The 144,179-nt window shown below is 44.5% G+C and overlaps 1 protein-coding gene and 1 long non-coding RNA gene across 2 annotated transcripts; both read right to left on the bottom strand.

Annotated features, from left to right (window-relative positions):
- Nucleotides 1-51,346: 51,346 nt before the first annotated feature.
- Nucleotides 51,347-53,654, bottom strand: LOC147105633 (uncharacterized). The gene is made up of 3 exons (XR_015081539.1): nt 53,560-53,654; nt 53,367-53,398; nt 51,347-51,427 (listed from the first exon to the last, which is right to left on the bottom strand). It is a non-coding gene; the product is annotated as an uncharacterized LOC147105633 (long non-coding RNA).
- Nucleotides 53,655-54,398: 744 nt separating this feature from the next.
- LOC147105632 (uncharacterized) lies at nt 54,399-143,732 on the bottom strand. The gene is made up of 23 exons (XM_086010931.1): nt 143,648-143,732; nt 141,375-141,443; nt 141,032-141,260; nt 140,534-140,651; nt 127,561-127,639; nt 116,543-116,604; nt 116,320-116,416; nt 115,317-115,437; nt 115,078-115,216; nt 109,557-109,649; nt 109,356-109,455; nt 108,005-108,160; nt 98,126-98,372; nt 83,223-83,366; nt 82,588-82,619; nt 78,091-78,141; nt 63,379-65,604; nt 60,985-63,336; nt 60,654-60,886; nt 59,884-60,067; nt 59,486-59,702; nt 57,506-57,690; nt 54,399-54,472 (listed from the first exon to the last, which is right to left on the bottom strand). Exons 1-23 carry the CDS (start codon nt 143,730-143,732, stop codon nt 54,399-54,401), a joined length of 7,293 nt encoding a protein of 2,430 aa, XP_085867057.1.
- Nucleotides 143,733-144,179: the final 447 nt, after the last annotated feature.

Here is a 144,179-nt window from a genome sequence, read left to right as displayed (position 1 = left end):
ACCCTACAACAATTAAAGGAGAGAGAGAGAGACCCTACAACAATTATAGGAGAGAGAGAGAGACTCTACAACAATTATAGGAGAGAGAGAGAGAGAGAGACCCTACAACAATTATAGGAGAGAGAGAGAGACTCTACAACAATTATAGGAGAGAGAGAGAGAGAGACCCTAAAACAATTATAGGAGAGAGAGAGAGAGAGAGACCCTACAACAATTATAGGAGAGAGAGAGAGAGAGAGACCCTACAACAATGATAGGAGAGAGAGAGAGACCTTACAACAATTATAGGAGAGAGAGAGAGAGACCCTACAACAATTATAGGAGAGAGGGAGAGAGAGAGACCCTACAACAATTATAGGAGAGAGAGAGAGAGAGAGGCCCTACAACAATTATAGGAGAGAGAGAGAGACCCTACAACAATTATAGGAGAGAGAGAGAAAGAGGCCCTACAACAATTATAGGAGAGAGAGAGAGAGAGAGACCCTACAACAATTATAGGAGAGAGACAGAGAGAGAGAGACCCTGCAACAATTATAGGAGAGAGAGAGAGAGAGACCCTACAACAATTATAGGAGAGAGAGAGAGAGAGAGACCCGACAACAATTATAGGAGAGAGAGAGAGAGAGACGCTACAACAATTATAGGAGAGAGAGAGAGAGACCCTACAACAATTATAGGAGAGAGAGAGGGAGACCCTACAACAATTATAAGAGAGAGAGAGAGAGAGACCCTACAACAATTAAAGGAGAGAGAGAGAGAGAGACCCTAGAACAATTATAGGAGAGAGAGAGAGAGAGAGAGAGACCCTACAACAATTATAGGAGAGAGAGAGAGAGAGAGACCCTACAAGAATTATAGGAGAGAGAGAGAGAGACCCTACAACAATTATAGGAGAGAGAGAGAAAGAGAGAGAGACTCAACAACAATTAGAGGAGAGAGAGAGAGAGAGAGAGACCCTACAACAATTATAGGAGAGAGAGAGAGAGAGACTCTACAACAATTATAGGCGAGAGAGAGAGAGAGACCCTCCAACAATTATAGGAGAGAGAGAGAGAGAGAGAGACCCTACAACAATTATAGTAGAGAGAGAGAGAGAGAGACCCTACAACAATTATAGGAGAGAGAGAGAGAGAGAGAGAGACCCTACAACAATTAAAGGAGAGAGAGAGAGATTAAAAAGAAAATTCTGCAACATCCAAATCCCAATCAAAATCTGGTTCAAAATATTTGACAGCATAATCCTGCCCATTGCACTGTACGGTAGTGAAGTATGGGGCCCGCTAAATCACCAAAGCTACACTAAATGGGAAAAACACACAATAGAAGCCCTACATGCAGAATTCTGCCGAAGCATCCTTCGCACCCAAAGAAAAACGCCAACAAATGCATGCAGAGCCAAACTAGGCAGATACCCACTGATAATAAACATCCAAAAACGAGCACTAAACTTCCTAAATCACCTCAAATCTAGCTCCCCAGACACCCTTCATTTCAAAGCCTTTCAGACCCAAGAGCTAAACCCAGAAAAGAGTCCCCTGAGTCAGCTGCTACTGAAACTAAGTACTCAGCCGGACCCTGACCAGCCCCAGACCAACACAGCCGTCCAAACACCAATCCGAGTGAACCAAATCATTAAACAATGCAAAGAAACCTACCTGGAACATTGGAACAAAATAAACGAAAGCCAAAGCAGATTAGAATGTTACCGGGCCCTAAAAAGAGATTATAAACTGGCAGACTACCTCACGACCATCAGAGACACAAAACAGAGACAGACCCTCACCAGGTACAGACTAAGCGACCACCAACTGGAAATTGAAAAAGGCAGATACAAGAAATCCTGGCAGCCTAGAGAGAATAGAATATGCGATCAATGTCTGGCCGGCGAGGTTGAAACAGAAATGCATTTCCTCCTAAAATGCGAAAAATTCAACACATCAAGAAACATATTATTCAACAAGCTAAGCCAAACAACCTCAGATTTCAAGGAATTGGATGACCTGTCAAAATTGAGATTAGTCCTGGGAGAAGGAGACAGACCATACCTTGGGGCCAAATATGTAACAACATGTCACAACCTGAGGACTGTTTAAAAGTAAGACTGTTTAAAATTAATATTGTTAAAAGTAATATCGTATGTACCCAACAAATGTCACATAGATTGACACCTACAGAATGTTGGAAAACTGTACCTTTTTGCTATGTAAGCTTTGGCAATATGGTTCTCTGTAAACTTTCATGCCAATAAAGCATTTGAATTGGAATTGAATTGGAATTGGAGAGAGAGTGACTGACAACCAAAAACTCCCATTCCTACTGGGGGAGGAGAGAAGCTGTGTAACACTGGCGGCACACTATGTTACAGCTTGCCATGAACAGAGGGACAACCAGTAAACTAAGACAAGAGTATATATAAACAAGGCGAAAATATATTTATAAACTCAGGGATATACCTGTTTATACACTGTATGAATGGAACCGCGTTTATGTGTTCAACCATAAATGTATTTTGATGCTTTGGCAACATAAGATGTACCTTATCATGCCAATAAAGCGATTTGTATTGTATTTGTATTGTATTGTATTGAGAGAGAGAGAGACCCTACAACAATTATAGGACAGAGAGAGAGAGAGACCCTACAACAATTAAAGGAGAGAGAGAGAGACCCTACAACAATTATAGGAGAGAGAGAGAGACTCTACAACAATTATAGGAGAGAGAGAGAGAGAGACCCTACAACAATTATAGGAGAGAGAGAGAGACTCTACAACAATTATAGGAGAGAGAGAGAGAGAGACCCTAAAACAATTATAGGAGAGAGAGAGAGAGAGAGACCCTCCAACAATTATAGGAGAGAGAGAGAGAGAGAGACCCTACAACAATGATAGGAGAGAGAGAGAGACCTTACAACAATTATAGGAGAGAGAGAGAGAGACCCTACAACAATTATAGGAGAGAGGGAGAGAGAGAGACCCTACAACAATTATAGGAGAGAGAGAGAGAGAGAGGCCCTACAACAATTATAGGAGAGAGAGAGAGACCCTACAACAATTATAGGAGAGAGAGAGAAAGAGGCCCTACAACAATTATAGGAGAGAGAGAGAGAGAGACCCTACAACAATTATAGGAGAGAGACAGAGAGAGAGAGACCCTACAACAATTATAGGAGAGAGAGAGAGAGAGACCCTACAACAATTATAGGAGAGAGAGAGAGAGAGAGACCCGACAACAATTATAGGAGAGAGAGAGAGAGAGAGAGACCCTACAACAATTATAGGAGAGAGAGAGAGAGAGAGACCCTACAACAATTATAGGAGAGAGAGAGGGAGACCCTACAACAATTATAAGAGAGAGAGAGAGAGAGACCCTACAACAATTAAAGGAGAGAGAGAGAGAGAGACCCAAGAACAATTATAGGAGAGAGAGAGAGAGAGAGAGACCCTACAACAATTATAGGAGAGAGAGAGAGAGAGAGACCCTACAAGAATTATAGGAGAGAGAGAGAGAGACCCTACAACAATTATAGGAGAGAGAGAGACTCTACAACAATTATAGGCGAGAGAGAGAGAGAGACCCTCCAACAATTATAGGAGAGAGAGAGAGAGAGAGAGACCCTACAACAATTATAGTAGAGAGAGAGAGAGAGAGACCCTACAACAATTATAGGAGAGAGAGAGAGAGAGAGAGAGACCCTACAACAATTATAGGAGAGAGAGAGAGATTAAAAAGAAAATTCTACAACATCCAAATCCCAATCAAAATCTGGCTCAAAATATTTGACAGCATAATCCTGCCCATTGCACTGTACGGTAGTGAAGTATGGGGCCCGCTAAATCACCAAAGCTACACTAAATGGGAAAAACACACAATAGAAGCCCTACATGCAGAATTCTGCCGAAGCATCCTTCGCACCCAAAGAAAAACGCCAACAAATGCATGCAGAGCCGAACTAGGCAGATACCCACTGATAATAAACATCCAAAAACGAGCACTAAACTTCCTAAATCACCTCAAATCTAGCTCCCCAGACACCCTTCATTTCAAAGCCTTTCAGACCCAAGAGCTAAACCCAGAAAAGAGTCCCCTGAGTCAGCTGCTACTGAAACTAAGCACTCAGCCGGACCCTGACCAGCCCCAGACCAACACAGCCGTCCAAACACCAATCCGAGTGAACCAAATCATTAAACAATGCAAAGAAACCTACCTGGAACATTGGAACAAAATAACCGAAAGCCAAAGCAGATTAGAATGTTACCAGGCCCTAAAAAGAGATTATAAACTGGCAGACTACCTCACGACCATCAGAGACACAAAACAGAGACAGACCCTCACCAGGTACAGACTAAGCGACCACCAACTGGAAATTGAAAAAGGCAGATACAAGAAATCCTGGCAGCCTAGAGAGAATAGAATATGCGATCAATGTCTGGCCGGCGAGGTTGAAACAGAAATGCATTTCCTCCTAAAATGTGAAAAATTCAACACATCAAGAAACATATTATTCAACAAGCTAAGCCAAACAACCCCAGATTTCAAGGAATTGGATGACCTGTCAAAATTGAGATTAGTCCTGGGAGAAGGAGACAGACCATACCTTGGGGCCAAATATGTAACAACATGTCACAACCTGAGGACTGTTTAAAAGTGAGACTGTTTAAAATTAATATTGAACGTACCAAATGAAGTAGAAAGACTGTTTAAAATTAATATTGTTTAAAAGTAATATTGTATGTACCCAACAAATGTCAAATCGATTGACACCTACAGAATGTTGGAAAACTGTACCTTTTTGCTATGTAAGCTTTGGCAATATGGTTCTCTGTAAACTTTCATGCCAATAAAGCATTTGAATTGGAATTGGAATTGGAATTGGAGAGAGACCCGACAACAATTATAGGAGAGAGAGAGATAGACCCTACAACAATTATCGGAGAGAGAGAGAGAGAGAGACCCTACAACAATTATAGGAGAGAGAGAGAGAGAGAGACCCTACAACAATTATAAGAGAGAGAGAGAGAGAGAGACCCTACAACAATTATAGGAGAGAGAGAGAGAGAGACCCTACAACAATTAAAGGAGAGAGAGAGACCCTACAACAATTATAGGAGAGAGAGAGAGACTCTACAACAAATATAGGAGAGAGAGAGAGAGAGACCCTACAACAATTATAGGAGAGAGAGAGAGACTCTACAACAATTAGAGGAGAGAGAGAGAGAGAGACCCGACAACAATTATAGGAGAGAGAGAGAGAGACCCTACAACAATTATAGGAGAGAGAGAGAGAGAGACCCTACAGCAATTATAGGAGAGAGAGAGAGAGAGACCCTACAACAATTATAGGAGAGAGAGAGAGAGAGAGAGAGAGACCCTACAACAATTGTAGGAGAGAGAGAGAGAACCTACAACAATTATAGGAGAGAGAGAGAGAGAGAGAGACCCTACAAAAATTGTAGGAGAGAGAGAGAGAGAGACCCTACAGCAATTATAGGAGAGAGAGAGAGAGAGAGAGAGACCCTACAACAATTATAGGAGAGAGAGAGAGAGACCCTACAACAATTATAGGAGAGAGAGAGAGAGAGAGAGACGCTACAACAATTATTGGAGAGAGAGAGAGAGACCCTACAACAATTATAGGAGAGAGAGAGAGAGACCCTACAACAATTATAGGAGAGAGAGAGAGAGAGACCCTACAACTATTATTGGAGAGAGAGAGAGAGAGAGACCCTACAACAATTATAGGAGAGAGAGAGAGAGAGACCTACTCGACAAATACTGCCAAAATTGGGCTCTAACAGTAAATCTAAAGAAAACCAACATCATGATTTTTCAGAAAAGACCCAGATGTCAGGAAAACAAATACCAGTTTACCCTCAGTGATACCACTATAGGACACACTATGAGCTACACCTACCTTGGTCTAACTATTACAGCATCAGGGAGCTTCAGCATAGCAGTGAATGCACTAAAAGAAAAAGCCCGAAGAACCCTATATGCAATAAAAAGAAAATTCTACAACATCCAAATCCCAATCAAAATCTGGCTCAAAATTTTTGACAGCATAATCCTGCCCATTGCACTGTACGGTAGTGAAGTATGGGGCCCGCTAAATCACCAAAGCTACACTAAATGGGAAAAACACACAATAGAAGCCCTACATGCAGAATTCTGCCGAAGCATCCTTCGCACCCAAAGAAAAACGCCAACAAATGCATGCAGAGCCGAACTAGGCAGATACCCACTGATAATAAACATCCAAAAACGAGCACTAAACTTCCTAAATCACCTCAAATCTAGCTCCCCAGACACCCTTCATTTCAAAGCCTTTCAGACCCAAGAGCTAAACCCAGAAAAGAGTCCCCTGAGTCAGCTGCTACTGAAACTAAGTACTCAGCCGGACCCTGACCAGCCCCAGACCAACACAGCCGTCCAAACACCAATCCGAGTGAACCAAATCATTAAAAAATGCAAAGAAACCTACCTGGAACATTGGAACAAAATAACCGAAAGCCAAAGCAGATTAGAATGTTACCGGGCCCTAAAAAGAGAATATAAACTGGCAGACTACCTCACGACCATCAGAGACACAAAACAGAGACAGACCCTCACCAGGTACAGACTAAGCGACCACCAACTGGAAATTGAAAAAGCCAGATACAAGAAATCCTGGCAGCCTAGAGAGAATAGAATATGCGATCAATGTCTGGCTGGCGAGGTTGAAACAGAAATGCATTTCCTCCTAAAATGCGAAAAATTCAACACATCAAGAAACATATTATTCAACAAGCTAAGCCAAACAACCCCAGATTTCAAGGAATTGGATGATCTGTCAAAATTGAGATTAGTCCTAGGAGAAGGAGACAGACCATACCTTGGGGCTAAATATGTAACAACATGTCACAACCGGAGGACTGTTTAAAAGTAAGACTGTTTAAAATTAATATTGAACGTACCAAATGAAGTAGAAAGACTGTTTAAAATTAATATTGTTTAAAAGTAATATTGTATGTACCCAACAAATGTCAAATCGATTGACACCTACAGAATGTTTGAAAACTGTACCTTTTTGCTATGTAAGCTTTGGCAATATGGTTCTCTGTAAACTTTCATGCCAATAAAGCATTTGAACTGAACTGAACTGAACTGAGAGAGAGACCCTACAACAATTATAGGAGAGAGAGAGATAGACCCTACAACAATTATCGGAGAGAGAGAGAGAGAGAGACCCTACAACAATTATAGGAGAGAGAGAGAGAGAGAGACCCTACAACAATTATAAGAGAGAGAGAGAGACCCGACAACAATTATAGGACAGAGAGAGAGAGACCCTACAACAATTAAAGGAGAGAGAGAGAGACACTACAACAATTATAGGAGAGAGAGAGAGACTCTACAACAATTATAGGAGAGAGAGAGAGAGAGACCCTACAACAATTATAGGAGAGAGAGAGAGACTCTACAACAATTATAGGAGAGAGAGAGAGAGAGACCCTAAAACAATTATAGGAGAGAGAGAGAGAGAGAGACCCTACAACAATTATAGGAGAGAGAGAGAGAGAGAGACCCTACAACAATTATAGGAGAGAGAGAGAGAGACCCTACAACAATTATAGGAGAGAGGGAGAGAGAGAGACCCTACAACAATTATAGGAGAGAGAGAGAGAGAGAGACCCTACAACAATTATAGGAGAGAGAGAGAGACCCTACAACAATTATAGGAGAGAGAGAGAGAGAGGCCCTACAACAATTATTGGAGAGAGAGAGAGACCCTACAACAATTAGAGGAGAGAGAGAGAGAGAGACCCTACAACAATTATAGGAGAGAGAGAGAGACCCTACAACAATTATAGGAGAGAGAGAGGGAGACCCTACAACAATTATAAGAGAGAGAGAGAGACCCTACAACAATTAAAGGAGAGAGAGAGAGAGAGACCCTAGAACATTTATAGGAGAGAGAGAGAGAGACCCTACAACAATTAGAGGAGAGAGAGAGAGAGAGAGAGACCCTACAACAATTATAGGAGAGAGAGAGAGAGAGAGACCCTACAACAATTATAGGAGAGAGAGAGAGAGAGAGAGACCCTACAACAATTATAGGAGAGAGAGAGAGAGAGAGACCCTACAACAATTATAGGAGAGAGAGAGAGAGACCCTACAACAATTATAGGAGAGAGAGAGAGAGACCCTACAACAATTATAGGAGAGAGAGAGAGAGAGAGAGAGAGACCCTACAACAATTATAGGAGAGAGTGAGAGAGAGAGAGAGACCCTACAACAATTATAGGAGAGAGAGAGAGAGAGAGAGACCCTACAACAATTATAGGAGAGAGAGAGAGAGAGAGAGAGACCCCACAACAATTATAGGAGAGAGAGAGAGAGAGACCCTACAACAATTATGGGAAAGAGAGAGAGAGAGAGACCCTACAACAATTATAGGAGGGAGAGAGAGTGAGAGAGAGACCCTACAACAATAATAGGAGAGCGAGAGAGAGAGCGAGAGACCCTACAACAATTATAGGAGAGGGAGAGAGAGAGAGAGAGAGGCCCTACAACAATTATAGGAGAGAGAGAGAGAGAGAGACCCTACAACAATTATAGGCGAGAGAGAGACCCTACAACAATTATAGGAGAGAGAGAGAGAGAGAGAGAGGCTCTACAACAATTGTAGGAGAGAGAGAGAGAGAGAGAGACCCTACAACAATTATAGGATAGAGAGAGAGAGAGAGAGAGACCCTACAACAATTATAGGATAGAGAGAGCCGAACTAGGCAGATACCCACTGATAATAAACATCCAAAAACGAGCACTAAACTTCCTAAATCACCTCAAATCTAGCTCCCCAGACACCCTTCATTTCAAAGCCTTTCAGACCCAAGAGCTAAACCCAGAAAAGAGTCCCCTGAGTCAGCTGCTACTGAAACTAAGTACTCAGCCGGACCCTGACCAGCCCCAGACCAACACAGCCGTCCAAACACCAATCCGAGTGAACCAAATCATTAAACAATGCAAAGAAACCTACCTGGAACATTGGAACAAAATAACCGAAAGCCAAAGCAGATTAGAATGTTACTGGGCCCTAAAAAGAGAATATAAACTGGCAGACTACCTCACGACCATCAGAGACACAAAACAGAGACAGACCCTCACCAGGTACAGACTAAGCGACCACCAACTGGAAATTGAAAAAGGCAGATACAAGAAATCCTGGCAGCCTAGAGAGAATAGAATATGCGATCAATGTCTGGCCGGCGAGGTTGAAACAGAAATGCATTTCCTCCTAAAATGTGAAAAATTCAACACATCAAGAAACATATTATTCAACAAGCTAAGCCAAACAACCCCAGATTTCAAGGAATTGGATGACCTGTCAAAATTGAGATTAGTCCTGGGAGAAGGAGACAGACCATACCTTGGGGCCAAATATGTAACAACATGTCACAACCTGAGGACTGTTTAAAAGTGAGACTGTTTAAAATTAATATTGAACGTACCAAATGAAGTAGAAAGACTGTTTAAAATTAATATTGTTTAAAAGTAATATTGTATGTACCCAACAAATGTCAAATCGATTGACACCTACAGAATGTTGGAAAACTGTACCTTTTTGCTATGTAAGCTTTGGCAATATGGTTCTCTGTAAACTTTCATGCCAATAAAGCATTTGAATTGGAATTGGAATTGGAATTGGAGAGAGACCCGACAACAATTATAGGAGAGAGAGAGATAGACCCTACAACAATTATCGGAGAGAGAGAGAGAGAGAGACCCTACAACAATTATAGGAGAGAGAGAGAGAGAGAGACCCTACAACAATTATAAGAGAGAGAGAGAGAGAGAGACCCTACAACAATTATAGGAGAGAGAGAGAGAGAGACCCTACAACAATTAAAGGAGAGAGAGAGACCCTACAACAATTATAGGAGAGAGAGAGAGACTCTACAACAAATATAGGAGAGAGAGAGAGAGAGACCCTACAACAATTATAGGAGAGAGAGAGAGACTCTACAACAATTAGAGGAGAGAGAGAGAGAGAGACCCTACAACAATTATAGGAGAGAGAGAGAGAGACCCTACAACAATTATAGGAGAGAGAGAGAGAGAGACCCTACAGCAATTATAGGAGAGAGAGAGAGAGAGACCCTACAACAATTATAGGAGAGAGAGAGAGAGAGAGAGAGAGACCCTACAACAATTGTAGGAGAGAGAGAGAGAACCTACAACAATTATAGGAGAGAGAGAGAGAGAGAGAGACCCTACAAAAATTGTAGGAGAGAGAGAGAGAGAGACCCTACAGCAATTATAGGAGAGAGAGAGAGAGAGAGAGAGACCCTACAACAATTATAGGAGAGAGAGAGAGAGACCCTACAACAATTATAGGAGAGAGAGAGAGAGAGAGAGACGCTACAACAATTATTGGAGAGAGAGAGAGAGAGACCCTACAACAATTATAGGAGAGAGAGAGAGAGACCCTACAACAATTATAGGAGAGAGAGAGAGAGAGACCCTACAACTATTATTGGAGAGAGAGAGAGAGAGAGACCCTACAACAATTATAGGAGAGAGAGAGAGAGAGACCTACTCGACAAATACTGCCAAAATTGGGCTCTAAAAGTAAATCTAAAGAAAACCAACATCATGATTTTTCAGAAAAGACCCAGATGTCAGGAAAACAAATACCAGTTTACCCTCAGTGATACCACTATAGGACACACTATGAGCTACACCTACCTTGGTCTAACTATTACAGCATCAGGGAGCTTCAGCATAGCAGTGAATGCACTAAAAGAAAAAGCCCGAAGAACCCTATATGCAATAAAAAGAAAATTCTACAACATCCAAATCCCAATCAAAATCTGGCTCAAAATTTTTGACAGCATAATCCTGCCCATTGCACTGTACGGTAGTGAAGTATGGGGCCCGCTAAATCACCAAAGCTACACTAAATGGGAAAAACACACAATAGAAGCCCTACATGCAGAATTCTGCCGAAGCATCCTTCGCACCCAAAGAAAAACGCCAACAAATGCATGCAGAGCCGAACTAGGCAGATACCCACTGATAATAAACATCCAAAAACGAGCACTAAACTTCCTAAATCACCTCAAATCTAGCTCCCCAGACACCCTTCATTTCAAAGCCTTTCAGACCCAAGAGCTAAACCCAGAAAAGAGTCCCCTGAGTCAGCTGCTACTGAAACTAAGTACTCAGCCGGACCCTGACCAGCCCCAGACCAACACAGCCGTCCAAACACCAATCCGAGTGAACCAAATCATTAAAAAATGCAAAGAAACCTACCTGGAACATTGGAACAAAATAACCGAAAGCCAAAGCAGATTAGAATGTTACCGGGCCCTAAAAAGAGAATATAAACTGGCAGACTACCTCACGACCATCAGAGACACAAAACAGAGACAGACCCTCACCAGGTACAGACTAAGCGACCACCAACTGGAAATTGAAAAAGCCAGATACAAGAAATCCTGGCAGCCTAGAGAGAATAGAATATGCGATCAATGTCTGGCTGGTGAGGTTGAAACAGAAATGCATTTCCTCCTAAAATGCGAAAAATTCAACACATCAAGAAACATATTATTCAACAAGCTAAGCCAAACAACCCCAGATTTCAAGGAATTGGATGATCTGTCAAAATTGAGATTAGTCCTAGGAGAAGGAGACAGACCATACCTTGGGGCTAAATATGTAACAACATGTCACAACCGGAGGACTGTTTAAAAGTAAGACTGTTTAAAATTAATATTGAACGTACCAAATGAAGTAGAAAGACTGTTTAAAATTAATATTGTTTAAAAGTAATATTGTATGTACCCAACAAATGTCAAATCGATTGACACCTACAGAATGTTTGAAAACTGTACCTTTTTGCTATGTAAGCTTTGGCAATATGGTTCTCTGTAAACTTTCATGCCAATAAAGCATTTGAACTGAACTGAACTGAACTGAGAGAGAGACCCTACAACAATTATAGGAGAGAGAGAGATAGACCCTACAACAATTATCGGAGAGAGAGAGAGAGAGAGACCCTACAACAATTATAGGAGAGAGAGAGAGAGAGAGACCCTACAACAATAATAAGAGAGAGAGAGAGACCCGACAACAATTATAGGACAGAGAGAGAGAGACCCTACAACAATTAAAGGAGAGAGAGAGAGACACTACAACAATTATAGGAGAGAGAGAGAGACTCTACAACAATTATAGGAGAGAGAGAGAGAGAGACCCTACAACAATTATAGGAGAGAGAGAGAGACTCTACAACAATTATAGGAGAGAGAGAGAGAGAGACCCTAAAACAATTATAGGAGAGAGAGAGAGAGAGAGACCCTACAACAATTATAGGAGAGAGAGAGAGAGAGAGACCCTACAACAATTATAGGAGAGAGAGAGAGAGACCCTACAACAATTATAGGAGAGAGGGAGAGAGAGAGACCCTACAACAATTATAGGAGAGAGAGAGAGAGAGAGACCCTACAACAATTATAGGAGAGAGAGAGAGACCCTACAACAATTATAGGAGAGAGAGAGAGAGAGGCCCTACAACAATTATTGGAGAGAGAGAGAGACCCTACAACAATTATAGGAGAGAGAGAGAGAGAGACCCTACAACAATTATAGGAGAGAGAGAGAGACCCTACAACAATTATAGGAGAGAGAGAGGGAGACCCTACAACAATTATAAGAGAGAGAGAGAGACCCTACAACAATTAAAGGAGAGAGAGAGAGAGAGACCCTAGAACATTTATAGGAGAGAGAGAGAGAGACCCTACAACAATTAGAGGAGAGAGAGAGAGAGAGAGAGACCCTACAACAATTATAGGAGAGAGAGAGAGAGAGAGACCCTACAACAATTATAGGAGAGAGAGAGAGAGAGAGAGACCCTACAACAATTATAGGAGAGAGAGAGAGAGAGAGACCCTACAACAATTATAGGAGAGAGAGAGAGAGACCCTACAACAATTATAGGAGAGAGAGAGAGAGACCCTACAACAATTATAGGAGAGAGAGAGAGAGAGAGAGAGAGACCCTACAACAATTATAGGAGAGAGTGAGAGAGAGAGAGAGACCCTACAACAATTATAGGAGAGAGAGAGAGAGAGAGAGACCCTACAACAATTATAGGAGAGAGAGAGAGAGAGAGAGAGACCCCACAACAATTATAGGAGAGAGAGAGAGAGAGACCCTACAACAATTATGGGAAAGAGAGAGAGAGAGAGACCCTACAACAATTATAGGAGGGAGAGAGAGTGAGAGAGAGACCCTACAACAATAATAGGAGAGCGAGAGAGAGAGCGAGAGACCCTACAACAATTATAGGAGAGGGAGAGAGAGAGAGAGAGAGGCCCTACAACAATTATAGGAGAGAGAGAGAGAGAGAGACCCTACAACAATTATAGGCGAGAGAGAGACCCTACAACAATTATAGGAGAGAGAGAGAGAGAGAGAGAGGCTCTACAACAATTGTAGGAGAGAGAGAGAGAGAGAGAGACCCTACAACAATTATAGGATAGAGAGAGAGAGAGAGAGAGACCCTACAACAATTATAGGATAGAGAGAGCCGAACTAGGCAGATACCCACTGATAATAAACATCCAAAAACGAGCACTAAACTTCCTAAATCACCTCAAATCTAGCTCCCCAGACACCCTTCATTTCAAAGCCTTTCAGACCCAAGAGCTAAACCCAGAAAAGAGTCCCCTGAGTCAGCTGCTACTGAAACTAAGTACTCAGCCGGACCCTGACCAGCCCCAGACCAACACAGCCGTCCAAACACCAATCCGAGTGAACCAAATCATTAAACAATGCAAAGAAACCTACCTGGAACATTGGAACAAAATAACCGAAAGCCAAAGCAGATTAGAATGTTACTGGGCCCTAAAAAGTGAATATAAACTGGCAGACTACCTCACGACCATCAGAGACACAAAACAGAGACAGACCCTCACCAGGTACAGACTAAGCGACCACCAACTGGAAATTGAAAAAGGTAGATACAAGAAATCCTGGCAGCCTAGAGAGAATAGAATATGCGATCAATGTCTGGCCAGCGAGGTTGAAACAGAAATGCATTTCCTCCTAAAATGCGAAAAATTCAACACATCAAGAAACATATTATTCAACAAGCTAAGCCAAACAACCCCAGATTTCAAGGAATTGGATGGCCTGTCAAAATTGAGATTAGTCCTAGGAGAAGGAGACAGACCATACCTTGGGGCCAAATATGTAACAACATGTCACAACCTGAGGACTGTTTAAAATTAAGACTGTTTAAAATGAATATAGAACGTACCAAATGAAGTACAAAGACTGTTTAAAATTAATATTGTTTAAAAGTAATATTGTATGTACCCAACAAATGTCAAATCGATTGACACCTACAGAATGTTGGAAAACTGTACCTTTTTGCTATGTAAGCTTTGGCAATATGGTTCTCTGTAAACTTTCATGCCAATAAAGCATTTGAATTGGAATTGGAATTGGAGAGAGAGAGACCCTACAACAATTATAGGAGAGAGAGAGAGAGAGAGACCCTACAACAATTATAGGAGAGAGAGAGAGAAAGAGACCCTACAACAATTATAGGAGAGAGAGAGAGAGAGAGAGAGAGAGAGAGACCCTACAACAATTATATGAGAGAGAGAGACCCTACAACAATTATGGGTGAGCGAGTGGAGTTTATACCCACAAAAGACTTGAAGAAATTGAAAACTCCATTAATCAAAATCAATTCTGGGATATGTGGAATAACCTGAGTACAACACAATTACAAGCATTACCAATCCAAGATCGTGACATCTGGAGAACACATTTTGAAAACCTCTACAAAGACATCCCAGTAAACGAAACATACTCAAGTCAACATCATGTCACAGAAAAACTCCACACATTAGAAGCAACAATTAAAGGCAACCAAAACCCTCTGGACTCCCCAATCACTTAGAAAGAATTGGCCACAAAAACAAAATCTCTCCACCTAAAGAAAGCCTGTGGTCCAGACAACATCAAAAATGAGATGCTCAAGCTCAGCACTATGGAGATGCAGGGTGCTGTACTCAAGTTATTCAACATCATATTACGTTCAGGCTGTTTTCCCGATATCTGGTGCCAAGGACTCATCTCTCCCATATATAAAAGTGGAAACAAATCAGACCCAAATAACTACCGTGGCATCTGTGTCAACAGTTGTCTAGGGAAGTTATTCTGCAGTATTCTATATAGTAGATTACTGGATTTTCTTAACAAACATAATATCCTTAGAAAATATCAAATAGGCTTTCTTCCAAAACACTGCACCACCGACCATATCTATACCTTTCACACTCTCATTGAAAAACATATACACCAAACAAAAAATGGGAAAATATTCGCTTGTTTCACTGACTTCAAGAAAGCTGTTGACTCTATTTGGCACGAAGGGCTCTATTACAAACTTCTTCAGTGTGGAATAGGGGGCAAAGTCTATGACCTTATTAAATCGATGTATCTGAAAAATAAATGCGGTGTCAAAATTGGAGACAAACGCACCGGTTTCTTCACCCAGAGAAGAGGCGTCCGGCAGGGTTGCAATTTGAGTCTGACCCTGTTCAACATATACATAAATGAGTTAGCAGACATGCTGGAGCAAAGCGAGTCACCGGGTCTCTGTCTCCTGGATGGGGAAGTGAAATCCCTGTTCTATGCGGACGACCTGGTTCTGCTGTCTCGCACAGAACAGGGATTACAGCAACATTTAGACCTACTCGACAAATACTGCCAAAATTGGGCCCTGACACTAAATCTAAAGAAAACCAACATCATGATTTTTCAAAAAAGGCCCAGATGTCAGGAAAACAAATACCAGTTTACTCTCAGTGATACCATCATAGGACACACTATGAGCTACACTTACCTTGGCCTAATCATTACAGCATCAGGGAGCTTCAGCATAGCAGTGAATGCACTAAAAGAAAAAGCCCGAAGAGCCCTATACGCAATAAAAAGAAAACTCTACAACATCCAAATCCCAATCAAAATCTGGCTCAAAATATTTGATAGTATAATCCTGCCCATTGCGCTATATGGTAGTGAAGTTTGGGGCCCACTCAATCACCATAGCTACACTAAATGGGAAAAACACACAATAGAAGCCCTACATGCAGAATTTTGCCGAAGCATTCTTCGCACACAAAGGAAAACACCAACAAATGCATGTAGAGCCGAACTAGGCAGATACCCACTGATAATTAGCATCCAAAAACGAGCACTAAACTTTCTAAATCACCTCAAATCTAGTTCCCCAGACACCCTTCATTTTAAAGCCCTCCAGACCCAAGAGCTGAACCCAGAAATGAGTCCCCTGAGTCAGTTGTTACTGAAACTAAGTACTCCTACCCAGCTGGACCCTGAACAGTCCCAGACCGACACTGCTCTCCAAACACCAATCCGAGTGAACCAAATCATTAAACAATGCAAAGAAACCTACCTGGAACATTGGAACAAAATAACCAAAAGCCAAAGCAGATTAGAATGCTACCAGGCCCTAAAAAGAGAATATAAACTGGCAGACTATCTCTCGACCATCAGAGACACAAAACAGAGACAGACCCTCACCAGATACAGACGAAGCGACCACCAACTGGCAATTGAAAAAGGAAGATACAAGAAATCCTGGCAACCTAAAGAAAATAGAATATGTGATCACTGTCTGGCTGGCAAGGTTGAGACAGAGGTGCACTTCCTCCTAAAATGCGAAAAATTCAACAAAACAAGAAACATATATTTTGACAAGCTCAGCCTTACAACCCCAGATTTCAAAGAATTGGATGACCTGTCAAAATTAAGAATAGTCCTGGGGGAAGGAGACAGACCATACCTTGGTGCCCAATATGTAACAACATGTCACAGCCTGAGGAACAGTGAGTGACTAACGAGCACACCCATCGCATATATACTCTAAGAATGTTTAAATCAATACCGAATGTACCCAACGACTGTTTAAATTAATACTGAATGTACCCAACGAGGGTCAACGACTGTTTAAATTAATACTGTCTGTACCCAACGAAGGTCAAAATTGTTTGACACCTACAGAATGTTGGAAACCTGTACTTTTTTGTTATGTAAGCTTTGGCAATATGGTTCCCTGTAAGCTTTCATGCCAATAAAGCACTTGAATTTGAATTTGAATTTGAATTTGAGAGAGAGACCCTACAACAATTATAGGAGAGAGAGAGAGAGAGAGACCCTACCACAATTATAGGAGAGAGAGAGAGAGACCCTACAACAATTATAGGAGAGGGAGAGAGAGAGAGACCCTACAACAATTATAGGAGAGAGAGAGACAGACCCGACAACAATTATAGGAGAGAGAGAGAGAGACCCCACAACAATTATAGGAGAGAAAGAGAGAGAGAGACCCAACAACAATTATAGGAGAGAGAGAGAGAGAGAGACCCTACAACAATTATAGGAGAGAGAGAGAGTGAGAGACCCTACAACAATTAGAGAGAGAGAGAGAGAGAGAGACCCTACAACAATTATAGGAGAGAGAGTGAGAGAGAGAGACCCTACAACAATTATAGGAGAGAGAGAGAGAGAGACCCTACAACAATTATAGGAGAGAGAGAGAGACCCGACAACAATTATAGGAGAGAGAGAGAGAGACCCTACAACAATTATAGGAGAGGGAGAGAGATAGAGACCCTACAACAATTATAGGAGAGAGACAGACAGACCCTACAAGAATTATAGGAGAGAGAGAGAGAGACCCCACAACAATTACAGGAGAGAAAGAGAGAGAGAGACCCAACAATAATTATAGGAGAGAGAGAGAGAGAGAGATCCTACAACAATTATAGGAGAGAGAGAGAGAGAGAGACCCTACAACAATTAGAGAGAGAGAGAGAGAGACCCTACAACAATTATAGGAGAGAGAGAGAGAGAGAGACCCGACAACAATTATAGGAGAGAGAGAGAGAGAGAGAGACCCTACAACAATTAGAGAGAGAGAGAGAGAGAGAGACCCTACAACAATTATAGGAGAGAGAGAGAGAGAGAGACCCTACAACAATTATAGGAGAGAGAGAGAGAGAGAGACCCTGCAACAATTATAGGAGAGTGAGAGAGAGAGAGAGAGACCCTACAACAATTATAGGAGAGAGAGAGAGAGAGACCCTACAACAATTAGAGAGAGAGAGAGAGAGAGAGAGAGACCCTGCAACAATTATAGGAGAGAGAGAGAGAGAGACCCTACAACAATTATAGGAGAGAGAGAGAGAGAGACCCTGCAACAATTATAGGAGAGAGAGAGAGAGAGAGAGACCCTACAACATTTATAGGAGAGAGAGAGAGAGAGAGACCCTACAACAATTATCGGAGAGAGAGAGAGAGAGAGACCCTACAACAATTATAGGAGCGAGGGAGAGAGAGAGAGACCCTACAACAATTATAGGAGAGAGAGAGAGAGAGAGAGAGAGAGAGAGAGACCCTACAACAATTGTAGGAGAGAGAGAGAGAGACCCTACAACAGTTATAGGAGAGAGAGAGAGAGAGAGACCCTACAACAATTATAGGAGCGAGGGAGAGAGAGAGACCCGACAACAATTATAGGAGAGAGAGAGAGAGAGAGAGAGAGAGAGACCCGACAACAATTGTAGGAGAGAGAGAGAGAGACCCTACAACAATTGTAGGAGAGAGAGAGAGACCCTACAACAATTATAGGAGAGAGTGAGAGAGAGAGAGACCCTACAACAATTATAGGAGAGAGAGAGGGAGAGAGACCCTACAACAATTATAGGAGAGAGAGAGAGAGATAGACCTACAACAATTATCGGAGAGAGAGCAACAGGGAGCTTCAGCATAGCAGTGAATGCACTAAAAGAAAAAGCCCGAAGAGCCCTATATGCAATAAAAAGAAAATTCTACAACATCCAAATCCCAATCAAAATCTGGCTCAAAATATTTGACAGCATAATCCTGCCCATTGCACTGTACGGTAGTGAAGTATGGGGCCCGCTAAATCACCAAAGCTACACTAAATGGGAAAAACATACAATAGAAGCCCTACATGCAGAATTCTGCCGAAGCATCCTTCGCACCCAAAGGAAAACGCCAACAAATGCATGCAGAGCCGAACTAGGCAGATACCCACTGATAATAAACATCCAAAAACGAGCACTAAACTTCCTAAATCACCTCAAATCTAGCTCCCCAGACACCCTTCATTTCAAAGCCTTTCAGACCCAAGAGCTAAACCCAGAAAAGAGTCCCCTGAGTCAGCTGCTACGGAAACTAAGTACTCAGCCGGACCCTGACCAGCCCCAGACCAACACAGCCGCCCAAACACCAATCCGAGTGAACCAAATCATTAAAAAATGCAAAGAAACCTACCTGGAACATTGGAACAAAATAACCGAAAGCCAAAGCAGATTAGAATGTTACCGGGCCCTAAAAAGAGAATATAAACTGGCAGACTACCTCACGACCATCAGAGACACAAAACAGAGACAGACCCTCACCAGGTACAGACTAAGCGACCACCAACTGGAAATTGAAAAAGGCAGATACAAGAAATCCTGGCAGCCTAGAGAGAATAGAATATGCGATCAATGTCTGGCTGGCGAGGTTGAAACAGAAATGCATTTCCTCCTAAAATGCGAAAAATTCAACACATCAAGAAACATATTATTCAACAAGCTAAGCCAAACAACCCCAGATTTCAAGGAATTGGATGATCTGTCAAAATTGAGATTAGTCCTAGGAGAAGGAGACAGACCATACCTTGGGGCCAAATATGTAACAACATGTCACAACCTGAGGACTGTTTAAAATTAAGACTGTTTAAAATTAATATTGAACGTACCAAATGAAGTACAAAGACTGTTTAAAATTAATATTGTTTAAAAGTAATATTGTATGTACCCAACAAATGTCAAATCGATTGACACCTACAGAATGTTGGAAAACTGTACCTTTTTGCTATGTAAGCTTTGGCAATATGGTTCTCTGTAAACTTTCATGCCAATAAAGCATTTTAATTGGAATTGGAATTGGAATTGGAGAGAGAGACCCTACAACAATTATAGGAGAGAGAGAGAGAGAGAGACCCTACAACAATTAAAGGAGAGAGAGAGAGCGAGAGACCCTACAACAATTATAGGAGAGAGAGAGAGAGAGACTCTACAACAATTATAGGAGAGAGAGAGAGGCCCTACAACAATTATAGGAGAGAGAGTGAGAGAGAGAGACCCTACAACAATTATAGGAGAGAGAGAGACCCTACAACAATTATAGGAGAGAGAGAGAGAGAGAGGCCCTACAACAATTATAGGAGAGAGAGAGGTTTAAAAGTAAGACTGTTTAAAATTAATATTGAACGTACCAAATGAAGTAGAAAGACTGTTTAAAATTAATATTGTTTAAAAGTAATATTGTATATACCCAACAAATGTCAAATCGATTGACACTTACAGAATGTTGGAAAACTGTACCTTTTTGCTATGTAAGCTTTGGCAATATGGTTCTCTGTAAACTTTCATGCCAATAAAGCATTTGAACTGAAAAAAACTGAACTGAAATGAGAGAGAGACCCTACAACAATTATAGGAGAGAGAGAGGGAGAGAGAGAGACCCGACAACAATTATAGGAGAGAGGGAGAGAGAGAGACCCTACAACAATTATAGGAGAGAGAGAGAGAGAGAGACCCTGCAACAATTATAGGAGAGAGAGAGAGAGAGCCCCTACAACAATTATGAGAGAGAGAATGAGAGACCCTACAACAATTATAGGAGAGAGAGAGAGAGACCCTACAACAATTATAGGAGAGAGAGAGAGAGAGAGACCCTACAACAATTATACGAGAGAGAGAGAGAGACCCTACAACAATTATAGGAGAGTGAGGGAGAGACCCTACAACAATTATAGGAGAGAGAGAGAGAGGCCCTACAACAATTATAGGAGAGAGAGAGAGACCCTACAACAATTGTACGAGAGAGAGAGAGAGACCCTACAACAATTATAGGAGAGTGAGGGAGAGACCCTACAACAATTATAGGAGAGAGAGAGAGAGAGAGGCCCTACAACAATTATAGGAGAGAGAGAGAGAGACCCTACAACAATTATAGGAGAGAGAGGGAGAGAGAGACCCTACAACAATTATACGAGAGAGAGAGAGAGAGAGAGACCCTACAACAATTATAGGAGAGAGAGAGAGAGAGAGAGACCCTATAACAATTATAGGAGAGAGAGAGAGAGAGAGAGAGAGACCCTACAACAATTATAGGAGAGAGAGAGAGAGACACTACAACAATTATAGGAGAGAGAGAGAGAGAGATCCTACAACAATTATAGGAGAGAGAGAGAGAGACCCTACAACAATTATAGGAGAGAGAGGGAGAGAGACCCTGCAACAATTATAGGAGAGAGAGAGAGAGAGAGAGAGACCCTACAACAATTATAGGAGAGAGAGAGAGAGAGACCGTACAACAATTATAGGAGAGAGAGAGAGAGAGAGGCCCTACAACAATTATAGGAGTGAGAGAGAGAGAGAGAAACAGCGGCCGTGGGATCGGAGCCAGAACAGCGCAGGAAAACCCGGGAACAGAGAGAGAGAAACCGGGAACAGAGAGAGAGAACTCCAAAACAGGGAGAGAGAGAGAGCAGAGCCCGAGCAGCAACCGGAGCACGGAGCCTGAAGCCGGAGAAAGGCCCGAGGAACCGGGCTGAGCGAGGCACCGGAGAGAAGGAGAGCGAGCAGCAACAGGAGTCGACCCAGACCGGGAGGAGCGGCCCGAGCCAGTCAAAGAGGCGAGTGGAGAGGTAGGGGTGCCGGATCGGGTCGGGCCTGGAGAGCGAGCAAGCCCGGGGCCTGAAACCCGAGAAACTCCGGGGTCGGAGAAACTCGGACAAACACCGGGCCGGGACAGCACAGCCGAGCCGAGGGGCTGGGGCCAGGGCAGAAGCCCGGAGAGAGCGTTGGGAGCTGAGAGCGCGAAATTTGAACGAAGGGAAACGGCTGAAAGGAGAAAAGGAGCAAAGAGAGGTAACTGCACCTAGAGAGAGAGAGAGAGAGGAGAGGAAACACCAGCTGGAGAGAAAAAGCCGGAGAAATAAGTTTTACCTAACTCTACCTAAGTTTCATTTTAGTTAAAGTTAGTTCGGAAAAAGTTTAATTTTATTTAAATTTAGCTGGAAAAAAAAAAAAAAAAAAAACCTGAAAAAAGAACAAACCCGCGAGGAAAAGGAACAGAAACCCGAGAGAAACGATAAACTACCCGAACCAAGAGCCTGTGAGAAAAAGAGAAAGATAAACCTTTAAGAGCAGCTATATCAAAGATGAACCCCTGAAAAACTCCCAATTTTGGACCTAAAAGTGGGCTAAGGTGGAACAAGACACAAAAAAGAGAGAAAAAAAAAAGTTATCTATCTGAGACAAAAAACAAACGACTACAATGAGCAGGGAAATGATATATCCTGAGCAATGCACAAAAAATAAAGCAAAGGAAAAATACAAGTACACAACACTAAAAAATAACCCAGAAATCCTCTACGTGGACTATACCACACACAAAGGGACTAAGCTGAAGAACAACCTCATATTCTACACCGAATACGTCACCTCCTGGAAGGAGACTTTACAAAAACACTACACATACGTCTCCAGTGAAGGTATTGGCAGTGGAGGCAGACTGAAAATATGTAAAGATGGAAACCTAGATAAAGATGACCCCCTGCTAACCATAAGCTACTACAACAAAAATAGAAAGATCATGATACAGGGGAATGTGGAAAATCTGGACTCCTTCGAAAAGGAATTCCCCCAGTTGAAAACTAAGACAGACACAAAGAGGACCAATGGACAGGAAGCAAAAGAGAATCGAACAGAGGATGAGGAGAGCCAAGTGGAGGAAGAAGAAGAGAGACCAGCAGAGGAAAACACCTCCCTGTACATCTCCACCCCCCCCACACCTCTCAACGAAAACAAAATGATGAAAGAGAATCTGGCCAAACTAGAACTTGATTTCAACGAATACAGAGAAACACTGGCCAAGAATCTGAAGGAGGAACTCAAACAGCTAAAAACGGAACACGAGTCCACCATCCACAAGCTGAGAAAGACCATAGAGGAGCAAAGAAATGAGACCAAAGAACTCCGTACTCAACTAAACAAAATGAAGGAGACCGTAGAAAGGCTCAGCAGGCAACACAAACCTCTTAAGGTCCAAAAACCTGAGGACACAAAAACAACACACACAAGGACACAGAACCCGCCGGATGCCACCCCACACGAAGACACACCGAAAGCCACAAACCCTGCTCCAACCAGCCCTCAGTCGAGTCATGCCCAGACTACTGATACCCAGTCCTCACACACAGGAACACAAAAACCGACAGATACCCCCCTAAACGAGGACACACCGAAAGCCCCAAACCCCGCTCCTGCCACACAACATATCCCAGAAACCCAGCCAACAACCAGCCACCAGGCGAGTCCTACCCAGACTACTGTTACCCAGTCTGAAAAACCAGCCCCTCAGGCGGTCCTGCTGACCGACTCCAACGGAAAGTTTCTGGACCCTCAGAGGCTGTTCCCAGACCATCAAGTCCTGAAAAAATGGTGCAGCAACACAGGCCAAGCAATGAAGATCCTGAACAAAGAATCCCTTGGAAGCCCCAAATGGATTGTGATCCACACAGGCACGAACGACCTACGCACCCTACAGGAAAACACGGCTTGGGCGGTGAGCAGGATGGCAGAAAAGGCCAGCAGGGAATTCCCCGAGGCGCGGATCGTGATCTCCACACTACTGCCCAGAAAGGACACCCCAGCCTATATAATCCACAACACCAACAGGGAGATCGACGCGAGATGTTCTGTCCTCCCCAACGTCTCCCTGGCCCATCATCCAAACATCAACACAAGGGACCTCTATGACGAAATACATCTACTCAAACAGCGGATGTGGGTCTTCGCAAGAAACCTCATAAACACTGCCAAAAGACGCAGCCCTCCCACCCCCCCTACCATTGGGAGCCCAAACAGGACCACCAATGTCCCCCACCCCCCTTTACAAAACCGACAACAGAACCGTGCTTTTATACCTGACCCAAGACCCCCCTCTAGACCACAGACTGTAGACCAAGAACTGAGAAAGATCATGACGATGCTGAACAGCCTGATAGAAAGCCGGAGAAATTATTAATATTGTTATTTATCATTATCATTATTGTTATCTTATCAGTATTATTACTATTATTAGATAGATATATGTGCATGCCTCATGAAATTTATACTAAATCATCACTTAGCATTATAGAAAATAGTGTTTCCACACTCATCCCACAAAATAGGTCCATTTTATTTCGTTTTATTGAACTATATAAATGCGTTCTTTCCACATAAGCTGCTGGAATATCCAGGGCCTCCGCTCCTCAACTTTTGGGATGAAGAGTACAGACCCTGAATTCCTAAAAGCTATAAAAGACATTGATATAATTGTGTTAACAGAAACATGGTGCCAAAAGGACATGCCGACCCACTGTCCTCCAATGTACCATGAAATCATTGTGCCCTCAGTAAAGAACACTAAAACACGCAAGGGCAGAACCTCCGGGGGAATATTGGTGTGGTATAAGGGAGAACTGGACAAACACATCTCACCGGTAAAACAGGGGAAATCACACGTATGGCTAAAACTAGATAAAAATATAGGAATAGCAAAAAAAGATGTTTACTTATGTGCGATCTACATACCTCCAATAGATTCGCCATATTTCGAAGAGGAGTTATTTGATACTCTCCACATGGAAATCAGCCATTTCCAGGCCCAAGGAAAGGTGATAATATGTGGGGACCTAAATGCAAGGACTGGTTGTGAACCTGACTTCATAGACCCACAGGGAAACAACCATGTGTTTGGCCAGACCCCTTTAGATGTCACACCAGCCATCGCAAATCGGAACAACCTTGATCGTGAAATAAATAAAAGCGGTAGGGAGGTAGTGCAACTCTGCCGAGCCTTAGGCCTGTACATAGTTAATGGTAGGTTCAGAGGGGACTCCCTAGGGAGACTCACATACTCCTCAACTCTTGGGTCTAGTGTGGTGGACTATACAATCACTGACCTGGACCCCTGCGATATCAACGCATTCACTGTCAGGCAGCAATCCCCCCTCTCAGACCATAACCAAATAAATGTGTACCTTAAACTTTCTGCCCAAACTACAGACACAAAAAAAGAACACAGTAAGCTACATAAAATAAACCAGACATACAGATGGGCCCCAGACAGTGGAGATAAATTCATCACAGCACTAAATTCACCTGATCTCACAAGTAAAATTTCAAAATTTAAAGAAAATCTATATGAGATCACCAGAGATGGTGTAAACACGGCCATAGAGGATATAAATATGATCTTCCATGAGGCAGCTGTAAAAGCCGACCTCGTGAAACAGAAGAGGAAGCATCACAAAAGACAAAATAAAAATATGAAATGGTTTGACCACGAATGCAAAAATGCCAGAAAAGACCTGAGAAAAATATCAAACCAAAAGCATCGGCAACCAAACAACCCGGACCTACGTACTAGATACAACGAAACCCTCAAAAGATATAAACACACCATTAGGAACAAAACACAAAACTATACCCACAAAATACTCGAAGAAATTGAAAACTCCACCAATCCAAAACAATTCTGGGAAATGTGGAATAACCTGAGTACAACACAATTGCAAGCATTACCAATCCAAGATGGCGACATCTGGAGAACACATTTTGAAAACCTCTACAAAGACATCCCAAAAAACAAAACAAACACAAGTCAACATCAGGTCACAGAAAAACTCCACACATTAGAAGCAACAATTAAAGACAACCAAAACCCTCTAGACTCCCCAATCACACGGAAAGAACTGGCCACAAAAACAAAATCTCTCCACCTAAAGAAAGCCTGTGGCCCAGACAACATCAAAAATGAAATGCTAAAGTTCAGCAATATGGAGATGCAGGGTGCGATACTCAAACTATTCAACATCATATTACGCTCAGGCTGTTTTCCCGATATCTGGTGCCAAGGACTAATCTCCCCCATATATAAAAGTGGAAACAAATCAGACCCAAATAACTACCGCGGCATCTGTGTCAACAGTTGTCTAGGGAAGTTATTCTGCAGTATTCTAAATAGTAGATTACTTGATTTTCTTAACAAACATAATATCCTCAGAAAAAACCAAATAGGCTTTCTTCCAAAACACCGCACCGCCGACCATATCTATACCCTTCACACCCTCATTGAAAAACATAAACACCAAACAAAAAATGGGAAAATATTCGCCTGTTTCATCGACTTCAAGAAAGCCTTTGACTCTATATGGCACGAAGGGCTCTATTATAAACTTCTTCAGTGTGGAATAGGGGGCAAAGTCTATGACCTTATTAAATCAATGTATCTGAAAAACAAATGCGGGGTCAAAATTGGAGACAAACGCACCGATTTCTTCACCCAGAGAAGAGGCGTCCGGCAGGGCTGCAATTTGAGCCCGACCCTGTTCAACATATACATAAATGAATTAGCAGACATGCTGGAGCAAAGCGAGTCACCAGGTCTCCGTCTCCTGGATGGAGAAGTGAAGTCCCTGTTCTATGCGGATGACCTGGTTCTGCTGTCTCCCACAGAACAGGGATTACAGCAACAACTAGACCTACTCGACAAATACTGCCAAAATTGGGCTCTAACAGTAAATCTAAAGAAAACCAACATCATGATTTTTCAGAAAAGACCCAGATGTCAGGAAAACAAATACCAGTTTACCCTCAGTGATACCACTATAGGACACACTATGAGCTACACCTACCTTGGTCTAACTATTACAGCATCAGGGAGCTTCAGCATAGCAGTGAATGCACTAAAAGAAAAAGCCCGAAGAGCCCTATATGCAATAAAAAGAAAATTCTACAACATCCAAATCCCAATCAAAATCTGGCTCAAAATTTTTGACAGCATAATCCTGCCCATTGCACTGTACGGTAGTGAAGTATGGGGCCCGCTAAATCACCAAAGCTACACTAAATGGGAAAAACACACAATAGAAGCCCTACATGCAGAATTCTGCCGAAGCATCCTTCGCACCCAAAGAAAAACGCCAACAAATGCATGCAGAGCCGAACTAGGCAGATACCCACTGATAATAAACATCCAAAAACGAGCACTAAACTTCCTAAATCACCTCAAATCTAGCTCCCCAGACACCCTTCATTTCAAAGCCTTTCAGACCCAAGAGCTAAACCCAGAAAAGAGTCCCCTGAGTCAGCTGCTACTGAAATTAAGTACTCAGCCGGACCCTGACCAGCCCCAGACCAACACAGCCGTCCAAACACCAATCCGAGTGAACCAAATCATTAAAAAATGCAAAGAAACCTACCTGGAACATTGGAACAAAATAACCGAAAGCCAAAGCAGATTAGAATGTTACCGGGCCCTAAAAAGAGAATATAAACTGGCAGACTACCTCACGACCATCAGAGACACAAAACAGAGACAGACCCTCACCAGGTACAGACTAAGCGACCACCAACTGGAAATTGAAAAAGGCAGATACAAGAAATCCTGGCAGCCTAGAGAGAATAGAATATGCGATCAATGTCTGGCTGGCGAGGTTGAAACAGAAATGCATTTCCTCCTAAAATGCGAAAAATTCAACACATCAAGAAACATATTATTCAACAAGCTAAGCCAAACAACCCCAGATTTCAAGGAATTGGATGATCTGTCAAAATTGAGATTAGTCCTAGGAGAAGGAGACAGACCATACCTTGGGGCTAAATATGTAACAACATGTCACAACCTGAGGACTGTTTAAAAGTAAGACTGTTTAAAATTAATATTGAACGTACCAAATGAAGTAGAAAGACTGTTTAAAATTAATATTGTTTAAAAGTAATATTGTATATACCCAACAAATGTCAAATCGATTGACACCTACAGAATGTTGGAAAACTGTACCTTTTTGCAATGTAAGCTTTGGCAATATGGTTCTCTGTAAACTTTCATGCCAATAAAGCATTTGAACTGAACTGAACTGAGAGAGAGACCCTACAACAATTACAGGAGAGAGCGAGAGAGAGAGACCCTACAACAATTATAGGAGAGAGAGAGAGAGAGACCCTACAACAATTATAGGAGAGAGAGAGAGACCCTACAACAATTATAGGAGAGAGAGAGAGAGAGACCCTACAACCCTAATGTTGGAAAACTGTACCTTTTTGCTATGTAAGCTTTGGCAATATGGTTCTCTGTAAACTTTCATGCCAATAAAGCATTTTAATTGGAATTGGAATTGGAATTGGAGAGAGAGACCCTACAACAATTATAGGAGAGAGAGAGAGAGAGAGACCCTACAACAATTATAGGAGAGAGAGAGGGAGAGAGAGAGACCCGACAACAATTATAGGAGAGAGGGAGAGAGAGAGACCCTACAACAATTATAGGAGAGAGAGAGAGAGAGAGACCCTGCAACAATTATAGGAGAGAGAGAGAGAGAGGCCCTACAACAATTATACGAGAGAGAGAGAGAGACCCTACAACAATTATAGGAGAGAGAGAGAGAGACCCTACAACAATTATAGGAGAGAGAGAGAGAGAGAGACCCTACAACAATTATACGAGAGAGAGAGAGAGACCCTACAACAATTATAGGAGAGTGAGGGAGAGACCCTACAACAATTATAGGAGAGAGAGAGAGAGGCCCTACAACAATTATAGGAGAGAGAGAGAGACCCTACAACAATTGTACGAGAGAGAGAGAGAGACCCTACAACAATTATAGGAGAGTGAGGGAGAGACCCGACAACAATTATAGGAGAGAGAGAGAGAGAGAGGCCCTACAACAATTATAGGAGAGAGAGAGAGAGACCCTACAACAATTATAGGAGAGAGAGGGAGAGAGAGACCCTACAACAATTATACGAGAGAGAGAGAGAGAGAGAGACCCTACAACAATTATAGGAGAGAGAGAGAGAGAGAGAGACCCTATAACAATTATAGGAGAGAGAGAGAGAGAGAGAGAGAGACCCTACAACAATTATAGGAGAGAGAGAGAGAGAGACACTACAACAATTATAGGAGAGAGAGAGAGAGAGATCCTACAACAATTATAGGAGAGAGAGAGAGAGACCCTACAACAATTATAGGAGAGAGAGGGAGAGAGACCCTGCAACAATTATAGGAGAGAGAGAGAGAGAGAGAGAGACCCTACAACAATTATAGGAGAGAGAGAGAGAGAGACCGTACAACAATTATAGGAGAGAGAGAGAGAGAGAGACCCTACAACAATTATAGGAGAGAGCGAGAGAGAGAGACCCTACAACAATTATAGGAGAGAGAGAGAGAGAGACCTTACAACAATTATAGGAGAGAGAGAGAGACCCTACAACAATTATAGGAGAGAGAGAGAGAGAGACCCTACAACAATTATAGGAGAGAGCGAGAGAGAGACCCTACAACAATTATAGGAGAGAGAGAGAGAGAGAGAGAGAGAGAGACCCTACAACAATTATAGGAGAGAGAGAGAGAGACCCTACAACAATTATAGGAGAGAGAGAGAGACCCTACAACAATTATAGGATAGAGAGAGAGAGAGAGACCTACAACAATTAAAGGAGAGAGAGAGAGAGAGACCCTACAACAATTGTAGGAGAGAGAGAGAGAGAGAGAGACCCTACAACAATTGTAGGAGAGAGAGAGAGAGAGAGAGGCCCAACAACAATTACAGGCGAGAGAGAAACCCTACAACAATTATAGGAGAGAGAGAGAGAGACCCTACAACAATTATAGGAGAGAGAGAGAGAGAGACCCTACAACAATTATAGGAGAGAGAGAGAGAGAGAGAGACCCTACAACAATTATAGGAGAGAGAGAGAGAGAGACTCTACAACAATTATAGGAGAGAGAGAGAGAGAGAGACCCTACAACAATTATAGGAGAGAGAGAGAGACCGTACAACAATTGTAGGAGAGAGAGAGAGAGACCCTACAACAATTATAGGACAGAGAGAGAGAGAGACCCTACAACAATTATAGGAGAGAGATAGAGAGAGAGAGACCCTACAACAATTATAGGAGAGAGTCAGGGTTGGGAATTGGCTGGGGCTGCCGGAGTAAGAGTGCCGGTGGCCATTGCTACCTTCCCCTGGCCAGGCAATATGGACCGTACGGGATCCAGTATTATCTCGACCTGGCTGGGTCCTACCCCTGCCGGTTGGGCTGGGGCAGTGGGCACCTTCCCCCTTGTCTCTTTCCAAGGGTTTCTACACTCCTTCCACCAGTGGCCATCTTTACCACACCCGTAACAATTAAGTTTGGGGTGTGTTGGGGTAGTCCCTTCCTGGCGCCACTCCTTCCTTCCTGGCCCAGGTTTTGCATCATGCAGCTTCCCTTTCGCTGGGAGCGCTTCGGCTGCCCGACCGTTCTTGTAGGCTAGGGTGAGCTGCCGGATCACCCCGGCTTCTGTGGCTCCGGGGTCCTTGGGGTCGAACCAAACTTCCGCTTTTGCTCTAACTTGCGGCAGGCTGTTCACCACCAAGCAACGGAGCCAATGGGTCAGGAGATCTCCGTTCAGGAACGCCCGGTTGGGTGTCCCTGGGCAAGCTCTCCGGTTCACCTGCCACAGCCGGTCCGCGAAAGCTTGCGGAGTCTCTTCCACCAATTGGACCGTTTTCTCCACATGGGAGAACGGACTACCCTCATCCATGCCCAATGCCTCTAAGATTGCGTCCTTGAGCTCCTTGTACCCACTCTGACCTCTTTTATCCCCATCAGAGAGGGACTGGAGGAGGCTGCTTTCTAGGGAAAATAGCAGCATTTTGGCCTGCTCAGCATCATCACAGTCGTTGACGCTGGCTGCCTGCTCTACCTCCCTAAAATGAACCGAGGGATCTCCCTTCTGGGAGAGCTTTTGGAATATGGCTCACCATACTCCTAAGCTGTTGGGTAATAAAAGGGACCACAAACTGGTTCTGGAGAGGCCCTTCCCTTTCCCCTTTGGCGGGCGGACCTAATCTCAGCTGCCGGGCCGGGCACATGGGCCCCGCTCCCGTCCTAGCCGGGGCTTGGACCACCTCCGCCTTCACCTCCCCTTGGTGCCACACTTCCCCGAAACTCGGAGTAGTGGGTGGTGGACGCGCGGTTTCCTCTCTTTCCTCTATTGCTTCCCTAGGTACCACTTGGGATGGTGAAATGGTCCTACCCTCGTTCCCCAGAAAATCCACCTGACCCACCTTCAGATTCATCAGGCATACCATGCCCTTTGCCTTCCGGAGGGCTCGGCTAAGACTCTCTATCTTCTCCTGACAGGGGCTGTGGTCAGCTTCCCCAAACCCCTGTTCACTGGCCAGCTTATAGGCTGCCTTCACTTCCCTGACTTTCTCCTCCTGTTCTTTTACTTCCTTTACCAAGCGGCACTTTGGTCCTGCAGCCTAAACTCATTCCCCTTGGCCTCGGTGACTTGACACCGCAGGTATTCCAACTGGGAATTATAATCCCCTAAGAGCTGCACCCTCTCCTGTGCGAGAGCCTGCTGCGCCACAACTAACTTCTCTCCTGCCTGAGCCTTCTCCTGGACTTCCAGTTCCAGCTCCTTTAACCTGGCTGCCTGGGCTGCGACGAGCCCATCCAGGAGCTGTACCTGCTTTTTGTAGCAGCACAGCCACACAGCCTTTTCAAGAGATCTCTTGTCTTCCCTCCCCTGCATCCACTGAGCTGCGACGTCCACCGGACGGCCAGCCTTCAGCAGAGCGGTGCTCCACTTCTTAGTGAGATTCACCTTCCTGAACACATAGTCCGAGATTCTCTCGTCCATCAAGCTTGTCTCATTCGACTCGCCATCTACAACACCAGATGCCTGCGCCCAGTGTCCTGCCGTGGTCGCCATTTTGTAGGGGTTGTTGGTTGGGTGGTCGGTTTGGCCCGGGCCTGACCCAGTGGACGTTTTTGAGGCATCCCCACACTCCCACTCAGTTCTGACACTGGGATCCTACCAGGCAGCTGATGCGCAGAATAACAAGCTCGAGACAGACAAGCAGGTGAAAGGTTAAAATAACAATGGTTTTATTGAGAGAAAAATAAAACAAAACAAGCAAGCAGAGAAATTAATTGGTTCAACGATACTAAACCAAGGCTACAGCTCTATACACTTTAAAAAGAGGGAAAAAAAAACGAATACTATATATTCAAAACAGAGGGCACGCGAGTGCGGGAAGGAGTATGACACATCGAGGGGTATCACACATTAACACTCCCCTTAGCCTTATCCCTACCTCCTACACTATCCCTAACCTAGGTCAAACTAAAGGGGGGCAGACTCTCATGCTCACCCAACGCATTGGAACAAAGGCCTTCAGGTTGTCCTGGGACTGCAGCTTTAGTTGGTCTGGCCTGGTAAAGTTCAGTGTGCACTGGCCACACACTCTCCCGTCAGCCAGGTAGTGGATCTTCCTCCTTGGCTGGGCGAAAAGGCTTCCCTCCTGGGTCAGGCTGCGCCGTTTAGCGAGGCCCGCTCTGGGCTCTGGTCTGTACCGGGATGGTGCACTCCGTCCCGTGTCTTCCTGGTTCCACTCTGAATCCCTGCCTGAGGTGGTGGGCACGGTGGGGGGGGAACAGTCAGGTTTAAATCGGGAGGCAGTACGGACCGGGAGCTTTGCCTGCTTACCAAAGCATGGGCCTGCGGCGCATAGCCTTCCCCGTCTTGGAAACTGCTTCTCCCAGTAGAGTCCTCGAAGTTTCCCTTTTGCAGCGAAGTCACAGGATGAAATCGAAGTGAAGTGTAGAAGCTGTCTCTCCCGAAGTGTGTTCCAAGTCGAAGTGTCTTGAACTGCTCTTTCTGTCTGCTTACTAAAAACAGTTATACTCTCTCGATCTGCCTTGCCTCCCCCAGATCGAGAGGTGTCCCAGGTTACTTCGTTAACTGTAAATGGCTGCAAAACGGCCGATTTCCCACTAACGGCCTTATCACCGGCCCTCATTGTTTTTGGTTTCAGTCACACAATGGTGTCTCTGGTGCCTAGTCCTCTAAAACGGTTTCTGACATGATTGGATCTGTTAGGATGGGCCCGATGATGGTTTTAACTAGCTTAACCCTGATTGCAGTGCCACCAGGTTCATTGTTCTTACCGGCCTACTGGCGACTTGCTATTACATATTCAATTCCATGTCTGGCCTGGAATCCACATAGGGACTGTGGAATTTCAGGCCCTGTCTCCAGTCTTGTTGCTGGGGAGAAAAATGACTCACTTCCAGCAGCTTTCTGGTCACGTGTCCCAGAACTCCATTTTGTACGTTTAAAAAGTGGCCAACTTTGTTTGATTCGGAAAGCAGGCAAGGTGGGGGAATTTTGCAAATTCCCTACACTTAATGCATTTTGTTAGAATTTACATGAGCAAAGGCTTTGCCAATCATGGAAATAAATTCAACTAATCCCTTTCTTTCTGTTTTTTCTGCATTTGCTCTTCTCATTCTCAGTGTTTGCCTTCCATTACAGGAGCCACAACTGCACCTTTCACCATATGTGGTAAATATTTTCTTTACATTTATCTTCAGAACAAGTGGTTGGGACCAGAATGAAAATATTGTCTACGAGCTTTACTCATAGAAATGACATCACATATTGTTGGAACAATTACTCACTTTGTCTTGCCATTAATCTTTTGTGTGGAACCTTATGGAACGCTGTCTCGATGTCCGTATAAATAACAGGCTGGGAGACTGCGATACCTGCTTTCTCCCGGCATATTGGTCGCCTAGGAACAAGGAAACTCCCATCCTGGGAGTTCTGTACAACAACAACTTATATTTACATAGCGCCTTTAATGTAACAAAACGTCCCAAGGCTCTTCACGGGAGTGTTATCAAAAAAATAAAATTAGACTGCGAGCCGTATAAGGAGATGACCAAAAGCTTGGACGACGAAGTAGGTTTTAAGGAGTGTCTTCAAGCAGGAAGGAAAGGTAGAGAGGCGGAGAGGTCTAGGGAAATGGTTCCAGAGCTCAGGCCCTAGGCAACAGAAGGCACGGCCACCAATGGTTGAGCGATTATAATCAGGGATGCTCAAGAGGGCAGAATTTGACGAGCGCAGTTATCTCAGGGTGGGGTGGGGTGCGGTTGTGGGGCTGAAGGAGGTTACATAGATAGGGATGGGCGAGGCCTTGGAGGGATTTGAAAACAAGGATGAGAATTTTGAAATCGAGGCATTGCTTAACCGGGAGCCAATGGAGGTCAGTGAGCACAGGGGTGATGGGTGAACGGGGCTTGGTGCGAGTTTGGACACGGGCAGCAGAGTTTTGGATGAAGTCAAGTTTACGTTGGGTAGAATGTGGGCGGCCAGCCAGGAGAGTATTGGAATAGTCATGTCTAGAGGTAACAGAGGCATGGATGAGGATTTCCGCAGCAGATGAGCTGAGGCAGAGGCGGAGATGGGCAATGGCATGGAATTGGAAATAGGTGGTCTTAGTTCTGCGGATTTATGGTCGATCAAATCTAGGTGACAATTCCAACAACTCTTATATTGGTGGAAATGATGTCCTGAATGTAAGGGCCATTTATTAGTTGTATTCTCTCTCCGCTAAAATAATTTTATTGAGTCGACATAGAAGTGAATAGATTTAATTTTCGCAATTTTTGTGCTCGGTTATGTGCAGCAGGAAAGTAAGTTTTTAAACCTGATACAGACTCAGAGCCTCAGCGTGCAGTGTAACAGGTTGAAATGTTTTTCCTGCTCTATAGAAATTACGTCACCAGAAGTGACACCGATTATCACTACGTCTACCACCAGCTACATACCTGGTAAGTGATACCTTGCACCAAGTCTGTCTCCACAAGTGGATTGTTTCTAACTCCATGTGGTCTGTCATTGAGTAGGTAACAAAACACGGCTTTCATTTTTACATTACAAATTTTCCTTTCCAATTGTTTGCTTTGGAAATGTTTGTATCTCTGCTCATTATGTTGTAACTTATCGGGCCGCTTTTAGGAAATTGTGCTCCTGACATAACGTTTAGTGGAACGGCTGCAAATCAGGAATTTAACGCCAAGTGACGGATTATTTTGCGATGTGCATTAATTTCCACACCAATATTCCTGTTAGGTGACCCCGACAAGCAAAACTCCAAGCAACAAGGGTGTATTATGATATATATTCTTATTAAATAACATGTTTTCATTTATTTGTCACTCAATATCAACACTGAGGTTGTAAAACCATTTCAAGGATTTTGAGAAAGTCATGTAGCTGATCCATCTCACCCCACCATACAGGTTCCGCTGCAAAACCTAGCAGACTATTCCTCACCGTTCCCATCCCTAGTACAGGGCTCGCCAGCTTTTGTTTCAATGCCCGCTAGAAAATCGAGTGGTGCGGACTCTGGGTAGTCGGTTCTTTCTTAGAATTTCATCTCCCCTCTCCCGTCCCATTGTCGGCAGATGTAAATCGCCCCTCGATCTTTCAAATGATGAGTGGAATACTAGCATGAAGAAAATAACCTGATGATAGATCTGTCATGCAGTCAAATGTTAACATTATAATCGTGAAATTGTGTTACTAGAATGTGATAAAGTCTCTCACAAGTCTGTACGAAAATGCCATCAAACCTAGAATAGCTGATATGTGTTCACCAAGTTCCGGGCTAGCATCGGGCTCTTCTGTATTATAAGCCAATATTCTGTCCACACACATGAAGAAAGTAACTGATGCAGCTGTTGGCATGGCCAGCAGGTTAATATCTCTTCCCAATGAATAGAAACAGCAGCAGGGCTTGTGTCTGAATATTGTGGTGAAGGTCCCTGCCATAATATTTAAATGACAGGACCTCCCACTGACCAACATACGCTGGTCAGGTCAGCTCTGGAGGGCCCTGGGAGGTGTGACCCTGGTATAATCGCCAAGACTGCTGCTCGAGTATTTTCAGAGCCACTGTTGATCTGGGAACTCGGGTCAATATGGATCTGTCCATTGTAAGCAGTTTCCACTGGACATTGAAAACTAAAATTCCAGGAACTCCATTAACAGCACAATCAAATCTATCTGACAATTCCAGCCACTCTTATACTTGATGAAATTATGTCCTGAATGTAAAGGCCATTATATGGTTGTATTCTCTCTCTGCTCAAATAATTTTATTGAGAGACTAAGATAGAAGTGAATAGATTACAGTTTTGTTATTTTTGTGCTCAGCTATGTGCAGCAGGAAAGTAAGTTTTTAAACCTGATACACACTCAGAGCCTCAGCGTGCAGTGTAACAGGTTGAAATGTTTTTCTCGCTCTATAGAAATTACGTCACCAGAAGTGACACCGATTACCACTCCGTCTACCACCAGCTACATACCTGGTAAGTGACAGCTGTTTTATACCTTGCACCAAGTCTGTCTCCACAAGTGGATTGTTTTCTAACTCCATGTGGTCTGTCATTGAGTAGGTAACAAAACACGGCTTTCATTTTTACATCACAAATTTTCCTTTCTAATTCTTTGCATTGAAAATTCTTGTACCAGTGGTCGTTATGCTGTAACTTTTAGGGCAGCTTTTAGGAAATTGTGCTCCTGATGTAACGTATAGCCAACTAAAGTGTATATCAGGGATTTGACACCAATTGAGTTAAAATCCTGTGATATGCATTCACTTCCACCACCATTGTCCTGATATTTTCCCCCGGCATGTGAAGCTCCAGGTCAGAAGGGTGTATTTATAATATATATTCTTATTAAATAACACTTCTTCAGTTATCAAATACATTTGTCACACAATGTCGACACTGAGGATTTTAAACCACATCAAGGAATGAGAGACAGTCACACAGCCAATCCGTCTCAAAGCATTGAGCTGGTCCATCTGCAAAACCCTCTTGGACTATTCCTCACCGTTCCGAGCCCAGGTACAGGTCTCGCCACTTTTAATTGAGTGTCTGTACCTGGGCGAGGAACGGTGGATAATAGCCAGATAAAGTTTTGAAGTGAACTGAATTGTCAGTGACACAATTTTTAGCATTGTTGTGCCTTTTGTTAAAGTTTGCTTGAGTGGCAAATCATTCCATAACAATGGAAATACATTTATTATCTAACCCCTTCCTGTCTGGGTTTCTGATTTTGCCACGGTATTTCTCAATGTCGTTCTTTTTTACAAAGTCAACCACAGGAATGGTGAAAAAAGCCATAACTGCCCTTTCGTCAGCACCACACCTGGTAAATGATGACTTTTTACATTTAATGGCCATACCTTCAGTACAGATATGTACCGTGACAAAACAAGCTATTTTTGTCTGAGATTTAGCTTGACGTTACCTTCTTTAATGTGGTCATAAGGGATTTAAATTAAAAAGTAACTTCACTCACAAATCACATCTCAGCTTAAATACACACAACTGCAACAATTAGTTGGTTTCTCTGCAGCACATCTCTGAGGGCTGATCAAGTCAATTCAAATATAAACACAAAATGCTTTTGTAAAGTTGAACGATGTCCTGTGTCCAGAGCCTGTATTAGGCAGGCCCGATCATTCCCGGGTTTTCACAATCTGCACTGATGCAGGATAGAAGGAGATTGGTGCTTTGCTGAGCCAGTTAAATGAGCGGGGAGGAACACCCAATCACAGACCTGAGTTGCAGCTACTTATATAGGAAATGGCTTATTCAGCAACAGAAAAAGAATATTTCAACATTACCCGGACACTGCAGAAGCCACTACCACTGTTACACAGGATTACATTTACTGTGTATACTGACAACAATGGCTTACAGTCAATTTGTGATGAAAAGTGTTTCTGTTGTGACAGGACATCTCCCTGCAAGGATGCCACAGTCATACAACATGATCATACAACATGATCATACAACAAGGTCTTACTACATTGTCATGGTTCCTGTAATGAGATCACTGATGCACTGTCTTGATGAGAATAAGCAGGTTTTCAATCATCCTGATTGCCGTCTCAATGTGCACACGAGTGTTGAATTTGGAAGGTGGGGAGGATGATGTGACAAAAATGAAGAATGCGTCTGAAAAAACTTGTTGGTCACATGGTTCTAAATGCCTTAATGCATTTTGTTAGAATTTACTTGAGCAAAGGCTTTGCCAATCATGGAAATAAATTCATCAACTAACCCCTTTCTTTCTGTTTTTTCTGTATTTGCTATTCTAATTCTCAGTGTTTTCCTTCCATTACAGGAGCCACAACTGCACCTTTCACCACACGTGGTAAATATTTTCTTTACATTTATCTTCAGAACAAGTGGTTGGGACCAGAATGAAAATATTGTCTACGAGCTTTACTCATAGAAATGACATCACATATTGTTGGAACAATTACTCACTTTGTCTTGCCATTAATCTTTTGTGTGGAACCTTATGGAACGCTGTCTCGATGTCCGTATAAATAACAGGCTGGGAGACTGCGATACCTGCTTTCTCCCGGCATATTGGTCGCCTAGGAACAAGGAAACTCCCATCCTGGGAGTTCTGTAAAACAACAACTTATATTTACATAGCACCTTTAATGTAACAAAACGTCCAAAGGCTCGTCACGGGAGTGTTATCAGAAAAATTAAATTTGACTGCGAGCCGAATTAGGAGATGACCAAAAGCTTGGTCGATGAAGTAGGTTTTAAGGAGTGTCTTAAAGCAGGAAGGAAAGGTAGAGAGGCGGAGAGGTCTAGGGAAATGGTTCCAGAGCTCAGGCCCTAGGCAACAGAAGGCACGGCCACCAATGGTTGAGCGGTTATAATCAGGGATGCTCAAGAGGGCAGCATTTGACGAGCGCAGTTATCTCGGGGTGGGGGGGGTGCGGTTGTGGGGCTGAAGGAGGTTACATAGATAGGGAGGGGCGAGGCCTTGGAGGGATTTGAAAACAAGGATGAGAATTTTGAAATCGAGGCATTGCTTAACCGGGAGCCAATGGAGGTCAGTGAGCACAGGGGTGATGGGTGAACGGGACTTGGTGCGAGTTTGGACACTGGCAGCAGATTTTTGGATGAACTCAAGTTTACATTGGGTAGAATGTGGGCGGCCAGCCAGGAGAGCATTGGAATAGTCATGTCTAGAGGTAACAGAGGCATGGATGAGGATTTCAGCAGCAGATGAGCTGAGGCAGAGGCGGAGATGGGCAATGGCACGGAATTGGAAATAGGTGGTCTTAGTTCTGCGGATTTATGGTCGATCAAATCTAGGTGACAATTCCAACAACTCTTATACTGGTGGAAATGATGTCCTGAATGTAAGGGCCATTTATTAGTTGTATTCTCTCGCCGCTAAAATAATTTTATTGAGTCGACATAGAAGTGAATAGATTTAATTTTCGCAATTTTTGTGCTCGGCTATGTGCAGCAGGAAAGTAAGTTTTTAAACCTGATACAGACTCAGAGCCTCAGCGTGCAGTGTAACAGGTTGAAATGTTTTTCCTGCTCTATAGAAACTACATCACCAGAAGTGACACCGATTATCACTACGTCTACCACCAGCTACATACCTGGTAAGTGATAGCGGTTTTATACCTTGCACCAAGTCTGTCTCCACAAGTGGATTGTTTCTAACTCCATGTGGTCTGTCATTGAGTAGGTAACAAAACACGGCTTTCATTTTTACATCACAAATTTTCCTCTCCAATTGTTTGCTTTGGAAATGTTTGTATCTCTGCTCACTATGTTGTAACTTATAGGGCCGCTTTTAGGAAATTGTGCTCCTGACATAACGTTTAGTGGAACGGTTGCAAATCAGGAATTTAACACCAAGTGACGGATTATTTTGCGATGTGCATTAATTTCCACGCCAATATTCCTGTTAGGTGAACCCGACAAGCAAAGCTCCAAGCAACGAGTGTGTATTATATATATTCTTATTAAATAACATGTTTTCATTTATTTGTCACTCAATATCAACACTGAGGTTGTAAAACCATTTCAAGGATTTTGAGAAAGTCATGTAGCTGATCCATCTCACCCCACCATACAGATTCCGCTGCAAAACCTAGCAGGCTATTCCTCACCATTCCCAGCACGGTGGCATAGTGGTTAGCACTGTTGCCTCACAGCGCCAGGGACCCGGGTTCGAATCCGGCCTCGGGCGACTGTCTGTGTGGAGTTTGCACATTCTCCCCGTGTTTGCGTGGGTTTCCTCCGGGTGCTCCGGTTTCCTCCCACAGTCCAAAGATGTGCAGGTTAGGTTGATTGGCTATGATAAATTGACCCTTAGTGTTAGGGGGATTAAATACGTGGGGTTACAGGATAGGGTGGGATATGTGTTGGTGTAGGGGTTACGGGGATCGGGTGGGATATGTGTCGGTGCAGGCTCGATGGGCCGAAATGGCCTCTATCTGCACTGTGGGGTTTCTGTGATTCTGTGATCCCTAGTACAGGGCTCGCCAGTTTTTGTTTCAATGCCCGCTAGAAAAATCGAGTGGTGCGGACTCTGGGTAGTCGGTTCTTTCTTAGAATTTCATCTCCCCTCTCCCGTCCCATTGTCGGCAGATGTAAATTGCCCCTCGATCTTTCAAATGATCAGTGGAATACTAGCATGAAGAAAATAACCTGATGATAGATCTGTCATGCAGACAAATGTCAACATTATAATCGTGAAATTGTGTTACTAGAATGTGATAAAGTATCTCACAAGTCTGTACGAAAATGCCATCAAACCTAGAATAGCTGATATGTGTTCACAAAGTTCTGGGCTAGCATAGGACTCTTCTGTATTATAAGCCAATATTCTGTCCACACACATCAAGAAAGTAACTGATGCAGATGTTGGCATGGCCAGCAGGTTAATATCTCTTCCCAATGAATAGAAGCAGCAGCAGGGCATGTGTCTGAATATTGTGGTGAAGGTCCCTGCCATAATATTTAAATGACAGGACCTCCCACTGACTTACATACGCTGGTCAGGTCAGCTGTGGAGGGCCCTGGGAGGTGTGACCCTGGTATAATCACCAAGACTGCTGCTCAAGTATTTTCAGAGCCACTGTTGATCTGGGAACTCGGGTCAATATGGATCTGTCCATTGTAAGCAGTTTCCACTGGACATTGAAAACTAAAATTCCAGGAACTCCATTAACAGCACGATCAAATCTATCTGACAATTCCAGCCACTCTTATACTTGATGAAATTATGTCCTGAATGTAAGGGCCATTATATGGTTGTATTCTCTCTCTGCTAAAATAATTTTATTGAGAGACTCAGATAGAAGTGAATAGATTACAGTTTTGTTATTTTTGTGCTCGGCTATGTGCAGCAGGAAAGTAAGTTTTTAAACCTGATACAGACTCAGAGCCTCAGCGTGCAGTGTAACAAGTTGAAATGTTTTTCCTGCTCTATAGAAATTACATCACCAGAAGTGACACCGATTATCACTACGTCTACCACCAGCTACATGCCTGGTAAGTGACAGCAGTTTTATACCTTGCACCAAGTCTGTCTCCACAAGTGGATTGTTTCTAACTCCATGTGGTCTGTCATTGAGTAGGTAACAAAAAACGGCTTTCATTGTTACATCACAAATTTTCCTTTCCAATTGTTTGCTTTGGAAATGTTTGTATCTCTGCTCATTATGTTGTAACTTATAGGGCCGCTTTTAGGAAATTGTGCTCCTGACATAACGTTTAGTGGAACGGTTGCAAATCAGGAATTTATATTAACAATTAACATATTAACAATGGCCACTTGGGTGAGGTACCAGAGAGTGGCCGATGCCCGTTGAAGTGTATGCCAGCAGGGAGGCAATGCCTTGAGGGGCAGGGAGGGAGGGAAATTGTGTAAACAGGAGGAAGAATAAAAGAGTATCATGCACACAATACAGAAAAAATCTTTATTTTGTCCTTCCGAAAAAATTTCAACCTATTTTGTTTTGGTTTTCAACCTTACAACCAACACCAAAAGGGACCAAATACTGAACACATCTTCAATGTGAGCTCATGAAACCTGGAACTAGAGTTAGATATTTTGACACTTTGGCCTGGATTTTAGCCCAGAAGTGAGTTCTGTGCCGGGGGGCTGTTGTGAGGTCAGGAAACCCTGAAGAACGGGTTTCTCGAATGTCCTAACTGCAGGGCTCCTACGAACATATGAATTAGGAGCAGGAGTAGGCCACTCGGCCCCTCGAGCCTGCTCCGCCATTCAATAAGATCATGGCTGATCCGATTACTCCACATTCCCGCCTACCCCCGATAACTTTTCACCCCTTTGTTTATCAAGAATCTATCTACCTCTGCCTTAAAAATATTCAAAGACTCTGCTTCCACCACCCTCTGAGGAAGAGAGTTCCAAAGACTCATGACCCTCTGTGAGAAAAAATTTCTCCTCGTCTGTCTTAAATGGGCGACGCCTTATTTTTAAACGCTAGTTCTAGATTCTCTCACAAGAGGAAACATCCTCTCCACATCCTCCCTGTCCAGACCCCTCAGGATCTTATATGTTTCAATCAAGTCACCTCTTATTCTTCTAAACTCCAGCGGATACAAGCCTAGACTGTCCAACCTTTCCTCATAAGACAACCGCCCATTCCAGGTATTGGTCTAGTAAACCTTCTCTGAATTGCTTCCAATGCATTTACATCCTTCCTTAAATAAGAAGACCAATACTGTACAAAGTACTTCAGATGTGGTCTCACCAATGCCCTGTATAACTGAAGCATAACCTCCCTACTTTTGTATTCAATTCCCCTCGCAATAAACAATAACATTCTATTAGCTTTCCTAATTACTTGCTGTACCTGCATAGTAACCTTTTGTGATTCATGCACTAGGACACCCAGATCCCTCTGCATCTCAGAGCTCTGCAACCTCTCACCATTTAGATAATATGCTTCTTTTTTATTCTTCCTGCCAAAATGGACAACTTCACATTTTCCCACATTATACTCCATTTGGCAGATCTTTGCCCACTCACTTAACTTATCTATATCCCTTTGTAGCCTCCTTATGTCCTCTTCACAATTTACTTTCCTACCTATCTTTGTGTCATCAGCAAATTTAGCAACGATACCTTCAGTCCCTTCATCCAAGTCATTTACATACAGCACTGATCCCTTTGGCACACCACTCATTACATCTTGCCAATCAGAAAATGACCCACTTATGCCTACTCTCTGTTTCCTGTTAGCTAGCCAATCTTCTATCCACGCCAATATGTTACCCCCTACAACATGAGCTTTTATTTTCCGCAATAACCTTTGATGTGGCACCTTATCAAATGCCTTCTGGAAATCTAAGTACAGTACATCCACCAGTTCCCCTTTATCCACAGCACGTTACTTCTTAAAAGAACTCCAATAAATTGGTTAAGCATGATTTCCCTTGCACAAAACCGTGTTGACTCTGCCTGATTAATTTGAACTTTTCTAAATGCCCTGCTATAACGTCTTTAATAATAGCTTCTAACATCTTCCCTATGACAGATGCTAAGCTAACTGGCCTGTAGTTTCCTGCTTTCTGGCTCCCTCCCTTTTTGAATAAAGGAGTTACATTCGCTATTTTCCAATCTAATGGAACCTTCCCCGAATCTAGCAAATTTTGGAAAATTAAAACCAACACATCAACTATCTCACTAGCCACTTCTTTTAAGACCCTAGGATGAAGTCCATCAGCACCCGAGGACTTGTCAGCCCGCAGCTCCAACAATTTGCTCAGTACCACTTCCCTGGTGATTATAATTATCTTGAGTTCCTCCCTCCCTTCCATTTCCTGATTTACAGCTATTTCCTGGATGTTACTTGTATCCTCTATAGTGAAGACCGATGCAAAATATCTGTTCAATTCAACTGCCATCTCCTTATTTTCCATTATTAATTCCCCAGACTCACTTTTTATAGGACCAATGCTCACTTTGTTAACTCTCCTTTTATAAATATCTATAGAAACTCTTAATATCTGTTTTTATATTTCTAGCTAGCTTTCTCTCGTACTCTAATTTTTCTCTCCTTGTTAATCTTTTAGTCATTCTTTGCTGTTTTTTATATTCTGTCCAATCCTCTGACCTGCCACCCATCTTTGTGCAATTATATGCTTTTTCTTTAAGTTTAATACTATCTTTAACTTTTTTAGTTAACCACGGATGGTGGGTCCTCCCCTTGGAATTTTTCTTTCTTGTTGGAATGTATATATTCTGTGTATTTTGAAATATCCCCTTAAATGTCTGCCACTGCAACACTATTGACCTATTTCTTAACCTACTTTGCCAGTTCACTTTAGCTAGCTCTGCTTTCATGCCCTCATGATTGCCCTTATTAAGTTTAAAATACTGGTCTTGGTCCCACTCTTCTCTCTCTCTCAAACTGAATGTAAAATTCAATCATATTATGATCGCTGCTACCTAGGTGCGCCTTCACTATGAGGTCATTAATTAATCCTATCTCGTTGCACAATACCAGGTCCAGTATAGCCTGCTCTCTGGTCAGCTCCAGAATGTGCTGTTGTAAGAAACTGTCCCAAAATCATTCCATGAACTCCTCATCTATGCTACCTTTGCCCATCTGATTTTTCCAGTCTATATGCAGATTAAAATCCCCCACGATTATTGCTGTACCCTTCTGACAAGCTCCCATTATTTCTTCCTTTATACTCCATCCTACCATGTGGTTACTGTAATGATCAGTAACATGTCATTCTAGAATGGTACACTAGGTGGAGCTGTATGTATATAAGAGTGGGCTACCCACGATGCACTAGGCTACCCACAAGGCAGTAGTCAAGATGGATGCTGTACAGAAGTCCATATGGCATGAATAAAGTGACTAGCTAGAAGCTAGCTATTCATAATGAAAACGTCTAGTTATTTATGAACATAACATGGTACCAGGATTGGTAAAATCTGCTGAAAATTGTGAAACGCGACATGGAGACTTTGAAGCCACCGGAGGATTTGAAACTCACGGGGAATGTCGACTGCAATTGGCGGTCTTTCAAACAACAATTCGAACTCTACATTGCTGCCATCAGATTCGGTATGAAGCCAGACGCAAGGAAAATAGCGTTGCTGCTCACGGTTGCAGGCCCGCAGGCAATAGAGGTATTTAAAACGTTTGTATTTGATCCAGAGCAGGACAGAAAAAAATTGGACGATGTGCTAAAGAAATTTAATAGACATTGTTCTCCCAAAAAGAATGAAACCTATGAGAGGTACGTGTTCTGTTCACGGACACAGCAGCAAAATGAGACTTTTGATAGCTTTAAGACCGATCTGAAACTGAAAGCACAGACATGTAATTTCTCTGAACTGAAATCATCCTTGATTCGTGACCAGATTGTGTTTGGTATTCATGATAAAAAGGTCAGGGAACGTCTGTTGAGAGAAACCGAACTAACAGTGGAAAATGCTGTGAAAATATGCCAAGCCAGTGCGCTAGCTCAAAAGCACACGAAGACTTTCAGTGAAATTAATACTAATGCAATTGTAGTAAGTGATAGTGCTGCTGTCGGTGCTGTGTCCTACAAAGGGACGAAACGTGGGCAAAACGGAAATGAAAAGCAATTGGAGGAAGGAATTTTTAATTGTAAACGCTGTGGTTACAAACACCAGTCACGACAATGCCCAGCGTTTGGAAAAATGTGCACAAAATGTCATGGAAAGAATCACTTTGCCAAACAATGCTTTTCAAAAGTAAAAACTAAGAAAGGGCAACGAGTTAATGTGATTGAGGACACTGATTTCAGTGAGACATTTTCTGTAGGAATGGTGTCATGTGACAATATCAAAAAGGATACAGAACATGTGCAGCCCTCAGGAATGGACAATGCTGAACATAAAGTTAATGCAGTAAAAGAGGACAAATGGATGATCCCACTGCAGGTAAATGGAGCATTAGTTACATTGAAACTAGACACTGGTGCAAAAGCAAACTTAATCAGTATGAGTGACATTAAAAATATGAAAGAAAAGCCCAAAATACAGAAAAAGTCAGTACTACTGAAGGACTATAATGGACAGAAAATAGATAGCTTAGGTGTATGCAGACTTAAAGTGACAGTCAAATACAAAGTGCATCATCTCATGTTTTCTGTTGTGGCTGAAGGACTTGATTCACTACTAGGTGACAAAGCTTGTGAGGACTTAGAACTGGTCAAGCGAGTCTACCGTATAAACTGTGCCATTAGCAGACCAGATGAATCAGTGGATTCTGTAGTGAGTAATTTCCAGGATGTGTTCAAAGGATTTGGAGTTCGACCATTCACTTACAAGATCCAGCTAAAGGAGGATGTTCAGCCAGTGGTACATGCTCCACGGAGAGTTCCAGCACCCCTGTGTGACCGGCTCAAGAAAGAACTGGACAGAATGACCACACTAGGAGTCATCAGGAAAGTCGAAGAGCCAACAGACTGGGTTAACTCCATGGTATGTATAAAGAAAAAGAACAATGATCTAAGAATATGCATGGATCCAAAGGACTTAAATGCAAACATGAAACGTGAACCCTACCAGATTCCCAAGCGAGAAGAAATCACCAGTGAAATGTCAGGTGCCAGATACTTCACAAAGCTCGATGCCTCACAAGGATTTTGGCAACTAAAACTGGATGAAGAAAGCACCAAATACTGTACCTTCAACACACCATTTGGCAGGTATTGTTTCCTCAGAATGCCTTTCGGGATAATATCTGCATCTGAAATCTTTCATAGAGAGATGGAACACATAATTGAAGGTCTGGAAGGAGTTCGGGTCTATGTTGATGACATCATCATCTGGGGCTCCACACTGAAAGAACACAATGAGCGACTGACCAAAGTGCTACAGAGCATATGCCGGAATGGACTGAAGCTCAACAAAGCCAAGTGTCAGTTTGGCATCCAGGAAGTCACTTTCCTAGGAGATAATCTATCTGGTAAAGGAATAGAGCCAGATATGGAAAAAGTAAACGCCATACTCAACATGCCCCGACCCATTGACAAAAAAGGAGTGCTACGCATCATGGGGATGATAAACTTCATTGGAAAGTTCATTCCTAACTTGTCAGCCAAGACAGCCTGTCTGCGAGACCTGCTACATAAAACAAATGAGTTCGCATGGACAGAAAGACATGAAGATGAGTGGATGAACCTCAAAACAGTGCTGACAACCACACCTGTACTCACCTTCTTTGACCCAACAAAGAGAATCAAAGTGTCAACGGATGCATCAAGAGATGGCCTAGGCGCAGTCTTGCTACAAGCAGAGGGTGAAGATTGGAAGCTTGTTGCCTATGCCTTCAGGTCTATGCCTGATTCTGAGTGTTGATATGCCCAGATTGAAAAGGAATGTCTAGGCTTGGTAGTTGGACTAGAAAAGTTCCATGGCTACATATATGGATTTCCACCTTCACAGTTGAGACAGACCACAGCCCATTGGTTGCCATCATAAAAAAGAACCTGAATGAGATGTCTCCAAGGATTCAACGACTCATGATGAAGCTGCAAAGATATGACTTTGAACTGACCTACACACCAGGCAAACACACAGTGTTAGCAGATGCACTATCCCGAGCACCCACAATGAGTTATGTGAGCTCTACTGAAGAAGACGTGGATGTTCATGTGAGTATGGTCACTGCTGCGCTGCCCATGTCAGACACAAAATCAAAGCAAATAGCAGAAGAAACAGTAAAAGATACAGTGTTACAAACAATAATAGAGAACATTCATCATGGTTGGCCAAAAGGTTCCTGTCCAAAGTATTATCACATAAGGTAAGAATTGAGTGTCGCAAGTTGACTGTTACTAAAAAGAATAGTCATTCCACAGGCTCTACTTCAAGACATGCTCAAAAGGATTCATGAGGGACACCTCGGAATTGAAAAATGCAAAAGGAGAGCAAGAGACACTGTTTATTGGCCTGGCATAAATAAGGACATTGAGAACATGATCGGCGAATGTGAGACATGTCAGAAACACCAAAACAAACAAACAAAGGAACCAATGATAGTAGCTGACTTACCAACAGCACCATGGCAAAAGGTTGGTATGGACCTTTTTCATTTGAATGGTAAAGAATATCGAATGGTGATTGACTACTATTCTAACTATCCTGAGATGGCGCTGATCTCAAGCACATCAGCAAGCAGTGTCATAATGCATGTTAAATCCATCATCGCCAGACATGGAATTCCCAGGATTGCCGTTAGCGACAATGGTCCATGCTTCAACTGTAAGGAGTGGCAACAGTTTGCAGCACAGTATGACTTTCAGCACATCACATCCAGTCCTTTGTATGCTCAGTCGAATGGTAAGGCAGAGAAAGGCATTCAAGTTCTCAAACAGCTACTGAAGAAAGCGACAGAAAGCAAGTCTGATCCTTATCTCACCCTGCTGAGCTACCAAGCCTCACCTTTAGACTTTGGTTCTTCACCTGCTGAACTCCTAATGGCTCGCAAGTTGCGTACTATGCTACCCTGCTACCACAGAAACCACAGAAACCCCACAGTGCAAATAGAGGCCATTTCGGCCTATCGAGCCTGCACCGACACATATCCCACCCGATCCCCGTAACTCCTACACCAACACATATCCCACCCTATCCCCGTAACCCCACGTTTTTGCTGTGCAAAGAAAAGCAGAGTAAGGAACTGAGACAGAGACTTCAACTGTTAAAGCTGAAACAGAAATCATACTATGACAAGTCATCCAAAACTCTGAAACCATTGGCAAGGGATGATGTTGTCAGGATTGAGGATCCAGATGCATGGAACAGGAAAGCTACAGCTCTTGAGGAAGTAGGACCAAGGTCATACACTGTTAGAACTGAGGAAGGACAGATTCTCAGGAGGCACCGCCGTTCCTGCCTAAAAACACAAGAGACTATCCAAGAGCAAATTGATGACAATGCCGCAATGAATCTTGTCAATCACCACCAGAACAGTCTAACACAAACACACATACAGGCTCTCATGAAAACACATCAGACTTACCTGTGCTGAGAAGATCCACACGTGAAGTAAAAAAGCCTGATAGACTTAATCTTTGAGTATAACGTAAAGCTTTGAAAATGTGTTGACTGTTGTGAAAATGTTTATGTTTATAGAGCACTAACAAAAGTGTTACTGATATCATCTTTATCGTGTTTCTTGAAAGTTGATTGATATTGATTTTGTTTAACCTCAAAGAAAGGGGGATGTAATGATCAGTAACATGTCATTCTAGAATGGTACACTAGGTGGAGCTGTATGTATATAAGAGTGGGCTACCCACGATGCACTAGGCTACCCACAAGGCAGTAGTCAAGATGGATGCTGCACAGAAGTCCACATGGCATGAATAAAGTGACTAGCTAGAAGCTAGCTGTTCATAATGAAAACGACTAGTTATTAATGAACATAACAGTTACTGTTAGGGGGCCTGTACACCACTCCCACAAGTGACTTCTTGCCTTTATTATTTCTCATCTCTACCCAAACCGCTTCTACATCCTGGTTTCCTGAACTTAGGTTATCCCTCTCTATTGTGCTAATACCATCATTAATTAACAGAGCCATCCCTCCACCTTTTCCCACCTTCCTGTCCTTCCTAAATGTCATGTACCCTTCAATATTTAGGTCCCAATCTATGTCATCCTGCAGCCATGTTTCTGTAATGGCTATCCTATCATATTTATTTATTTCTAAATGCGCTATCAGTTCATCTGTTTTGTTTCAAATGCTACGTGCATTCAGATGCAGAGCCTTTAGTTTGGTCCTTTTATTATTTTTGTAACCTCTAGCCTTATCTGTTGATTTACTCTTAGATTAGTACTCTCTGTCCCTTCCTGTCACGGTCTGTTTATCATTTCCCATATTAATACCTTTCTCTATTGCCTTGTCTCTAATCTTTGAATGACCACATCTTCCCAAATTTGATCCCATGCCTGCAATATTTAGTTTAATGCCCTCTCTACCACCCTAATTATATGACTCGTCAGAACACTGGCCCCAGCATGGTTCAGGTGAAGACCGTCCCAATGATACAGATCCCACTTTACCCAGTACTGGTGCCAGTGCCCCAGGAATTGAAACCCATTTCTCCCACACCAGGCTTTGAGCCACGCATTCATCTCTCTAATTTTATTTACCCTATGCCAATTTGCTCGTGGCTCAGGTAATAATGCAGACATTATTACCCTTGAGGTTCTACGTTTTAATTTAGCCCCCAGCTGCTCATACTCTCTCAGCAGAACCTCGTTCCTAGTTCTACCTATGTCATTGGTACCTACATGGACCACGACCACTGGCTCCTCCCCCTCCCACTGCAAGTTCCTCTCCAGCCCCGAGCAGATGTCCCAAACCCTGGCACTGGGCAGGCAACACAGCTGTCTGGACTCTCGCTCTTGGACGCAGAGAACTGTATCTATCCCCCTGACTATGCTATCCCCAATTACCACTACATTCCTATTAACTCCCCCCGCTTGAATGGCTTCCTCTACCTCAGTGCCATGGTCAGTTTGCTCATCCACCCTGCAGCCACTGCTTTAATCCATACAGGCCGCAAGAACCTCAAACCTGTTGGACAATTGTAAAGGCTGAGGCTCCTCCACCTCCTGGGTCCCCATACCTGCCTCACTCGCAGTCACATCCTCCTGTCCCTGACCACTGACCAAATCAGAAGACCCTATCCTAAGGGGTGTGACTGCCTCCTGGAATAAAGTGTCCAGGTAACTTTCCTCCTCCCTGATGCATTGCAGAGTCCGCAGCTTGGCCTCCAGCTCATCAACTCTTAGGCCGAAGCTCCTCAAGTAGAGATGCGAGAAGCAATCTGTCAATGGTGTGATAGGTTGTACTAATAAGGTGAGACTAGATGGCGATTTTGCTGCCAACACTTGCAGCCTGTAGAAAGCTAAATGTGTGCTGGAAATGCAGATAGCAACAGCTTCTACCTGAGGAAAGTGACCAGCTGAGAGGTGGGAGCTTTTATAATACATTTCATGCTATCATCTAATCAGCTGGATCAATGGCCACTCAACTCCCGCCTCAGGCTGACAGAGTGATTCCTGAGCTGCTTGAATCCCATGGGCAGCCAGGGAAATTTAAAAGCTAGGCTGAAAAAGGCGCTTAAGGGTCTGACAACAAGGTGGTAATGATTTGAATTAGGTCCCCCGCCTTTGCTGGTCAGGTTGCTGCTACACCGGCAAATGCGCCCGAGGGAAAGGCATGTGGGGGTGGGATGGCGGTGGGTTCCCGACCCACTGCAACTTATTTCAAATTTCCCACCCGACCCGATTCTGATCTGCACGGACCCCAGAATTACAGCCATCATGTTTACAATAGTTTAATTTTAAATATATTTATTGAACCATTTATCTGTACTTGTTAACATCCCTCAAGATTAAGAGACATCTGGTAAATATAAACAACTGCTACACCAACCGTACAAATGCCCAGATAAGGGCATGTTTTTCTGATTTCACAACTTGAGATTTAACACACGTGTACGAAATACATTTATCTGTGGGATCAACCCATTTTTCTCCTTCCTAGAAATGAAACATGCAAATAATAATAAATAACCAAACTGATCTTTCACAAACAAATTAAAATAACATTTCTATTTAGCGCCATAGGGATTTCACTGGTCTACACTTGGGGATCACCTGAGTGCAGAGAATATTGGAAAATCAGAAGCTTTCTTTACAGGTGGATACTCTCACCCTCCTGATTGTCCAATATTCACCAAATCCAGGTGATCCAGGGCCCCTGGGTGCAGATCCAGCAAAATCTCCCGGCATCAGTTCTTCTGGTGAGATGACATAGTGAGAGATTTTCTACCATTAATCTTAGTAAAAATGCTTAAAAATAAGAAGTTGGTTTCACATTAGACAAACCATACCAATGATTTAGGAAGTAATGTACTTTTAAATCTTAAAATGCACTCAATCTAAGTTATGACTGGGACTCAAATAGAAAAGTCTTTACTCGGTTTTACTCTGTGAATAGAAATTTTCAGGACTGGATTTTACTCTGTGTCTTACTCTGTCAATAGCTGGATAAGGCAGCCAGTAGAGGTAACTACACACAAATTATTTTTTTGTAAAACAAAACCTGCCAAAAGCAGGAGACTTCCATGACTATCATGGAGATTAATTTCTTGCATGCAAATGTTCAGCTTTGGGTGATATTTTTGAATGGTTTAGTTGATGTCTGTCCATTTGGAGGAAGAGTATTGCTTTTGAAGGTGAACCATGAGACACTTTGCAAAAGTCAAAGTTGTTAACCATGTGCAGTTGTAATGCCAACACCTTTGTCTGACAGCGGGAACAAGAGTCAGGTTACTTTGTAATGAATAAACAAATGGACCACATGACCCTATTTAATGATTTAGAAGCCTAATATATATAATAGCTGCTGCAGTGTATGTGTATATATATATAGTGTCACAGATAAAAACAGGACTACTTTATCGAGCTCAAATGGGGAAAATGCACAAAATCTTCACCACTGACCCTCATCAAAATACAAACCCCGCTGTTTCAACTCTGACCTTGGCTCGCTGCTGTACTGTGCACCTTTCACACACATCCACAGGGAAATAACTAACCATCGGTGTGGAAATGTATATCACTGGTTATTAGAAATGTAAAGCAATTTTAGTTTTCCAAAATAAGGAACTAAATGTTCTTGTACAAAGTCAAGTGATGGTAGTAATGAGAAAATGCCCAGTTTGGAGTATACTTCCGGAAAAGGAAGAACTAATGCACTGACTTGTGGTAGGGGAACCAATAGAGCACGGGAGACCCTCTATCAGTGAGATTCTTGATCAATACCCATGGCAGGGAAGCATGGGCTGAGGGTGCATCTTGCTAGGTTAGGATTTTTTAAGGTTGATTTAGAATTGTCTTTCCTGTATATTGTAGACATCTGACTTAGTACTTTATGTAAAAGTCCAGCCCTGGAAGACACCATAAAACAGCAATTGTACGTGGTCTATTGTATAGATTGAACTTGATGCGCTGAATGGACTTTTTCTGGTTGTGTACTTCCTTATAGCCTTGCATTGGAGTTCTAGTGGCTATTTGCTGCTATAGAAGTCTATGTAACTGTGTGCAAAGGGTGGTGGGAGCTGGAGCTGTGGTCTTGGTTGCAATTATATTACGAAAGGGTAGGTGAGAAACAGCATGAGTTCAAGGTGCTGTTGTGGTTCCTGGTGTGCTACATGGATGGTAGAAGACAGATTTACCAAGAAATTATAACATGAAAATGGGCCATTCAGCTGGTGGGCCATTTGGATGCAACACAATCGAGGAATAATGTCCTCAACGTTGTAATTGTAAAAATAACTGCAGGTCATAAATTCAAGGTAATAAAATAGCTATGAGAATTTTTTGTGATATGGTGGTCTACAATCTATTAAGCTACTGGCATCATCAGTGTAACAATATGGAAGTGATGTACATGTATCAGTAAATGAACACTTACATCTCTGGGATTTCCTGAATTATCAATGCAACCTGTAAAAATGAGGGATACAACCTTACTATTCGTGCATTATATTTCCACAAGTAACAAACTGACTTAATTGTTAATTAAATATGTATTGCATTAATTAAAGGCTTACTATCGATCAGGTAGTTCATGCCGTATTTAACTTTAAAAAAATAAAGCAACTTACATGAACTAACGCATGTAGTCTTGTTTTCAGAAAGCATCATTCCTTCTGGACAAAAGCAGCCTTCTGACAGAGGGTACAATGTCTGGCCATGGATCAGCGTGCTTAAAATGAAGTTTAATTATTTTTTTAAATGAACCCAGCATATCAACATCCTATTAAACTAACAGATCTCCAATGGCATTGCTCATGGTGGGTCTTGTGTTCTGCTGGTGGGTTGGAGTCAAGGAGGGAGGCACTTCACCACTGAAAGTATTGGGGAGGAAAGTGGTGACATATGCTCAGGCAGTGAAGTAAGTACTTGTAATTGGATCTTCAAAAACATATAAATAATGTTTTCCTTACCCACTATAGGTATATGTGTGTACCCCTCACATGCCATAGTTACATAGCAAAATCTATGCATGCATCATAGGGGAGCAGCTCTTTACCCAGAGTGTCAAATAGGCAGACTGTGTAATTTCACTGCCCTAGTAAAAGTCATATTTGTATGTCGGGTACGTACACCATCGATATATTTCCTCACTGGCAAACACAAATGGCGACCTAAAGTGTAACCAAATCCAGGGCATTTCCTCTGGCATTTCAGTTTTTTCAAGTTAAATATAAAAGACACAGATTTCTTTTTAAAATGTTTTTCTGAGAAATAGTTTGGGTGCATAATTCCTTAACTGTGCTACTAAAACTGTGATCATACATGTGTATTTTTTCAAAATGCAATTGAAGACACTTTTTGATCCAAATTTTAAAATTGAAACCTTTACAATGCCTGAGTGCCATCAACTTTTGATCTTTGCCTCATCAGCCAGTTCCCTCAGTACATCCCCGACGGTATAAAATACTTACTTATTCTCACAGCGATCATTATCCTGACGTTCACAAGGCTTATAAATGAATCCTTCAGGGCAGGTATAATCTTGAAAAGCAAACAAAAATGTGAGGTGTGGAAATGTATAGCATTAAAGTATTCCTATAACTATCAGCCAGGAACTAAACAATCACAGTTTGCTAGCATGATCATGAATAAATTGTGAAACACAATAATGGTATTTCTAAACTTTAATTACAGTGTGTGAATGGTAATAAATAAGAACATAATAACATAAGGAATAGGAGCAGGAGTAGGCCAATCGGCCCCTCGAGCCTACTCCACCATTCAATAAGATCATGGCTGATCCAATCTTGTCCTCAACATCACTTTCCTGCTGTCTCCCCATACCCCTTGACTCCCTTGTTGTTCAAATGTCTGTCAATCATATATTCAATGACTCCGCCTCCACAGCTCACTGGGGTAGAGAATTCCAAAGATTCACAACCCTCTGAGAGAAGAAATTCCTCCTCATCTCCGTCTTAAATGAGCGGCCCCTTATTCTGAAACTATGACCCTAGTTCTAGATTCCCCCACGAGGGGAAACATCCTCTCAGCATCCACCCGGTCAATCCCCCTCAGAATCTTAGATGTTTAATTAAGACCACCTCTCATTCTTCTAAACTCCAATGAGTATAGACCCAACCTGCTCAACCTTTCCTCATACATCAAACCCTTCATCCCAGGAATCAACCTCGTGAACCTTCTCTGCACTGCCTCCAATGCAAGTATATCCTTCCTTAAATATGGAGACCAAAACTGTACACAGTACACCAGGTGTGGTCTCACCAGCGCCCTGTAAAGTTGCATCAAAACTTCCCTACTTTTATACTCCATACCCCTTGCAATAAAGGCCAACATTCCATTAGCCTTCCTGATTACTTGCTGTACCTGCATGCTAAGTTTTTGTGTTTCATGTACTAGGACCCCCAGATCCCTTTGTACCGTAGCATTTTGTCGTCTCATCCATTTAAATAATAATTTGCTTTTTCATTCTTCCTTCCAAAGTGGATAACCTCACATTTTCCCACATTATACTCCATCTGCCAAATTCTTGCCCACTCACTGAACCTATCTATATCCCTTTGCAGACTCTTTGGGCTCGATTTTGTCAATGGGGAGCTTTTGGAGGCGGGACTCCCACTTTTTGGGTTGTAGTCCCGCCTCCATCGACTTGTGGCCAACCCATGCTATTTGTTCCTGCCCCCTGATTCTGCAATTTTCCCACCACTCCCGCCTCCAAACCGGCCTCCTCAGGGCTTGGAAAATCGAGTCCTTTGTGTCCTCCTCACAACTTGCTAACCCACCTATCTTTGTATCATCAGCAAATTTGGCTACAGTACACTCGGTCCCTTCATCCAAGTCATTAATATAGATTGTAAATAGTTGAGGCCCCAGCCCCGATCCCTGTGGCACCCCACTAGTTACAGATTGCCAACCGGAAAATAACCCATTTATCCCGACTCTCTGTTTTCTGTTAGTTAGCCACTCCCCTATCCATGCCAATATATTACTCCCAACCCCGTGCGCTCTTATCTTGTGCAGTAACCTTTATGTGGCACCTTATCGAATGCCTTCTGGAAATCCAGATACACGACATCTACTGGTTCCTCTTTATCCACCCTGTTTGTTACATCCTCAAAGAACTCTACAAATTTGTCAAACACGATTTCCCTTTCATAAAACCAAGTTGACTGTGCTTGATTGTCCTTTGATTTTATAAATGTCCTGCTATTACCTCCTTAATAATGGATTCCAGCATTTTCCCAATGACAGATGTTAGGCTAACTGGCCTATAGTTTCCTGCTTTCTGTCTCCCTCCTTTCTTGAACAGTGGCGTTACATTTGCAGTTTTCCAATCTGCTGGGACCTCTCCAGAATCTAGGGAATTTTGGTACATTACAACCAACGCATCCACTATCTCTGCAGCCGCTTCTTTTAAGACCCTAGGATGCAGGCCATCAGGTCCAGGGGACTGGTCAGTCTTTAGCCCCATTAGTTTGCCTCGTACTTTTTCTCTAGTGATAGTCATTGTTTTAAGTTTCTCCCTCCCTATAGCCCCTTGATTATCTATTATTATTGGGATATGTGAAGACTGATCTAAAATAATTGTTTAGAGTATCTGCCATTTCTCTATTTCCCATTATTAATTCCCCAGTCTCATCCTCTAAGGGACCAATGTTTACTTTAGCTACTCTCTTCCTTTTTATATACCTGTAGAAGCTCTTACTGTCTGTTTTTATATTACTTGCTAGTTTACTCTCATACTCTATCTTCTCCCTCTTCATAATTTTTTAGTCATCCAATATCCTATCATTAATCATAAAATATCCTATCTTGTCATTTGAATATTTTATTTATTATATAATTTAATCTTTAATTATATCATAGGTAACCCTTTCTGGGCTTCTTCTGCTATAGTGCACCAATGTCTGCAAGTTTCTAACCTTTAGTGGAAGACCTTTAGCTGAAGCACAGAGCTTTGTGTACATGAGGAATTCAGGCATGCGCACCCCATGATTTTCCACCCATTAAAATTAATGGCTGGAAAACTGTGGGAGCTGCGTATTCAAATTCCAATATGCACTCCTGGTGTAGAAAGTTGTGTGTTGGGAATGTAAGAGATGACAATTTACCCTATGATGCACTCTGGTGTTAAGAGATTCTGCCAGCAATAATAAACTTAATCACCATAACACAGATCTGAAATGCTCAACTCCCAACCACCTCGATACAGCAATTTTGGAATGTTTGCGGAGTAGGGCAGATTTATGAAATGCTCATCCAAAATGGGGTTTGTGTTTTCATTTGAAATGTAAATACTGTGAGCACCAGCATCACTTAACATTCTGGAGTTTAAAGAACATCAAGAGTCTCTGCTTATGGCCCTCAATTTTGGTCTCCCCCACAAGTGGAAACACTCTCTCTGTGTCTACCCTAGTAAACCCCTTCATAATCTAAAAGACCTCTATCAGCTCACCCCTCAGTCTTCTGTTTTCTAGAGAAAAGAGCCCCGGCCTGTTCAATCTTTCCTGATAGGTATAACCTCTCGGTTCATGATTATAGATTTATGATACTTACTACAGTATCCATTTGAAAAGTTTCTCCAGTCAACGCAAATGTCACGATCTTTACAAGCAATGGCAAAAGCATTTAGGCTGGAACAGTCAAATTTTGGGGAATTTGTATTGCAATGGTCAAACAGACAAGAGTTGTAATAGTGGTCAAGGTCTTCGTGATTTTGATTCCTGCAATCTTCAAATGGTCTATGTGGTGGAAAATAAAAATATTTAAAGAGACAATTAAAGTACAAGGACATTTGTTCTCCCAGAATGATAATTATAGCAATAATAAACCCTAAACTACATCACACTGCAGGTTAAATTTCCCTTTTGAACATTGGTAAATATGCCGACCAATTGAATGGTGCATTTCATATGGTTGCTGGTAACCCTCCCAGCTTAAAATATTCAAATGCTGGTATTCCAGTGACCTTCACACCACAAAATATCTCATCTCCGAGTAGTAATTGTGTTATGAATGGGGATGAGATTCAAAAACCTAAGTATATTTTTCATAGTTGTCCTTTTTGTTCTCTGTGTTAAGTACTATTTAAATATATGTCTGGAGTTCTTGCTTGCTGAGAACAAGACTCCCGCTACAGTTTTTCTTTACCAATTTTTCCCCTCCACTATAGGTGCTGATTATAGCCCAAGGTATGGTTCATCAAGTGCGAATCACATGGCAGCACCCCACCCAAATGGGTAATCTTCATGCATGAATCTAGCCAGTGAGAGAATGTTTTATCTTGGAGGCATCACAGCCAAATGCGATTCTCTCATCAACAGATGTCAACATTACACACTAGCTTGTAGGAGTCACTCCTGATTTGAATGGGAGCAAGACACTTAGTTGGACTATCTCCTCCCAAGTGTAGGGAATCTGAGGCCAAATACAGGACCCCTAATAACAGCCCAGCTGAGGTCAACTACCTTAGCACAGATTGCAAATTGAGCCAAAGACTTTCTGGTTTACATGGCTCAGTTAAATGTTCAAAAGGAGTTGGGCCTTTTTAATCACTGCTGACATTAAAAAATAAAATATAATTTGACTTTAATAACTATATTCTGTCCCTTCAGCAGTAAGGCATTACAATCAATATTATCAGCGGCAAAATATTTTTACCTACCAAATGGACTTTCTAACCCATTTGGGGAAATGATAGCATGGTAAGAAGTATCACAACTTAATATGTATATTTTTGCTGATTCAAATTTTCTGAAAATAATAATTTATGCCCATAATAGACAAACATTATTTAGTATTGTAAACTGGTTATTAATCCTGACCCTGACAATGTACAGGAAATTGAAATTAAAGAACGTCTGTGACCAAAATGATTAAACTTAACATGATCTGGAATTCAGGTATATTAAAGAACAGGAGCCCGAGATGTAACTTAAAAGGTGGTAAATTTAACAAAATGAGGAAACAATTAAGCAAATGAATTGGAAAAGGATATTTAACAACACTTCAGTAGGGACCCTAATGCAAAGCACGACCTATAGCTAGTAGGAGCATATCAGCTGATTTTTTTGATGTAATACAAATGGACCTGAATCCTGATACAGCTCATAATTAGAAGCACCTAAAGAGATTTGACATTAAACTGAATTTTGAGCAACAGGATCAGCTGCACTAACAGTTAAAGCTGGAGCATTGAGTGCTCTAGTTAATACTCCAGCTCATCCAGTATTGGAGTTTAACTCTGTCAAGTGTGCCTTGACGGATAAGTGAGACAGCAGCTTCTGAAGTACAAAATACCCAAGCACAAACCAGTCTGCCTTACACTATATACATTCATGTTTCTAGTATAGGTTTGGAAACATTTCTTTGCTACAATGCAATAGTTATCCATTCATGTATATTTAGAGTTCTGATTGTTGCTACAACTGCATTAACAGGAATTCATCTGTAAATTACATTTTAATAGTTCATTATAATTTACTTCCTTGTGTTTATTTGGATAGAATTAAAATATGAAAGGAGAAATTCACATACTTTCCCAAAAGTAGGTCACACACTGTGTCTGCTGGATGGCATGTTGGAGGGGGAGAAGGTGGTCCAGGACAAAATAAATTTGTAGGAGTTAATTGGCAATATGGCTTATTAGGGTCATAAACCTTCCAGTCATTTGCAGTAATGTGGCAGCAGTCTGGGGGCATTATTTCCCCATCCCTTTTCATGCACTCATCAACTGCATTATCGAAGCAAAAGCCTTTCAGAAAAAGAAAATCTTTTGTCAGTTAGAAATATCTGTGGTGGTTCTGACAGAAATTGCTTATTATCAACATCCTTACTAATACAGTGAATAATGAAATTTTAGCGGTTTACAACCGCACAATTCTTATTTAATCTTTCATAATATAATTAGGGTTGAAGCCGTAAATTACACATACCACACTGTCCTTGAGTGTTATTCAGAAAGTTTTTTTGTGATAATCTAATTCGAAAGGAATCTCCAAAAGCAATTATGTTTGCTTGAATACTGGGGATAGAAATATGTATATTCTGATGCATGGAGTGTATGTTAATTCCATTCAAACTGTAGGGGACAGTCACACCATCTCCATCAAAAGTTATCTGTAAAGGTGAACAATGTGTTAACATTCTTAAATAACTCGAGAATTTCAGTATAAACAGCACATAATATCTTCTGGTAATTGAAACATGTACTGCTGCATGTATTCTATCTTGCTCTAAGTTCTGCTCACCCATCAACTCTATCCTTGCTGACTTACATTGGTTCGTCATCACCCGGTGCCTTCAATTTAAAATATTCATCTTAGCTTTTAAATCCCTCCATGGCTTTGTCTCATCCTCTCTCTACATTTCCCCAACCCCCACCCCTCCGAAAGCTTCGCTCCTCCATCTCTGCCCTTTTGTGCATCACCCCCTTCCGTCGCCCCCACTGTTGGTGACATAGCCTTCAGCCACCTGGGCCCTACTCTCTTAAAATCCCTCCCTAAACTTCTCCAATTCTCAATCTCCATATACTCCTTTAAAAGCCTCCTCCTTAAAACCCATCTTTTTGACCAAGTTTCTGGTCATTCCTCCTTTCCTGGTTTGGCATCCATTTTCCATATGCCTATTTGTGATGCGTCATGAACCATATTTTACATTAAAGGGTCTATAAATGCTGATTGTTGTTTAGTAGTATTGTACTTACCAGGGGATTGTGCCCAGTTGTAATAGTTACAACACTTCCATTGTAAAACATGATTATCCCTCTTGCACAAGACATGGGCAGGTCAGATACACAAAAATAATTATCTACTAGAACTGATAAATTGTATTTTGGAACTCGTTCTTCGACAAGAATATAGGTGCAATTATCAAAGAAATCATACTGTGTACCACCAAATGTGAGATAGTGCAGGTCTCCCCATACTTGACATTGACCTGGAAGATAATAAAGTTTGGGGTAAAAACAGACTAGTTAACAATTCAAAAAGTGTATTAAATAACAGTAATCAATTGAAAAGATGAATGATACTTACAGAAACAATCCCACTTCTCACAACCATTTTCACCGAGAATCCTTGAAGATTGCTGACAGGTGGGTTTAGGATCCAGTACACATGGAGTGGTTGTCTGGACTGTGGTACTAGGTGTTGTCTGGACTGTGGTACTTGAGCTGGTTGGTGTTGTCTGGACTGTGGTACTAAATGTTGTCTGGACTGTGGTACTAGGTGTTGTCTGGACTGTGGTACTAGGTGTTGTCTGGACTGTGGTACTAGGTGTTGTCTGGGCTGTGGTACTAGGTGTTGTCTGGACTGTGGTACTAAATGTTGTCTGGACTGTGGTACTTGTGCTTGTAGATGTTGTCTGGGCTGTGGTAATAGGTGTTGTCTGGACTGTGGTACTAGATGTTGTCTGGACTGTGGTACTAGGTGTTGTCTGGACTGTGGTACTAGGTATTGTCTGGGCTGTGGTACTAGGTGTTGTCTGGACTGTGGTGCTAGGTGTTGTCTGGACTGTGGTACTAGGTATTGTCTGGGCTGTGGTGCTAGGTGTTGTCTGGACTGTGGTACTAAGTGTTGTCTGGACTGTGGTACTAGCTGTTGTCTGGACTGTGGTACTAGATGTTGTTTGGGCTGTGGTACTAGGTGTTGTCTGGGCTGTGGTACTAGGTGTTGTCTGGACTGTGGTACGAGGTGTTGTCTGGACTGTGGTACTAGGTGTTGTCTGGACTGTGGTACTAGGTGTTGTCTGGACTGTGGTACTAGGTGTTGTCTGGACTGTGGTACTAGGTGTTGTCTGGACTGTGGTACTAGGTGTTGTCTGGATTGTGGTACTAGGTGTTGTCTGGACTGTGGTACTAGGTGTTGTCTGGACTGTGGTACTAGCTGTTGTCTGGACTGTGGTACTAAGTGTTGTCTGGACTGTGGTACTAGGTGTTGCCTGGACTGTGGTACTAGGTGTTGTCTGGACTGTGGTACTAGGTGTTGTCTGGACTGTGGTACTAGATGTTGTTTGGGCTGTGGTACTAGGTGTTGTCTGGGCTGTGGTACTAGGTGTTGTCTGGGCTGTGGTACTAAGTGTTGTCTGGACTGTGGTACTAGGTGTTGTCTGGGCTGTGGTACTAGGTGTTGTCTGGACTGTGGTACTAGGTGTTGTCTGGACTGTGGTACTAGGTGTTGTCTGGACTGTGGTACTAGGTGTTGTCTGGACTGTGGTACTAGGTGTTGTCTGGACTGTGGTACTAGGTGTTGTCTGGACTGTGGTACTAGGTGTTGTCTGGACTGTGGTACTAGGTGTTGTCTGGATTGTGGTACTAGGTGTTGTCTGGACTGTGGTACTAGGTGTTGTCTGGACTGTGGTACTAGCTGTTGTCTGGACTGTGGTACTAAGTGTTGTCTGGACTGTGGTACTAGGTGTTGCCTGGACTGTGGTACTAGGTGTTGTCTGGACTGTGGTACTAGGTGTTGTCTGGACTGTGGTACTAGATGTTGTTTGGGCTGTGGTACTAGGTGTTGTCTGGGCTGTGGTACTAGGTGTTGTCTGGGCTGTGGTACTAAGTGTTGTCTGGACTGTGGTACTAGGTGTTGTTTGGGCTGTGGTACTAGGTGTTGTCTGGACTGTGGTACTAGGTGTTGTCTGGTCTGTGGAACTAGGTGTTGACTGGGCTGTGGTACTAGGTGTTGTCTGGACTGTGGTACTAGGTGTTGTCTGGACTGTGGCACTAGGTGTTGTCTGGACTGTGGTACTAGGTGTTGTCTGGGCTGTGGTACTAGGTGTTGTCTGGGCTGTGGTACTAGGTGTTGTCTGGGCTGTAGTACTAGGTGTTGTCTGGACTGTGGTACTAGGTGTTGTCTGGACTGTGGTACTAGGTGTTGTCTGGGCTGTGGTACTAGGTGTTGTCTGGGCTGTGGTACTAGGTGTTGTCTGGACTGTGGTACTAGATGTCTGAACTGTGGTACTTGTGGTACTAGGTGTTGTCTGGACTGTGGTAGTAAGTGTTGTCTGGGTTGTGGTACTTGTGCTTGTAGGTGTTGACTGGAGTGTGGTACGTGTTCTGGTAGGTATTGTCTGGACTGTGGTACTTGTGTTTGTAGATATTGTCTGGGCTGTGGTACTAGGTGTTGTCTGGGCTGTGGTACTAGGTGTTGTCTGGGCTGTGGTACTAGGTGTTGTCTGGGCTGTGGTACTAGGTGTTGTCTGGACTGTGGTACTTGTGCTTGTAGGTGTTGACTGGAGTGTGGTACGTGTTCTGGTAGGTATTGTCTGGACTGTGGTACTTGTGTTTGTAGATATTGTCTGGGCTGTGGTACTAGGTGTTGTCTGGGATGTGGTACTAGGTATTGTCTGGACTGTGGTACTAGGTGTTGTCTGGGCTGTGGAACTAGATGCTGTCAGGACTGTGGTAGTAAGTGTTGTCAGGGCTGTGGTACTAGGTGTTGTCTGGACTGTGGTTCTAGGTGTTGTCTGGACTGTGGTTCTAGGTGTTGTCTGGACTGTGGTACTAGGTGTTGTCTGGACTGTGGTACTAGGTGTTGTCTGGACTGTGGTACTAGGTGTTGTCTGGACTGTGGTACTAGGTGTTGTCTGGACTGTGGTACTAGGTGTTGTCTGGACTGTGGTACTAGATGTTGTCTGGACTGTGATACTAGATGTTGTCTGGACTGTGGTACTTGTGGTACTAGGTGTTGTCTGGACTGTGGTAGTAAGTGTTGTCTGGGTTGTGGTACTTTTGCTTGTAGGTGTTGACTGGAGTGTGGTACGTGTTCTGGTATGTATTGTCTGGACTGTGGTACTTGTGTTTGTAGATATTGTCTGGGCTGTGGTACTAGGTATTGTCTGGACTGTGGTACTAGGTGTTGTCTGGACTGTGGTACTTGTGCTTGTAGGTGTTGACTGGAGTGTGGTACGTGTTCTGGTAGGTATTGTCTGGACTGTGGTACTTGTGTTTGTAGATATTGTCTGGGCTGTGGTACTAGGTGTTGTCTGGGCTGTGGTACTAGGTATTGTCTGGACTGTGGTACTAGGTGTTGTCTGGACTGTGGTACTTGTGCTTGTAGGTGTTGACTGGAGTGTGGTACGTGTTCTGGTAGGTATTGTCTGGACTGTGGTACTTGTGTTTGTAGATATTGTCTGGGCTGTGGTACTAGGTGTTGTCTGGACTGTGGTTCTAGGTGTTGTCTGGACTGTGGTACTAGGTGTTGCCTGGACTGTGGTACTAGGTGTTGTCTGGACTGTGGTACTAGGTGTTGTCTGGACTGTGGTTCTAGGTGTTGTCTGGGCTGTGGTACTAGGTGTTGTCTGGACTGTGGTACTAGGTGTTGTCTGGACTGTGGTACTAGATGTTGTCTGGACTGTGGTACTGGGTGTTGTCTGGACTGTGGTACTAGGTGTTGTCTGGACTGTGGTACTAGCTGTTGTCTGGACTGTGGTACTAGGTGTTGTCTGGGCTGTGGTACTAGGTGTTGTCTGGGCTGTGGTACTAGGTGTTGTCTGGACTGTGGTACTAGGTGTTGTCTGGGCTGTGGTACTAGGTGTTGTCTGGGCTGTGGAACTAGGTGTTGTCTGGGCTGTGGTACTAGGTGTTGTCTGGGCTGTGGTACTAGGTGTTGTCTGGGCTGTGGTACTAGGTGTTGTCTGGACTGTGGTACTTGTGGTACTTGGTGTTGTCTGGGCTGTGGTAGTAAATGTTGTCTGGGTTGTGGTACTAGGTGTTGTCTGGACTGTTGTACTTGTGGTACTAGGTGTTGTCTGGGCTGTGGTACTAACTGTTGTCTGGGCTGTGGTACTAGGTGTTGTCTGGACTGTGGTACTTGTGGTACTAGGTGTTGTCTGGACTGTGGTACTTGTGGTACTAGGTGTTGTCTGGGCTGTGGTAGTAAGTGTTGTCTGGGTTGTGGTACTTGTGCTTGTAGGTGTTGACTGGAGTGTGGTACGTGTTCTGGTAGGTATTGTCTGAACTGTGGTACTTGTGCTTGTAGATGTTGTCTGGGCTGTGGTACTAGGTGTTGTCTGGACTGTGGTACTAGCTGTTGTCTGGGCTGTGGTACTAGGTGTTGTCTGGACTGTGGTACTAGGTGTTGCCTGGGCTGTGGTACTAGGTGTTGTCTGGACTGTGGTACTAGGTGTTGTCTGGACTGTGGTACTAGGTGTTGTCTGGACTGTGGTACTAAGTGTTGTCTGGACTGTGGTACTAGGTGTTGTCTGGACTGTGGTACTAGGTGTTGTCTGGACTGTGGTGCTAGGTGTTGTCTGGACTGTGGTACTAGGTGTTGTCTGGACTGTGGAACTAGATGTTGTCTGCACTGTGGTACTTGTGGTCATAGCTGTTGTTTGTGGGGTACGACTTGTGCTTGTTAAGGGTGGCTGACAGCAAACTCTTATCCTGTAGTCCAAACACATTAAACCACCTTCGGAAGTCTGCTGGTTATAAGTACAAACAAGTCCTGTTTCTTGATCACATGTCACATTATCTTTCGTCTCACTTATCGGACGCTGAGGAAATTTGAGAGCTTCACATTGGATAGCACTTATTTGATAAGGAGAGAAAGGACACAGAGGGCTGTGCATTTGGTTCAATAGTTCAGTGTCTGCTCTGTTTTGAAGAGTTGGTGTATTTTCATTAAACCACAGAAACCATTCACTATCGCAACGCCATTCTGTAAGATATGAAAAACAAAGAAAAAAACATGATCAGAAAATAAACAATGATTACAAAATACTTTTCCAGAGTTAACTATGTCAGACAACCCTGCCAATATATTACATATGTGAAATCTATTTCAACAAACAATAGCATGTAACTCTAATTCTGATATTTATAATCAAGAAGAGCTTTGTTTTATGAATGGTTCCATTACTATTTTATAGCCACAATTCTGTGAGGCTACATTCCACTCGGGAGGGGCCTTGCACACAGCCTGCATGCGTTACAAAATTGGGCCCAGGGCACCATGTGTCCGTGTCCTACTACACCCCACCTGGGGGTTGTTGGGGCTCGTGTCACAGACATGTGTCAGCATCCTAATAAAACATCTATTAAGCCTTATGATTTTAGGCACAACTTCACCCACACCCATAAAGAAACGGATATGTAGAAATACATAAAAGTTACAACTCTTGCGCTTCAGCAACAAAGGGATGCCTCCACTGTGAACAATTAGTCCATTTTCCTGCCATCCCATTTCCCCCTCTATTGTGAGTGGCAGCTCATTACGAGCTGCTCATGTGCCACCCAAATGTGCTGGAGACTGTGATATCTTGGGACACAGCCTATATATACACAACAGCACAACATGGCTTCCGGTAAGAACTGTGCTGCGCATGGCTTTATATACATCAGATGTCCACCAGGTGGCTCCATTACACTTCTCCCTCCTTATTGAAGAAGTTAATCATAGCAAATAATCATTGTACATGACTTGCATGTTATACACAACTCTTGGTATATATTTCTCAAATGGAACCCATTTTATATTTCCAATTTCTACTATAGAATTCTGTAACACAAACAAAAGATATGAACTTATTTTCCATATTTACAGATTAAATTTAACTGTTTCAAAGAGGATACCTTCTTTCTTGAACAGAACTTTCAGATATTGTTGTAGGACTTTGACTCATTCTAGGCTGAGCCTGCAGAGAATTTTTTGCCAAGGGCTGACCTTGATCTACATTTGGACTTTCAACACTTTCAGATTCTTTGTCTGCCTGACTTGGGCTCAGACTTAAATTCTGACTTTGTCTTGGACTTGTTTCTGGTATGTCTGATGCAGGATTTGCTACTGGTACTCGTAACAAGACTATCTGACTCATCAGAATAAATTGAATCATCCCAGCTTTCAACTCCTTCCACATCTGTAGGTAAGATATGATCAATGTGAACAAACCTAACCTTTCCATGATAAAACATCTTGACCGAATATGTGCGAGGGCCACATATCTTCACTACTCTTCCTGGTAACCACTTTAAAGGTTTATGGTGATGGTTCTTCACTCTAACCTTCTGGTTCAACTTCACACTTCTCTCTCTGACTCCATCTTTATCATGTCTCTCCTTCTGCCTTGATTGTTTCTCTACTACGGACCGTGCCAAATTTGACTTTAACAACGAGAACCTGGTTTGTGGCTGTCGTTTGAGAAACAACTCTGCTGGTTTTCTACCAGTAATGGTATGAGGAGTATTCTGATAGGTAATCAGAAAATTTGCCAGTTTGTGGTCCAACAACAACTGATGTTTCTTTGGATTTGGATCCAACATTTGCTTGATGAGGGCATGTTTGACAGTTTGTACTGTGCGTTCTGCTGCACAATTTGAAGCAGGGTAGTACAGTGGAACTTTGGTATGTTTCACACCATTTCTGCTCATGAACTGTGTGAACTCTTCTGAACAAAACTGCGGCCCATTATCAAACACAATTTCTTCTGGGAGGCCGTATGAAGAAAACAATCTTTGCAAATTGTCTAGTGATTTTCTTGTTGTTATTATCCACATCGGAAATGCCTCTACCCACTTCGAGTGACTATCTATCACTATGAACAATTGCTGTCTTTCTAGCTCAGCAAAATCTACATGAAACCTTTACCACACCCGGGGAGGCCATTTCCATGGCTGTAATAGTACTGATGGTGGTTTCTTGCTCACCAATTGACATGTTGTACACTGACTGACTATGTACTCTATCTCTTTATCTAAACCTGGCCACCATAAGTAACTGTGTGCAAAGTGATATGCCTATCAATTAGTCCAATAAAAGGCGACGAGTTAAGAACGTAACTGAAGGTTTTTATTGGCTAAATAACAGAGCCCACCCTCGTGGGTGATCCGATCCAACAGGGAGGAATACTAGCCAGTCAGCTACCTTTATACCTGGGCAGGTAATGGGCGGAGTCGGAGGTGGTCAGCCCAGGTATAACAGTGCGACAAGAGGCGACCTCGTGTAGTGATGTGACAGTGAGAACAGTGAGAACAATATACAGTGATAACTATAACAGTGGTTTACCACATTCACCCCTTGTTTAGATTAGAGTCCGGCGGGGTGAAGTGTATTACCAGCTCTGGTATGTCAGTCTGTCCGGAGGCTTCGTTAGCCTCTCCGATCGTCGCAGCGGCGGTGTTACATTATCCGGTGTTAAAGCTGGTGTCTGCGTAGTCGGCAAAGGCTCGTGGGGTTCCGGCATGCCGTCTACCTCGGCTGGACTCGGGGGGTTGGGAGGGGGGGGTGAGGGTGCGAGGTCTCGTAAGGAGACAGTGTCCTCCCGTCCGTCTGGGTAAGCCACATAGGCGTACTGGGGGTTGGCGTGCAGGAGGTTCACCTTCTCGACCAGGGGGTCCGTTTTATGGGCCCTCACGTGCTTTCGCAGCAAGACGGGTCCCGGAGAGGTCAGCCAGGTTGGTAGGGTGGTTCCCGTAGTCGACTTCCTGGGGAAGACAAACATTCGAGCATGGGGGGTGGTGTTAATGGCAGTGCAAAGTAGTGACCGGATGGAGTGCAGCGCAATCGGGAGGACCTCTTGCCAGCGGGAGGTTGGGAGGCCCTTAGACTTTAAGGCTAAGAGGGTGGCCTTCCATACCGTCGCGTTCTCTCTTTCCACCTGGCCGTTCCCTCGGGGGTTGTAGCTGGTGGTCCTGCTTGCTGCAATACCCCTCTCCAATAGGAACTGACGGAGTTCCTCGCTCATGAAGGAGGCGCCCCGGTCACTATGTATATAGTTCGGGAACCCGAACAAGGCGAAGAGTTTGTTCAGGCATTTAATGACCGTGTTACTGGTCATGTCTGGGCAGGGGAAGGCAAAGGGGAAACGGGAGTACTCATCAACGATGTTGAGGAAGTACACATTACGGTCGGATGACGGTAGGGGCCCCTTGAAGTCGATGCTCAGACGCTCGAAGGGGCGGGTGGCCTTGATCAGGCTTGCTCTGTCCGGCTTATAGAAGTGCGGTTTGCACTCAGCACAGATCTGGCAGTTCCTGGTCATGGTCCTGACCTCCTCGATGGAGTATGGCAGGTTGCGGGCCTTAATGAAATGGTAGAGTCTGGTGACTCCGGGGTGGCAGAGGTCATTGTGGAGGGTCTGAAGTCTATCACTTTGCGCGCTGGCGCATGTAATGCGTGAAAGAGCATCAGGGGGGTCGTTCAGTTTACCGGGCCGGTACAAGATCTCATAATCATAGGTGGAAAGCTCGATTCTCCACCTCAAGATTTTGTCGTTCTTGATCTTGCCCCTCAGCTTGTTATTAAACATGAAGGCAACCGAGCGTTGGTCGGTGAGGAGGGTAAATCGTTTGCCTGCCAAGTAGTGCCTCCAGCGCCGTACTGCCTCCACAATTGCCTGGGCTTCCTTCTCGACCGACGAGTGTCGGGTCTCGGGGCCCTGTAGGGTCCTTGAGAAGAAGGCTACCGGCCTACCCTCCTGGTTAAGGGTAGCGGCTAGGGCGAAGTCGGATGCATCGCTCTCCACTTGGAAGGGGATTGACTCATCCACTGCGTGCATTGTGGCCTTGGCTATGTCTCCCTTAATGAGGGAGAAGGCCGCGCACGCCTCTTCCGTGAGGGGGAAGGATGTGGTTTTCAGGAGGGGTCTGGCTTTGTCCGCATAATTGGGTACCCATTGGGCATAGTAGGCGAAAAGCCCCAGGGTTCTCCTAAGTGCTTTTGGACAGTGGGGGAGGGGTAGCTCCATGAGGGGGCGCATTCTTTCGGGGTCGGGGCCGATGACTCCGTTCTCTACTACACAGCCAAGGATGGCAAGGCGCGCTGTGTTAAACACGCATTTCTCCTTATTGTAGGTGAGGTTCAGCCGTTGGGCCGTACGGAGGAATTTCTCCAGATTCACGTCATGGTCCTGCCGGTTGCGGCCGCAGATGGTGACGTTATCGAGATAGGGGAAAGTGGCCTGTAGTCCGTTCTGGTCAACCATCCGGTCCATCTCCCGTTGGAAAACCGAGACCCCGTTGGTGACACCAAAGGGGACCCTAAGGAATTGGTAGAGGCGGCCATTCGCCTCGAAGGCGGTGTACTGGCTGTCCTCCGGGCTGATGGGGAGTTGGTGGTAGGCCGACTTGAGGTCGATGGTCGAGAATACGCGGTATTGTGCAATCTCATTGACCATGTCCAATATGCGGGGGAGGGGGTATGCGTCCAGCTGGGTGTATCTGTTTATGGTCTGGCTGTAGTCGATAACCAGGCGATTTTTGTCGCCGGTCTTGACTACCACCACCTGGGCACGCCAGGGGCTGCTGCTCCCCTCAATAATGCCCTCTTTCAGGAGTCGCTGCACCTCAGAGCTAATGAAGGCTCTGTCCCCAGCGCTGTACCGCCTGCTCTTAGTAGCGACAGGTTTGCAGTCGGGGGTGAGGTTAGCGAACAGGGAAGGTGGCGGTACCTTGAGGGTGGATAGGCTGCAGGTGTTACGCGGTGGGCGGTTTAACTTTCGCTGGTTGTCGACTGTGAGTGGGGGGAGGGGTCCACCGTATGCTAGGGTTACACTTTGGAGGTGGGATTGGAAGTCCAGCCCTAGTATGACGGCAGCGCACAGCTGGGGGAGTACGAGGAGTTTAAAATTTTTATACTCTGTCCCTTTAACCGACAATGTCACGACACAGTAGCCGCTGATGTCTGTGGCGTGCGACCTCGATGCCATCGAGATGCGGCTGCGCGTTGGCAGGACGGGGAGGGAGTAGTGGCTCACCGTGTCTGGGTGGATGAAGCTCTCCGTGCTTCCGCTGTCGAACAGGCAGGTCGTGGCGTGGCCGTTGACTTTGATGTCCATCATTGAGCTGGCCAGGTGGTGCGGGCGGGCTTGATCCAGGGTCACGGAAGCTAGGGTGTAGATGAGCGCGTCGTTGTCATGACAAGATGGCGGCGAAGATGGCGGCCCCCGTAGTTCACATGAGGCTCTGTTTAAATCGTTTGCCCCGCACAAAGATGGCCGCCCCTGCTGTTCCCATGAGGCTCTGCAGGCTTCGGCTGCCCCGCACAAAGATGGCCGCCCCTGGTTTTCCCATGAGGCTCTGCAGGCTTCGGCTGCCCCGCACAAAGATGGCCGCCCCTGGTTTTCCCATGAGGCTCTGCAGGCTTCGGCTGCCCCGCACAAAGATGGCCGCCCCCAGGGTTCGCATGAGGCACTGCTGGCTTCTGAGGATTTGCTTCTGCAGGCCTTGGAGAAGTGGCCTTTCTTGAGGCAGGTTTTGCAGGTCGAGTTTTTGGCTGGGCAGCGCGACCTCGGATGCTTCTCCTGGCCGCAAAAGAAGCAGCCAGCGGCCCGATCGGAGTTGCCTGATGTCGGGGCCGGTACCGGGGCTAGCGGGCCCGGTCGGATCCGTGATGCAGACGCTGAGGTAGGTCCCGGGGGCAGCGCTGTGAAGGGTGGTGGGGTGGGGGTCGGGCCCGAGTCCCAGGGTCGCGAATAGTACCTGGCAAACGCTTCCTGGTCTTGCTGGGTGGCCTCTAGGGTGAGGGCGAGGGCTTTGGCCTTGTCCAGGTCTATGTCCTTAGCTTCAAGCAGTCTTTGCCGTGTGTAGTCGGAACGTAGGCCTCTCACCAAGGCGTCGCGGACATTGTCTTCCATGTTCGCAGTAGCCGTCACCGCTTTAAAGTCACAGTTCCTGCCGAGTTGTCTCAGCGCTCGTGAAAATTCAGCTATCGATTCTCCTGGCTGTTGCTGGCGAGATCTTAAGAGATGCCTAGTGTACATGTAGTTTACCGGGCTCCGGTACTGCTGTTTCAGTAGGTTGATGGCGTCGTCGTACGTAGTCATGTCCTGGATGAGTGTATATACTCTCGGGCTCGCTTGGGCTTTCAGGACTCTTAGTTTGGATCTCTGAGGGACGACGGCTTCCTCCAGGTACGATTCAAAGCAGTCCAGCCAGTGTTTGAAGTCGTTGGCTGAGTTTGGTGCCTGTGGGTTTAGATCCAGGTATGGTGGTTTCAAGGCTTGCAGCCAAGCCGGCTGGTGTGGCCCGTTGTCTGGAGGCTGCTGTTGCTGTGCTGCTGGGTGAGCTCCTTGCTGTTGCTGTTCATTATCAGACATCTTTAAAATTTAGCCAATAAAATTGATATGCCTATCAATTAGTCCAATAAAAGGCGACGAGTTAAGAACGTAACTGAAGGTTTTTATTGGCTAAATAACAGAGCCCACCCTCGTGGGTGATCCGATCCAACAGGGAGGAATACTAGCCAGTCAGCTACCTTTATACCTGGGCAGGTAATGGGCGGAGTCGGAGGTGGTCAGCCCAGGTATAACAGTGCGACAAGAGGCGACCTCGTGTAGTGATGTGACAGTGAGAACAGTGAGAACAATATACAGTGATAACTATAACAGTGGTTTACCACACAAAGCTCTTGGTCAAGCACATTCCCAGGTGCTGGTCATGAAGATCTCCTAACAATTTAGACCTGAACCTATTTGGGATAACCACTCTTGCTCCCCACATGATACAACTTTATCAATGGACAATTCATTCCTATGAATGAAGTATGGATGGATGTCTTTCTCTGATACCTGGTATGGCCATCCATTTGTTATGTAATCATACACCTTTGACATAATTGGGTCACATTTGGTTGCCCTACCAATCTCTTCAGCTGTGACTGGCAGCTCATCAGTGTATGAGAAATAGAACACTTCTTCCTTATTGGGTGTAACTTGTGATGGGGATGGCAACCTGGACATAGCATCAGCATTACTGTGATCAGCTGATCGTCTGTACTCAATGTCATATGTATACGCTGACAAAATCGAAGCCCTTCTCTGCATTCGGGCTGCAGCTAAGGTTGGAACAGAGGACTTTGGATGGAGGATTGCTGTCAGGGGCTTATGGTCAGTAACTATGGTAAACTTATGACGAAACAAGTATCTGTGAAACTTCTTGACCCCAAGAATCAATGACAAAGCTCCTCTTTCGATCTGTGCATAATTCCGTTCACTGGCACTGAGAGTGCGTGAAGCAAAAGCAATTGGTCTCTCCTCCCCACTATCTAGTACATGAGAGACCACTGCCCTAAATCCGTACGGAGAAGCGTCACACGCTAGCTTGATCGCCTTAGATCATCATAGTGAACGAACATGGTACTCTCTACTAACTAACTTTTACACTCTTTGAATGCTGTGTCGCATTATTTTGACCACTTCCAAGGGACCTGTTTTCTCAACAGCTCATTCAGTGGATGTAACAATATAGCCAAGTTTGGGAGGAACTTTCCGTAATAATTCAAAAGACCCAAAAATAATCGAAGTTCAGAGACATTCTTGGGAGTGGGTGCATTTCTGATTGCATCCAACTTTCCCTTTCCATCTTTGTCTATTCTGTGCCCTAAATACTCCACTGAGTTTTGAAACAACTCACACTTGTGAGCTGTCACTCGTACTCCGTGCTTCTCTAGCCATTTGAGCACTTCATTCAACACCTCATCATGGATTTGCCTGTTTGGTGCTGAAATGAGTATGTCATGTTAGAAACTAGGGGTGCCTAAAAATGTATATGGCTACATGAATAATACTGTGTGTAAATGATAAGTTTTGTTTTCCTGGAAAGCTTGCATTAGAATTTGAGACAGTCTTTTTAATCAGTTAGATTAGGTGAAACATAAACATTCCACACAGGGGCCCATAGGATGGTACTGCCAGGCTAGTTATCTGTTGTTTGTAAGTTAGGGTTTTGACTTTGTTAATGTATCTTTAATTTGGCCAGTGAAGGCCCAACCTATGTTTCTTCCATTATTACTAATAACCATATTATAATCTCTACAGATAGAATTTGGAGTTTGTTTAGCAGAACTGCTTGCTAAGATAATTAAAAGTTAATTAGGAAAAGACATAGAATGAAAGGAATTTGAGGAGGCTAAGGTATCCATCTTAGAATGGGCCATTTGCTAGATGAAGGTGAGATAGTGACTGGCTAACGTGCGACAGCTCTGGCTGGGGCCATGATTAAGAGGGACAAGGTCGGGCCTTGTACTTGCTGGGTCAAGGAGGATAGAGTCAAGAGAGATAAGCTGAATTCCAATGGAGGAACCTTCAAAATGTAAAAACAAGAAAGATAAATTGGATGAGATAATGAGACCCCCTTTTGGGGAGGGCTTGCATCCAAGAATTGAGACAAGGAACTCGACGCTCCATTGGTTGATGAGGTTTTAGAGGAACCTCTATAGGTTAAATGGTCTTGTCAATAACTTGGCCTCAGGCCCACCCCTAAAATGAGAATAAAAGTGACACCCCAAGGGCTTGCACACACAGACGGTGGAGGGGAGAGCCGAACAGAAATTGCAAAGAGAAGTTGGGCTGGTCAAACGCTCTTTTGAGAGTGATCCCACGCTCACCATCTGAGGTTCTAGAGAGAGAGAGAGAGAGAGGCCGGAAGCCAGCCGCCTGTCTGATTGGGTCCGGTACCAGCTGCTTGTCACGGTCGTATGTTTTTGCTGTATTACTAGTGTGTTATATTCCATCCTAAACTCCAATTAAACACAATATACCCACCATATTGGTTTGAACTCGATCCTGTTTACTAGAGAGAGGTGAATCTCTACAGTCATCCAATTAACACACAACCCCTTCAATCCCTTGCAAAATTTGGTTCCTCACCCCCTGGAATATGTCGGGGGCAGAAGACACTCCAAATGGTAGCCTATTGAACTGATATAGGCCTCGATGTGTATTTATAGTCAAGCATGACTTGAACTCTTCATCTAACTCAAGTTGTAGGTAGGCATTTGTTAGGTCTAACTACGAAAAGATCTGGCCACTTGTCAGCGTTGTGAACAAATCCTCCACATTTGGCAACGTATTGGGTAGATTACACTCTAGAGCCTGGTTTACAGTTACCTTATAATCACCACACAACCTGACCTTACCATCTGACTTAGGTACAACAACAATGGGTGTAGCCCAATTACTCAGATCTACCTTCAAGATAATGTTCTCAGTTTCTAGTCTTTTGAGTTTTTGCTCAACTTTCTCCTTGAGTGCGTATGGTACGGGACGTGGCTTGCAGTAAACTGGTCTTGCATCCTTCTGCACTCTGACACTCGCCTTAAAATCTTGGATCGGTCTGCCCGTTTCGCTGAAAACCTTTGAATACTGCTTGATAACATCATCTTTCGATGCAAATTTTGCTTCTACGCGAAAAATCTACTTTCAATCCAGCGGCAGTGATCCCAACCAATTTCTACCTATCACGGCAGGCTTGTCTCCTGCCACTACTATGAGAGGCAAGCTCCGACGCTGATCCTTGTATTTCACTGGTATGATGACACTTCCTACTACAGGGATTTGCTCTCCTGAGTAGCCTCGCAGCTCTACCTTCGATTTTGCTAGTCGATAGTCACGCAACTTGTCGCGATATAGTGATTCCGGTACTATGCTCACGGACGCACCAGTGTCGATTTCCATGGGTATCCTGGTTTCTGCGACATCTACTTGGATGACGATACCTTGCGAATCGCTGTTAAATACCTTCATGCTCCTGAGGATGTGAATCTCCAGAAACTCTTCGCCTGCTGCTTCTCTTCAACGGTATGTAGTGTCTGCTGATTTCTCCTTCTAGCATTGCCAGTCAGTTTACTCTTCTGTCGGCACGCCTTCGCAAGATGCCCAGTTTTCTTGCCGTAGAAACACTCTGCCTTCACATATGGACAGCTTTGAGCGATGTGTTGTCCCAGGCACTGATAGCACGACTTCAATGCACTGTTACCTTGGCCAGTTGCTGAGACCTTGGGGCCCAACTGTCTTTTGCTTTTAGCCTGCAGCTGATTCACCTCGGTTGTCTGATGACTGGAAATGGCGCGGAACTCTCGGGAGTATCGGTCGGCCATATCCATCGACATCGGTGTCTGACAAGCTAAGTCAAAAGTCAAGTTGGGATTGTCAACAATTTACTTCTGATACGTTCATTTTTCAACCCACAAACAAAGCGGTCACGCAAAGCTCGGTCCTAAAAGTTTCCAAAATGACAATGAAAGGATAGCTTTTTTAAAGCTACAATGTACCCACTGATACCCTTGTCATTTAATTGATCATGTGTTCCAAAATGATAACTTTCAGCAATTTCCAGGGGCTCAGGACTGTAGTGCTGTTCTAACTTGGTTAGGATCTACTTCAGTGGTGTGTCCTTCGGCTTGGTGGGAACACGCAAATTTTTCAGGGTTTCATACACCTCGGGGCTTGCTTCAGTCAAAAAAAAAGCCCGTTTCATTACTAAAACCACCCAGTTATAGTTTGCATCATCGGGGATTTCGACGATACTATTCACGGTGAAAAACATTTCTAGCCACTTGACATACGCTCCAAAAGTCTCTCGATCGCAATGGAACTCACCCAAGCGCCCTGTTATTCCCATAGGCACAGCCATCTGGACTCTGGCAAGGTCGACAGTTCAGCTACGTGTGCTTGAAATTTACCTCGGATTTTTAAGTTTTTCTGCAAAACAAAGAACCTCTAACAGTCCCGCCGTTGGTTGGCAGGATTATCCTCCAACAAAAATTTCAGCTAGGGAATCCGCAATCACATCCTCATTGCCAATTCTGTGATATCTTGGGACACAGCATATATATAAAACAGCACAACATGGCTTCCAGTAAGAACTGTGCTGCATGTGTCTTTATTATTATATACATTAGTAGTCCACCAGGTGGCTCTATTACAGAGACCATACTCTCTGGGCAAGCTTTTTCTTTGCATTTGGCTGAATCAAAGTAAGGTTTATTACCTTAAGTGAAGTTTATAACCCGAGATGCAGTGTGTCCCACCCTCTGCTATCTGCACACGTGCGTCCGTGAGCTGGGCCAGGACAATCCTAATTTTGCCCCAAAATTGAGGTTCTACCTCAATAGTTGGTAGTGGACACAACCCTTATCTTCACTCATAAGAAAGCTTTTCCCTAAAGACCAGAAACATTCTTCCAGGGTTAGAAAAGTTACACCAGTATTTTTTTCTTTTGAAACTGCAGGATAGCAGTTCTTTGATGTTCTGGGCTCGATAATTCCACTCCCCACTGAGGTGACCTTGCCCAATAATGTGAGATCAGTTTATTATATTTAGAGGACATGTTGAGGAGGAAATATTTTGGGCTGTGCAAGGTTACCAAGGTAAGTGTGCAAACATACTACAATATTACAAAGCACCTTTATTGATCTTCACTATAACCTTGGTACACCGTCACAGAGAATGTGTGAACTTTCTAAATGAACTGGCCTGCTCATTCACCTTCTCTCACAATCCTCTTTCCAGCATGTGTTCTTTTACATCTGCTCCCAGGGGAAAGCTGCACAATAGCAGGAGGCAGCACATGCGGACAGGAGGGTGGTTGCCAAAGCAGCACTGAATGACTTCTTATGAAGGGAGGTGATTGAGATCATCGGCAAAGCGGCAACAGAGCGACTGGGGGCAAGTGAAGTCTGAGGCTTTTCCCAAGCTTGTGGCTGGTATTCTCTGCTTTTTATTCCTTATCTTCCGATTCAGTCACTCATCCACTCTCTCACACACCAGCAAACATTATTCAGGCTCAACTATGCAAATTTGATATCTTTTTTGACCCAGAACTGAGCACAAACCCCAGATTTTGCAGATTTGTTGAGTTCAGTTTTTCAAGCTGCTGGAATTGGAACTCTCAAACCTCTGGGTTGCCAGTCCAGTACCATAACTACTAGGCCATCATACCCTCTGCTCATTTCTAGGAACACTGTCATATAAAATATGAATTGGGTACATAGAGTTTGTAGATAAACAGAAAAACTGTCTTCTGCAGAAAATATGAAATAACAACAAAAATAAAAAGGTGTCTGTCAGCATCTGAAAAGAGTAAATCCAATGACTCTACAGTATTATTATTAACTCTTGTATTTTTCCTTTTAAATGTTGAAGAACCTGGTTTGTAACTCCAACATGTTCTGTTGTTATTGGATGGACGTAGACTATGGGAATGATTTTATATATTGGGGTTCTGATGGAGGAGCACATATTGGGAATTCAGGCATTGGAGTCAGTACATCCTGCAGGGTTTTCCACCCGTGAAAGTTAATTGTGAGCGGTGCACTGATCGCCGTGCCTAAGTTTCAGGCATGCATGCCTGTCGCGCGAAGCTTGGTATCGGAAACTTCAATCCCTAAAACCTACTCCTTCCTTTCCTTTAGTCTAAATCAGTTACTAACCTGTAGTGCTGCTGGTGGGCATACTTGTAGTTGTTGTTCCGTTTGGTGTACCTTAAATAAAATTTTAAAAAGCATTAACTTTCTATAATCAGGTCTGCTGTTTTATCTTGAAGAGAAAGGAGATTAACTTTAATGTACCAACACTGGTGCTGGGATAAGTTGTAGTTTCTGTCTCTACTGCAGTTTGATTCTACAGATAAAGAAAATTAAAATATGAATCCGCCTTTTCAATTTAAAAAAATGAAGCAGCAAAGAGGATAAATAAAAATTATTTCTGCACTCGCCAGCCTGCGATTGTCCACCCATGAGCGTGAATGTCGGGGACGGAGCGTAGAAGTGGAAATTTTACCCCACTGTTTATTTTAGGAGCCACAAGACTGGTTTGGATGAAACAGGTCCTACAGCCCACTTCATCTCAACCTTCCACAATAACAACCCTATCATCTTCTCATTTGCAGCTGCAACACGCAGGCAAGACTTCAATTAAACATCTAAACTGAAGGACAGTACTTCCAACGATGCAGCACTCTCTCAGAACCGCACTTCAGCCTCAGCCCAGATTATGCACTTAAATCCTGATATGTGGCTTAAATCCACAACTGTCACCCCCTAGGAGTGAGCATAATTGTCTAGTCCCAGGGGTGAGCGCAATTGTCTAGTCCCAGGGGTGAGCGCAGTTGTCTAGTCCCAGGAGTGAGCGGAATTGTCTAGTCCCAGGGGTGAGCGCAGTTGTCTAGTCCCAGGGGTGAGTACAATTGTCTAGTCCCAGGGGTGAGCGGAATTGTCTAGTCCCAGGGGTGAGCGGAATTGTCTAGTCCCAGGGGTGAGCGCAGTTGTCTAGTCCCAGGGGTGAGTACAATTGTCTAGTCCCAGGGGTGAGCGGAATTGTCTAGTCCCAGGAATGAGCGGAATTGTCTAGTCCCAGGAGTGAGCACAATTGTCTAGTCCCTGGGGTAAGTATGCTACTACCTAGCCAACCTGACATTTATTTAGAAGTTCAAAAAGGGAGAAATGGAATATAGCCGTGTACGGAGCAAGCAGTCAGTTAACAATTACGGCACTCGTTGCCTTTATAATTTTACCATTGTCCTTAACTGAAGGAAATAGGATTCTCCTGGAAATTCTATCTCTGCTTTCTATCTGGTTCATTTTAGATTAAAGGCCTGTCAGCACATGGATGGCCCTTTCAAACTTGGCCACCGGCACCATGTCCTCCTCTCTAGGTCAGGTGTTATGGGTCTTGAACTTTCCATGTACAGTATAAGTATTCAGAGGTGACCAAAGCAATAGCAGCCAAGACACAATCCTTCCTTCCAGGTACTTTGTTTCTCTAACACTAAATAAAACTAGTGATGGACGGAAATAAAATGATCATTTTTCATCAGTTGCTGGTGAGTAGCTGACCCTTTTTCACAGGTACACACACAATATCTAGAAGCCAGTGTCAAGGGCTTCAGAATGCCCCATCATTGTACACCTTTCTTGATGTATTAGTACTAAAATCTAGTCAAAGACATTACCATTCTTTTTATGGATTTTTATTTTCCTAGCTTTTGAATGAAGAAATGTTGGAAGATTAATTAATGAGAGAAAGATTGTGGCTGAAGGATTAAATTGATTACCACAATTCCATTCCTTGAGGTGGGGATTAAAACTTTAAAAGCCCTCTACTGGTCCTTAGCAACTTTGGAAGCCAATGACATGCTGGTGTTACTAGTGTCCACTGTTGCTAAGGTAGTAACAACATAAAATGTGATGGTTGATGTTACTTCATCACTACCACCTACTCAGAAGTGATGTGGAGCTGGTCTAATGGCTTTCTGGGCAATTTTATACTCCAGACTTCCCTATCATTGCCACCTAAGTGCTATAATTAAAGTAAAAAATCCTGTCCAATGTGTTGGGCTTTCAATAATTGCAAGAGTTGGGTTCATTGCCTAAGCATATGTTTTAAACTTGGGGTGTTACCTTGAGGAAGAGCACTTATGAAAGGCCTTGTGATGCTTTACGTACCAATGCCAGAAATTAATATGCAGTATAAAAGATAATTCTGCCATTTGTTAAGACTCCTGACATCAGTTAAAGCTCAAGTTTGTAGATTGCCTACTCCCAGCCTTCCTCACTGCACATGGTTCAGTTGAGGGGCTTGCATACTGAAACTCTTGCCACATCTAATACATCTAATTCCAGCATCCATTGATCTATAATGTTACATTTATACAATGAAAATTAATTACTTACCTTTCCTACTTTTTGATGCCAAGACAATACTCCCCTAATTCTCTGTAATTGATTAATGACATACTGAAATTGTCTTACTTGCTTTTACCAATAGGCCCAGTCAAGATGGCCACTATTTGAACATTTATCCACAACTGAAAGGTTAACTCAAATACGTTGTACATTAATATACTGTACTGAAAGCTAGGACTAGTGTAACTTCCCTTTGATTTAATTTTGCTTTGAAGGTACAACATAATAACATCATCACTGTAGACCTTATGAATCAGATTAAGCTACATGCCAACTTTTCCCCAAAGAATTATATTAAAATGAATTTCTATTACAAGGATTGTAATAGCTGCCTCAAAGGTTGCTTGTTGAATGGAAACAGTTCAACAGTAAAAATGCAACTCTTTAATTAAGGACATTAACCTAATGTTTATTTGCTGATCCTGAAGATTATTTTAACAGTATTTAAGCGCTTGTTGCTTGTGCTTTCGGTAATAGTTTGTAGTCTATTCTTTGGACAGACACAATGTAAATTTTGTGGGCAACAGTAAGTTCAATAGTTCAACAAATATTAACTCCTAATGTTTTTGCAGTGCCTCCAAGTGTAAATAGAGTAAAGTAAACACAAAGTCAATTTTATTGAATAGAGTTTGAAGGTAAAAGAATGTCAAGTTCGAATTATTGCAATGTTATATTTGTGATTAAGAATTAAACTTTAAGTTGAAACTTGATAATCCATGGTTTTAGACAGTGACTGTAGATTTTAGTAAGGAGTCCCTTAGACTCTGCAGAAGGCTCAATGTGTCGTGGCACCAGTTGGCACGGCCCAGAGCAATACAGACCAGAAATGCCAAGAGCTCAGTCTCCAGCTGGGCACAATGATTGGACTCGGTGCCCCTGAGAGAGGGGAGAGGAGAAATCGACCACTTACAGGAGAAAATTGTCTGTCCTTTGTCACAATATCACCTGAAAATATAACATTTTCTAAATGGACACGACTGCTGCCAACGACATAAAGTAATTGCGCATGCGCAGTTCCAGTGGTTTTTTTTGTTCATTCTCGCCGGACTTCCGACAGATTAAGGAGAGAGAAAGGTGAGGGGTGGAAATTTCAGGTATTGTCATGTCTGTAATGTGACTTGAAGGTGATATTAGGATGTTGTCAGCTTGTGAGTTTATTGCATTCTCACGGAGTGTGGTTATCGCTATCGGGGCCTCTGTCTGTCGTGATTTGAACACACGGCTGGCGCAGGATGTTAGGATTTAATCGGCTAGGAAAAGGATAATTGAGAAAGAGAGTAGAGATAGTGCGGAGAGATAGAGAGAGGAGTGCTAGACAAAGAGACTGGGGAGGAAAATGAAAGGGAGGGCGGAGAAGGAACGCGAGAAGAGAGAGTGGCAGCGATGTGACTAATTCATCAGAATGAACTGCTAAAACTTCCAGTACAATTTAACGAGGAAATGTGACTTGAAGGTGATATTAGGATGTTGTCAGCTTGTGAGAGTTTTATTGTGCTCTCGCCGGGTGTGTTTATCACCATCAGCTCCTCTGTCTGTTGTGGTGAGCGTTACTTTTTCATATTTGGGGCCTGACATTTATGCGCAGAATGCTTCTGCACAGCTTCTGGTAGCTTTTGGTTTGTTGGCAGCAGTCAGTCCATTTCTAAATATGGATGTCCATGGCACATCAGACAAGTAGGGTGCCAAAGTTACCTTCTTTATTTATGTGCTTTCCTTTAATAGTTGTCTGGGGAATTTTAAACCTTAGAAAAAGTAGAATTGCTCATTCCCCTCCATGGAATACCCTTTCTCACCACAATTTGTAAACCTGGTCAGTAAGTGTCCTCGCTTGGTATAACCACACATGCACGTCCAGCAATGCTTGTTGGTGGATAGCAATGAGGAGCTAGGTTCCCCTGCCTATGGTGCAGCAGCCAAATCCAGTGCCCCTGTTGTCGGCATTCAGTTCATTCAGCATAGGTCAGGAATTGACCTGGCAGCCTCCCTATCTGTATGGCTTAGTTATTCACTGTTTAAATCTGCTGAGCCATCAGTGGTTACACCGTACAGTACTGCTTAGATTGACAATTTGCCATCTAGATTAAACCATGTGCAATATCAACAGTGCTGTAACCTCTATCTCCTTGTGTGGTTTCGAACATCAAAAGGTTGTGCTAAAGAAAGAGACTGAAAGATTAGTAACAATAATATCATTGTGTAACTATTCACATATTACGCTGCAGACTTACTTAAAAAGATAATTACCTGTACAGTTCATATTTCCATCAATGCAGACACTGTAACAAAAACAGTTCTTAAGTACCATAGTTTCAGAATCAGCAAGTTATCAGCAGGATAATTAAATTCAAGCGACAGTATTTCTTTAAATAGGAGTTTGTCTTGCTTGACTCCTATTGAGAAAAGCTGCTGGAGCCAAATATAACGGCTCATTGTCTTTTTTTAAAATTCCTTGGAGAAGAAGAGAGAAACGTCTTTAAAATAATAAAATACCCTGCCGCCCCTGTGATGACACTGCAGGATATTTTTGCTGGTAAGTATATGTCAGTAATAGGTGTTGATAGGTCAGTGCCCACAGACAGGACCTTTATGTGAGGAGATGGCAATAATTAGGACTACTGACATTTCTGTATGATCACCCATATTTAATGGTGTCTCTTATAACCAGGCTGGGGTGGATTTAAACCAACTTATGTTCAAATTACTGTAGTGAAGAGCATCTTTTCAATTATTTCCCATACTTTTCATTTTATAAAGTTCAGGCAGCTTTTACAATTGAATTGTTCTGTCTATCTATCCGTCAGTCAGCTTCATTAAATTTCCAATATTGTAACAAGAAACATCAATGTATTGTCCAAAATATATCTGGATGGTTACCGTACCAATTTCTGCAGTCATTGCTTTGTTCACCGGGTTCCAGTATTTTCCCGTTATAATAACAAGTGCATTCAGACAAGTTCACACATTTCATTTTGTTTTCGTCCAGATATGGAGCGCACTCTGGGCACTTTGCATAACAACCTATATTTAATAGAAAGTAACAAGATCAATGTGAGGCACTAACACTCCCGCTATATAGTCCCAACTGAATCATATCAGAAATCAAAAGAAAACCCGCGAATGTTGGCAATCTGAAACAAAACTGATGAAAGTATCCCATCCGAAACATGAAACAATTTCTGATTCAGATGTCAACTGATCTGCTGTACTTTTCCAATATTTTCTATTTTCTTCTTTGAATTATATCCAAGTTTGCTGGTTGTCATATATGCTATTCAAAAGATTTCAAGCTTTCTAAAATGCTATGTTTTGGCCACTTAATCTTTTCCAGCATCATTGGATTATTTGAAAAATGATGCAGAACGCATTGGGCTGCTTGAAATATGTGCCACTGACCGCCATTGAGTGTGATTAAAAACTGAATAGACTCTTTCACAATCGTTGAGCATAAATTAGCGTATCACATCCTAAAATAAAAATACCTTTTGGTTATTTTGTAACCTGACGCTGTTGTTTCACCAGTTCTCCAGCATCTACATTTAATGTCTGAATGGATGTTTGATTATTCTGTCTGCTCCGTGATAGCAGGATCCGAATATTATGCAAGGTAGCTAACTTGTACTAAATAAGAAGCATAGTGCTCAGGGTATGTCAACTACTAGGGGGATTTATGATTTTTGTAAAAAGACAGATTGGAAATATTTTGCACTGCTAAAAGTTCCATCAGTCAACAGCTTATTCATGGATATAGCGACAGTTAAGAATCCTGGCATAAAATACACGCTGCTATGTAAAAGAAAGTACTTTCAAAGCTGAAGTCCTGTTCATCTTTCCATAAAGGAACCATCTTCTTGTCACGGGTGTTATAAGTGCTTATTAATTCAGGACTTAAAGGTAGAGAAAAGGATTTTCAAAATATAATGGGCTAGTAATTCGTTATAGCCAAGAAATGGGCAGTGTTTAGACTAAAAAAGGTTAAGCTGCGCCACCTGAAACGCTTCTAGGATGCTCACTCCTCATTAAAATGATTGCAGTCATGATTCTAGTCTAAAAACTCAACCACATTGGCATTGCACTGAAAAGATGGACCAATATCGGGGGCAGTCTAATTGGAAGTCATGATTGCCACAGGATTTTTTCACTACTTAAAGGGGAGGTTCATGATGTTGCAGCACCTCATTCTCAGCATTGTTGGGTGTGCAGCTGCCCCAACAACCATAAGAAGGTGGTCAAGGAGAAGGAAGAGTTCTTTACAAGTCCCAATGGCAGATCGTCACCCCAGGGAGAGAGCCCGGAGGTTCTCAGATGAAGCTCTGGAGGCATTGGTTTTTGCGGTAGAGAGAAGGCGAATGGTCCTGTACCCACCAACTGGCAGGAGGCCTTCACCACAAGTCTGCCACACCATGTGGAGGGAGGTGGCACACCACGTCACGGGCAGCACTGTGGTCCCCAGGACCCCCACAGTGTAGGAAGAAGTTTAACGAGCTGACACGGGTGGTCAGGGTGAGTGAAGGCTTCAACAAATGCTACGTACCATCATCTGTACCACAAGCTTCACACATTGCTCAATGCACCACACCCCCAGCACTCACTCACCAGCAATCTCTACCTACCAACACTCACACCCACATCTCACAACTTGCACACAATGACAGCTACTCAACTATGGCAGACACATCACCCAAACACATTGCTCCGCACTCACTGACCCACTTCCCTTTCTCTTGCAGGCCACGGTCACTCACAATCGCCGGGAGCAGGAGCGGACAGGCAGGGGCCAAGCCGACATTGAAGAGCTGAGCCAGCTGGAGACGAGAGTGCTGAAGATCATTGGGTGCCAGGTCATTGGCACTGTGGCCACCAGCGACATCGACCTCCTTGGGGACAACAATGGTATGTTCATTCCTAATCTTTTTGCCACCCCCCTCAACATAACCAGATTCTTCTGCTTTTCTGCTATCAGATAATCAGCAAGCACCAGAGCAGCCTGTCTCCGAGGGCACCGATGAGAGTGAGGGCGGAGAAGAGGAGGAAGAAGAAGACACTGTGCCACTACATCTGTCACTCGCAGACACCAGCTCAGATACGAGCACTGCGTGCTCTTTAGAGGCTAGTGTGATAGCGGGATCAGCACAGGGTGAGGCACCGGGCATGAGTGGGCAGCAGCAAGGCCAGGGGCAAAGGGTAGCTCGAGGGCCAGCTCCCTGCAGGGCAAGTTCGAGCACAGGTTCTGCTGCACAGGACTCATATGAGGACCTCAATAGGGAGGCCTTCAGAAGAAGGGTGATGGGCATGCACACGGAAATGATAGGTGCAATGGCAAGGCTGCCATAGAGCCTCTCGGCAATGTCAAGGAGCGTGGAGGAGTCCGCCTCCAACATTGCACGGGACTCTGTGCAGAGCATGGAGCCCAGGATTTCCAGTCTGGAAATTCTGGTGCACTCCCAGAGAGACCGTGGCTACCCAGACATGATGGCACGCATGATGAGTGATGTCGCAGCTTCCATTGCAGCACAGGCGGAAGTGACCCAACGTCTTAGTGCTGTAATGCAGTCTATGCTTGGTGGCATCCAAGCTCTGACTGCTGTCATCATAGCTGGATCTATCACCATTGACCGGGGCTTTCACGGTGTTTCTAAGCAATCTGCACTCCAGCAGATTGCTTAGAATGCTGAGGTGCTGCCCCGGGGGAGTGGCAGTGGGTCTGTGGAGCAGGAACCATCTGTCCTCTCTCAGGATGACAGCATTCCTGCTCCCACCACTGCCACTCCGCCATTGCCCTTGTCGCTGCCTGTCATACAGCCAGCCCAGACTGCTGCTGCCTATGCTGAGGTGGTGCAGTCTAGAGCCGGGCCTTGCAGGTCCACAGCTGGTCGAGGGCCTCCTGCAAGGCCACCTGATGTCTCCCACATGGAAACTCAGCAGCCTTCCACCTGACGTGCTGCACCCACTGGGGGCGCACTGCGTAGGAGCACTAGAGTAGGAAAAGGCACACGAATGACAGGCACTAAGGGAATGCACAAGGGTGATTAGTTAATAGTATTCATGTAATATGTGTGATATGTGACGTAAGAAAACTACTAGGCACTCGGTCTGAGTATTAAACAAGGCTTTAATCAACTGTTTTTCAACATGGAGATCGAGTTGTGTCCTTCACTAGTTCCTGTTAAAGAATGTCCTGAGCAAGCTGGGCCCATGCCCGAGTATTTATACTCTCCCTGGACAGCGCCACCAGCAGGCCACCCAGTATCATTTCATAAGTCATTTCCACATGAATTACAAGATTTATGTCACTATATTTATAGATAAATGTATTAATTGTGTTTGGAATCTTTTGTGGTGTCTCTCATTTCAGCTTTGTGCCCAGAATGCTGTGCTATGGCCTGTGACAGGGATGGTATGATGGGGATGTGGTGAGCTATGGGGATCTTGGGTTTCCTTCATGCGAATCGGAGTCTGATGAGCCGGTCATGGACAGCCCGTCTGGAAGGCCGATTGTCTGGCTGCCTCCTCCCTCCCTCCTTTTCCTCCTTCTGCTCCTCATCCTCTTCCTCCTCATCCTCTTCCTCCTCATCCTCATCCTCCTCTCCCTCGTCCTCCTTCTGAGTTGGTCCTGCAATCCTTGGTGGCAAGGGCTGAGCCCTCTTGATGGCCAAGTTGTGGAGCATACAACAGACCACCACGAAATGAGACACCCGCTCAGCCAAGTACTGGAGGGCTTCTCCCAAGCGGTCAAGACAGCGGAACCATTGCTTCAGTAGGCCTATGGTCTGCTCGATGAAATTCCTGGTGGCAGCATGGCTCTCATTATATGAGTGCTGGGCATGAGTGTTGGGGTTGCAGAGGGGAGTCATGATCCAGGTGGAGAGCGGATAACCCTTGTCTCCGAGCAACCAGCCTCGAGCTTGACATGGTGGCTGGAAGAGTGCTGGCACACTGGTCTGGCGCTTAATTAAGGCATCGTGGCTGCTGCCAGGATAGCAGCCATTGACATTGAGGATTTACTGTGTGTGGTCGCACACCAACTGCACATTAAGTGAGTGGTAGCCTTTGTGGTTAAGGAAGATCTCAGGATTGTTATACGGTGCCCGCAAAGCCACATGGGTGCAGTCGATGGTGCCCTGCACCATGGGGAAGCCCACTATCCTGGCAAAGACACATGCACGCTCGTCCTGCTTCTCTCTGGTGATCGGGAAGCCAATGTAGTCCCTTCCCCTGGTGTACAGAGCCTCAGTGACCTCCCGGATGTAGTGATGGATAGTGAACTGTGAAATGTTAACTATGTCTCCTGCTGCAGACTGAAAGGATCCGCTGGTGAAGAAATTGAATGGTGACCTTGACAGCCACTGAGAGAGCTGTGGTCAGAGGCTGGAGGTCTGGTTGCAGGAGGTGGCAGAGTTCTGTGATCACCTCCTTGGTGAAGCGGAGCCTCCTAATACACTGCTCCTCGCTTAACTGAAGGTAGGCGGAGTGATGTTGAAGACCCTAGGAGGGTAAAGCCTCCTGTTGAGAGCCCTGATGGCCCTCCTCCTCCCTCTGTGTGCATGTTCCCGTCTTTCTTGCTGCCTCCTTGATGTGCCTCAATAAATCCGAGACTCGATGTTAGCGAAACAAAACAAGGCTTTTATTGACTTAGAAGGTAACACACAGAGGAGAATGTATCTTCCATCCAGAGGTCTGCCGTACTGGATGTGCTGCAGGCTGGGCCAGCTTACATAGGAGCCAAGTATGGGCGGACCCCTACACACAGTACAATACAATGGAAATGAAACTGAAACCAACCACAGTCACAGGCAGAGAAATACTGATGAGTGATGAATGGAATATTTCATCACATTCACCCCTTCTATAGATTTAGTCTGTTCGGGGGTTTGATAGTCCTCTGCGACCGACGTGGCTGTTGTGGTGCTGCAGGCGTCGGCTGGGTGTCCCCGGTGGCCTCCTGGGTCTCTGCCGGGGGTGCCGCCAGGGTTGTTGAAGGGGTAGTTGGTGGGGGTACCGTTGGTCGATGTTCTTCCGGGGGTGATGAAAGAGTAGTGGGCGGGTAAGAGTTGCTGTGGTCGTTGTTGCTGCTGTGGTCGTGGTTGTTGTCGTTACCGGCTGGGGCGATGTCTTTTATGGACACGGTGTCCTCCCTTCCGTCGGTGTGCCGGACATACGCGTATTGGGGGTTGGCGTGGAGTAGGTGCACTGACTCCACGAGAGGGTCCATCTTGTGGCCCCTCACATGCCTTCGCACGAATACCGGACCTGGGGTGGAGAGCCATGACGGCATGGATACGCCTGAGGTGGATTTCCGGGGAAAGACAAACATTCGCTCGTGAGGCGTGGCATTAGTGGCAGTACACAATAGCGACCGTATCGAATGGAGCACATCTGGGAGGACTTCCTGCCAGTGGGAGATGGGGAGGCCTTTGGTCCTTAGAGCTAGAGTGACTGCTTTCCATACTGTCCCGTTCTCTCGCTCCACTTGACCGTTACCCCGGGGGTTGTAGCTGGTGGTACGGCTCGTGGCGATCCCCCTGGACAGCATGTACTGGCGTAGCTCTTCACTCATGAAGGACACCCCCCTATCCGTATGGATGTAGCTCAGCATACCGAACAGGCAGAACAGGCTGTTGAGGCATTTAATGACCGTGGCGCTGGTCATGTCTGGGTAGGGGAAGGCGAATGGGAAACGAGAGTATTCGTCCACAATGTTCAGGAAGTAAACATTGCGGTCGACGGACGGGAGGGGGCCCTTGAAATCTAAGCTGAGCCGCTCAAAGGGCCGTGTAGCTTTGATTAAGTGGGCTCTATCTGGGCGGTAGAACCGAGGCTTGCACTCAGCGCAAGTGCGACAGTTCCTGGTCAGGGACCGAACTTCCTCAATCGAGTAGGGTAAGTTGCGGGACTTTATGAAGTGGAACAGCCGTGTGACCCCTGGGTGGCAGAGGCCGTTGTGGAGGGTCTGTAGCCGATCCCCGGTGGCGCTGGCACACATCCCTCGTGAGAGGGCGTCGGGGGATTCGTTAAGGGCCCCTGGCCGGTAAATGATGTCATAATCGAAGGTGGAGAGCTCGATCCGCCACCTAAGAATCTTATCATTTTTAATCTTCCCCCTCTGTTTATTATTGAACATAAACACTACCGACCGCTGGTCAGTAAGTAGGGTGAAGCGTTTGCCGGCTAGGTAGTGGCGCCAGTGGCGCACTGCCTCCACGATGGCTTGGGCCTCCTTTTCTACGGAGGAGTGTCTGATCTCAGGCCCTTGGAGGGTCCTCGAGAAGAAAGCTATGGGCCGCCCCGCCTGGTTGAGGGTGGCCGCCAAGGCAAAGTCAGACGCATCACTTTCCACTTGAAAGGGAGTGTTCTCGTCCACTGCCTGTAGCGTGGCCCGCTCAATATCCTGCTTAATGCTTTTGAAGGCGGCATGGGCCTCAGCAGAGAGCGGAAAAGAGGATGCTTTCAAGAGGGGGCGGGCTTTGTCGGAGTAGTTGGGGACCCATTGGGAATAATAAGAAAATAACCCCAGGTACCTTTTCAGGGCTTTGGGAGTGTTGGGCAGGGGCAGCTCCCGTAGGGGGCGCAATCGGTCGGGGTCTGGTCCGATTTCCCCATTCTCCACCACGCTGCCTAGTATGCAGAGGCGCGTGGTGTTGTAAACGCACTTGTCCTCGTTGTAGGTGAGGTTGAGTTTTTGTGCGGTTTTCAGGAACCTCTCGAGGTTCGAGTCGTGATCCTGCTGGTTGTGACCGCAGATGGTGACGTTGTCGAGGTAGGGGAAGGTTGCCTGCAAGTGGTGGTCATCGACCATGCGGTCCATCTCCCTCTGGAAGACCGAGACCCCATTCGTCACCCCAAAGGGGACTCTGAGGAATTGGTAGAGGCGTCCGTTCGCCTCGAAGGCGGTGTACGGGCGGTCCTCTGGTCTGATAGGGAGCTGGTGGTACGCTGACTTGAGGTCGATGGTGGAGAACACCCGGTATTGGGCGATTTGGTTCACCATTTCTGATATGCGGGGTAGCGGGTAGGCGTCTAGTTGGGTGTACCTGTTGATCGTTTGGCTATAGTCGATCACCATCCGTTTCTTCTCGCTACCCCTTACCACCACCACTTGGGCGCGCCACGGGCTATTGCTGCGTTCAATAATGCGCTCTTTCAGGAGCCTGTCTACCTCGGTCGCGATAAACCGCCTGTCCTCCCAGCTGTACCTCCTGCTTTTGGTCGCTATTGGCCGGCAGTTAGGGGTAAGGTTCGCAAATAGCGAAGGCGGCTTTACCTTCAGGGTAGCCAGACCGCACACTGTGAGGGGCGGCTGGGACCCACCGTAATTGAGCGTGATGCTTTGGTGGTAGCACTGGAAATCCAGGCCCAAGATCACGCTCGCACATAGATTCTTCATGATTAATACTTTAAAATTGTCGTATACAGTTCCGTTAACGGACAATTGTACCGTGCAGTAACCCATAATGGTCGATGTCTGGGTTTTATCAGCCATAGAGATGGTACCCCGAGTAGGGACCACCTTTAGGGAGAGTTGTTGTACCAGTTCAGGGTGGATAAAACTCTCCGTGCTTCCACTGTCAATTAAACATTTAACCCTGCACCCGTTTACCTCGATGGCCACCATTGATTTGGATAGCGGGTGCGGCCTGGTCTGGTCCACTGTGACCGATGCCACTGTAGGGCCCTGATCGAGACAAGATGGCGTCCACGCTGTCTGCTCACAAGATGGCGGACCCCACGAGGTCGGGCAAGATGGCGTCCAAGATGGCCGCTCCCACGGCGCACACGCGGCGGTGGCGGGTTTTCCAGTGGGGTTCCCTCTGCACACCTTCCTGAAGTGCCCCTTCTTACCGCACTTAAAGCAGGTGGTGCCTTTCGCCGGGCACAGGTTTCTGGTGTGCTTCGGCTGCCTGCAGAAGTAGCAGTTGGGTCCCCGACGCGTCGCGGCTGTCGTAGGGCTTCTGGGGGGAGAGTGGGGCCCCGACGGTGTCGGGCTGCCGGGCGGGGAAGATGCCTTCCAAGATGGCGGCGCCCTTGGTGCACACGTGGCGGCGTGGACGGCGCGGGCTGAAGAGTAGGCGTCCGAGTTTCTCTGGGCCACATCCAGGGATCGTGCTGTGTCCGCAGCCTGTTTCAGGTCCAATCCCGTTTTTTCCAGCAGTCTCTGCCGGATGTAAGTGGAGCTGAGGCCTGTGATAAAGGCATCGCGAACAAGCTCGTCAGTGTACACTGCGGCTTTTACATCTTGGCACTTGCAGTCTTTGCCAAGCGTTTTCAGGGTGCCTAGGAACTCCTCCACCGATTCCCCAGGTCGCTGTGCGCGAGTAGCGAGCAGATGCCTGGCATACACCTCATTCGTAGGCTGCTGGTAATGCGCCTTTAAGATGTCGCAGGCGGCCGGGTACGTGTCGGCGTCTTGGATGAGGGGGTAAACCCGGTGGCTTACCCAATTCCGCAGAATTCCGAGTTTCATACTCGCAGCATCCGTAGCGTCTTTGACGGCCGCGGAATTGTCCAGGAAGAATTCCATACACATAAACCAGTGTCCGAAGCGTGCCGATGCGTCCGAAGCATGCTGGTCCAAATCCAAACGTTCGGGTTTCAAGAGTTGATCCATTGTGTTGAAAATTAAGTCAATAAAATTGATGTGCCTCAATAAATCCGAGACTCGATGTTAGCGAAACAAAACAAGGCTTTTATTGACTTAGAAGGTAACACACAGAGGAGAATGTATCTTCCATCCAGAGGTCTGCCGTACTGGATGTGCTGCAGGCTGGGCCAGCTTACATAGGAGCCAGGTATGGGCGGAGCCCTACACACAGTACAATACAATGGAAATGAAACTGAAACCAACCACAGTCACAGGCAGAGAAATACTGATGAGTGATGAATAGAATATTTCATCACACTCCTCTCTCTCCCCAGTAGATCCTGGAGGGCGAGGTCGACTGCCAGTACAGCCCCCATGACTGTGAGCAAGTGTTGTAGTTTGAAGCATCTCAAAATTAATGAGGGAGTTTTCTACTTGCCAGAACATTCCAATACCAAATAACCTTGAAGTAACTAAAGAAAACTCTTGCAGTTGCAGGATGTAGCACACAGCCACTCAAACTGCAAAACCCTGACAGGTGTGACGGATTGGTGATAATCCCTTTAAATATCGTCATTGGAGCCGGCTTCCTGCTGCTGCACACCACCGCTACCTGTCGTCGCTTTCTCCAGCCGGTAACCTGGGCCAAAACGAAGCTGGGAGATCAGGCGTCAAGTGAGCGTTGTACACTCACTGATGTCATGATCTCTGTGATTGCGATGTCTGCGATTGCGATGTCCACAGCGATTGAGGTTAGCGGCAGTGCTACCAGCAAGATGGATATGGTGTGTGCCGCTGGAACCGCCATCAGCTGGCAGTAGAGCTCTGAATGGCGTTTTAGCACCACCTTGTGGCGCTAACGTGTGGTGCTAAAGACATGAATTTCTCCCCCAAAGATTTTTATAAATATTTTACACCCATGAAGTGGTGTAGAATAGGTATGTTGCCAAATAGCAAGATACACAGATCTGACCATTTGAGCATTACACTCAGATGGACAGAGGGGGTCTCGGCAGTCTGTGGAAGCTTGTTAACTGAGTGATTTATCTGTAACTTTTTTATTTCTATGCAAAAGACTTTTAAACTAAATTATAGGGGACTGAAAACCCTCTGCCTTCAGGCAAACTCCTGCCACAATTCCGTACCCAGGTTCTGGGTAAGGTCAGAATTCCCTGATGGCCTTGTAAGGGGCGGAGTATCTGCTCACTCCACACAAAGCCATTAATGGAGAAGTGGGTGGGAGGGGCAGAGGGGCGGCAAGGTTGAGGACTCTCAAGGCAAAGAGTAACTCTGCCCTTGGTCTCTCAAAGACCTGGCGGATCCATGAAGCCCAGTGAAAAGTGGTGTATTGGCCACTCCATTGACAGTTGTGGGGTTCGCCTCAGCGTTCCAAACTGGAATCAAGGCCTGGACCCTCAGGAGGTTTCTAGAGTATGCCCGACAGCCCTCTTGGCCTAGGTACATATGCCACAATTTATAGCTTGCTGCACAAGGCAGGCACCTCCTGAGGGCATTTAAGTTAGGTGACCTCTCCCTGACCCTGCTCACTTTGGTGCGGTCAGCAGCAAAGGTCACTGGTGGTCAAGTCACTGGCGTAATTACAGGGATTGCTGGTCCATGGGTTTTCTGGACCTAGGTTTTTTCATTGGGAGCTGTGTTGTGTATTGTTAATAGAGACTAATGCCGCGATTTTGTCCGCGGTGTCGGGATGGGTGCGGGACAGCTGGTTTCCGGCTTCCAGTCCCGCCCCCAGCAGCCTCCGCTCCACAGATGTGATTTTCCCTTGATTGGCCTTGTTAAGCCCGCCCGGTGGGCTTGCTGGCCAATTAACAGGAAGCGGGCCTGATGATGCCATTTGATGACGCGTCATCTGCCGGTTTCCTTAAAGGGACCATGCACAATTTTATTTTGACAGTTGATTTCTCAGTGTTTGACAGCACTGAGGTGCTGAAAACACTGACAGTCACTGCACAAAGTTGACTCTTGCGCCCAGACTCTCCAATGACTCCCTCCATATGCTGGAATAGGTAGCAGCTGCAGGTGAGGTGACAGAAGCGATCTGTCACTGGTGAGAGGTTCTCCCAATGAGGTGGCACTGGACATATAGTTGGATTTCAAAACTTGTAAGCTAAAGAAATCTGTAAGTGTTTTAAAAATGCAGTAACCAACATTTTCTTTGCTCTGAAACTCACCATTCGCAAATCGGAGACCCGACACTTGGGAAAGCTGTTTGGAGGCTGTGATAGAAACCCATGCTAAACAATATGGGTTTCTATCACATGGTGATGTTTGATTGACGGTATCCGAGCAGGTCATAGACTTCCAGCTGTTTCCAAATTCCACTGTACTCGACACCAAGGAGTTCCCTTTAGTTGTTAGATCATCTGAAACATCATCATTGAAATTTCCACACAGCCCACATACATTGTTCTGTAATAAAAATATTAAATTATGAAAATAAACCTGGAGCATTATCATATTTGTATGGAAAAGATGTGCATTTTCCTCAGAGCTCTATGTTATTACAAATCCACCATTGTAGACAAATTTATTTAAAGTTTTAGAAACAGCCAGCATGTACAGTTGTTACTTTGCAATAATTTTGAGTACTCATAATGGCTTTGCAAGTTTATGGTTGGAAATAGATAATCATTGGAAATAAGTAACCATTGTGAATACATTAAACTTCCGGAGTGAAATATGGTCTTCTGACAATTTTGAGGGTGAGAGCAGCTTGGCTGACCCACATCCAAATACAGAGTAATTAGAATTTCCTGTTTCTCTGACCGTATTGCAAGCACAAACATGCATTTACGTAGCTTATACAGTGCTTCATGATAGTCTTTACTAGAATGTTCCACAGTATTGTTCTAAGTACATAGGATTATATAGGATATACGGCACCGAAACAGGCCATTCGGCCCAACCAGTCCATGCCGGCGTTTATGCTCCACATGAGCCTCCTCCCGTCTTTCCTCATCTAAATCTATCAGCGTAACTCTCTATTCCCTTCTCCCTCATATGCTTGCCTAGCCTCCCCTTAAATGCATCTATACTATTCACTTCAACCACTCCCTGTGGCAGCGAGTTCCACATTCTCACCACTCTTTGGGTAAAGAAGTTTCTTCTGAATTCCCTATTGGATTTCTAATCATTGGTAAAAAGTAGGCTTGTGAAGAAGTCCTTTGTTGATTAAATGACTCATTTGTATCCTCAATGTGTTTTCTGCCATGATCAATAAGGATAAATATGAATACTTTGATTTCTAACCATACTTACTTTCCATCTTGAATCCAGTGTGATTGAAAGTCTTGTACTTTTATCCCATATCACAGTGATCCCATTGGAAAATGTAAGGATTAAATAGAGCCCAACAGTGTGGAGTGAATAGGAATTATCTGTGCACTGGGTTTGATTTGTAGACTTCCCAACTGTTGTCACTTGGTTGTCAGTTAGAATGAGTTCCTTACCCTATAAGAATACATGTTAAAATAGAATGCTGTTGAAGGTGTACAGTAATATACGCTTCCAGTTTAGGGGGGAGAAATTCGGTGGGCTGCGCCACCAGTTAGCGCCTAAAGAGGGCACTCAGTGGCTTTAGCGCCACTGGCCACGCCTCCCGCGATATTTAGCTGGGGCGCTAATGGTGGCGTTAGCCTGTTGCGCTGCGCCGCCACCGATGACGTCATCAGTGTGCGCAGTGCCCCGATCGCGATATTTGGCAGCGACCGCCTCTGTAGCACCGCTTGCTAATCGCGCCTGGTTCACGGGGCCTACCTGTGGCGGCAGTGGCGCAAATTAAGGTGAAGGTGCGGGGTGGCCGTTTTTTTCGGCGGCCGCCTGCCAGCACCTCCGTCCCCGGCCTCCTGTTCTCCCCCCGTGGCATTGCCGGCTGCTTTCCGAGAGCCCGGCACTTCACCTCGGTGCCGGGCTCTTTTGCCGGCACTCGCGATCGCTCATCGTGCTGGTGCAGGCCCCTCCCCCTTAAGAATGGGAGGAAGGCCTGCAGTACCGCAGCGCGCCGTGCCGCAGCGTGTGGCGCTGTGGCACGTTGCGCTGCGATATTCAGTTTCAGCGCCCTAAGAGGGATGCGGAGCACCTCGAGCCTCGCCCCGTCTCCCTCTTGGGGCGCTCAAGCTGAATTTCCGGCGATCGCTGCTGCTCCGATCGCAGCGCAAAATCTGGCGCCCAGGCGAGCTTGGCGCCCCGTTTGCGGCTCCACCCAATTTCTCCCCCTAGGTGTTGTAAATATATTTTTAAAATCTCATTCCAAAACAGAAAAAAGTACAATTATAATTAGAGGAAAAAAACACCTTGAGTAAAATTCTGATATTTCTTGAACACGTCATTCCCCTTTCACAGCAAGGAACACTTTCTGTGAGTATTTGGAGTGTGCCTTCTCGATGATTACGTTGGTCCTAAGAATGAATTCAAAATAGGAATTAAATAGCACAAAACCCATGATCTGATCTGATAGTCATTCAGTTTGCTTCCAGCAGAGTAATGTAGCCAGAAAAACAGCCGCTGATGTAACTATGTCCATAAGTCACCTACTGAGCCTATTGACCAGCAACCATCTCAACAATCAAAAACTGCTGAGACACATACCTTTATTTACTGACCTGATTCAACAGTAATCATATTTTTAGCATCAAACTACAGTTTGGGGTATTACATTGCTAACGAGCAGTGAATCACCCTTGGCTCGGATATTTGCTCTATCTTCCCCAGGTGATTCATCACATATGCTTCTCAAACACTGTTGATAAGTTTCCTTATAAAAGGCAACTACATTGTAACTTGATTAACCAAATGTTTGCCTATCTGCTTTCCAATCATTTGGCTTGTATAACATTTTTAATGTAGCCAAACAATATAAATGAGTGGCGCGCACATGTCATGTGCAGTGTGGCCTCATAGAAATAGGCCACAAATCACCTGGATTATTTTCCGCTCTCTAATGCCTGAGGAAAACATTTTTGTATTTCAGTGCAAATTTATTTCTGCATCCACACTATTAGTGCATGAGTAGCGCTTGAGTAACTGGACTGATTTTGATGATGTTTACAATGGTAATTACATTGATGGGTATAAAATCATGACCACAGTTAAGTATGAAAATAACATTTTGAACCTATACACACCTCAACAAAAATATATTCACAGTTTCCATCATAGACATATCTTTTCCCGTCGAAGGTTAGGTAATGGCCATCGCCATACACCTCACAAGTCTTTGGGCATGTCTTCTTAGTGCAATTCCATGACCCTCCCTGACACGTGCTGCAATATGAAGGGCACAGTGCAATGATGTTGTTTAGCACCACACAGAAAGTGACATGGTTTTCAATATATAATTGTACTTCTGTTGATGTTTGTTTAATCTTACCATTTATTGCAATCCCTCTGGATTATTCTTCCTTCAGTATAAACCTCACCACTAAATAAACAAGGGCAGTTTCCATTGTCATCTTCTACCAGACCACGGGGACAGACACAGCCAGGGACACACGCACTCTGCTTTTATAAAAGATTAAAAGGTCACTGTTTGCGTCAAAGAGTTTTCTCTGAGGTGTCAGCTAATAGGATTTTTAATATCTGCTTAAATCTTTGCCGCATACCATGATTGGCTCACACAGATTTTAACCACAAGCCTCCTCGATGAATCTAGAATTCATGGGACATCAGGACAAAATGGCATGACAACCATATTTTTTTTAAATTAGTGATTTAGGTATTTGTATTTATTAATATGAAACTAATTTTGTGTAATTGTTCAATTCACTATTCTATAAATTGAAACAAAAGTGAGTCTTGTAAATTGATGGAACCGTGAAAGTCACTCACACATGGTATGTTTAGAGTTCGACACGCCTTCTCACACAAGTATTCGGATGAAGAAACAGCTTAATTTGTACAGATGAAGAATACTTTCCCATTATGGCAAGCTAAAGAAAACAATATGCAAAAAGAACTTGGAAAATGGCCTTTCATTCATTTACTGTAGTATGAAGCTTAATCCATGCACTGATGTTATGGGGAGAGGTTGTAACATTTGTTACCTGGAGGCCAGGGTTCTGCTGTTATTTGGAAGCAATGACATTTTCCATCTTGACAAATGCTGAGTGTAAAATAATAATAAAAATATGTTTTACATGTATTTAATAGTTATTTTTCTCATTTGTCAAATTATTAGAAAATACTTACCAGGGTCTGCCATTCATGTAAACACTCTGCCCTTTTTCTACAAGCCGCCCTTTAGTATGACATGAGCAGTCTGATCTGTCCACACAGACTCCATTTTCATCCATGTACTTTCCCTCAAGACAGCCACAGCCATAAACTGGAACATCCTTAACTCCACAGGTGTAATTGTACTCTGACAGCGATCTACAGGTACGGTTACAGGCTCTCATGTCACTCTCAAAGACCTGAGAGCTACTGCACAATTTACCTAGGCACAGATAATAACCAAGCAATCAGATAACTAAAGATCTTTGAAAAGAAATAATGCATGTAAGGTTTGACTTTACGAGGCTGTGATTGTTGAGGCCATCCCATTAGGGCTCTCCACTGAAGTCTCTCCAGACACAGTATGACCTTTTATGTGGTTACTTGTTTTCTGTATGTGAATCTTTGACAATACTTTATAGAAACATGTTTATGATGTTGTTACAAATAGCGCAGCATAGGAAATCTTCCCCTGTGGCTTTTAAAAGTATTTTCACACACTTAGTTTAAGGACTTGTTTTTAAGCCAGATGTTCTGTGTCAAAATCATTACAAATCAATTTTAAAAGGAATAATCAACAAGATATGCTATTTCTTTTATTACTTGTGCACAATGTAGATCTGAGGCACAATAGAGGTAGGGCTAAATAGATTGAAAATAGGAACAAGTAGGCTTCTGTTTAAATCCAGCCATTGCACGTGCTGAAAAGTTGAACGTTAATTTTAATTTTTAAAGACGTAATGAGGATGGTCCCTTCGTGCAGAGAATGTCCTCAACATCATATTACAACATATAGAATATTCAAATCATCTCATTAACTGTTTTCACTATTTCCAAGGGCAAAATGTTCCAGAGAAAGCCTGTGACTTTTGTTTGCTAACAGAGTCTTTATGTACATGGTGGGTGTTATAGAAATGGAATAAACCTGAGGGAAAGCACTACAATATCTTTATGTTAATATATTTTACTGCAGTCAGATTAAGTTTAAGACCATTAAGACTGCAGAACAATTCTATAAAAACAGAAGCATTGTTGTAACGTACTACAAATGTCTCCTCCAGTTCCTCACGATGACACCATTAGCCGCACACTCATGAACATACGCTCCCAATCCTGCAAACAGACAGTCCTCGATATTCTCACAGGCACAGGTAGCAGCTACACACATCTGGAAAAATGGAGTTAAGGAAGTTAGTCTAACAAACCACAAATAGTTCACACTGATACAAAATCCATTTTTAAATGAATAAATAAAGCCGCTAAATAAATAAATTACTGCGGCTCCCTGTTGCCGTAACAGCTGCTCAATAGGCAATAAATAAATACAGCAATCAGTTCCTGCAATCTCAAATATAAAACTAATATTGATAAAGGAGCATATCTTCTGAATCACTGTAAACAATGTTACACGAGATGTGTTTGTGTTTTAAAAACGTTTTAAAATTTTTTGCTTAAATGCTCAAATAAGATTATTAAAACCTTATTTGAATATTCCTATTACCTGTATCTAGGACCTCAGCGCGATTAAAACCTCACTAAGATTTATTCTATTCTCCCTACTAATAGCGCCAGCACAACAGCTTTAGCCATCTACCTAATAGTGTATGCCCTACTAATACTAACCCATTTTATTAACTGTTCGTCTACGTGTTTACTACCCTATACCTCCCCCCTTCCCACTGTCCAGGGCCCCAAACACCCCTTCCAGGTGAAACAGCGATTTACTTGTACTTCTCGCAATCTAGTATACTGTATTCGCTGCTCATGATGCGGTCTCCTCTACACTGGGGAGACCAAACGCAGATTGGGTGATCGCTTTGCGGAACACCTCCATTCAGTCCGTAAAGGTGACCCCGAGCTTCCGGTCGCCTGTCATTTTAATTCACCGCTCCATTCCCACTCGGACCTCACCGTCCTTGGCCTCTTGTATTGTTCCATGGAAGCTCAACGTAAACTCGAGGAACAGCACCTCATCTTCCGATTCGGCACTCTGCAGCCTTTCGGACTCAATTATCGAGTTCAACAATTTCAGATCATAACCTCGGCCCCTATTACATTTTTCTTGTAATTTTTCCACTCTTTTCCACCCCCCCCATTCCTTTTGTTTCTCTCTCACACCTGGCAGCTATCTCTTGCCCTGCCAGTACACTTCACACCTAATCTCAGCCTACTACCATCTCGTCTAGCTTCGAATACCTTTTATTCTCTCTTTTACTTCTTTTGTTTCTTTTACTTCTTTTGTTCCGATCGCAGCCCTGCCTTCGATCTATTTTCTTTTCTTTCCAGTTTTGAAGAAGGGTTCGACCTGAAACGTCAACTCAAATGCCTGACCTGCTGAGTTTTTCCAGCATTTTCTGTTGTTATTTCGGATTTCCAACATCTGCAGTATTTTGCTATCAGACCACACATTCAGTTGGTGATCTGTTTTATTCCTTCAATTCATCAGTTTCCTCAAGGTCATGAATCCCCATAAGGTTTGTCATGTTCTTTGCTGCAGCCCCCCACAGGAACCTATCTCTGATTTATCTTCAGCTTTTCTACATTCCTAAGTAACAGTCGCTAGCTGCCCCAAGTACTCTGTGTGTGCTTGTAGGTTTGGAAAGGACTGTTTTCAGTATTATTGCCTGATTGGTGGATAAATCCTAAATTATTATCAGCAGCTTGAAATAACTGCAAATTCATGAAACAGAGTTTGAATCCATCAAAAACTGTTTGAATAAAAGTCTAATCTCTTTGATAACCTTAAATATTCTCAGTGAATTTAGTGCAGGTGGTGTGACTGTAGTTCCAAGTAGCCATGAGTTCACCATATGAATTATAATTTGACACAAATGGTTGGTATGAGAAATGGGATTATAGACTTAAACATTACCTGTGGCTCCTGAGATTCCATGATATATAACTATGAAACCCACAGTGTATTGCATCACCAAGCCCTGTCACAGATGTAATGCCGATTATTTGATATTTTGTTCATTAGCTGTTTGTAGAACCTTGCCGTGTACAATTAGATTCTCAGTTTGCCTACATGAACCCTCTTCAAATTAATTAACTGGTTACAAAGCACTTTGGGATTTCCCAAGGATGTGATGAAGCGCTATATAAATATGAGTTCTTTTACTTTTTTTAATGGTTTTTACAAGCCAGACAAAAGCACTTTGTATATTAAATCTTACAACAGAAAAGGGAGGGAAAAAGTAAGATTATTAAATAAATTTTCACATACAAAAGCTATATTGTTCAGGGTGATGAGAAGTTTTAGTATCATGCCCTCCCAAATACAAAATTAGGGTTTGTAGCCTGCCTACCTCTCTGGAAAAGACAAAAACTTCAAACATCTTACTTTAAAATAATCTCCTTTCACCCCTTGAACCAGAGTTTGAATCTGGCAAAAACTGCTTCAATAAAAGTCTAGCCTATTTGATAACCTTAACCCTTCTCAGTGAACTTAGTGCAGGGGGGGTCTGACTACAGTTCCAAGTAGCCATGAATTCACCAGACAAATCATAATTTGACAGAAATGGTTGTTATGAGAAATGGGGTAAAATACAGGCGTATTTCAATACATCAGAAACAGCTAAAACACATCTCAATAAAATCATCTTCGGTTGTGTATTTAACCTTGCAGGAATAGTCTGTATGTTGAATTACTAATATATTGCTTTTAACTCTTAAAGGGTGGGTGCATTAATAAAGGCTAATAAGATGTTAATTATTCTTGTTTGTTTTTGATGAGTTTTGGTTTAGTAATGGAATGAATGGAATATTCCCTTTGGTTAAACCCTTGATTTAAATTGATAATATTTAAGTGTACTGCTTTTAGCTATTTGTGATGTATAGAAATATTTCTTTATTGTACTGTTATACAAATTTAAAAGTTATTAGGTCATATTTAATCTAAAAGTTACAGACATTTTATGAATTAAATACCACATTACTAATGCATCTATTAACAGTTTCTGACCTTACATTGTTTTGAAGACTTTCGTTCTTACAGAGGATTCTTACTTGATAATATTTCATGTAATCCACTGTCGAGTGACACACGGAGAAAGCACCTGTCGGATATTTTAAGTAGGAGCAATGTTGTTTGGCATAGTGTTCTGCAAACCAAATTTAATAACAAGTTATTTTTATTAGTATATGATTTGAATACCTAATTCAAATGTAATGAATGCAATAAAATAAAATAATATATTAAAAACCTTGGGGGGCGCTATCGGGCTTTGCGTTCGGGCACGGCGCTGACATCAACTCTCGCCATATTCGGCAGGAGTTTAGCAGCGGTGCTACGGCGTTGCGCCTGATCTCCTTCGCCCGGAGATCATGATGCCATCGCCGTGCGCATCGCCCCGGTAGCGCCCCAGACCTGAAATTGACTTCCACCCCCGGCAGCAGCGCCGGTTGAAAACACTGACAGCTGCTGGAGGCGTGCATCGTGCGGCCAGCCACTTCGGGGGTGATGATTAAAGGCAAGGTGGCCGTGGTAAGTGGAAAAAAACTTGCCTTTCCTCTTCTAGTTTTTTTCGCAGGTTCCTGCCCGCGATCAATCAGCCCAGCACTCTGCTTGAGAGCCGGGCTGATCACATGGGTTCATGGCTGCCTTGGTGGTCCAGGTAGGTACTTATTAAATTACAGTGCCTGCAGTGATGGCCCTTCTCTTTAAGGGAGGGAAGGAGCCTTTGAATGTGGCAGTGCTGCTTGGCCCAGTGTGCAGCACTGCTGAAGTCTCTGCCCCACTCTCCGACATTAGCGCCCTAAGAAGGAAGTGGAGTGCTTGATTTAGTGCTCCACTTCCCTCTTGGGGCGCTGAAACTCAATTCTGTGGTCATTAGCTCTGGGCGCTAAAGTTAGCACCCAGGCAATGTTAGCGCCCCAAAATGGTCGATACCGATTTTTTCCCCCCCTTTAGTCTACATGCACTTCCTGTCTGCACCACTTGACTTCCTCATCATTTTTTGGTCATACTTTTTGCGTCAACGTTTTCCCCATTATAAATTCTTACATTCATATTTCTAACAGGATTCACTCAGGTAAACTTGTCATACTGTAGTTTCACCCTCCCTGCAGGATGTCTTCAGTTCTGTCTCCCGGCTCCAGCAACATTTATGATGCTGTAGAGCTTTTTCCCTCAACAGAAACATGGTGAAGAAATGTTTGCTACGATTATTGGGATTAGGGAGCGATAGGACAGATGCAGAAAGAAACCGATATAGTGGAGAGAGAAGCACTGGGCGATAGTGCAGAGAGTTTGGGAGGACAGAGTCCCAGAGAGTTTGGGAAACACAGGAAGAAAGGGACTACTCACTCACACACACACACTCACACGGGGAACAGACATCGGTTTAAATAGACAAAGAAAAATCAGGGAGAAACCACAAGCTAGAGAAAGAAGGATTGAGGCATTTACAAACAGTGCACAACCCTGTCCCTACTACGCCCACTTCCAAAATCTCAGCTCCCATACACCCACTCTGTTTTCCACATCCCAACACTAACTTCCTACCAATACGTCACACCACTCCCACAACCTGTGACCCCTGATTTCACGTTCTCTCCCAAAGCTCACTACCTCCTGCTCCAGCACCAGAATCGCCTATTCCCACACTATTTTACTGCAATTTGCTACTCCATTCTGAATGCCAATGCTTCCTTTTCCTTCCCACTGCCTATACCACCTCTTGGCTACACACCAATTCATTCTCCCATCCCCTCTCTCTCCTATCTCTTTTTTCCAGCTTTCATCCTGCATACCCAATTGTATTGCCACACCTTTCACTCACTCCAACTATCTCCTGCACTAATCACCCTTATTTCCCTCATTCCTACGCTCTCCTACCACATATTGCTTCTTTTGCCCTGCACAGCCATTACTCCCCTCCACTCCACAGTACTTCCTGGCTCCAACACTACCTCTCAGTATTACCAAATCCAACAGCATCCCTCCCAGGTCAACTAAACTGAACACCAATTCTACCACACCTGCTCCATGAATAGGTAAACACAAAAACCCCTCACTACTGCAAAATCTCAAAAGCCCCATTATTACTTCCCACTTCTACCTACCTAAGACAGTCAACATCTTCATAACATTTTTATGTGTCTTCATTTTTAAACAATGTAAGAGACAAACATTGAGGGCCCGAAATTTCAGTGGGGTCTCTCCAGCAGCAGAAGAGTGGTGGGCTGGAGTCTAAATCCAACTGAATGGCAAAGCTCAGACCATGTCCAAGTTTCAGGGATGGACTCACCTACATATGCCAGGGGACGGGTCACATGTCAGTGACACCTGCCCCCAGTGAGGCCACATCACCAAGCAGGCATGGATTTCGGAGTGATGCCATGCTGCTTTGATAGTGGCGAGAAGGCCCTGGATGGGGGCCAACAAAATGTCAATTCTTCTGTCTTGTGCTTCCAATGGAGCATGTGGGACTCTTGCAGAAATGAATCGGTCCACCCTGGGATTGATTACTTTTCCATGGTAAAGTGTTGGGGTGTCAGCTGGTAAGATTTTCCCTGAGGGCAGCATGCAGTGAATTCCCAGGGTAGCCTAGGAATTCCTACAAAAATTCCCCTCGACACAAGTGGAGAATGTGCTATGCAACTCCACCCACCCCCCACCCACCACCTTCCCCAGACCAGAGGATGGCACGACTTAAGAAATTGGGTGAAATCCTGGCAGAACCAGGCTCTGCTCAGTTTTCCCCAATCCAGAGACCTACTGCATTTCATCCTTGGTCAAAACCGGAATTTCGAGCACTTATAAATATTTTGCTTCATAATATTGAGGCCATTGTTTAGGATTTTCATGGAAATATAATCAGACTTCCTCATTTTCATATGCAAAATATTGCTATAAGTCACAAAATACCATTCACTTTAATTCCATTTCACAAATTTCATCACTGAATCAGTGGCCCTGATAATACGTTCTGTCTTCACAAAGGAGGACACAAATAACCTCCCAGAGATGCCGGGGAACATAGGGTCTGATGAAAGGGTGGAACTGAAAGAAATCAGTATTTGTAGGGAAATGGTGTTAGGAAAATTGATGGGACTGAAGGCCGATAAATCCCCAGGGCCTGATAATCTACATCCCAGGGTACTTAAGGAAGTGGCCCTAGAAATAGTAGATGCATTGCTGGTCATCTTCCAGAACTCGATAGACTCTGGAACGGTACCCATGGATTGGCGGGTAGCTAATGTTACCACACTATTCAAAAAAGGTGGTAGAGAAAAGGCGGGGAATTTTTTGAGGATGTAACTGGTAAAATAGATAAGGGAGAACCAGTGGATGTGGTGTATTTGGACTTTCAGAAGGCTTTCGATAAGGTCCCGCATAAGAGATTAGCGTGCAAAATTAAGGCACATGGGATTGGGGGCAAGGTATTGACTTGGATAGAGAACTGGTTGGCGGACAGAAAGCAAAGAGTTGGAATAAGCGGGTCGTTTTCCGAGTGGCCGGCAGTGACTAGTGGGGTACCGGCAGTGACTAGTGGGGTACCGCAAGGATCGGTCCTAGGACCCCAGCTGTTCACAATATATATTAATGATCTGGACGAGGGAATTGGATGTAATATCTCCAAATTTGCAGACAACACAAAGCTGGGTGGGAGGGTATGCTGTGAGGAGGATGTCGTGAAACTCCAGCACGATTTGGACAGGTTGGGTGATTGGGCAGAAACGTGGCAAATGCACTATAATGTGGATAAATGTGAGGTTATCCACTTTGGTGGCAAAAACAGGAAGGCAGATTATTATTTGAATGGTAATAGATTGGGAGAAGGGGAAGTGCAAAGAGACCTGGGTGTTCTTGTACACCAGTCGCTGAAGGTAAGCATGCAGGTGCAGCAGGCGGTTAAGAAGGCAAATGGTATGTTGGCCTTCGTAGCAAGAGGGTTCGAGTACAAGAACAAGGATGTCTTGCTGCAGTTGTACAGGGCCTTGGTGAGACCACACCTTGAGTATTGTGTGCAGTTTTGGTCGCCTTACCTGAGGAAGGACGTTCTTGCCATGGAAGGAGTGCAGCGAAGATTCACCAGACTGATACCTGGGATGGCAGGAATGACGTACGAGGAGAGATTGTGTCGATTGGGCTTATACTCGCTGGAGTTTAGAAGATTGAGAGGGGACCTCATCGAAACCTATAAAATTCTGTCAGGCCTGGACAGACTAGATGCAGGAAGGATGTTTCTGATGGCCGGGGAGTCCAGAACCAGGGGTCATAGTCTAAGGATAAGGGGTAAGCCATTTAGGACTGAAATGAGGAGGAATTTCTTCACCCAGAGAGTGGTGAACCTGTGGAATTCTCTGCCAGAGAGGGCGGTGGAGGCCAGTTCATTAAATATATTCAAGAAAGAGTTGGATATATTTCTTAAGGCTAAAGGGATCAAGGGATATGGGGAGAAGGCAGGGACCGGGTACTGAATTTGGATGATCAGCCATGATCTCATTGAATGGCGGAGCAGGCTCGAAGGGCTGAATGGCCTACTCCTGCTCCTATCTTCTATATTTCTATGTTTCCAATAGGTGACCACAGCACTCAGTTATTATATAACATATTGTCTGACTTGCCAGGAGCAACACCACGGGAGAGCCACCAGTGTATATATTGGTCAATTTCCTGTGGCCTGGCACACGGGGAGTCAAGACCAAGTGCATTCTTCAGGTGACATCAGGTTAGAGGGCGGCGGATAGTTAGATCAGGGCACATAGACTGAATTCAGTCCCCATTTTAAAGTCTTACATTCTGTCCTTATTTATATTATAAATTCCTATGTTCACACTAATAATGGAAACTACCTGTGTAAACTTGTCACGCTATAATTACAGCCCCTTTTTTTTTCCTCATGGCTTTTTCTCCAATTTTGGCATCAAGATATTCAATTTGAATACAGTTACTAAAGAGAAGCCAGAGCAGCCTGTTTGAACACCAATACGCAGTGTTGCAGAATGATGAGATCAAACAGAATCCCTCACTTTGCTGAAATTATAATGAGGAGGTTTTGGGTGGAGGCCAAGTTCTTTTCCCCATGGAGGGAGAATCGGCATGCGGTGGTTCTTGTGGGCTTCCAAGCAATTGACCCAGAGTGGTGTTCATAGTAGGTTGCCCACACCCAAACTCTGGTATATCCATGGAAACACGTAAACAGAGGAAAATATATCCTGCGGGATGTAAAGAAATAAACTACAAGCAAGTTATTTTAAAGTCATTTTCAATCGACCTATTTATATGATTGTTTTGCAAAATAAATTTTGTTATATTGGATTGGTTGACACTTAATTTGCAAATTTTATTTGACTAATTTGCAGATATTGGAAATAAATCTGGCAAGAGTATTTGCATATTTTGTGACAAAATGATGTAATACAACTTTAGCCAATGATGTCTTGAAATTCCTTATGTGGAATAATTCACGAATAATAACGTCACCTTTAAAAAACACTCTGTTTGACCAGTCAATTTCTATGTTACATTATTTTCCCAGAATAATGCGCCAAAATACTGAGAACCAGGCATATTCCCAATGCTGATCGTCTTTTGAGTCAACTTGATCTGACAGAAAACATTTTGACTGAAAAACGTGTAAATGACGATGTATGCAAACAGGATAGTTTGTGAGAGAATTTTATGAAATGAATAGTAAAGACTGACTTATCCATTTAAGGAAGGCCATTGGGTAGGCTTGTCACTACTTAGTCAGACCTCAAGGTGGAACAGTTTGTGACAGTAGAATGGTTTACTTCAAGGAGGAAGAGAAATTGGCTAAGTCCACTCGAGATTTCTTTTCAACAACACGACAGAGTAAAACCATTTCTGTTATAGTTGAGAGGGGATGTACTTTGTTGTATTACCATTTTCTGAACTAACACATGGAACAGGTATGGTTGTTTCAGGGCAATTGTTTTCAGCTACCCAGGAATTAGCAAAAGTAAGAGGTGCATCTTCCACCATGTTATATGCAGATAGGAAGTCGTCATTTGCATTGTCATTGAAGGTGCCGCATAGTCCTGTGAAACAGAAAATATACATCATCACAAGAAAGCACCAATCTGCCTTTTTTAAAATCCTGTTCCATGCTAATGTGACCTCGTCATTAATTCATACCACTCTCTATTTGCACTGAAGGTGTCAGCCGTGGCTCAGTTGGTAGCACTCCAGCCTCTAAGTCAGGGGGGTTGTGGGTTCAAGTCCCATCCCAGAAATTTAAACCCATAATCTAGGCTGATGCTTCAGGGCAGTACTGAGGGAGTGCTGCACTGTCAGAGGTGCTGTGTTTCGGATGAGATGTTAAATCAAGGCTCTGTCTGCCCTCTCAGATGGATGTAAAAGATCCCATGACATTATTTCAAAGACAACCAGGGCAGTTCTTCTCAGTGTCCTGACCAATATTTATCCCTCAACCATGTAACAAAAAAAAATGATCATCATCTCATTGCTGTTTGTGCAAATTGACTGCCGTGTTTCCTACATTACAACAGTGACTATGCTTAAAAAAAGTAAAGGGCTTTGGGATGTCTTGCGGTCATGAAATGCGCTATATAAAATCCAAGTCTTTTTTCTTTTTAATACCTTCAGGCTTCTGTCGGTTTGTTTACAATTCAAATTTGTAATATACAATGGATTGAAACACACCAATTTACCATTCATAAAATACAGCACAATAAATGATCACCCATAAAGCCACACTAAAAACCAATAAAACTTGACATTTATTGCGGTGCACCTTATGAATGATAGATTGGTGTGCTTTACGCATTGTACAAGCCAATCCAAATTTGAATTATAAAAGAACTGACAGATGCCTGAGGGTATTAAGAAGAGAGAGAGAATGATGTGATAACCACTTCCACTGTAAATGTTTATGCTGCGTAAATCCACAAATGAAAGTGAAATGTGAATAGCATAAATCTGGAGCGTAGCCCAGTGCTCTTTCTAGTAGTTTTACAGCCACTAGTTTAATGCATTAGTAAAGCAGTTAATTAAGTACATCTTGAAGGCATTAAATACACCACCTTTTATGCTTCCCTAGGCATCTTCAGGCAGGGAGATGTAAAGCTGCATGATGGGAGATATCTGTACTTGCATTTTCAGTCCAGATTCCGCTGCTACTTGAAGGAACATTGAAGACTGTCGGAATATTATTATATCACCTGTAAAAAGAAAAAAAATTCAGGTTAACTTCATTGTTATTTATTTATTTACTAAGTAGAATGAGATTATTTCTTTTACCTCTTAGTAGGGGAAGTCCAACTTTATCCCCTTCCGAATAAATATTACCATCGTTAGTGAATTGGTACCAGGTCTAAACAAGAGATGAATAAAGAATATTTCTTTGCATCGTTGCTGGCTGAAACATACCACTGAAAGAAAAGGGTATGAATAAAGAGTGTTACAAATTCTCACCTGATTGTTGGTGAACACCACACGCTGTAAACATGTCTGTTTAAATGCGATTTGACATGGCCGCAGCTCAATCTTTACCGTCCATTCTTTTGTCTGTGGATAAAAAGTTACAAAATACAAGAGTCTGAACTCTGTCAAATAGGCATGTGGGAGTTAGCACCTCACTGAAATTCAAATCAGAACTAACCGGAATTCCAGTAGCTCAGTCAAATTGATATAAACCTATACCTTAACAACTTTCACTCGGTCTTTGTGGTAAACCACTGTTGTTAGTATTGTTGTTCACTGTTAGTACTGTTGTTCACTCTTGCATATTGTTGTACTTGTCTGTGCATGCCTCAGCTGACTCCGCCCCTGGCTCCACCCTCATGGCTGGGTATAAAGGTCGCTGCTCAGAAGCCTCCGGCCCTTTTGGATACCAGGCAACCACAAGAGGCATGCTCTGTTCTTTGGTAATAAAAGCCTGTTTATTACTTACTCAATCTCCAGTCTTTTGTAGCAATTGATAGTGCATCAATTTTATTACCAAAGTTAAATGTTGGCTGCGGATGCTGATCAACCGATGGCGCAAAACGCTGAGCAGCAGGCGCTGCTGCGAGCCCTCAGACCAACATGCCTGGACCTAGACCCCCAAGAAGCGGGTTCGTCGACTAAATTCGCACAATGGCTGCGTTGCTTTGAGGCGTATCTGGAAGCCTCGACCGTGACTCTTGATGAAAATAAACTGAAAATCCTGGCCTCGAAGGTGAGCCACCAAGTCTATACTTTAATCCAAGATGCGACGACCTACGCGGCGGCTATCGACCTACTGAAAGGGCAGTATGCACGCCCGGTTAACACGGTCTATGCCAGGCACCTTTTAAGATCTCGCAGACAGCAGCCCGGGGAATCGGTGGAAGCCTTCCTACGGGCACTGCGGGTACTCGGACGCGGCTGCGACTGCAAGGAAGTATCGGCCGCGGCACATGCGGAGGGACTGATACGAGACGCTTTCGTTGCGGGTCTAAGGTCCGACTACTCCCGGCAGAGGCTGCTGGAGAAGGGTGAAATAGACCTGACAAAGGCAGTGTCCCTCGCGCTCTCGCTCGACGCGGCCCACAGAAATATGGACGCTTTCTCCCCTCATCGCCCCGCGCCGTGGACGCCGCAATCTTGGGCCATGGGACCGCCACCTCCGACTGCTGCAGCGATGTCCAAGGCACAAAAATGCTATTTTTGTGGCCAAGCTAAACACCCTAGAGCACGCTGCCCCGCGAAGAATGCTACCTGCTCCGGCTGCGGGAAGAAAGGTCACTACGTTAGCGCCTGCAAAGGGAAGACCGCTAACGCCAGCAGCGCTGCGTGCGAACCGTGGGCGCAGCCATCTTGTCCGCCATCTTGGGCTCCCCCAGCCGCGTGGGGATCGGGACCGTGGGCGCCGCCATTTTGTCCGCCATCTTGGACGCCTCCGACTTCAACCACGGGGGACCCGGACTCAACCACCGCCTCATCTGACGACCACATCGACTCGCTCGACCATACGCTGGCCTCCGTGACGCTGGACCAATCTCTCCCTCATCAACTGTCCAGGTCCATGATGGATATTACGGTAAACGGCCGCGCCACTACCTGCCTTTTTGACAGCGGGAGCACGGAGAGCTTTATCCACCCCGACACGGTGCGCAGTTACTCTCTCCCGGTCCTGCCGACGCGCCATCGGATCTCTTTGGCTTCCAAAGCCCAGTCAGCGGACGTCGGTGGCTACTGTGTAGTGACCCTTTCAGTAAGGGGCACAGAATACAAAAATTTTAAACTTCTGGTCCTGCCCCATCTCTGCGCTGCCGTTCTACTGGGGTTGGATTTTCAGTGCCACCTTAAGAGTGTCACATTAGCGTATGACGGACCCCTCCCCCCACTCACAGTCTGCAGCCAGCAGCTTTTAAATCGCCCGCCGTGCACCATTTGCAGCCTCTCCACCCTTAAAGTCCCCCCCCCCTCCTTGTTCGCTAACCTCACCCGCGACTGTAAGCCCATCGCTACCAAAAGCAGGCGTTACAGTGTTGGGGATAGGAGCTTCATTAAATCCGAGGTAGCGAGACTCCTGAAGGAAGGGATTATTGAAAGTAGCACCAGCCCATGGCGAGCACAAGTGGTGGTAGTGAAGACTGGCGAAAAACAGCGCCTAGTTATTGACTACAGCCAGACGATCAATCGCTACACCCAACTAGATGCATACCCACTCCCCCGCATATCTGACATGGTCAATCAGATAGCACAATACCGGGTGTTCTCGACGATTGATCTGAAGTCGGCATACCACCAGCTCCCCATCAGGGCTGAGGACCGCCAGTACACAGCTTTTGAAGCTGACGGTCGGCTCTATCACTTTCTCAGAGTTCCCTTCGGCGTCACCAACGGAGTTTCTGTCTTCCAACGGGAGATGGACCGGATGGTTGACCAGAACGCGCTCCAGGCCACTTTCCCATATCTAGACAACGTCACCATCTGCGGCCACGACCAGCAGGACCACGACGTTAATCTAGAGAAATTCCTCCGGACGGCCCAGCGGCTGAATCTCACATACAACAAAGACAAATGTATGTTTCGTACTACGCGCCTTGCTATTCTTGGCTGCGTAGTGGAGAACGGAGTCATCGGCCCAGACCCCGATAGAATGCGCCCCCTTATGGAGCTCCCCCTCCCCCACTGCCAGAAAGCACTGAAGAGATGCCTGGGGTTTTTCTCTTACTATGCGCAGTGGGTGCCCAACTATGCGGATAAAGCCCGACCCCTCATCAAGTCCGCCTCCTTCCCCCTGACAGCAGAGGCCTGTGCAGCCTTCACTCTCATAAAAGGAGACATTGCGAAGGCCACAATGCACGCTGTGGATGAGTCCCTTCCTTTTCAAGTGGAGAGCGACGCATCCGACTTTGCCCTAGCTGCAACCCTTAACCAGGCGGGGAGACCCGTGGCCTTTTTCTCAAGGACCCTCCAGGGCCCCGAGATTCGACACTCCTCTGTCGAAAAGGAGGCCCAGGCCATTGTGGAAGCCGTGCGACATTGGCGGCATTACCTGGCCGGAAAACGATTTACCCTGCTCACTGACCAGCGTTCAGTGGCTTTTATGTTTCATAATAAGCAGCGGGGCAAAATCAAGAATGACAAGATCTTAAGGTGGAGAATCGAACTCTCCACCTACAATTACGATATCTTGTACCGGCCCGGGAAACTCAATGAGCCCCCAGATGCCCTATCACGTGGTACGTGCGCCAACGCGCAGGTTGATAGGCTACAGACCCTCCACAATGACCTCTGCCACCCGGGGGTCACCAGGTTCTTCCATTTTATCAAATCCCGTAACCTGCCCTACTCCATCGAGGAGGTCAGGACCATGACCAGGAACTGCCAGATCTGTGCCGAGTGCAAGCCGCATTTTTATAGGCCAGACAGAGCGAGCCTGATCAAAGCCACGCGCCCCTTCGAGCGGCTGAGCATCGATTTTAAAGGGCCCCTCCCCTCCTCTGACCGCAATGTGTACTTCCTCAATATAATTGATGAGTACTCCCGTTTCCCGTTTGCCATCCCTTGCTCGGACATGACCAGTACCACGGTCATTAAATGTCTGAATGACCTCTTCGCCTTGTTCGGTTTCCCTAGCTATATCCATAGCGACAGGGGCTCATCTTTTATGAGCGACGAACTTCGGCAGTACCTGCTCGCGAGAGGCATTGCTACAAGCAGGACCACCAGCTACAACCCCCGGGGTAACGGCCAGGTGGAAAGGGAGAATGCGACAGTCTGGAAGGCAGTCCTTTTAAACTTAAAATCTAAGGGCCTTCCGACCTCCCGCTGGCAGGAGGTCCTCCCTGCGGCGCTCCATTCCATTCGGTCGCTGCTCTGTACACCCACCAATGCCACTCCTCACGAGAGAATGTTCTCCTTCCCCAGGAAGTCCACGTCGGGGATTTCGCTACCAACATGGCTGACTTCTCCAGGTCCCGTCCTACTGCGGAAGCACGTGAGGACCCATAAGGCGGACCCCCTGGTCGAGAGGGTGAGCCTCCTCCACGCCAACCCGCAGTATGCTTACGTGGTGTACCCGGACGGGCGGGAGGACACAGTCTCCATTCGAGACCTCGCACCTGCAGGTGCTCCTGAAACACCCTCTTCGCCACCCACCGCTACTCCTGCCTACCCCCAGGACACAGTCCCCGCACGAGACCTCGCACCTTCGGGTGCCTCTGAGAGACCACCATCGCTACCTCCCATTACCCATGCTCTGACCCCTGTAGACGGCATGCAGCAGCCCCAGGGTCCGCCACCTGCTACACCTCCTCTGAACGAGACACCGGGTTCACCGTTGGATGCTGCACCATCACCGCCGCTGCTGCGACGCTCAGGACGGCTTACAAGGCCTCCTGATAGACTTCAGTACACGAATTTTTAGTGCACTTCACCCCGCCGGACTCAATTCTAAACAAGGGGTGAATGTGGTAAACCACTGTTGTTAGTATTGTTGTTCACTGTTAGTACTGTTCACTCTTGCATATTGTTGTACTTGTCTGTGCATGCCTCAGCTGACTCCGCCCCTGGCTCCACCCTCATGGCTGGGTATAAAGGTCGCTGCTCAGAAGCCTCCGGCCCTTTTGGATACCAGGCAACCACAAGAGGCATGCTCTGTTCTTTGGTAATAAAAGCCTGTTTATTACTTACTCAATCTCCAGTCTTTTGTAGCAATTGATAGTGCATCAGTCTTATCTCCAGAGTTATAAAATGTGGTATAGAACAACAATCATTAGCATAGGAACAATTGCACTTTATAGATTTAAGTCAAAATATTAATTAAATAGAAATTACAGCATAGAAACAGGCCATTCGGCCCAACTGGTCAGTGCTGGTCCATTCGAGCCTCCTCCGCCCTACTTCATCTAACCCTGTCACCATATCCTTCTATTCCTTTCTCCCTCATGTACTTATCTAGCTTCTCCTTAAAGGCATCTATGCGATTTGCCCCAACTACTCCATGTGGCAGCACGTTCCACATTCTCACCACTCTCTGGGTAAAGAAGTTACTCCTGAATTCCTTACTGGAGTTATTAGTGACTATCTTATATTTATGACCTAGTTTTGCATTCCCTTAATTAATTGTTTTCTCCCAATGAGGTTTTCTCCAGATTATTTATGTATGAAAACACGTATACACTAAAGGGTACATTTTCTGCTGCTGTGTCCCTGGCACATGCTGGGAATTTTGCAGATCAATCACAAAATTGTGTAACCCTAGTTTGTGATTTTCTAACAGTTAAACTGAATGGGCTGGAGGTGTGCAACTTTGTGATATGTGCTCCCAGTATGCACCGGAAGTGCAAAAGTGCCAAATTTATCCCCTTTTTGTTGTTTAAAGGATATGCCAAGCTCTACCCAAAATGATCCAAATTGGGTAAAATACCATATTTACAAATAAACCCAATTTTGGCCACTTCATAGTCTCAATTTATTTTCAGTCTCTCTCCAGTAGTAAATGTAATGAAACCTCACTTACAACAACAGCGTAGTAAGAGCAATCTCCTTTCAATGTGTAATATTTATTATCGAATGTTGTAAAATGGGTTCCTTCTTCAATTTTGCATCTTCCAGGGCAGCTGATATCCGAGCATTCCCACATTCCACTCCGACACACACTAGCAAGAAAATGCAATCATTAGACAGGCAACTGAATAACTCAATAAGGTTTGACAGCTGAGTTGTTGAAAGGTGCGTGATCTGAATTGATATCATTACCATGAATGACAGGAAGTGTTTCTTATTTGTCCAGGTTCATAAATCTTTCCACCGTATTCACAAGGACATGCTGTTTTGGTGATACACTTGTCCGTGCCTCTTATGTCATCAAGGACAGTACCTGAAGCACAATAACATAAATAACAAAATGCATCTCCTCTGTTGTCCTGGCGTCATTACAACAAAGGGCAAATTTGAATGAGTTTACAATTCATCAAACCTACAAACAGATCTCTTTAAAAGAGTATTGTAGTATAAATACATCTATGGCACAAATATATAGTTTCCGAAAAGTTGGTTTTCAATAGTGTTCTTTGTAATGATATGCAGTAACATGTCATTCTAGAATGGTACACTAGGTGTAGCTGTATGTTTTAGTAGTGGGCTACATCTATATGGGTTGTCTTGTTTAACACGAGGCACTGGTTGAGAGAGTCAACATGGCTACTGTATACAAGTCAACATGGCTGAATAAATGACTAGCACAAGCTAGCTGTTCATAATAAAAACGTCTATTTATTTATGAACATAACATTCTTGTGCTAAAGTTAAATAATATTGTGCAAAGTAAAAACCTGGATTCAGGACCCTGACCCCAACACTGGATTCACTGAAATGGTTTAGTTTGAAAATACAGATTATATCCTCTTGTCCTGAGCTGTTTCCTATCAATTTCCATGGGCTTCCTTGGTTACAGTGTCCACCATGAATAATGGGCAAATCGTGTTGACACCAATGCGCTCACTATAAGTGGCGGGGGCTGTACTTTGAAGTACGTTGTTGTTATTTAGTCAAATATGGTCTATATTTTGCACAAAAACAGTAATAGCAACAGCTTAATCTGTTTTGAGTGAGGTTGCTCTTCTACCAAACCTTAACACCCACCAGAACAGACAAATGGGCCAGAGTTTAAATCAAAGCACTCCCTCAGCACCGCACCTGACTCATACATAAGAGTACCACCAAACGAATGACTGAATGTCTGTGTCTCCCATATAATTACCTTCTGGACATTCGCAGGCATTCACGCACTGATCACGTTGTTGTGTTTCTGGATCAGAGCAGGTTGGAACACACATAGCACCACATTCCTTGTAGAACTGATTTTCAGGGCAATCAGGACTTACTGAAATATAGGTTACACAGCTGTGTAAATCTCAGATTTATTCAAGAACGGAACTACAGATTTCAGTAATTTGATTAAATTTTTTCTTGTTATTTCTTACCACAACTAACTTTTGATCTCCATTCGTTCCAATGTATTCCAAAGACTTCCTCCTCATCATCACTGCAGAGAATAAAGATTTTCAATAAAATGAGTCACAGAGAAAGAGTGAAGTATTTATCTTTAAGAATTCATTACATTTCTATCATTTGTACACGATAATACTATGGGGTTGATTCAAGGGTTGTGAAAAAGGAAAATAGAATCTGCACTGATATTTTTTTTAAATAATGACATTGCACAGCTACTAGAGCTGATCCATACCACATCCAGCTTTAAGATTTCTGTGTGCCTCTGCTTGTTTGCATACCCTAGGAACACCACACTAGGTATTCTGCACAGTGGGACAGACATTTTTCCACACTATGTTATTCAAAAAGCTCTTGTTCATATTCCGCTGACAATTCCAATTCAGGGAAGCCTTTAGCTGTTTATCTAGATTATCAGAACTCAGGGCTGTAACTAACTGGAGCTTATAGTAAGTGAAGGAAATCACTGCACAATTTAAGAGATCAGCAGCTAGTGGTACCCATCAACACATGCCTATGAATTGCAAAAACAGGTGGAGAGACAAGAGACGCTGGGATTGTTCTCCTTGGAGCAGAGAAGGTTAAAGGGGAATTTAATAGAGGTGTTCAAATTTGAGAGGTTTTGACGGAGTAAATAAAGAAAAATTGTTCCCACTGGCAGGTGGGTCGGTAATCAGAGGGCACAGATTTAAGGTAATTGATAAAAGAACCAGGGGGGAGATGAGGAGAAATGTTTTTTACGCAGTGAGTTGTTATGATCTGGAATGCATTGCCTGAAAGGGTGGTGGAAGCAGATTCAATAGTAACTTGGATATATACCTGAAAAGGAAACATTTGCAGGGCAATGGGGAAAGAGTGGGAGAATTGGATATCCCTTTCAAAGAGCTGGCACTGGCACGATGGGCCGAATGGCATACTGCAGCGCTGAGAGATTCTGTGGGGATGAAATTCCCGACCTTAGCGCCACCCATTAGCACAGCGTTAAGGAAAGAAAGCGGTGGCCGCCACTCTTCCGCAAGCTGGTGGCGGGTCCCGTGGCGTCCTCCATTTTGGAAGTCCCTGTAGCGCTGGCATTCTTAGGTAGCGCCCTGCAAATAAAAATGAGGATTGGTGTCATCAGTCGGCATGCAACACCAACTTAACGTTACCACTGTGAACTTCGACACTAGCGCTGGGTCCTAAGCCTTCCAGGGAAACCTATCATGCAAGCAGATCGACAGAGGCGATGTCAGCACCTCTTAAAGGGACACACACATCTTACAGGTAAGTTTGCATTTAAACTTTTGGACTGGGTATTTTTTTGTTTTTATTGAAGTAGTGGCTCGCTGCAGTAGATGTTAAAAGTTTTTTAAGTGTGTAGAGAGTGCTGCTGGACGCTTGCAAGGCCTTGAGTGGTAAAGGAAGGCCTCTGAGAAGACAGAAAATGCTGGAAATACTCAGCAGGTCAGGCAACATCCATGGAGAGAGAAACACAATTAATTTCTCAGGTTGAGATGCTGCCTGACCAGCTGAGTATTTCCAGTATTTTATGCTGTCATTTCAAATTTACCGCATCCACTCGCAGAGGGAAGGGGAAGACACAGAAGAGGAAGAAGCAGAAGAGGAAGAAGCTGAGGAGGAGGAAGCTGAAGAGGAGGAAGCAGAAGGAAGGATGCATCCCACACATCCCCTTTCTGGCCGAGATATCCGGGATGGAATGATCTGTCTGCGGTACCAGTGACCACAGCCCCAGTTCCCCTTTCAACATTAGTCCCACACCTTACCTTCCCTCTGTTACTGACCATCACAGCGTCCTCTAGGCCACAATGCTGAAATAAAAGCCACCACAAAGCAAACTTTCCGATCCAACTTTATACATCTATCCATCCAATATGACATCAAGAAATCAACTCATCACCCTTACGCATTCCCTGAGTGAATGACTTTTGTGTGCCTTTGCCTGTCCTAGTGATGTCATGCCCCAGCAGCTGCAGCATGGCTGGTGGAAGGCTGCTGACTTTCAGTGGGGCACACTGCAAATGGCCTTGCTGGTCGACTTTGAGGAGCTGGTGGCTGGGAGTGTCAAATCAATCTTCTTCTTCACTCACCTTTCCCTCTTCTTGGCCAACCATTGGCTGGGCAGGCTGGATTTCTTGGGTGTGAAATGAGGGAGGCACAAGGGTGGAGTTGTGAGGGGAGGGCAAGAAAGCAAGAGGTACATGTGAGAAGGAGGATAATGTATAAGGATACCGGCATCTTGTATACTTTCAGCCCCACCACTGGTCAAGGGCTCAGCCATGCCCCTGCCAAGAATGGCCGGCACCGTCTTATCCAAGGGGGTGAGGTGAGGCTAGGAATGGGAGATGTTCCTCGTGATTGGTACAGATTGTTGGTAGGTGAGTGATTGTGGGGGTGAAGGTGCATAAAATAGTATGTGAGGCTAGTGGTGCAGTTGGTAGAAGACAGCTTTTGAAGTTGCATTCACTGACCTTGACCAGTGGTTTGGGCACTGGAGCCAGGTGGTGGGGGCGACACTGCTGGCAGCGACTGCCTCGGTGATATGGTCCCACATTGTTCTTTCTGGAGGGTTTCCTGGCCCCTGTGGGTAGAGGATCTCTCTTGCAGTGTTGACCCCCTGAACAAAGCTGGGATGCAGCGTGCGAGACCCTGGGTGCCCCTTCCCTGGTTTGCTGAGTCATTTGTTTTAGTGCTGAAGCATTTTTACCATCTTTTTTAGGTGCAGAAGACAATTCAGCTTTAAGAGCTGAAAACTGTCATTTGGGACTTATTTTTAATGTTATTTTTGGAGGCAGTAAGGGCTGAAAAATGCATTTTGCCACTTGATTTTAATTTTAATTTGTTGGGAATGCAGTGCCCCTTTAATTCATAGCCCTTTAAATTGCCCACAATTCATTGCGAACTCCACAGCCTCGCTCCCAGAGGCTGTAAGAAGCTGCATCGCCGCTCCCGGATGGGAACTTCAGGTCGCAGGCCTCCACTATCGCCACCAGGAGGGCGTTACACAGTAAGTTAGCGCTGTGCTACAATTCTGAATTTTTGCCCGGTAGTGCTGCGTCCATTTTCAGCGGCTGTAAACCCGATGCCGCGGTGACATCGGCAGGTTTCTGCCGAAGTCCAATTTTTTCCCCTATGATTCTAATAGTCTAGAAATTACTGTCGCCGATGTTATCACAAGAACATTTCTGCCCTATCGGCCTCCTCCTGAGGTCCCCACCATCACAGAAGCCAGTCTTCAGCCAATTCGATTCACTCCACATGATATCAAGAAACGGCTGAGCGCACTGGATACAGCAAAGGCTGTGGGACACGACAACACCCGGCTATTGTGCTGAAGACTTGGCTCCAGAACTAACTGCGCCTCTAGCAAAGCTGTTCCAGTACAGCTACAACACTGGCATCTACCCGACAAAGTGGAAAACTGCCCAGGTATGTCCTGTCCACAAAAGGCAGGACAAATCCAACCCGGCCAATTACCGCCCCATCAGTCTATTCTCAATCATCAGCAAAGTGATGGAAGGTGTCATCAACAGTGCTATCGAGCACTTACTCACCAATAACCTGCTTACCGATGCTCAGTTTGGGTTCCCCCAGGACCACTCGGCTCCCGACCTCATAACAGCCTTGGTCCAAACATGGACAAAAGATCTGAACTCCAGAGGCGAGGTAAGAGTGACTACCCTTGACATCAAGGCAACATTTGACCGAGTGTGGCATCAAGGATCCCTACTGAAGTCAATGGGAATCAGGGGGTAAACTCTCTGCTGGCTGGAGTCATACCTAGCACAAAGGAAGGTGGTTGTGGCTGTTGGAGGCCAATCATCTCGGCCCCAGGACATTGCAACAGGAGTTCCTTAGGGCAGTGTCCTAGGCCCAACCATCTTCAGTTGCTTCATCAATGACCTTCACTCCGTCATAAGGTCAGAAAAGGGGATGTTCGCTGATGGTGGCACAGTGTTCAGTTTAATTCGCAACTCCTCAGATAATGAAGCAGTTTGTGCCCGGATGCAGCAAGACCTGGACGACATTCAAATTTGGGCTGATAAGTGGCAAGTAACATTCGCATCACACAAGTGCCAGGCAATGGCCATCTCCAACAAGAGAGAGTTTAACCACCACCCCTTGACATTCAACGGCATTACCATCACCTAATCCCCCACCATCAATATCCTGGGGTTCACCATTGACCAGAAACTTAACTGGACCAGCCACATAAATACTGTGGCTACAAGAGCAGGTCAGAGGCTGAGTATTCTGCGGTGAGTTACTCATCTCCTGACTTCCCAAAACCTTTCCACCATCTACAAGGCACAAATTAGGAGTGTGATGGAATACTCTCCACTTACCTGGATGAGTGCCGCTCCAATAACACGCAAGAAGCTTGACACCATCCAGGACAAAGCAGCCCGCTTGATTGGCACCCCAACCACCGCCTTAAACATTCACTCCCTCCACCACCGGCGTACCGTGGCTGCAGTGTGTACCATCTACAAGATGCACTGCAGCAACTCACCAAGGTTTCTTCGACAGCACCTCCCAAACCGGCGACCTCTACCACCTAGAAGGACAAGGGCAGCAGGTGCATGGGAACACCACCACCTGCAATCCCCCCTCCTAGTCACACACGATCCTGACTTGGAAATCTATCGCCGTTCCTTCATCGCAGGGGATCAAAATCCTGGAACACCCTCCCTAACAGTACTTTCACCACATGGACTGCAATGGTTCAAGAAGGCAGCTCACCACCACCTTCTCAAGGGTAATTAGGAATGGGCAGTAAATGCTGGCCTTGCCAGTGATGCCCACATCCCATTACTAAATCAAAAAATTACTTTTAACACACTCGAATCAAAAAAGTACTTTTAACACACTCGAATCAAATGCCTCTCTACACTATTTTAATACATTTCAGGTTAACATCTTCATCAAAATATCGAGTGATACAATAAGAGTGCATTATTTATATGCTCGCATTACTGACATTAATTTGCAGTTTCCGATGATTTTTGTTAAAGAAACCAATTAGTGAGGCAGTGTTTATATTATTGTTGAACTAATTTTCTTCTTCTAAAAATGACTCCCTCAAGTTTACATTGAAAAAGCCTATTTCTGGGTTCAGTGGGTAATTGCGGCAGGGAGTCAGGTCTCCGTGTCCTGGCCAACACTCATCCCTCAACCAAAACACAGTAACTGTCAAACATCTGACTGCTGTTTGCGGAACCTGGCTGTGCGCGAATTGGCTGCTGTGTTTGCCGAGCGACTGAGACTGACCAAAAATAATGAATTGTCTGTGACGCACCAGGGAGACCCTGAGGATGTGAGAGGAGCTGTATAAATGCATGAGTTACCACCTTCAGAAAAGAAGGGGGGGAAAAAAGATTCACTTTCTCGTAACACTGCTGTCAAAAATCATAACAATAGAGGCAACTCTAACAACACTCTTCCAGACGTACAGCGACGCCTGTTATAACCCGTTACCACGGGTACCACTGGCACTTATTTGCCTGGCTGTCTTACTAACAGAATATTGTTTTCCTTGATGACTGCCTTTCAACAATTGTTATTTTAATTGTTTATTCACACCACCAATTAAATAATTACCTTATTACAGGTAGATTTGTACATTGCCGTGATAGTTCTTCAAATGTGGCACACGCGCACTCTTCCCTGTTTCCACAAGCACAGACATCCTTTTGGCATAATTTTAAGTACTTACTATAAAAGGTAGGGTTCTCAAAACACATGGAAAAATACATCGATATGGGGAAGTTGCAGCTCTGAAAGCAGAAAAGCACAAGAGAGAATGAGAAATCGGTGTCACATCCTTCATTCTGCGGCTCCAACACTTAGTGGCAACAAAATACCGATGTCAGGCTTACCGGTCTGTAATTCCCCGTTTTCTCTCTACCACCTTTTTTGAATAGTGGGGTAACATTAGCTACCCTCCAATCCATGGGTACTGTTCCAGATTCCATCGAATGTTGGAAGATGATCAGCAATGCATCTACTATTTTGAGGGCCACTTCCTTAAGTACCCTAGGATGTAGATTATCAGGCCCTGGGGATTTATCGGCCTTCAATCCCGTCAATTTCCCTAACACCATTTCCCTACAAATACTAATTTCTTTCAGTTCCTCCCTTTCATCAGATGCTATGTTCCCCGACATCTCTGGGAGGTTATTTGTGCCCTCCTTTGTGAAGACAGAACCAAAATATGTATTTAATTGGTCTGCCATTTCTTTGTTCCCCATTATAAATTCCCCTGATTCTGACTGCAAGGGACCTACGCTTGACTTCACCAATCTTTTTTTCTTCACATATCTATAAAAGCTTTTACAGTCAGTTTTTATGTTCCCTGCAAGCTTACTCTCATACTCTATTTTCCCCTTCTTAATTAATCCCTTTGTCCTCCTTTGTTGAATCCTAAACTGCTCCCAATCCTCAGGTTTACTGCTTTTTCTGGCCAATTTATATGTCCTCTCCTTGGATCTTATGCTATCCCTAATTTCCCTTGTTAGCCACGGTTGAGTCACCTTTTTTGTTTTATTTTTATGCCAAACTCATAGAGACCAGCCAATAGCAGTCAATGTAACGTTAAATGGAGGTTCTACTGATTTCACCAACACGTGTTCACGTATCTTTAATAGCAATGTAAAAGTATTTCACTAAATTGCAGGGTACTACATTATTATATTTTAAATACTCATATAGACCAGCCAATAGCAGTACTAGTACCCTGAAATTCGGGATGTTGATAACTCCTCCAATTGCTGAGTGCCCTGTGAGAACATTTGTTGCATAGGATTTGAAAACTAATTATCAAATATAGATGATCTCCTGCGACAGGTTAAAAAAGTGAAGGGCTCAGTTGTCAGCGATGAAATATCTTTATGTGCATTTTTCTTGTGATGGTCTAATGTGTTCAGTTATGCCACTGAGTTCTGATGTTTGTTTTACCTGATTGAAATTGGCCAGGAGACTAGATGTCTGGCCACTACAGAATGAGCTGAATGACATTAAAGAGCAGGGAAGCACTCAGATTAACATCTGGCTGACAGCTGCATAGTGCAACTCTAAACACAAAGGCCAGAAATGTCCTCAGAGATGCCACCGTAATTTCACAGTAAGCAGGGTTTCTGCTAAACCTCTGGCAGAGTTATGGCAGAGGAGGGAGAACAGCTGTGAGAACATTCCCAGCCGAGTGTTGGGTGGAGTGTGCAGTTGGTGTTGGTGTATGGGGTGGAGGGTTGGGCTGAGAGGTAATGAATGTGTTGGCTTTGGGGCAGGGCTTTGGGAATGAATGAGGATCATTAGGGTTTTTCTGGTAGACCTGGGGTTGGGGAATACTTGGATAGGGTATCTTGGGACCTGGGAGCATTCTTTGAGAGAATGAAGAGCCATTTGTGGGGAGCTTGGTTCTGAGAGAACAAAGATTGCTGGATCTTCCTGGGGCCAGTAAATGTGTTGCTCTGGCTGCGGCAGCACACTTTGGAGGCAACGTCATGGTGTTGACACATGTTATAATGTTGCCATTTCATGCATGTGCTGTGGCCAAAATATCATGTTTGATCTGCCTGTGTGTGAAATGTTGGGCCCCTACAGGGCAGTCAGTTTACAGGAGGACAGGTTACACAAATGCAAATACAGGAAAGTGCTGCAGTTAGCTGGCTCTTCCAAGACATGGGTTGCAATATCAAACCTGCCCAGTACAGTAGCATAGTGGCTGTGGTACTTGACTGGCAACCAGAGGTTGTGAGTTCAAATCTCACCTTGGCAAGTTGTGAAATTTAATTTAAAAAATCTGGTAATTTGTGGACGAGCATAAGATAAAATGACCATGGATGTTGCTGGAGTGTCATTAAACCCCAATTAGTTCACTAATGTCCTGTCATCTCCTATCTGGCCAACACGTGACTCTAGGACCACGTAACACTTAGTGTTCTCAGGAAACTGACAATTGAGCAGTATATAGTTCCTTTACAGTGTAACCCACAAATAAACATTAAATTAAATTCTTTGGATGCTCCCACTGTTCTGGGCCTCACTTTAGGCCATACAATAACACACATGAAAGCATTCAAGGTGAGGGCCAAATATGTTGTAGATCATCAACTCTATTACATTCATATTCATAACTGGAAATAGAATCAGAAAGGAAAGATGGCACATGTTTACCATATCTGTGAAGGAATTGTTTTACAAGTAATCTGATTGTAAATAACTTACATTAGCTGCTGTGCATGTTGAACGTGTAGGTTGATCATTAACACATACATGACCCAGAACATCCAGCTGATTTGCAACCATAATGTAATATAAAGCATCATTAGAATCTGCACAAACCAAGGAGGAAATATACCGTGAGATGACAGGTGCTGCAAATTTGTGAAACGCTAACAGCAATGTTATATTTCTTAGAAACGTTAAAAAATCATCTATATCTATCTATTTATACTATACTAGCTGGGGAGCCCCGCGTTGCAAGGGCAATTTAGGGGCGCTTGGTCTCCCTGCCCCTGTGTGTCCCCCCCTCTCCCTGTCCTGTCCTATCCCTCCCTCCCCTCTCTCCCTCCCCTCCCCTCCCTCCCTCCCCTCCCCTCCCTCCCTCCCCCCCTCCTCTCCCTCCCTCCCTCCCCTCCCCTCCTCTCCCTCCCTCCCCTCCCCTCCTCTCCCTCCCCTCCCTCCCCTCCTCTCCCTCCCTCCCCTCCCTCCCTCCTCTCCCTCCCCTGTCTCCCTCCCTCGCTCGCCCTGCCTAGCGCCTGAGGTCCGGTGCCGTTGCGATAGCGGGAATGCTGAGCGGCGGCCGGCGCTGGGAGCGGGCTCTCGCGGGCGGCGCATGCGCGGTCAGTACGGGCGGCGCATGCGCGGTCAGTGCAGGCGGCCCGCGGGGAGCAGGCAAGACCGCTGGCGTGCCCCGTTGCCGGGGTAACGGGGGCCGTGCGAATGCGTGCCGTCGTCAAGGCGGCCGCGCAACTGGCGGCCTCTTGTTTTTTTTAAACTCATCAGCTCTCCCACCCCCCCCCCCGCGATTTCCCGAGGCTCTCCCCCCCCCCGCGATTTCCCGAGGCTCTCCCCCCCCCCCGCGATTTCCCGAGGCTCTCCCCCCCCCGCGATTTCCCGAGGCTCTCCCCCCCCTATTAAATTGTTATTTAATTCCCTAACATCATTAAAATATTTACCTTACTTCCCTAACACACTGAAAGTGTGGGGAAAAAATTGTGAAAAATCAAGATGGCGGCCACTCACCTCAGTTCAGAAGGATAAGGCCCGCCCACACACGCACCGATTGGTCGACCGGTCAGGTCACCGAAGCGTAGGATTGGTCAATCGTCGAGTCACTCGACACTCAACTGTCGGAAGGAATCCGCCGTCCGATTGGTCGACCTCGACGTCACACGGTCGCTAATGAGATGCTAATGAGCGGAAGGCTGAACGTTTTTCGGATACCGCGGGCGCGGTTTTTGTACGGCCGAAACGTAAATACACCTATGACCGGTCCGGAATCGCAAGCTTTCTTTTGAGGCGACGCGCGCGTCGGTACGCTCTGTAACTTTCAAACGTATAGAGAACGGACAGACAGACATCGGGACAGACAGAAGAGCTGCTTTATATATATAGATTTAAAATATGGGACCTGAAATAGTGGTCAGAGGCTTCCCGCAGGCGAATGCCTCCGATCCGCAAAAAAAGTACGCACCCATCTGGTGCCTCCGTATCTTCAGACTCTTGCAGTCCTGGGCCTTCAGGCCTACGTATTACAGCCCACATATCCCGGGGGCGCAGGCGGTTCACAAGTATCCCTGGGATCACGTGGGCCGGCCCAAACCAATCAATAAGTGGGATTCCTATTATGCTTACGGCGATTCCATTTACGTTACGGAATCCCCATAAGCATAATAGGAATGACATAAAAAACACACTTCCACACAACCTAAATAAAAATGTTTAAAATGAATAAAAATACAATTTAATTCAACATTTAAAACAAAAATTTAGTTTTTTGAAAAATAAATTTAAACATTTTTAAAGGGGCCAAAATTAACCTAAACTAATTTTTTTAATGATTTAAACATTTTTATTTCAATATTTATTTTCACCCGTTGGTAAAAGAAGACCCCTACGCCTGCCGTTACCAGGCATAAGGGTTTCGTGGGCATTTGCTGGGCAGTAGTTGGGCAAACAGCACAACTCTCTGCCAGCGAATGTCCATTTCCTGCGCATGCGGATGATCTGTCGAGCTGAAACTTGACAGATCGCAAGTAACCTGGTTTCGCGCATGCGGAAACCCGGAACTTACGGGGCACTTAGGACAGCGTACGCGGTCATAGACCCCGGAAAATCCGGCCATGGTATCTGCACACACTTCCTATCTATACAACCTGATTTTCTATTGTCACTTTATCACACTGTTGTGAAAACGTTTTCCCATTATGAATTCTATATCCACATTCATTATGGAATTTGACCTCTTTGACCAAAGCTTTTGGTCACCTGCCCTAATTTCTCCTTATGTTGGATCAGTGTCAACATTTTTGTCTTATAATACTCCTATGAAGTGCCTTGGGACGTTTTTCTATGTTAAAGGCGCTATATAAATACAAGTTGTTGTTATTGTTGTTATGGGCTTTGGTATGTAAACTTGTCAGGCTGCAATTACACAATGTGACCCCTGGATGGTCAATGCACAGTTTTTCAATGTACAGACTCCATTTCTGAAAAGGTTCACTGTGTCAGCTTGCTTTTTCTTTGGTTGAGTTCTTAAGGCAAGTTTTAGCTTTAAATTATCTTCTTTTTCCACACTGGAATCGACTTTACATTTATTGATTGATTATATTTCTAGCTTACTCACAGAATAATACATTTTGCAATACATTATTCTTTGTCCTTTAAAGCAGCTTATCCTCCCGCTCACTGTGAATAAAATCACAGGAGATCTGCGAGTACAATATTTAAATTCGGTTTGATTCTTTTATATCATGGTGGATTTAATTACCAGGATTGATTCCAGTTCCTTCTTGAAAAGTCCCACAAAGGCCACATGTTTGATTTTTGTATTTAGTATCAAGAGTTATCTGTGAATAAAAGATAAGAAATTCCAGATAGCTAATGAACATTTATACATGTTTTGGTAACTGAAATCCTTTTAGAAATATTTCTATGAGCTACAATTTATAATTACCAAAGTAATGTATCTTGTGGACCGATTGTCTGGGTGTGACATCAAGAATTACGTGGTGATAGGGTTAGTGATAAAATAAAATCACTGCACCACCAATCTGAATGTGTCAACTGTGGCTCAGTGGGTAGCACTTCACTTCTGAGTCAGAAGGCTGTGGGTTCAAGTCCCACTCCAGAGACTTGAGCACAAAATCCAGGCTGACACTCCAATGGAATGCTGAGCGAGTGCTGCACTGTTTGAGGTCCCGTCTTTCGGACGAGATATTAAACCAAGACCCATAAAAATCCCATGGCACTAGTTTGAAGAAGAGCAGGGGAAATCTCCCCACTGAGTCAGAAGGTTATGGGTTCATGTCCCACTCCAGGGACTTGTGCACATAAAGCTAGGCTGACACTCCAGTGCAGTACCGAGGGAGTGCTGCACTGGCGGAGGGGTCGTCTTTCGGATGAGATGTTAAACCGAGGCCCTGTCTGCTCTCTCAAGTGGACATAAAAGATCCCATGGCACTATTTTGAAGAAGAGCTGGGGAGTTATTCCCAGTGTCTTGGCCAATATTGATCCCTCAAACAACGTAACAAAAACAGATTATCTGGTCATTTTCACATTGATGTTTGTGGGAGCTTGCTGTGCGTAAATTGGCTGCCGCATTTCCCACATTACCTCAGTGACTACACTTCAAAAGTACTTAATTGGCTGTAAAGTGCTTTGAGACGTCCGTTGGTCGTGAAAGGCGCTATATAAATGTAAGTCTTTCTTTCTTTCTCTCTCTCTATCCTGGCCAATATTTATTTCTCAATTAAAACCTAACAACAGATTATCTGGTTATTATCTCATTGCTGTTTGGGGGACCTTGATGTGCGCAAATCAGCTGCCTTTTTTCCTACATTACAACAGTGTTGACATTTCAAAAATACTTAATTGGCTGTAAACTGCTTTGGGACATCCCAAGGTCATGGAAGCTGCTATAGAAATGCAGGTCTTTATTTTACTTAGGTACATTTCTAAACATTAATTTAAAGTCTGTGAGAATCACCCCTCACTCTACGTGAAAAATATAATTGTGATCAGGTGTGCCGGTAAGTATATTTTCTGCTGCAGCACCATGATTCTTGACTGTAGTAAAACATGCCTGTTTTCTGGCAATCGGTAGCTGTGTCAGGTCATATTAGATCAGATCTAAACCTAGCTACTGTGATCACAGGAAAACTGAGCTGCTGTTGAAGATCATCTTGGCTTTTATTTCATCACGTGCAGCTTTAAAGGCAAACAAATGTTTTGATGACAAAATCACACACGGTGGGCAGAGATTTGTGATGGGAAGTAGCGCAAAATGTGTGGTCTCGCATCAGCTGCCCAAGACTAATATCCACCCCGGAATCTTCTAATGCTCATGTAAACAGTTTTGATCTTGCCAGAATGCAGTCTGAAAGCGCCTGTAGTGTATGTACCTTTAAGAGAGAACTACTTTTATAGCTCCTGTATACTGTAGTACCGGCAGTGACCACACCTGTATATAAGCCTTGAGCATGCCTCTGTACTGTTAGTCTTTAGACTACCCTCCTCCAGTAAACACCTGTTGATTGTTAATTTACAGCCTCCGTCTAGTTATTGGGAAAACATCATACTTTAAGAATCACGGATTCAACAGTGGCGACGAGGTCAATTCGAATCTACCTGCAACGCTGCATTTCCTTTCAAGGATTCGCTCCGGGAGGACGGTGGAAGAAAGTCGAGGCCAGAAGCACGGGCGTCGACCACGAGCAACCGCCCAGTCATCTGGCAGAGAGTGAACATCGCAGGGGAGGCTGTTGAGAGCTGGGCTTGGTTCTCCAGCCACGACGATCCAGCAACAGACTGGCAACAGGTACAGCGCAGACCCTTCCCGGACAGCGGCGGCTGGAGCCGACCGACGGCACAGAAAAGGCCGAGCTGCGTCGACGGGGTAAGAGAGAGGGTGAAGCGCACAGGGCGCAGCCGGGGGCTGAAGACCGAGCGGCGTCGACGGAAAACAAAAAAGAGAGAGAGGGTAAAGCACAGCCGGGGTTCAGGACCGAGCGGCGGCAACGAGAGAGGCGCACAGGAGAACGCGCAGAGCACAGCCAGGGCTCAAGGGCTGAGCGGCGTCCGCGGGGAAAGAAAGGAAGCGCGGGAGACGCCATTGAGCTGCGGAGAAGAAGGGAGAGCGCGGGAGACGCCATTTTAGAAGCCACAGCGGAGAAGAAGGGAGAGCGCGGGAGACGCCATTTTAGACAGTTTAACCACACCCAGGGATGCCGAAGAGTGGCAGTGTCACTGCGTTCGACAATGAAGTCGAAGATTGGGCGACATATGTGGAATGCATTGAGTTGTACTGCAAGGCGAATGAAGTGCCAGATGCTAGGAAAGCACTGGTTTTGTTGAATTCCATGGGTGCAAAACTTATGGCTTACTGCGAAACCTAATAACCCCAGAGAAGCCAGTGGATAAGGATTTCGAAAGCATAGTGGAAATCCTACAGGACCACTTAAACCCCACACCGCTGCTGATAGCAGAAAGATTTAAGTTCCACAAAAGGAACCAGCATAAAGATGAAAGTAATGCTGAGTACTTAACGGAACTGCGCAAGCTATCGAAACACTGCCAGTTTGGATTGGGACTAGCAGATACGTTAAGGGACAAGTTTGTGTGTGGGCTTCAAAGTGAAGGAACCCAGAAACGGCTTCTATCAGAAAAGGATCTTACGCTGGACAAGGCTTTCAGCATGGCAGTCTCACACGAAGCAGCCGCACGGGGCGCTGCAGAGATACAACGGAGACCGCAAGAATATGGCACCAATGAAATGTCATATGGAGCAGGGAAGTGTTATCGCTGCGGCAGAACAACACATGACCAGAAGGATTGTTGGTTCAAGGACCAAGTGTGCAGACAGTGTGGAAAAGCAGGACACATAGCAAGAGTCTGCAGGTCAGGGAAGAAAACCAGCAGCAAGAAATCTCCACAGGAGAAGTACAAAAAGGTACATAAGGTGATGGATGGTAGTTCAGACGAACAGAAAAGTGATACAGACTCCGGAAGCAAGGAGCTGGGTTGTCTGAAACTACATAAGGTAATCAAAATGGAGGATCACCAGACTATCTGGGTCACGCTCAAGATAGACGGAGTCCAAGTGAAAATGGAATTGGACACAGGATCAGCCCTAACAGTCATAAACCGAAGGGACTACAAGCGGCTATTTTCACATATAACCTTGAAAGCTACAGAGATTGTCTTGAAGACGTACACGGGGCAAAAAGTCTACCCCAAAGGAAAAATAAGGGTGAACGTGATATACAAAGGCCAGGAAATACCCAAAATGGACCTATATGTATTGCCAGATGGAGGACCACCACTACTAGGACATCAATGGATCCGGAAGATACAATTAGATTGGCATTCCATACAGGCACTGAAGGTTGAGGCCAAAAAGGATGACGATGTCACACCTGGACGACTGTCAAAAATGCTAACTGACGCACAAGAAGTGTTCCAGGAGGGACTCGGAACACTAAAAGGCATAACAGCGATGATTAAAATAGAGGAAAATGCAAGCCCAAAGATTTTTAAGGCCAGACCGGTGCCTTATGCGATCCGACCAGCCGTCGAAGCAGAGCTGGAAGGTTTGGAACATTCTGGAGTACTGTCCAAAGTGGACTGGAGCGAGTGGGCTACACCCATCGTTCCTGTAATGAAGAGGTCGTTGAGTAATACGCCTGGGGAACCAAAGAAGGTCCGCATCTGTGGGGATTTTAAGGTGACAGTGAACCCAGTCCTTCACACGGTACAATATCCGCTTCCACGGATTGAGGATATTTTCGCCTCACTATCTGGAGGTAAACGCTTCACTAAGATTGATGTGGCCCAGGCGTACCTGCAAATGGAGGTAGAAGAAGCCTCGAAACAATACCTCACGATCAACATTCATAAAGGTCTCTACCAATACAATCGGCTGGTGTTCGGGGTAGCATCGGCTCCGGCTATTTGGCAAAGGGCAATGGATCAAGTCCTGCAAGGGATTCCAGGGACCCAGTGTTATTTGGACGATATCCTGGTCACGGGCGAAAATGACAGTGATCACCTCGCCAACCTGGAGAAGGTGCTCACTAGATTAAAGGAATATGGGCTATGAGCTAATCGCCACAAGTGCGAGTTTTTCCAGAAGCAGATCTCGTATTGTGGCCACGCCATTGATGAAGAGGGGTTACATAAGTCCCCTGAAAAGATTGAGGCAGTAGTCAAGGCTCCAGCACCGGAAAATGTATCACAACTGAGATCGTTCCTCAGGCTGGTGAACTACTACCATAAGTTCTTCCCAAATTTGTCTACAGTATTACACCCACTGAACACCCTACTGCAAACGGGGGTACCATGGAAGTGGAATGACGAATGTAAACGAGCTTTCCAGAAGTGCAAAGAATTGATCACATCAAAAGAGGTGTTGGCCCATTTCAACCCAGCACTACCAATTCGGTTGGCGTGTGATGCATCACCCTATGGTATTGGAGCGGTGCTGTCGCACAAATTCCCAGACGGGTTGGAGAGGCCAGTAGCCTTTGCGTCTCGGTCACTAACCTCAGCCGAGCGCAACTACGCCCAGATTGACATGGAGGCCCTCAGCCTAGTATGGGGAGTAAAAAAATTCAACCACTATCTGCATGGGCAGAAGTTCACCTTGCTGACTGACCACCAACCACTTGTCTCCATCTTTAATCCAAAGAAGGGCGTTCCGGTGATGACTGCACAATGGCTACAAAGATGGTCCCTTTTTCTAGGGGTGAACCAATATGAAATGGAGTATAAGGGCACGAAACAGCATGGAAACGCTGATGGGCTTTCACGCCTGCCACTGCCTACTATGGAGGAAGCACCAGCAGTGGACCCTATCGAAATATTTTATTCGTTGATAATTGAACGCTTGCCAGTAACTAACGCGGATATAGAGAAGGAGACCTGCAATGATCCGACACTGTCTCGGGTATATGATTTGACGGTGAAGGGATGGCCAACACATGGCGACTCACTGTTGCCAACATTCTCATCCAGAAGAGAACAGCTGTCAGTATGCCAGGGGACAGTGATGTGTGGATCCCGAGTGGTAATTCCACCCAAGTTAAGGGAGAGAGTGCTCAATGAGCTTCACGAAGGCCATCTGGGAGGTGCGAAAATGAAAAGCCTTGCTAGGGCTTATGTGTGGTGGCCGGGGATCGATCAACAAATTGAGGACCTAACAAAGAGCCGCTCAGGATGCCAGAAGGTCCAAAATGCACCACCACATGCCCCACTACACCCATGGGAGTGGCCCTCCTCGCCATGGCAACGGGTGCATATTGATTTTGCTGGTCCATTCATGGACTCAATGTTCTTAATAGCAGTGGATGCGCACTCGAAATGGCCTGAGGTGATCAAAATGTCCTCCACCACTACAGAGAAAACGATTGCAGTCCTATAGACCATATTTGCCAGGAACGGCTTGCCAGAGCAGATTTGCTCTGATAACGGACCACAGTTTGTGTCCGAAGAGTTTCGGAAATTTATGAGAAGGAATGGGGTAAGGCATTACACATCCGCCCCGTATCATCCAGCCACAAATGGATTGGCTGAGAGGCTCATACAAACCTTTAAAAAGGCAGTAAGGGCCATGTGCGATGATGACATTCCACTACAGCATAAGGTGGACAATTTCCTGTTAGCCTACAGAAATGTGACACATGCAGTTACCAACCAGACCCCGGCCATGATGTTCTTTAACCGAAGGTTGAGACCTCGTCTGGATTTGCTCAGACCAAATGTGCAAAGGAATGTTGAGGATAAGCAATTCCAGCACATCAATGTGAAGCCGACAAGGAGCTTCAATGTAGGACAACCAGTCTTGGCCCGCGACTACCGAACAGAGAAATGGCAACCCGGAACGATATGCACACGGCAGGGGCCACTAATGTACACAGTGGATGTCGGGGAGAACATTGTGAGACGCCACGTCGACCAGATCCTAGCGTCACAGGAACGAGTCAACCTCATGTCTCGCGTACCTGGGGATGAACCCGACATACCGGTAGCATCTACCTCAGAAGCAGTAGCAGCGGAAACTGATGAACTAACCGACGAAAGGGGGCCAGAATCGCCTCCGCACCAAGAACAAGAACCTCAGGAAAGGCGCTATCCAGAAAGGATCAGGAAGCCGCCCCAAAGACTGAATCTATAAATGGACTATTTCAGTTTAATGTGCATGTTAAAGTGTTAACTGTTATTTGAATGTTATGGGTACTGTTAATCTAAAAGGGGAGGAATTGTAGTGTATGTACCTTTAAGAGTGAACTACTTTTACAGCTCCTGTATACTGTAGTACCGGCAGTGACCACACCTGTATATAAGCCTTGAGCATGCCTCTGTACTGTTAGTCTTTAGACTACCCTCCTCCAGTAAACACCTGTTGATTGTTAATTTACAGCCTCCGTCTAGTTATTGGGAAAACATCATACTTTAAGAATCACGGATTCAACAGCGTTTTGCTTCACTTGGTGGGGGAGAGGCGGGCTCCTTGCCAGAGCTTGCCACAAGCAGAATATAAAAGAAGAAAATGACTTTTAAGTGAAGGGGCAAATGAAGTATTTGCAGCATAGAGCATTGTGCAAACCAGTTTTACGGTGGCTGTTAACATTGTGCTCACAGTGCACGTCTCGAGCTAGACAAGTCAGCCCAGACTGGAGTTGTATTCTATCCCGATTATTAATATTGTAGATGCAATTGTTCCCCTCAACTCAGCACCTTCTGCTCACTTCAAAAAAATGGCATCATTATTACGAGGAAAAGTAACATAATTTGGTAGAGGTCCACTTTTAAGAAATACATGCACACAGTCAAGAGAAAACTTATGTTTCCTTCTCCAAGAAGTGTACAATAAAGCATAAATGGTCTTTATTACCTCAGCAATGAATTCCGTGTATGGAAACATATTGCCACCAATTATCCCCCTAAGGTAGGCAGCCGCGCACCAATTGGATGGTCTCACCTGGGCCGCTCACCAGCTGCAGCCGCTGGGAGAGATACCGCGCACCAATCGGGCGGTCCCACCCAGGCCGCTGGGAGAGATTCTGCGCACCAATTGGGTGGTCCATAAGAACATAAGAAATAGGAGCAGGAGTAGGCCAATCGGCCCCTCGAGCCTGCTCCGCCATTCAATAAGATCATGGCTGATCTGATCCTAACCGCCAATCTACTATCACAGAACCATCTCCTGAATCTAACAGAATTAGACACACGAAATAGGAGCAGGATTAGGCTACACAGCCCCTGGGCCCGCTCCGCTACCCACAGGGCCATGACCGATCTGAACCTAGACTCATGTCCAAATTCCTGCCCGCTCCCCGTAACCCTTAATTCCCTTTACTTCTAGGAAACTGTCTAATTCTGTTTTAAATTTATGTAATGATGTAGCTTCTACAGCTTTTTGGGGCAGCATATTCCATGGACCTACCACCCTCTGAGTGAAGTAGTTCCTCCTCATCTCAGTTTTGAAAGAGCAGCCCCTTATTCTAAGACTATGCCCCCTAGTTCTAGTTTCACCCATCATCGGGAACATCCTCCCCGCATCCACCCGATCCAACCCCTTCACAATCTTATATGTTTCAATAAGATCGCCTCTCATTCTTCTGAACTCCAATGAGTAGAGTCCCAATCTACTCAACCTCTCCTCATATGTCCATCCCCTCATCCCCGGGATTAACCGAGTGAACCTTCTTTGTACTGACTCGAGAGCAAGTATGTATTTTCTTAAGTGTGGACACCAAAACTGTACGCAGTATTCCAGGTGCGGTCTCACCAATACCTTGTACAACTGAAGCAATACCTCCCTATTTTTATATTCTATCCCCCTAGCAATGAAAGCCAACATTCCATTGGCCTTCTTAATCACTTGCTGCACCTGCATACTAACCTTTTGAGTTTCGTGCACCAGGACTCCCAGATCCCTTTGTACTTCAGTACTTTCCAGTTTCTTGCCATTAAGATAATAACTTGCTCTACGATTTTTCCTGCCAAAGTGCATAACCTCACACTTTCCAGTATTGTATTCCATCTGCCAAATCTCTGCCCACTTACTTAGCCTGTCTATGTCCCCTTGCAGGTTTTTTATGTCCTCCTCACTCACTACTTTCCCCCCCATCTTAGTATCATCTGCAAACTTTGATATGTTACACTCGGTCCCCTCCTCCAAATCGTTAATATAGATTGTAAAGAGTTGGGGACCCAGCACTGACCCCTGCGGAACACCACCAGTTACTGATTGCCAGTCTGAGAATGAACCATTTATCCCAACTCTCTGCCTTCTGTTAGATAGCCAATCCTCTATCCATGCCAGAATATTACCCCCAATCCCGTGATTTTTTATCTTAAGCAATAATCTTTTGTGTGGCACCCTGTCAAATGCCTTTTGGAAGTCTAAATACACTGCGTCCACTGGTTCCCCTTTATCCACCCTATATGTTACTTCCTCAAAGAACTCCAGCAAATTTGTCAAACATGACTTCCCCTTCATAAAACCATGTTGACTTTTTCCTATTAAATTATGATTATCCAAATGTCCTGTTACTGTCTCCTTAATAATGGACTCCAAAATTTTACCTACCACAGATGTTAGGTTAACCGGTCTATAGTTTCCAGCCTTCTGTCTACTGCCCTTTTTAAATAAGGGTGTTACATTAGCAGTTTTCCAGTCTGCCAGGACCTTTGCCGAGTCCAGGGAGTTTTGGAAAATTATTACCAATGCATCCACAATCCCTACCGTCACTTCCCTCAAGACCCTAGGATGTAAGCCATCCGGTCCAGGTGATTTATCCGCCTTGAGTCCCATTATTTTACCGAGTACCACTTCCTTAGTGATTTTGATCGTGTTTAGCTCCTCCCCCCTATAGCCCCCTGTTTGTCCAGTGTTGGGATATTCTTAGTGTCCTCTACTGTAAAGACTGATACAAAATATTCATTCAGTGTTTTTGCCATCACCATATTTCCCACCATTAATTTCCCGGTCTCATCCTCTAATGGACCAACATTTACTTTAGCCACCCTTTTTATTTTTATATAACTATAAAATCTCATACTATCTGTTTTTATATTTTTTGCTAATTTATTTCATAATCTATCTTCCCTTTCTTAATTAATCTTTTTGTTATTTTTTGCTGTCTTTTAAAGTTTTCCCAATCCTCTATCCTCCCACTAGATTTGCCTACCTTATATGCCCTTATTTTTAGTCAAATACTATCCTTAATTTCTTTACTTAGCCACGGATGGCTGTCTTTTCTTTTACACCCTTTTCTTCAGTGGAATATATATTTTTTGGAAGTTGTAAAATAACTCCTTAAATGTACACCACTGATCATATATCGTCTTACCCTTTAATCTATTTTCCCAATCCACTCTACTCAATTCCGCTCTCATACCTTCATAGTCTCCTTTATTCAAGCTTAGCACGCTTGTTTGAGATCCAACCTTCTCACCCTCTAATTGAATATGGAATTCAACCATGTTATGGTCACTCATACCAAGGGGATCCTTTACTAGGACATTTTTAATTAATCCCGTCTCGTTACACAGGACCAGATCTAAGGTTGCTTGCCCCCTGGTCGGTTCAGTTACATACTGCTCAAGAAACCCATCCCTAATACACTCAATGAACTCATCCTCAAGGCTGCCCTGCCCAATTTGATTTGTCCAATTAATATGAGAGTTAAAATCCCCCATAATTATAGATGTTCCCTTATGACAAGCCTCAACTATTTCCTGATTGATACTCCGTCCAACAGAGTTGCCACTGTTCGGAGGCCTATAGACTACGCCCACTAGTGTTTTTTTCCCCTTATTATTCCTTACCTCCACCCAAACTGTTTCATTATCCTGATCTTTTGACCCAATATCATTTCTCTGTATTACAGTGATTCCTTCCTTTATTAACATAGCCACCCCACCTCCCCTTCCTTCCTGCCTGTCCTTCCTGATCATTAAATAACCTGGTATGTTTAATTCCCAGGCATTGTCACCCTGCAGCCATGTTTCTGTAATGGCCACAAGATCATACCCATATGTAGTTATTTGTGCCATTAACTCGTCTATTTTGTTACGAATGCTACGTGCATTCAGATAGAGAACTTTCAAAGATGTTTTGTGACACTTAGTTCCTGCTTTTGCCCTTTTTATTACTTTACCTTTTACTCCATACCTTCTGCCCCTTCCTGACACGCTCTGGTTTTTAATTTCCCCACTGCTACCTGAGTCTATGACCTTCTCTGTTGTCATTTTTATTATTTGCTCTCTAGGAACCTCCCCCCCACTAGTTAGTTTAAAGCCCTCTCTACAGCCCTAGTTATATGATCCGCCAGGACTCTAGCCCCAGCACTGGCCAAGTGAAGCCCGTCCCAACGGAACAGCTCCCTCCTGCCCCAGTACTGGTGCCAGTGTCCCAGGAAGCAAAACCCATTTCTCCCACACCAGTCTTTGAGCCACGCATTTAACTCTCTAATTTTATTTGTCCTAGCCAAATTCGCTCGTGGCTCAGGCAATAATCCAGAGATTATTACCCTTGAGGTTCTGTCTTTTAATTTGACCCCTAGCTGCTCATACTCCTTTAACAGAACCGGCTTCCTAGTCCTATCTATGTCGTTTGTACCAACATGGACCACGACAACTGGATCCACCCCCTCCCACTGCAAGTTTCTTTCCAGCCCAGAGGAGATGTCCTTAACCCTGGCACCGGGTAGGCAACACAGCCTACGGGACTCTCGCTCTCGGCTGCAGAGAACTCTATCTATCCCCCTAATAATACTATCCCCTACCACTACAACATTTCTATTTACTCCCCCCTCTTGAATGGCCCCCCGTTCCATGGTGCTGTGGCCAGGTTGCTCATCCTCCCTGCAGTCCCTGCTCCTGTCCCCACAGGGAGTAAGAACCTCGAATCTGTTGGACAAGAGCAAGGGCTCCGGCTCCTCCAACACTACCTCCTGAATCCCCGTACCTGCCTCACTCGTAGTCACACCGTCCTGTCCCTGACCATGGGCTACATCTGAATTAATTAACTTCATAGGTGTGACCATCTCCTGAAACACAGAGTCCAGGAACTTCTCCCCCTCCCTGGTGTGTCGCAGTGTCTGAAGCTCAGACTCCAGCTCATCAACACGGAGCTGGAGTTCCTGTAGCAGCAGACACTTGTCACAGACGTAATCACCGTGAGCCTCAATGGGGTTCACCGGCTCCCACATCTCGCAACAGTAACACATCACCTGCTCCATTCTATGTAATTAATTACATTTTTTATTGTTAGTTATGGACACCCTCTGCCCAATTATAGATGCTAGTATCCCCTTTAATTTATTGGATTTAAATTAAATCAATCCCTCTAATTACACCAGTTAAATGGTTCACCAACAGTCACTCTGCACCAGAAAGGCCTTATTAACTACAACCCACAAAGTTAAAGTTTGAAAAGAGCACCTAACACCCCACTTACCTGAACTCACACTTACCCAAACTCACAGCACTCTCTGCTGACCTCGCACTCAGTGCTTGCTCGCACTAGCAATGGTCTTTTTATACTGTTTGTTTGTTTACAGCCAAATGAGTCACCCCTGCTGATTGGTTAGAAAACTGGTTTTCACTGCCTGCTGTGCCAATTTACTCCAACTGCAGTGTAACCTTGTTTTACTCTTCTTAAACCAACAGAATCCCAAATACTTAACTTTTCCCCTTTACTTAAACTGCTTAAGTAATCTTATCAAGAATGATTTAAAGAGAAATAACAATTAAAGAACTCTCACACTTACCCAAACTCACAGCACTCTCTGCTGACCTCGCACTCAGTGCTTGCTCGCACTCCCACCCGGGCCGCTCACCAGCTACAGCCGCTGGGAGAGATACCGCGCACTAATCAGGTGGTCCCACCTGGGCCGCTCACCAGCTGCAGGTGCTGGGAGAGATACCGCGCAGCAGCCGTGCGGCAAATTTAAAGGGACCGGGCACCAAAAAAAAAATTAGAGGGAACATTAATTGCCACTATTAATAATTGCTGACTGTTAACTTGGCTCAGTTGGTAACCCTCTTGCCTGTGAGTCAGAAGGTTTTGGCTTCCATCGTCACTTCACAACTTGAACACATAAATTGACTTTCCAGCGCGATACTGAGGGTGTTCTCCCTGAGATATCTGCGCTCCTCCAGTTCTGACCTCTTGCGCATCACCGATTTTACTCACTCCACCATTGGTGATGGTGCCTTCAGCTGCCTCAGCCCTAAGCTCTGGAATTCCCTCCCTAAACCTCTTTGCCTCTCTACTGCTCTCTCCTCCTTTAAGAGGCTCTTTAAAACCTAAATTCTTTGACCAAGATCTGCCCCAATATCTCCTTATGCGTCTCGGTGTCAAATTTTGTTTGATAATGCTCCTGTGCAGCACCTTGTGACATTTTACTATGTTAAAGGTGCTATATAAATACAAGTATGTTGTTGTTTGTTGTTGCTCTATTGTTGTTCTTTGGGTGAGAAGTTAAGCTCAGGCCCTCCATCCTCAAGTACCCTGCTAAGCTTGGTTGTTTACATTCAAATATGAAAAATAGGCATTTGATTGAGATAATAGAGGATAGCATCGGTGGAACCGTGCAAGACACAGTGCTTCAGATAAGGGAAGGTAGACATATGAAGGGCGGAAAGTCGCTATTAAATAAGTTGTTTATCAAACCTTTACTTGAAGTGTCAATATAAACCACAATAAAAATGCATATTTGCATTATCTTACCGACAATGAATCGCGATGATTCCAGATCAGCGATATCGTATGCTTCCTGTTTGAAATGCGTGTGTAAACGCCATATTTCTGGATAGCAATGATTTTATCATCATATGGCAATTTTATTCTGCAAAACAAAAGTGTGGAATCAATAACTTATTAGAAGCTAAAAGAGAGTCTGACCTATTAAAAATGTCCCTAAAGGCATTCTCTGCAATAAACAGGGATATACATGCAACTGGTAATCTGTTTGAAGTGTTTGGTTTAGTTCTATGGATTTAGTATTATGTAATAAAAACTCTCCTGAATTTGAGTAGCTTTGTATTACTAGTATCTATTTCAATGAAAGATTAGAAACCCATCTAGCCCAGGATGATAGTAATTTCCCAGGCTTTGATGTTCATATGAAAGACTATCACAACCTTATAGAAATATATTGAAGAATAAAAAATTTGGAATTAAAGTCTTGTAATCAAACCCACAACCGATCATGTGAATATAACTTACATCATATCTTTAACTGTAACTGTTTCATTCTCCATAATAACAGAGACGCCTTCGATTTTCACGTGTATGCGTTCCAGATTGCCATTTGACCCTCTGCGGATCTGTATGTTAAAATCCTCTGCGGGACCCTTGCACTGGCGGCTCAGTATGAAGTTGCACTTTGACGTGAAATAGAAAAAATGATCCTGGAACGTCCTGAATGCTCCTCTCCCCCATGTGTAACAGCTTCCTGAAAGCAAAGGAGAAATAAGAATCTCTGATACTACTGGGGCAATGATGTCTACTTTAATGAGGTTTAGTCAGTAACACAGATATTTTAATCAGAAGAATAATAGCCACTAACCAATGCTGCCATGTGGTGTTGAATCCTCCAAAGACCTGGGGACAAGTGAATGCACAGAGCCATCCAAGCCTAATTTAAAATGAGACATTTAAACTTGTGAATGTAAAGTACAAAAATACATCTCAGTTTGAAAATTAATGACATCTGTCTGAAGCGATCCAAGTGTTAACTATTTCTTTGGTGAAATCTCATTGCCCCTCACTCAATAGTTCCCGTTAGGATCAAGCATACTTCAGAGTCTTTTGATTATGAAAGCCACAAGACTGGATTTTGCTATTCCTTCCACACTGAATCAGCAAGTGTGGACTCAATCCAATAGGAAATGTAAACCAACCAGCACAAATGACTCTGTTGAAGTCAATGCATTCAAAATGTGAATATCCAAAGTAAATAACTGAAGTAGATGGCCTGGTTGTTGTATCTCTAACATAATAATCTTAATGTTCCATTTGAGGTCCAATCTCTATGTAAATCCTTGACCAAACAAGAGTGTAAGAGTGGCCTTCAGAATATAATTAAACTAGATAGGAGAGACAATGCTGAATTTTTCACTTTGGTTAAATATCTTTTATAATATTTTTTTGATCTGTGTCTGAACCACAGAGTAGCTGTTCTTCTCTCCCTTCTAATTGATTATTTTTTACTTCCATTATTCATCAATCTTATTGTGCACAACCTCTCCAATTTAAATTTTTGCCCTAATCCCATTGCAGCAAAAATAAAATGGAGTTCATGAGCAAAATCCCATGATCCTCGCCCTTCAATGCCAAGGCCAATCGCAAAGCTCCAGCTGCTGTTCTGGCAGTTAGTCATTCCCTTGGTTATGCTGGCTGTCTAAGAGTTAAATCTGTTTTGTATTTTCTTGAATGGGACCTGCCAAATAAGTGCCATGTCCCTGGTGGGGTGGGGTGTGGGGGTTACACTGAGCTGACTCCAGAATAACAGAGGAAGCTATCAATGCTTCAGAGGCCAGTGCACAGCACAATGTCACAGTGCTTTAGCACATATTGAGACTGCCTTATCTACATTGTAGCATAAACCTGCCCCCACCTTAGGCTGATAGATTGAGGCCAGTGCATTTAACTTTGTGCACTGCCCACTAACACAGTGAAAATGCTCTCCATTATATTAATGTAATAGCATCAAGAAATAAAAGGTATAAATCTGCACTGGTGATGGACATTCTGATTAATTTTGGAGCTTTGACCCAAGCTCAGATGTAAAGTCCTAAATTTGGATTTTTTTAATCGTTCATGTGATGTGGGTGTCGCTGGCAAGGCCAGCATTTATTGTCTATCCCTAATTACCTTTGCAAAGGTGATGGTAAGCTGCCTTTTGGTCACGCAAATCTCCTAGTGCCCGGGCGCGGCGCCGCTAACGCCTCCTGTGAAATTCAGCGGGAGGTTAGTGGCGGTGGTAGCTGGTAGTGCCCCGCGCCGCTGTGCCGCCAGCGATGAGGTCATCACCATGTGCAGCGCCCCAGCCGCAAACTTCCCTTGCGCCCCTGACCTATCGCTGCATGATATGTACGACAGGATCAGGAGGTGGTTTGGCAGCGGCGGCGGCGCAAGTTAAAGGGCAGGTATCGGGCGGCCATTTTTATTTTGGCCGACGGCCAGCACCTGCCCCCTTTTGCTTTTGTATGCGAATGTCGGCCGCAATCACTCAGCCCGGCACTCCACTAGCGTGCCGGGCAGTTTTCACAGCACCCTGCTCCCTGGTGGTCTGGTAGGGCCCTGGTGCACACAGCGCTAGGCCTCTCCCCTTTAATCAGGGGAGGAGGTCTGCAATGACGCTGTGCTGTTGCACATAGTGCCGCGAACTTCAGTAGTAGCACCCCAAGAAGGAGGTGGAGCGCTTCCAGCAAGGCCGGCATTTATTTCCCATCCCTTATTGCCCTTGAGAAGGTGGTGGTGAGCCACCTTCTTGAATTGCTGCAGTCCTTGTGGTGAAGGTTCTCCCACAGTGACTTTGCCGTAGGAGTTTGTTACAACTGACTGTCTTGCTAGACCATTTCAGAGGGCAGTTAAGAGTCAAGTGGGTCTGGAGCCAGACTGGGTAAGGACGGCAGGTTTCCTTCCCTAAAGGACATTAGTGAACCAGATGGGTTTTTACGACAATCCGATAGTTTCATGGTCACTATTACTGATACTAGCTTTTTAATTCCAGATTTATTTAATTAATTGAATTTAAATTCCCCAGCTGTCGTGGTGGGATATGAACTCGCGTCTCTGGATCATTAGTCCAGTAACATAACCACTATGCTACCGTACCGAATGTCAGAACAATATTTATGACAACAGCAGTCATATAAGGTTTCTGGAACTTTTTAGCTGAGAAATCAATTCGACTTACCATGGTGCACTACCTTTGTGACTTTTTAATGTTTCCTCTTCTAAGGGCTCAGCCATGTTCTTGCCAAGAATGGCCAGCACCGTCTCCTCCAAGGGGGTGAGGTGAAGCTAGGAATGTGAGGTGTGTCTTGTGTTTGGCAGAGATTGTTGGCAGGTGAGTGATGACGGGGATGGGAGGTGGGTTGTGCATTGAGACGTGTATGAGGCTAGTGGTGCAGTTAGTAGGAGATGGCTTTTGAAGATGCATTCACTGACCTTGACCACTGGTCTGAGGTCATGATGCTTCTTTGGGCACTGGAGCCAAGTACTGGGGGTGACACTGTTGGCAGTGATGGCCTCAGTGATGTGGTCCCACATCCTTCTTTCTGGATGGCCTCCTAGCCCCCTGTGGGTAGAGGATCTCTCTTCCAGTGTTGATCCCCTGCACAAAGCTGGAGTGCTGTGTGCGAGA

Source organism: Somniosus microcephalus, chromosome 17 (genome assembly GCF_052327205.1).
Source record: "Somniosus microcephalus isolate GS21.2 chromosome 17, FLI_Smic_1.0, whole genome shotgun sequence".
In the NCBI taxonomy this organism is placed as follows: Eukaryota; Metazoa; Chordata; class Chondrichthyes; order Squaliformes; family Somniosidae; genus Somniosus; species Somniosus microcephalus.
Note: the sequence above shows the minus strand (reverse complement) of the source record. Positions and strands in the feature narration are given on the sequence as shown.

What these genes read in the sequence shown, in the direction of transcription:
- LOC147105632 (XM_086010931.1), bottom strand. Translation starts at nt 143,732, where the DNA reads ATGGTAAGTCGAATTGATTTCTCAGCTAAAAAGTTCCAGAAACCTTAT. An exon ending in AGGAACTGGAATCAATCCTG is followed by an intron (nt 116,605 to 127,560) that starts GTAATTAAATCC and finishes TATTCTCTGCAG; the next exon opens with TGATGATGAGGAGGAAGTCT. An exon ending in TGTGACCTACTTTTGGGAAA is followed by an intron (nt 57,691 to 59,485) that starts GTATGTGAATTT and finishes TCCACCACATAG; the next exon opens with ACCATTTGAAGATTGCAGGA.